General features: G+C 39.7%; 4 protein-coding genes across 4 annotated transcripts in view; 3 read left to right on the forward strand and 1 right to left on the reverse strand.

Moving 5' to 3' along the window:
- The first annotated feature begins 462 nt into the window (after positions 1–462).
- LOC129112268 (voltage-dependent calcium channel subunit alpha-2/delta-1-like) lies at positions 463–82,498 on the forward strand. The gene is made up of 38 exons (XM_054624294.1): positions 463–645; positions 16,758–16,839; positions 18,873–18,989; positions 37,362–37,421; positions 41,312–41,347; positions 42,074–42,209; positions 51,166–51,297; positions 51,510–51,579; positions 52,355–52,405; positions 54,383–54,482; positions 57,950–58,108; positions 58,666–58,770; positions 58,858–58,936; positions 59,422–59,471; positions 59,663–59,752; positions 60,358–60,420; positions 61,227–61,310; positions 61,434–61,508; positions 62,223–62,294; positions 62,444–62,515; positions 62,612–62,673; positions 63,110–63,186; positions 67,205–67,265; positions 67,433–67,539; positions 69,424–69,508; positions 69,750–69,812; positions 70,623–70,738; positions 70,828–70,899; positions 71,326–71,393; positions 71,493–71,531; positions 71,627–71,698; positions 73,605–73,757; positions 74,941–74,993; positions 75,305–75,360; positions 76,134–76,260; positions 76,976–77,088; positions 77,749–77,831; positions 80,856–82,498. Exons 1-38 carry the CDS (start codon positions 566–568, stop codon positions 80,976–80,978), a joined length of 3,243 nt encoding a protein of 1,080 aa, XP_054480269.1. The 5' UTR covers positions 463–565; the 3' UTR covers positions 80,979–82,498.
- A 19,014-nt stretch (positions 82,499–101,512) lies between these two features.
- hgfa (hepatocyte growth factor a) lies at positions 101,513–121,544 on the forward strand. Its single transcript, XM_054625063.1, has 18 exons — positions 101,513–101,576; positions 106,372–106,531; positions 106,677–106,789; positions 107,471–107,585; positions 110,757–110,899; positions 111,004–111,124; positions 111,304–111,422; positions 113,869–114,040; positions 114,246–114,379; positions 115,310–115,403; positions 116,565–116,704; positions 118,269–118,301; positions 118,541–118,649; positions 118,740–118,814; positions 120,342–120,479; positions 120,695–120,801; positions 120,916–121,049; positions 121,368–121,544. Exons 1-18 carry the CDS (start codon positions 101,513–101,515, stop codon positions 121,542–121,544), a joined length of 2,148 nt encoding a protein of 715 aa, XP_054481038.1.
- A 4,126-nt stretch (positions 121,545–125,670) lies between these two features.
- pax4 (paired box 4) lies at positions 125,671–127,703 on the reverse strand. Its single transcript, XM_054624978.1, is given in 8 exon segments — positions 125,671–126,137; positions 126,140–126,170; positions 126,256–126,338; positions 126,422–126,562; positions 126,791–126,881; positions 126,981–127,199; positions 127,343–127,473; positions 127,673–127,703. Coding segments are annotated over 8 exon segments (1,194 nt in total).
- An 8,963-nt stretch (positions 127,704–136,666) lies between these two features.
- snd1 (staphylococcal nuclease and tudor domain containing 1) overlaps positions 136,667–144,179 on the forward strand; it is a 168,208-nt gene continuing 160,695 nt past the window's right edge. The window contains exons 1-5 of the mRNA XM_054624250.1: positions 136,667–136,746; positions 136,848–137,013; positions 139,362–139,511; positions 140,248–140,368; positions 140,982–141,063. Coding sequence (XP_054480225.1) covers positions 136,939–137,013; positions 139,362–139,511; positions 140,248–140,368; positions 140,982–141,063 — 428 coding nt within the window. The 5' untranslated portion in view covers positions 136,667–136,746; positions 136,848–136,938. The remainder of the gene's footprint in view (positions 136,747–136,847; positions 137,014–139,361; positions 139,512–140,247; positions 140,369–140,981; positions 141,064–144,179) is intronic.

Consider the following 144,179-nt stretch of genomic DNA (forward strand, 5'->3'; position numbering starts at 1 on the left):
TTTTTACAAATATATATATATATATATATATATATATATATTATATAAAATTAAGCAGAATATAGATTGACACATCTCTCCAAAGCCTCCAGAACATGACACATGGAAATGACTGACATGCATGGAAGATGTGTAATATCTCACTAACTTCAACACACTCCCCCCCCCCATGTGTTTAACGGTAGGAACCTCCCTGCTGAATAACGGGATGATATTTCTTGCAGTGTGAGGAGAGGCACAGCTCTGCCGGCCAAGCTGGAGATCCCAATGCGCCCTCCCCCTTTTCTCCTTCTTATTTTGTGACACACGCCGGAGATCTGCTCTAATAGCCTATTGCAGTTTGAGACACTCACCAGTCACATACATACACAAGGCTCAACCAAAAAAAGCTCCCTCCTCAACTCCACCGGTGGGAGGGACATAGATACCAGATGAGATTTGTTTCCAAACGCGCACCGATGGCGGTGTGAGGCGTTTTGGCTGAGAAATACGCACAGGGGTTGTGGATCTGATGTACATTTTTCTTCCTGTCCCTATTCTGGTTGCTTGGAACTAACCAAAAACTATGGATTACTCAATCTGCTTACTTTTGCTGCTGTCAACCATTTCATCTGTGTCGACCGGACAATTCCCAACAGCGCAGATGTGAGTACAGCTTCATAACAGCCTGTTGGCTTTTGGAGAAGTCTTGGATAATATGTTGTGCGGCAGAAAAGACAGCCTTAGTTTCATTTTTCTTTATATAACAGTCGAGATTTATTCTTCTTTTCAGTGAATTACAAGTTATATTGATAATTAGGTCTTCAATTTAGACTCTGTAAATTGCACTTGGTGGAACATTATCCTCGAAGCGTCTCAGCAGAAGCAGAAAGTGCTTCCTTGGTGCCAAAGTGATGATGATTGCACATTACTTCGGATACAACTTCACCCTGTGAAACATGATATTTACAGCCACTGTCCATTTGTTGCCTGCTTGCAGCAGGAGGACATGTGGCTTGCTGTCAAATGAATCTTCCCAGGAAGGTAGACTGAGGTGTGAAGTCTCAAACTTTTCCTTTACCATCTCCACACACACACACACACACACACACACACACACATATTAGAGCACAGTTTGTCTGTTTTATGTCTGTTTTCATACATTTGATCCAGTCTGATAGTTTTATGTCGTTGTTTTCAAGCAACAATGCCAAAACACTCACTGGTTCCAGCTTCTGTACTGTGACTGTTTGGTAGTTTGCTCTGTCTGCTTTGATGGTAAATTGAATATCTTTGGATTTTGGATGGTTGGTCGGACAAAATTAAGTAATATGGAGAAGTCATCTTTTAAAACTTGAAAGACGTTTTTTTAATGATTTGACATTTCATAGACTAATCAATTAATGGCTCGATCAAGAAGATAATTGGAGCAATAATCAGTTCCGGAAATTTCTCTAAAATTCAAATTTTTCTGCAGACCATGTGGCCAGAATACTCTTTAAAAACTAATGTTTTATAAGACTCACTCTCTGGCCTTACCTACTGTTTCCTTTAGTAGGTGCGGTTCTCCCCCAATTTACTGTAATGTGTTCACTTTGTGACCTGGACACAAATACTTCTCAATCCACCTATAAATGGATGTTTAACTACTTATAGAGTCCAACATACGGGGTAATAGTTTATTGTATTTTGGCCTCCAACTATGGGCTGAAAACTTTCTTCTTGCACTGCTTCTTGGAAAGGTTATGAACTTTAAATAAAGTAGAAGTATCACTCTCTCCGTCTAAATCTGACTCACAACCTCTATATTCATAGCATAACATTAATAGATGTTACAGATAATATATATCCACAGTTTCTAAATCAAACAAACATGTAGGCGTGTGAGCCTGTTTCAACGACCCTGCTGCTTCTCCCACTTCATCAACAGGTTTAGGGTATTCCAGATGGTTCGGACAGAGTCTGGACTCCAGCGTTTGGTTTTGAATGCAGCCCAAGTAGTCCCCCAGAGAGGTGGTGAGCCGTGATGGCACTCAGCCTAATGGCCGAGTACAGTGATGTCAGACTAGCAGAGTGGCCTGCCCGCTCCCTATATTTCATGGGCACTAAGTGGATTGATCTGTGGGTTGTGTACATGATATTCACACAGGCTTGGCGAGCTGCAGACCAACTTTCACTGGCATGGTTGCCTTACTGATTGAATTGGCAATCCGTGCAGGAAAAAGACAAAAAAAAACCAAGATTGGCAGGAGTTCTTTGTTTGAATTATGAAAAGTTCATTTAATAGAGAGGATGATGCCAGTATGCAACTAGAAAACGCCCAGTCACATCACAGAGTCTGAATTTTGACATTGCTTCTCTGCCATCAGTAGTAATGTCAACGTCTTGCTGTGGAGGAAAGCTTCAATGCAAGATTCTGCAAACAAACAAAAACAAATCTCCCATTCTAACGTTGCCCCTGTGTTTTACTCTCGGTGCACTCTTGTGGTGATGGTGATTTTGAGTGACAAGCTTCATGTTGACTCCTCAAGATGAAAGTCCCAGGGAGAAGCAGAGAAACTAGAAGGGCATGGACGGAGAGACCGGCCCAGTGTACTCCCCTCCAGGATATTCAGAAATGTGGACAAGCAGAGGTTTTAAGTAGCTCAATGTTTTGTGTGACTTTAAGCAGACATTTACACACAATATGTGCACACTGGCATTGCCATGTCCTTTCTCCCCCCCCCCACCTTGTCTCATGGCTTGAAGTGTGACTGCATCTCTGGGCTCCATCTCTAACCTCACATGCCAGCATCTGTCCGCTTCAGATCATCATGTCCCCTTTCTTTCTCTCAGCCCTCCCTCTGTCCCTTCTCACAATCTTCCCCATTGCTCTCCCTTTCCGTCTTGTTCATCCCCCTGTCCATCTTACTTTCCGTCCTGCTCCCCAATGTATCTCTTTAACTCTTTTCTTTGACGCCTGAAGGCAGATGATTAACATCTGAAATGCAAAGTCTGATGTCATAGACTTGAGCCCCAGAGATCTCGGCGCCAGCTACAGCACATTGAGAGATGACAAGAAAAGATAGAGACGGAGCAAAGGAAATCCGGATTACTTGGTCTTTTTGATCCCATATGTCTATTGTCAAATGGACATTTTGCTTCAGGAGTTCTGCATGTGTACTCACCACCCTCGCACCCAAAAAAGCCCTTTCCAAATATTTGTGTCATCGTGTGCCAACGCATTGTGCTGATTTCAGCCATCCAGTCCAAGACGTGATCATATGCTACTTTCTGGCTTTGTCCTTAGTCACTGACTGACTTTGTCTCCATCTTCCCCTTTTTTCCACAGTTTCTGTCACCCTCTGCTCCATTTCTCCCACTCTCACTTGCTTGTTTTTAAAAAAAAAAAAAAAAAAAAAAAAAAAAAAGCTAACCAAATTTCATGCTCAACCAGCTAAAGAGCCATGCTTCTCGTGTTCTCCCCGTCTCTGGCAATCAGTGGGCATAATGCGAGGAGGCACTCTATCTGAACAGAGAGCAGCATGGGCAGCTGTGAGCAGAGAAAGTGTACATATACAAATATAGAGTAGGTTCCTGAGGTGTGAATTCTAAGCAAACAAGGTCAGGAGTGGTGTTGATCATCTTATCTAACTCTCAGCAAGAAAGTGAATAAAACATATTGCTTCACATGTCTAACTGTTCCTCTATTTTTGTTCTTGAAACAAGTGAGAATCAAAATTTGAGCTACCTCTTTTCTAATCGGTTCCTTTGAGAGTTTAATGAATCGGGTGTAATTTCCGTGATGGTAGTTTTCTGCCTCATATTATCTTGCATGATGACTCAGTCTGATACTTGTTACATCCCAGCAGCCCTGACACTGACAGTGGCCAGTAATGAATATGGCTCAGTTCCCTCATAAAGCTACCCATATGCATCTTATTTCATGGCCAAACTTCCTCTAGACCCCAGATGCTTGGAAGCACCGCTACTGAACAGCTTAGTCATTAAATGTGATATATATTGCAACAATAAAAACTATTCAGAAATATGGAGGAAATGATTTGATAATCATGACTTTAATCTGCAATGCTGTGATCAGACAGATACTGAAGTTCTGTTATAAAAGTTGGCTTGCAGCTAAGAAATCTTGTTAATGGTTCATTGTAATGCTCAAAGATTTGAACCAGAAAATGTGCCTATATCTCTGGAAAACCACAGTGGCTACAGTCACAATGTTCAACATGTTGGTATTTTATTATATTAAAAAAATTCAGTTTTATTTTTTTTAATGGAAAAAGCTCCAGGCCTTGTGTCTTGATTGAATCAGAGAGCCGTGATAGTATTTCTTGCTTTGGGAGAGACGGAGAGATTTAAAATGTCTCATCTCATATCATCAAGGAATGAACAAGGAAAAGGTTGATGAATTAAATTGTCCTTCGACTTTGATTCCAGTGTCAGATCTAACTTGGATTATGACACTGATAATACAGCAAGGTTTAAAGAGGGGGGAATCAAATGTAATGAGCAGATGGAAATGATCAGCTCAGGCTGGTATAAGATTTCCTTGGCTGTGATTTGCGCCGCTCAGCCACGAGAGAGTTGGTGCTTGCAGGTATATTTCAGGAGGCATGCCTGGAGTCAAGCAGCAGCTGGCGGGTTATATCTGTTACACACACAAACATGTGCAAGGGTGCAAATTCTGTGCCCGTGAATAACGTTTGCTCTCCACTCATACTTTATTTTTTACACCCTGCTCTCACAGCTTTTATCTCTGCCATTTTCGAGCACTTTTCCCTCTTTTTCTCTGTAATTTCCCTCTTCTGCTCCCTCATTCCCACCCTACCCACTCCCCTTTGCCCCCTTCTCAACCCTGACTATATTTAGGCAAGCCTCTATCTTTGGGGAAGGGATGTTGAGTGTCCCGAATCAGATGTTGTACAGGGCAGAGGGTTATAGAGGAGCAGGGGGCTTACCATAAATCTTTCCCCCACTCCCCCACTGATATTTTGTGGACCTTTTTGTTTATGTGTGGCCTCTGGGTGTTGCTGTAGTGTCTGGTTAAAGTTTCTAATGAATGGATTATTTTTGAGAAACAGTCCTGTCCCCCTGCAGTGTATGTGAAAATAAATTTGGGACTAACGAAGCAACCCCAGTGCTGTATTACTCTCCCACAATCCTTTGCAACATGGAAATTCCCAAGAATTTTCCATTGCAGCGTTGCCCAGGCAACCTGGAGAATAGCTAACAGCTGTTTGGTCGGGAGCCCACTCATGTACAGGAAGCACATCTGTATAATGTAATATAAAGCATGAGGAGTGTAGTTTTAAGGCTGTGTTTTAAATCAGGCACGTGTCCATCCTTCCTCATTGCAATATACATTGTTTATTTATTCATAAGCATTTTGTATGTCTTAAAGGACGTTCAGAAAGAACCTCCCAAACTAATCGATAGTCAATAAAGAACAACATTGTAAAACACAGGGAGGCAAAACAGAGCACAAGAAAAGAGAGAGCGTAAAGTAGAGATAAAGAAGAATGGAAAGTTGGAAGAGAGAGGTTGTGGGACTGAAAGTTGAAACCTTGTGACTAATCTTAAGTTTTTGTGGCTGTGTACTGTTGTCTTTTAAGTTGACAATCACATATATGTCGGTTGGGTTGAGAAAATAATGACGCTGTTTTATGTTGTGTTTTATAACCTGTTGAATACAGCAGAAATGCATTGTGAGCATTGAAAAGATAAGTCTTGATGAAAATCTGCTATTTTACCTAACCACTCAAGCTGTTTATGTGTTAAAACTATAGCCATCTGAAGAAATAAGAATAGTTTGACATTTTGGGAAATATGCTTATTCACTTCTTGCAGTGAGTTTGATGAGAGGATTGATACCGTTGATAGGTCCACAGGTTTGCTTTTTCCTTGTCTTTCCAGTCTTTATGCTAAGCTAAGCTAACTATGTCCTGGCTCCAACTTCACATTTGGTGGTTTCTAATTCTAAGTGTCTTAACCCTACGGTGTTTCCTTTGAGCTACAGGCTAACTGTAAGCTACGCTGTATCGTCTTTAAAGTTCTTTTTTCTTTAGAAGCACAAGTAAGAAAAAAATATATATATACTGTCGACAAATCTTTGGATTTTAAAGGTCAAAATCGAAAGCTTTAGCGATTTCTGGTTATTTCATGATGGAGATGGCGTTAAAAATGAAAGACTATTACTTGCAAAGGTTACTGAACGAAGCATGTGCATTGGCTCTTCCTCGTCTGGTGGGAGGGGCTAAAGACAGAGATGGGAGAACTGCAGGAGAATGGATGTATTTTTTTAAATTTCGGCATTTTTGGGGCCTTTTCCAAAAAAACAACCTACCGCAGCTATAAGTGCTTAATATATCTCACACAAGCCCATGATGTGTAATATTTTTGAGAGACGCAGAGAAAAGTGGACCTGTGATGGCATCCCTTGAGCCCCTTAATGGAGTTATATTGGTGCATAAGAGCTGTTAATGCCAGAGTACTCTACACTACTACACTACGCCCGACTGTGTGCGTAGCCATCAGGGAGACCAGTACTCAGTTCGGCACTAACAGTAGTCTGCTTGTGTAGGCGTCTAGATTGACATTAATTGGACATTTTGGCCAGAGGCGGCTTTCTAATCCCTCTCTTTATCCACATCGTCCGAGAGTTGTGTCTGTGTAGTCAGGCAGACAAAAGGGTAGGGTTGATGTAGGGATGGACGTGTAGAGAGTTTGTTCATAAAGTGTGAAGGTGACAGGGATGTGGAGGTCAAAATGACATGTAGCAGAAAGAAAGACAGCTGGAGGGGCGATGATGACAAAGAGTGGGGAAAAAATAGTCAAATTGTGAGAAAGAATAACATTTTATTCTTTTTCGTTATAATTTGGGGATTGAAAAGACAATATATACGATTAAACTGATATCATAGTGTGAAGAAAAATCCTAATTCTATGTGGGGTTCCATGTCCCCATTGCATTTTTACAAGCTCTATTTTAGGGATTGTAGTTTTAATCCATTACTTGTCAGTAAATCACTCATTACTTCTTTGTCCTTGACATTTCTGCAAGGAAATATTCACCAACCTGACCCATATTCATGTGCGCACACATGAGGTATAATAATACATTTAGTCCCTGTTATCGTTCTCTAGTCTGGCATCATGCTAGAATCTCACCAGCAGGTGTGATTGTTCTGCAGCGAGTACAAACACTTCCAGGTGTCACAACAATTCTGTTTCCTCCAATATAATGTGTCCAGACACCTGCTGGGAGAGGTGATACAATGGGAGCTGTTAGTTCTGTCAGGATGTATATGCCTTTTGACATGGAGGGTGTGGACGAGGCAGACTCTGTGCTAGGGGGACGGCGAGTCAGTCCCAGCTAACCGTGGCCCAGAGTGTGAGGTCAAACGTGGGCAAGGGTAGGAAGGGAGTCTGACCCTCGGCCCTATGTGGCAGTCTCATGTTGCCACTGGACAGACTGTAGATGACCAAATGGCCTGGTCTGACTTTGTCAAAAGACATTTATTTTAAATGAAATCATTGTGAATTAATAAATCAATGAATGGATATATGTTTTTTTTTTTTTTTTCCAAAAGGCAAACAAAAAACATATGACATCAAATTAAACGATGTAATCTTAAAAAACAAAATTACATAATTCCAAACTACTGAAAACCTTCCACATCAAAACATGTAAATACAAACAAAAACAAATAGATGACTCAAATAGAATTTCATTATTAACCACCACACTGTTGTAACCTTACTCTGTAAAAAAGCCGTAATCAGACCTTAATCTGACCTTTAATGGAAGGCTGCTCCATAGTTTGCTACCAGTATGAACAAGGCTACATTACTGAATTCATTGTATGCCCTTATTTAAGTGAATAAGGTCATTTTCTAGTCTTTTTTTTTTCCTCCTCTACATGAGGTCAGAAGTTTTTCCCAGGCTCTAGGCTGCTCTCTCTCTCTCTCTCTCTCTTCATTGTGACACTGCTGCTGTGATGAAAATTTTAATTTATAAAAAATAATTATATTAGGATGATGCCTCATTTGTTGGATAAACTAAGATATGTGAACCTTTACTGGTAATACAAATAAAAACATTCATGCTGATCCTTGGGCTTGTTGAATCTATAACTGGAGTTACTGTTGATTTCTTAGCTGCGACACACAGACACACACTTAACATCTGCAGAGTTGACTGTATGGTGTGTTTAACTGCACACGAGATTCACAGGAATGAACACAAAGCAAAATAATTGCTTAACAGCTCCACATTTCATCCTGCAATTCAAAGCTAACCAACTATAATACTTGGATTAGTATGGTGGTTTATTGAGAAGGGAATGCAATGCCTTTCTAGTCTGGTTTAATGTCTTTTATATGGTAAATGCAATTGGTGTAGCTTCAAACTGAGCATAACAGGTCAATAAGAAGCTGTTTTTCTTTGGCCATAAGTTCACCTAATAGATCAATCCCATTAAAATCACCATCCTATAGTCCACACCTGCTCTGTCAGTGCATGATTGCCCACCAGCATCACCCCATCATTTGGTAATGATCTTGTCAGCTCTTCAACACCTGTAATACACATAAGTGCCTGATAGAGCGCAGAAAATACTGTTCTCAAAGCTTCACTTAAACACCGCACTTTAGATGAGCAAGGGGTCGTGGTGAAAGGCTCTGATTGACTTGGTAAGAGGAAAATGGTGGAAGAGAGGCAACAACATTCAATAACATCTTGCCTTAGAGGATAATGAGACCACATGACATTTACAAAGCGTGCAATTATGGTGTTATTGACCTCAATAAAGAAGAAGATATCATCACTTGTCTCTTTTTGTGCTCCGTGATGATACATGCGAGGGGGGGGGGTGGGGCACAGAAGAAAGACATTTCAGGCATTAGGAGTTCATTTAGAGAGAAAATGGGAAGTGTTAGGCAGCAAATGACAATATTATAGAAAACTGATAGTCGAGTAAGAGAGGTGGAAAGAAAGAGAATGAAGAGAAAAGGATTGGCAGAGATTGAAAGAAGTACTCATGCATTCAAAGGAAGATAAATTAACTAGGCAATAGGTGGGGAATTTACACAAAAAGGAGTTTGAGGACGAAATGGCAGAAAGTGACTGTCTTCCACAAAGCTCTGTCATGCTCGCTGCTTATTTGATGCCTAGCTTCATTGTCAGAGCTCTTATTAGCCATCCCCCCAGTGGCATTACATCCGAGCTGCCATCCTCCAACATCCCCATCTTTTCTTTTGCATCTCTGCTTCCTGTAAGAGTGTCAGCCCTGTCTCTCTCTAAGAACAGATTAGAAGCCCAAATTACTACTATCAGAGGAGGATTTGAGGTTTTGAGCTGTCACCCGGTGCTGGAAATCGTGACTCCACCACAAGACGCGGCAAGGGGGGGGGGAAAAAGAGAGCAAAGAGTGTTTGCTGTCGGAAGCTTCCTCCGTGACGGGTTCGATGGTATTAAGAGATCAAATTTGGATCTGCAGACTGGTTTCTGAGTATAAAAACATGAGGATGTTTACAAGACGGGAGGCTGCTGGACTGGAAACTCTGAGATTGGATATTGAGCCCTGGATTCTCTCGTCTGCTGGCTAAACCGATGTGCCGGGCCTCTGAGCCGACGTGAGGCCGACCTTTCAGTGTTTTCAGTCCGAGTGATGTAGCGTTCAATGTTGCTGGATCAATTTTCTGGACTTTCACTTGGCGTTGGGTAATAACACGGTGTCGGGCTTATCCCTCGGTAAAAACATAAGGAAACATGAAATCGTCTGCTGTTGAATGACAGTGTGAGGTTGTGATGAAAAAAATGATGTGCTTCTCCCTAGATGTACTCCTTTCTCTTCCCCTGATAGGATATGGCATGCACGACTATTAATACCACGTTTTTCAGTGGAGACGAGAGGCCTACCTTTAGCTGCTAGTGTTTTATGTCAAACTGTTCTCATACTTTAAAAACCCAAAGTAACAGAATTCAGTCTTCAGGGTATTTATATAAAGTTCCCTCGCTGCTTTCTTTATAGAAAAAAGAAACATAGAAATAAGTTTGATATGAAAGTAAAGACAGGACTTGAAAGTAAAATCTTCCCAATCCTCACACAATGAACTCCATCTGGGAATCCTCTTTTAAAGTTGGGTAACATACTCTTGCAAACTCTAACTAATGAATGGAGGTAGAAGTAGAAACAAAGTATAAGTCAAGGACAGTTCGAGGTCAGTCTATTATATATATATATATATATATATATATATATATATATATAAAAATGCATTATGTTTATTACAACTTTGGTCTTGTTTTTTTTAAAGTTCTCGCCGGGATTTCAATCAGTGATAACATTGTACTCATCCAAGTAATTCATTCTAAACATAATGACCATGTGATTGATGTTAATGACAGAGAGTTTAGGTAATCAGCAAAAACAGCTTTCAATCATATACCATGGTCTTCCTCAGCCGATGGGGTATGCTCAGTTGTCATGTAATCGTATAGATCATTATTTTTAAGAGAGCTGTTTTTGACATTCTTAACATTATTATGGCAAAACACAACTATTTGCTATGTAAAGATAAAGTGGAGTAATTTCTACCTGAGAAGTTATCACCGTTAGCTATGAGCCGCCGACCGCAATTGAAATGTTGAAGGCCGTTGGGAAGCAATTGAAATGCTCCCAATCCCAAGTGTTTCTCCTCCAAAAGAGTTTTATTTTTTTATTTTTTTAGTGTCCCTTGCCCCATCTTTTGTATCGATGGAATAGTCACCATGGCCAAAACAATAAAAGCAAGGCCAAAATTGTTAAAAAACAGAATTATCTTTAAATAATTAAACCCAGAATGTGAGCTTTAGCTGCTCTTACATTTACAATCTTAAATTATCCTTAAATCTAAATGGTTTCCTGATAAATGGCACCCTAAGACCCTTTCATATTTATGTTTTTGAGTGTTGAAGCACATTCACATCCTGAATTTTTTTCCCCCACAAGTGTGTTAAAGTGTCAAAAACAGCTGCACAACAGCCAAAGACCAGATGCTGTGGCTTTGAAGTGTATAAACAGAGAAAGAGGCGAACACAGCCCACACCGCTCGGCTGGAGGGGTAAATGTGGTCAGAGGTAAGCCAGCAGTGCTTTAATGCTGAGTCATGCTCTCTATTCTGGGACTGTGTCCACTTCCCTGTGTTCCCCCCTCAGATTGGACAGTCTGCTCCTACATAATTGGCAGAGTGAGGCTATTTGTTTTTCCTCTAATGGTGAGTCAGGGAGTTCCTCTCAATTTCTTTTTAAGGATTTTTCACCTCTCTAAAGGGGGCAAATAATGCTCATTAGATCTCTTACAAAGTAAGCACTGTACGCCCTGATGTCTTTCATACACATCTTGTTTTATTCTTCTGTCATTCACCTCTTTCATTTTGTATTAAAATAATTGCAGATGATTCACAAACCAGTTTAACACGACCTACTCCTTATGACGTCCTGAACATTACCACCTCGCAGAAAAGACTCTCGGCTGTATCAGTTTACTTGCCTGCTTTTGGGCAGCTCATCAAGCTGTAAACATATCTATGACATATTCTCACGTTAAAATTGGTATGGGACTTTCCAATTTCCACATCCAGCAAAGTCAGCATCAACCTGTCCTGCAATGTATTTGGCCACTTGATGAATGCAAGTCCAATACTCGCTCTCCTTTTATTCCTGATTGAATCTGTTTCTTGAGGAAATATCTTGCTCTTTAGTCGACAAATGCTCCTCTATGTTCCCCAACTAGGCGCTGCTGGACAATATAACAAATGTTGATTAGTGTAGTTTTATAGGCATAGTTTGGGTATTTGAAGTGGGGTTGAATGAGGTACTTATCCATTGTCAGTGTAGTACCTACAGTAGTTAGGAGTTGGCATGCCTCCCGGTTTGTAAAAACTGACAGGAGTACCGAAAACGATGTACTCGTGTGGACGGAGACAGCAGCAAAACATTTAAGCCACCTAAAAGAAACGCCCACTTAAAAAATCTATATCCCTATGTACGCTATATTTAGAATTTTTTTCAACCCTTTTATGTCAAAGGGAACTGAACTGAAAGTAAAATCTATGATCTCTTCAAAGCTGATAAAAACAGTATAGATAAGTTTCACTTTCAGTTCAGTTACCTATTGGAACATATTCTAAATACAGCTAACATATTCACTGATATTTTGCTGCTGCCTCCCGTTCACAGCAGTACAGTCATATTCTCTGCTGTTTGTTCATACTCATAATTGGTATCCAGTTCTTTGTCTGAATGGTGGGTTGTATAACACAAATGCACAAATGGGTCACATCCACCTCATTACATTAAGAGCTGCACCTTTCCTGGTGACCTTTGACCCTGGGCAACCCCCCACTGCCCTTTGAAAGACCCACTGCTCAGGTTACATACACACGTTGACACACATGTACACGTAAGCGTGCACACACACACACACACACACACACACACACACACACACACACACACACACACACACACACACACACACACACACACACAGAGGACAGCTGGCCTAAAGGAGGCAGCTTTTCTTCCAGTCATTAGAATGATGGAGGCAAAAGGAGAGGGGGAGGGGCTTCTTTGGCTATCCATCAGCCACACATGGGTCAAGCACAAATTAAGACTCATGCTCATTAGTTGAGTAAGAAAGTATTATTTACCTTCTGACATGTAGCCTGTATTTTGTCTTGTGGGTCTGTTTTTTCTGAGTTGGTCTGCAGAGATGTGGTGTTGCACTATCTGCGGTAGTATTGACACCGCTCACAGCAACTCATCTAATTTGTCACCCCGTTTAACTGACTGGCACATTTGTGCTTGTGGCTGAGGACATGGAAAGAGGTTGATGAAATTTTAATGTCATCTTTTCAGAGTTCGGAGCCTTCATATCAGACGATCTGTTCGTCTAAACTCCAACCAAGTGTGTCTCAAACTCTCTAAAGTCAGTGAACCTGCGATGATCTTTACTGCATATCTCTCGAATTACAGGTCACTATCGCAAACATGCTGAAGTGGACAGGTATCAGAGCTTTTCATGTCAACTCTCACAAGCATGAAACAAATCCAGGCTCAATGTGGGTGTGCATGTTTCAGACCGGGGCTCATCGACAGCTTAGTACAGAAAAATTGAATGTGTTATTGTTATTGACTTTATAACAACAGTTATGGTCCCAACTTCAAGGTTAGAATAAATAAGCAAGGGAGTGGGAGTCCCTGCAATATAGATTTTTTGTAATCTTGTGCCAACAAAGTACAGAACATGAGTTATTACTAATAAATACTGATAAAACAAAAAACTATATATTCTTGGGGACTTTAGCGATTTTATTCTTTCATTGCAGTTGCTGTAGAAAAAAGTTAGCAACACTCTGTCTGCACACCTCTTTAAAGGGAGACTGGCAATTTAGTTTTGTGTTTAGTATTTTTTTTATATTGAACCTGAGACATCCTGACTTTTATCTCAAGTACAGGGTAAGCCCATAAAAAACATTGGATCCTACATTTTCTATAATGCAACTCAGTAAAGACTATTTAGACCTTCCTTACGTGGTAAATGCTGTTCAACTTGGTAAACTGGTAGCTTTGTCCAGAGCAACAGAATACATTATACATCTGATTTCAAAGGCTAAGTAGTTTCGACTTCTGCTTCTTCGATGATAGAATTCAAGGGGCATCAATTTTACAAACTAAATTACAAAAAACAACATAGTGATTGTGGGGTCTTGCCTCATGCAATACTTGAATTGGCCTATAATGTATATTCATAGTTCAGATGCAGAAAGTTCATTGGATGTTTGTGCATTTTCATAGTTTTACAGATCATATATATGTGACCAAAAACAATCAGATGTTGTAGTAGGCAGGTCTACACATGTTGTTAAAGTCTGTCAAGTAAGCAAATATATGAGTGAGTGACCACGACTGGCACACCAAAGAAGAACAACTGCCTGTCAGAAAGAAAAAAACAAAAAACCAGTCTGCTTTATAAGTGGGTATTAGTAATGACTCAATGAGACAAATGTGAGAAGAAAGAGGCTTTTTATGTCAGCAGGTCTCACACTTGGCTGAGTTTCACTTTTCTCATTTCTAGCCCTGCAGTCTATAACCGTTTCATAGCTGAGTGACTGAACATGGCTCACCAGCCATTTTGGAGGCTTCCTTCCTTCCTTTCCATATTGCCACCCCTCTCCAATTTCCCCAAGGAGAGGGAGCGACAGCGTGGGAGGGGTGCGGCATAGGAGCTGAGCATGGGAGGCGAAAATGTTCTTATCAGATTTTTCCATGTCCTGCTCCAAGATTCTATGCTCTAAAGATATGTTTTTGTGCTTTTTTCTTTTTTCACTTTTCTTCAATAAAAGACGATTTCCTTAGCCTTCTATTTATAAAGAAACATACCAAGAAAGCTCTCTTATTAGAAAGCCACACATTCTGATGTTATGCAGGGAATGTTTGTTATTTTACTGGAGGATGAGGAAGATGATTATTTGTGGAAGTGGCAAATCAGAAGGTTGCTTGTCCTTCCTGATTTTACCCAAGAGATTTTATTTAACTACGATCAGAGAGGTTTCAAAACTCTAGCACAAAGTTAGTCAAATTAGCTTTTAGCAGTGAGTTGTATTACAAGCTGACCTCATGTAGAAACCTCCAAGCAGCTGCAGACAATTGAGGGAACTAATAACTTATCACCTCAGCTTGTTAGGCACATTCCCTGGATCATGTTTTATTTAAAGTCTACTCTTATCCTCATTAGGTTTTTACAAAGAAGCTCTGCAAACCTGATTCATGTCAGATAGTTAACGACCAGAGCTGCCTATAACTGACTATAACTTACTAAACTTGGATCAGCAACTGAGAATGTGTGTTCTGCAACAGCAAAGCCCAAACTTACACTAGATGTGATGAGAATATACTGCAGTACGCTAAAAAAAAAAATCATAAAAAATGACATTTAATTAATAAATTATTGATGGAATGTGGCATTGAACATCTCTTCTTTGATGGAGCACAACCACCCACACACACTCACCATTTTTGCATTAGACACATGTTGTTATTGCCCTCCATTCTTGCTTAAGGCCAGCTGGGCTTCTTTGTCAAAGTCACATGCATAACAAGCCTAATACACACCTGCTAGCTATGGCCAGTGGACCTTATCTCTTGACCCTGGTGTTGGCTCCATGTAAAGTAATCAGCAGACATAACAACTATGAATGGAAATCCACTTTAATGCATTGATAGGAGATTATACCCTCTTACTTTTCCATTAACCTGCAGTATGTGTGTGTGAATACACGTGCACATGATAGTGAGGGCGGGTTTGAAAGAGTTATGTGCTGACAGTACAGCACGCCCATCCTTAATCTGCACTCAGCCACTAGCAGCTGTCTCTCAGAAGGCTAAATGTAGCAGATACACATCTCCAGTTTGGGCTTACTGTGCTCACATTACAATGTATTTTTTGAATAAGATAACATAGACATGGTCCAGATATCAAAGGCCTCTCAGAAGTTTGGAAGGTGGAGAGGTTACTTCACACTGTGGCGGAAAAAGAGTAATTTTCTTTTTGGATAATGTATTTTGTATTTGCGTAAAGCAGCTGGGGGGAGGGTTTGTAGTACTGTGTGTATGTGTACTTACAGTAAAGAGCTTTCATAATATGTTATGTGCAGTTAAGCGATGTGAGGTTGACAAAAGGATTGTGGTTTCAATAGAAATTCATTACCTGTGGAATTTCTTTCAAGACATTCTTTTACATTAGAAACATTTTTTTAAATTAATTGATTTGAATCAATTTAAAGGAATAGTTGGGGAAGTATGCTTATTCACTCTCCCGCCGAGAGTGAGATGAGATTGGATTGGCAACATTTAGCCTTAACGTAAATGTAAAAACGATATGTTTGGTTTCATTTTTACACTTAGTTTTTTGTACGGCTTGTACATTTAGTAGGAAATAAACATAAATAACTTTGTACAGTGGGGTCACCTTTCCCCTGCCAAGTAAAGGGGTTCATTGGTGACTTGACAGTGAAGGTATGGTGTACTATTCCACACGTACACCATGCACACTCACACTGAACTGAAAGTCTGGGATTCCATATAAGCACTCATGTCCTCAAAATCCTCATGGCTAAATAACAGGGCATAAAGTTGATTCATAACAGTTTATACATGCTGGTATTTACAGTTTAGATTTGTTCAAGGACACAGCTATTCACACAGGGGTCATAGGATACTACTTGTTGAACTGATGCTGAGCTTTCTTATAGTTATACTTGAGTAAAGATATCGCAGATATGTTCAGATCTTACATAAGTATGATAAAGTGATATAAAGCAAAGTCTTAATTCTAATAAATGGACATTTGTGTCTCTCGTGCTCTTTTCTGTTTCTTCCTCTTTCCCTTTCTGTCCTCCTCATCAGACGTATACATTTACCAGCATCTCAGCCCCGAGGATGTGACACTCTCATGCTGACGACTATAAATTGCTCTCGCCTTAATGCACAGCTCATGTGGAGCAGAGCAATGAATCCACTTGGTTAAACATTATTATTTCATGATTCCCCCTTCCTGAATCTCTTCAGCTTTTGTTGCATGTTTTTTAAAGTAAGCAATAAAGCTCAGCTTAGGTAATCAAAATGAATGAGACTGGAGCAGCTCTACAAATTAGATTTTACTTTTTGCAGGCCAATCTGAAGCTTGCCATTAAATGAGTATTGGTTGGCTAATTTGTTGTTGTTTTTTTGTTCTCAGGATAAAGGAGTGGGTGGACCAGATGCAAAAAGATCTGATCACATTAACAGACACATCCAGTGGCATGGACAACCTAATACAGGTAGGTGTGACTTTCTGTTTTTGTTTAACTTTTTTTTAAAACCAAATTCTAAAAAAAAAAGCAAGGTTCATTATCAAAGCATTACATTCTTTTGTTTAAGGCTAAACTATAATGATACTTCAGCTATGTACGTGTTTTCCAGTGGAACATAAAAAAGTTTTTTGATGGCATCTCAGCTTCAGGCCAACGTTAGTGTTCGCTGTTTCACTTTTACGGGTCAAGTTTTGGGAGTCAAATAAAAAAAACTGTGTACACTCGCATAAATTAAATGTTCTGTAACCTGAGCATCACCTCTAGAACATTACATTGTGATTTGAATAACAACACAACTACTTATAAACGTAGTTACAGAGTCATGAACGGAAAGAAGTCCTCATAAATGGTTCTTATGGGACTAAACGACGGCTAATGTTGGCCCCTAAGCAGGTTTACTGCCCAGTTGCCTATTGGAATATAAATTATATACCAATCTATTTGAATAGCCCACAAGTGTTTTCCTTTCCAATACCAGTACCAACATTGTCAGACTAACAAACATCTAAAGTCTAAAGTCTAAAAACAAATACCAAAGATATACAGTATACTAATATTTTAGCTTAATTTAGTGTCATAAAACCCATTGCGAGGGTTCAGTATTGACAAGAATTATAGTGTGTACTTTAAGTCATTACTTTTCTCCGTCTCACCAACGCTACTTGCACGACCTCAGCTGTCACAACACATCACCAGGCTATATATAGTAGCTTCTCATTAGACGCTGCATCATTTCATTCTGCCAGCCCGATGTATACGCTCAGATAAGATCAGCGTCAGGACTATACAGTGATAGTCCTTGCACACACACTCCCACACAAACCCACATCTGACAAAAAGGAGAAGAAGCTTTTTAGATCAACATTGATTGACAAAATGCATCTGGCACTTTTGCTCTCCGCTCCATTTGAGAATATAATCAGTCGGCTTTAATGCATCACAGAAATCATTACAAAACACGTTTTTATTTTATTTGTGGCATGACTTGTCAGTAAAAATGAGAATGAAACATTTCTGGCAATGTTTTGGGTAACTGAAACCTCTCAAATTGTTGCTCTAACAGAAGCTAACGCTTTATACAAACAGTTTTTGTGTTTTGATTTCACTGGGAATTGTATTAGTTTTTCAAATAAGACTCCCCAGATCCATACCAATGGGTTCTTTCAGGTCCAACATCCAGATTAAATATAGAAATTCCATTAAGATCCTCCTGGATACTCTGTAATAACTTAATCCACATCTAAAAGTCAGGCTTACTACTCTTAAATATTGCTCTTGCACTAAAGCAAAATCCATCAGACGCCTGGAGGATGAAGACAAATACATGCACGCGCCTCAGTTCTGTGGTTTGAATGTCGGACAATGAAATCCCTCTAGGCTGCTAAATAATTGGCTGTTTGGCATTTGTGTTTCTTATTTATTTTGCTGGAGCATATTCCATAGCAGAGTAAATGGTCTTGTTACATAACCTGACATTGCAATTTAATCAGTGGACATGTAGCTTCCTTTTTTTAAATCACTGTCTTTGGTCAGTGCAGTCCAAAGAAGAAAGAAAGGAAGATGACCACCGATGCAGAGTTATATTTTTAACCTCAGATAGTCTGTGGATAGAATATATTTTAAGAATGAGAACATTTGAGAGAGATTATAGTCTATGAAAACACATACACGTCACTTTTCAGAACTTTATGTAAAAATGTTGGCTATTTAAAGCAAAGTAGATGTTCAAATCATAATTTTGGGGATGGAAATTTGCAAGCATTAGCCCTTTTCACCATTTCAATTTCCCCTGTCCACTGTCATCATCATGAAGCTCTAGACTGCTGCAATGGCCTCAACAAAAAAATGCAGGGTCACGACAAAAAAAGTTAAAATTAGCTCAATGTAGTAGTTTTTAGCCTGAACGCCTGCTAAATGATTAAGACATTACATCAAGGATTGATGTGTCTTTCAGTTAAAGTTCTGCTCTGACCTCTGCTCTCCTCCTCTGATTGTTCCAGATATATCATAAACACAGACCTCACTTCAGTGTTGAGACCAACAATGCGAGGCAACTGGTGGCGACAGCTGCTGGGAATATAGAGAAACTTCTGGCTAACCGCTCCCAAGCCCTAAAGGTGAGTGTCATCGCCAAACCAATCTTGTGGCAACACTGCTTCTTTGTGGACTGGAGAAGTTTGGTTATTGCTTCTTCTTTCTTATCAACTTGAAATTATTCTTTTTTTTGTTTGTTTGAGATAGGAACATAAAATGCTAATTCTATGCTGTTTGTGAGACCAGATCCAATCTGTACATCTCTCCCAGCACAGAGCCAAGAGCCCAAGGAAACACAGAAACAATCTGCTCCTCCTCATTTCATGTCAGAACAGACACTGTAACATAGACACTGCTTCAGGCCATGCACTGATCCAATATGAGCAGACATCCTCCAGCTAGATGACTTAATTCAAAGATACCAGTCTGGGTGGCAACATGCCAAGAAAAATACAATTTCATTGTGTACATGTGTTGTATCACTTTTTGCTGTTTTTGAGATTTTTTTATACAGATGACCCTGTTTAGTTTCAACTTTCAAGAACCCTTGAGGACTTGTCTGCCTTCATACCTAATCCATACCTGCTGCTTTCATGGTTATTTATCTGAACCAATTAGTAGGAAGATGCTATAAGGGGTACGTTAGGCAAATGCTTTCATTTTGTAGTTAAGTGTTTCTGACAGCGTCTTCCTTGTTGAGTGGCTGACCAGACGATCCAAAGGCCTTTGAGCTGTGAGGCTGTTTCAGATTCGGTTTCTTAGTTTGTATAAAACACACAGCACATCTTTTAGTTATATCACTTTGTACTGTACAACCTTTTGACAAACCGTAGAGCATGTTATCTACCATGTAACATGTTATCCATGCTATCCAAATAGCTTTAGGGATAACAATTTTGTACCGGCATTATAGGTTCCAATAAATGACTTTGGTGATACCCTGACTTTACCTCTAGCACCAACAGCAGGTTGACATTTTAGCTTTTCAGTGAAATGTATTCACAACTATTTAGTGGATTGCAAAAAACATGGTGTCAAGGAGATGAATCATCTTGACTTTCGTGAACCCCTGACTTTTCATCTACAGTAGTGCCATCTTATTAAATGAAATATCTCAACATGTACTACATGAAGTAGCACACGGTTTTAACACCTGTTGAATGGTTTAGTGGAAAACATTACTTGCTAAATGTCAGCATGTCTTAGTCTGGCTTGCATGCAGTTACAAAGGACAACATGCTAAATTGATTTGTACAACCTTTCACTGCTCCTTAGTTTAAACACAACAGTATTTGGCGAGCTAAATAAGGATCTCTGGGCGTCCCAGTCACCATCAATCCGGCTCCTCCACATATATCCAATTATAGTTTGACAGCCTGTTGCCATAGTTACGTTCTCATTGATTACCCCATCAATCCAGCCAACCGTTTGTGTTTTTCTTACATCTCAATAACTGCCAGGGGATGAAGGACAATTAGAGTTGGATGCTGTTGTGTCGCACCTTGGGAAGAGAATCACAACTGCTCAGTGAATTGATGGCAGCGCAATACAGATGTTAAACTACAGGCTCTGGTCTTACATTTCATCAACACCATCTGCTGTGGATTCTACCTGTGCAATTTAACGCCTGGTTTTTTTAGGTCTTTGTTGGAAATTTGAAAAAAGCGAGGGAGGCAGGGATGATTTTTTATTTTTATTTTTTAAGCTAACACCATATGCTTTTGTTCTCTCAAAAATATAATGTTTACTTGCTACTGCATTAGCATTGAAGAGAAGGCCCATTGTGGCGTAGTTACTAATGGTGTTCTCTATAATGAAGTGGAGGTGATACAGCCTTATGGCCATCATTTTTTGAAAGGGACAATAAATAGTTAGTGTGTCCACTTAGCTGAATGAAAAGGAGGGAATGTTCTAGACCTGACCTCCGCTAATCTAATATATCTCTGCACAGGTTTCAGTCTATGCTTTAAATAATCCCTCCTTTTGATTTACCACCTTCAGTAAGTATCCTTGATCTTTTGTTTCCTATCATCATCTCTTCCTTCCCTTTCTTTCATCCCTCCCTCTGCTCTCTGTCCAACCCATTTTTTTTCCATTTGGAATGGCTGATTACACACAGCATGAAGTGATCATGTAAGCTAGAGATCGTGTTGATTGTGTTGAGAGGTTATATCTTTTTGTATTAGAGAAATTGAATGGCCTGATGAGTATGAGAGAGAAATGATGATGATGATGAGTAGAGGAAGAGTGGTAGGAAGTCCATGAGTGCACTAAGACACGCCTCCCATGAGGCAGCGTACAAAAGACTAGAAGCCTATTGCAGACCTCCCATCCATTAAGATCTCGGCCTTTTAGTACACAATTCAACAGGCAGCACTCTCTTCTTGTTTGCACAACACCGCTCTGTGATGTGGGCTACATCAAAAAATGTCCACCCCCAGATACTGTCGGACACTGAGTTCTAGCTTTTTAGTGATTAACAACATTAAAAGCATTTTGGTAGACTCAGTTTCCCTGAACCTGCCCCCGTACGATAGTAAAACACTGATAATGGGATCTGTATTTTGAAAGGACTAAACAATTAAGTAACAGACCCATTTTTCATGGAAGCAAACCCTCAGTAATGTTGTTAATTCCAATGGTGCATTTCCTGCTTCAATATCTGTGTATCTTAATAAATGTTGGTAAGTTTTATAAACTTTAAGCTTGGCCAGTGGTTCCCAACCTTGGGTTTGAGACTCTGAAATGTGTCACAAAAAAGGGGGTCACCAGATGAGTGAAGTGATAAGAAATCCAAAATGAGACTTCATTTGGAGTTTTTGAGCATCATGGTTCCCCAGTTTATTGTAGCAACTCTGGACAAGTAGTTTAAACCAAGCTATGTATTTTTCTGGAAGTCAAGTCAAGTTTATTTACAAGGCCCAATATTACAAATCACACATTTGCCTAAGGGGGCTTCATCATAATGAACTAATGTATCTGTAGTAACCTTATAGTTTTATTGTAACCCATGTTCACTCCCAGCATGAGTCATGGACCTGGTGTCAGATTACCATGTAATTTACACCTACAAGCACATTCTATAATATATAATAACATAATATAATGACTTGCCCCTTGGCTAAAACACAACTAATGTGCATAAACAATATTGGCTGCTCTTCATCTCTTCCTCTTTTCCTATGAAGTTACTTTATCTCTCTATCTACAGGAATAGGAAAAATCACACCACCACATGTGTTTAAGTGTTGACTTTGGATGATTACTGTAAGTCATAATGTCTTTGTGCTTTTCAACCCCTCTAAAATTGTCTGTATTGCAATTTGCACCCCCTGCAGCTGTACAGTTCAGGCTGTGTTGTACTTGGAAATAGCAGGACAGAGGCTGCCTCACTGACTGGTGGCATTTCCTTTTACACTAAGCCAGCTTGTCTCCTCTGGATATATACTTTGCACACATTTGTTTGTTTGTTTGTGCGTGTATGTCTAGGTGTTTGTGTGATTGCCAGCACTTGCAAGGAACACAATCCCATTAGAATGATGGCTGCTGTCATTAACTTAATCAGGGGCCCGCTTGGAGCATCAGCCCATCCTGTCACCTCAATTCAGTCGCTGTGTTTGATGTCGGCGCTCCCTTGACATGCAATCTCTCAAATGCTGCCGACTGTGGTTACTTAGAGGGGAAACAGATCTTTCATCAGTGCAAAAAAATGTATGTCACAAATCATGTTTATTATTATACTCATAGTGGGTCTAACTCTTGGGACAAGACAGGAGTCATCCATATTCAAGACTGTGTTTCAGCTGTTTAATGCAGGGTGTAAGCAATGGCTAATGAAGCTGAAGTTATATCAGGGAGTCGTTCTTTAAGCCTCATTCACTCACAATTCTTACAACTGTATCTGTAGAGAAAGTACACACAAGCGTCACTACAGCAGCCTTGCCACACACATGCGCTTGTTTAAAGTAACAAAAGGTCACATGTACAGAAATAGCGAGGGGAAATTGCTCACTTCCTGGGGAAAAATCAGGAGCCAAAACAGGAAGTGACTTAATATGAAGGTGAAAATACCCCCTATCTACTTTAATGAAATGAAAAATATCTATCTATATATTTAAAGTAGCAATGCAAGTGTTAACCTGTGTCCTTCAAAATAAAATAATTTACAATTTTGGTAATCTACAGTAGCACAGTGGTTCCCAACCCTTTTAGTTCCACATGTTTCTTGCACACAGCCCAGCATTTAACCAATTTGTTATTATATTTATTTATTATATTTCTTCCCCCCCCCCAAACATAAATATGTGTAGATATTTTTTATTAGCGATCATCATTTCTGCTTTTTTCCAATTGTCTGAGCTACCTTCTACAATCTTTTCGAGTACCCACAGGCAACTGCAGAAATGCCTGCTAGAGTAAAGAATAATCTCAAAGGGAGTCACTCATTTATGGCCACAACTTTACTTAACTACATTCTTAAAGTCATAAAGAATATTTTTGTTGTTGCCAATTATGTCAGTTTTTACTGTGCTCTTGCTGGTGTCTGTCCACAACCAACATAGCTGGAGATATTTTGCTCATTTTCTTCCCCCCAGTAAAGTCATTCAGAAAGTCTCACAGACTTTGATCAGTCCATCACAGAGACTTGATTTAGCTTTGTTATCAATACTTTTTTGTCCACTTTTTAACAAAGCCCAAGTGGAGTGTTTTCATATCAATGTTCACATTGAACTCAGCTAACTGCCAGCTCTGTCCCAAATCTATCAACGATGTGGCATAAACATTGATGTTTATCTGTACTGTTGAGGTTGAGGCTGCACTAGTAGACAATATCTTGAAGGAATTTTTTGCTGCTTAATTCTATAGGATGAGTTTATGTTGCGGTACAGTTTCATCGGTAGTTCTTATAAGATCTGCTGTCTTCCTTCCTTATTCAGTTTTCATCTAAAGCCATGAAAAGGCTCCAAAGGTATAGCTCTCCCTCTCTTTTATCCACTAAAGTTCCCAAAGCGTTGTTGATCTGACTGGGGAAATAATTTTGTTTCCAAGCCACTCATGGGCGATCAAAGAATCTGCCTCTTTCATGTTGCACCACAATATTCTGCATTCAGTGTGCGTTGTCCTTAGGAAGATGTCGAGTGAAACTAGGGTTCCCAACAGGAAAGAAATCACCGCAGTGCAGGGAAAACTGAAAACCTTTTTTACCTCAGACAAAACCCCTGAAAGTCTTGTCATCTGTGATGTAGCTGACTATTTTAGCTTTTTAGATGGAGATATAAATGTGTGTAGATGTGTGTGTGTGTGTGTGTGTCTGTGTGTGTGCACGTTTGTGCCAGACTGAGAGTCGTCTCCTAGATCTCTTTGAAACTTCAGAAAAGTAGTATTAAACATCAGTAGCTAAACCTTGAGAGACAACCAGGCTTCACTTGTAGCCAAACTGTAGATCTATATGCCCACTCACGCAAGTGCTATCACCTTTACTACCTTTTTTACACTTCTGAACCCCAAAATCACCTCTCTCCTTCTGCATTCTTGTCACAATTGGTATTTTATTAGTCCTCCTCTGTGTCTTTTCCATTCCACCCTCCAACCTTGTCCTTCCCTCCTCTTTGCTCATGACTCCTTCTTAACTTCCTTTCCCATAACTTCTCTGTCACTCTTCATTCCCATTTCCCCATTTTTGCCTTGCCCTGTGTCCCTCTTTTCTCCCTTTGTGTCCTTTCACATTTATTCTCTTTCGGATGTATGCGCCCATGTCCCTGTGTCTCTGTGTCTCTGTGTGTGTGTGTGTGTGTGTGTGTGTGTGTGTGTGTGTGTGTGTGTGTGTGTGTGTGTGTGTGTGTGTGTGTGTGTGTGTGTGTGTGTGTGTGTGTGTGTGTGTGTGTGTGTGTGTGTGTGTGTGTGTGTGTGTGTGTGTGTGTGTGTGTGTGTGTGGCAAAGTTTAAAAATGGATGATAAATTCTTCTGAAAATAAGGAAATGTTTCCCTTTAAAATTTGATCCCCTCTCTGTCTTGCCTGTCGTCTCTTTCTCTCCAACTTGTCTTTCCTCTTTGGGCCTTTCTATCCAATACAGCTGTAATGCTTGTGTTTAAAATAAAAGGGAAATGCATGTTTCCAGTGTATAGGTACAAAACAGAATCCCAAATTACAATAAGCATATTTTCCTTTGGTAAATCAGGTCTGAGGTGTAAAAGTGTGACACACTAGTACTAATCACTGAGAATAAATCCATCCATCCATCCATCCATCTTTCCACCTATCCATCATTCCATCCATCCATCTATTCTCTTGCTGGGGCTGAATCAATTGCGGAAAAACACTCGTCAAATTTAGAAAACATTTGAGACATTTTAATAGTCCTTGGATAACAGCACTGGACGGGCCAACAATAATCCTCAATCAGCTGACTATCAGTCAGTGCTGAAGCAGACTGATGCTATAATCAGCACTGGACAGCGCCAAGACAGTTATTCCCTCCTCTCTGACAGGAGACAGCGAGACAGATTCTCTATCCTGGTATTATTTTAGCATGTTAATATGACACAACCTGCTTGCTGCTTACGCTCTGAAGTGGTGACTATGTAGTCTCTTCATACACATTTTCCTCTACCAAATATACTAAAGGCTGCTGTAACGTGCCTTCAGAGTAGAACTGGCAATAGGCATTAACATCCAGACTTTATCTCCTTGACTAAAAACTTCTACTTCTTCTACTTCTTGCAATTTTTTTGCATAAATCTCTCTTTTTTTACTCAGCAGAGATATTTTGCTTGTCCAATTCAGAAGCGCAGCAAAGTTTATAACAGAAATTGCAGACATAATCTAGACAAAATTCGTGGTTAACTGTCACCCAGACATTTTTTTTAAGGGATATCATAAACTGACCGAAGGATGAACATGTTTAACACACTGCTGCCCTTCGTTGTTTCCCTCCTCTTACTCAGTTTCTGTTTGTTTGTGTGTCAATGACTCAGATCCTCCTCCACTGTACTGCACTCTAATTGCCTCCATCATTACCTTCATAATGAGCTCACATGTAGCTGTGACCTATTGGTGAATAGTGAATGATCTCAAACATATTGGACACCCACCTTTAGTCCGTATGTGCATTACATTGACCTGAGCTTCTTTTTTTAACTTGCCTTGACAGTCCATCCCTCTGATATCCAGGCCAACTCTGACTCCTCTGACTCTGTTCTCATCAATTATTGAACCCTTCCTCTTAACCAATCCTCTGATGGGTCCTGTGGTTAACTTCCCCCAGTGGAATAGGTCATTTGTCCACCCACAGTGACACAGGCATTGATTTCCAGAAATGTTCATTTATCATAAAAAAGGAAGAGCGTATTAGAGAGCTCTGCCGATAGGTCGAGGTATTTGCACGTGTTTCTAGCTACATTAAAATGATTATTCACCAGTGACAGTATCAGGCTGATAGCTAAGTTTGTATCTGAAAAATGGTATCTAAATATAACCTTAAGCCACAGCACTAAATGTAGTGTCTCAGTTAAAAAAAAAAATCTAACTAATTAGAAAATGTTGAGCACTGATCTCAAGGTTTCAAATGATTAATTTCTTTAAGCCTGAATTAGATCCTAAAGTCATAATCATTAAACATTGTCATGAAATGAAATCCTATTTTTGATACCATTCATGGTCATCATTCTTCTGCAATAGCTATTTAAGGTATATACATCAGTTATCACCAATATTTCACTGTGCGTGTTAACCCTACCCTGTACGGTTTTGTGTGATAAATAAATACATCGATTGATGGAAGAAGTCTGTGCTCGAGTTTTATTTATATATGAGCACCCGGACTAACCGGCAACCTGGAGCCACAAGACCACAGGATTAACCTAAACCGGCTACCAACACATAGTAGCATAACCCCATTGTTTCTTACTAGCCTTAGCTAGCTCGGTAGCTTCGAGCTAGGTTTGCGTGTTTCGGCAACCAGGCTTCATTAGGTCCACCTCAGCTCCATCCAAGTTCCACCTCCTTGACCATTTTTTGATTAGGCTGGTAAAACGTCTCCAACTCATCAGCAACATAACCAACTTTACTGCTTCATGCTGACATTTGTCACTCCAGTGTGCATTGATGTATTTGTTGCAGCCTGCAACAGTATCAACATTGACCGCCACATGTTCAAAGCGTGTTCTTTCAGAAGGCGTGCCAGTTTGCCGCGGGCTAATGGCTTGGCTTCTGAAAGTGCTGCTTGCAGTGTTGACTCATCACCTGTTTGTGAAACTAGGGTGTGTGTCGGTTGTAACATTAGTAACATAACCCTAAACCCTAACCCCCAACCCCAACCCTAACCCTAACCCTAACCCTAACGGCTGTGGTGTAGTGGAGAGCAAGGTAGTTCTACAATCAGAAGGTCGGTGGTTCAATACCCGGCTTTGGCAGTCGATGTGTCCTTGGGCAAGACACTTAACCCCAAGTTGCTCCCGAAGGCTTGCCATCGGTGTGGACTGGATGTTGCATGAATGTTAGTTAGAGTCTGATGGTGGCACCTTGCATGGTAGCCTGTCATCAGTGTGTGAATGGGTGAATGATATGTAATATACTACTGATTGTAAGTCGCTTTGGATAAAAGCGTCTGCTAAATGACTGTAATGTAATGTAATTAGTATATCCAGCATCCAGGGGCAAAAGTAAATTGCAGTCCCGGAGCTGCGGCCTGTAAAGGAGATGCCGTGGATGCTTAACTCAGCCCCGCCCCCAATGCTGCACACAGCGGCGGTTGCTTGTTTATTAAAAGTTTATAATTTATATTGAACATGAATTGAGGCATGTCCAAATTGCACCAAATTCAACACTGCAGCGGTCTGCAGCAATACACTAGCCCATTTTGTCATCAGAAAGAGTGTCTAATCATGGGTTGCAATATCATTTTTTTTCTATACAAACACACACTAACACACATCATTTGCATGTCCTTGCAAAAGTAAAATCCTAACAGTCACTGCTTTTTTACATTAAAAAGCAAAGGATGAATAACACTTGCCAATGGCTGGTATCAAGATAGCCTAAAACTGGAGAGAGAGAACTGAGGTGTTGAAGCAAGGGGAAGGTTATTTTGTGTAGGTGCCTTCAAGGAACTCCCACTGATGCTTTGTACCCTCCCTGAGGGATGCTGGCTGTGGCGCCCTTCCAAGACGTACCCCAGACAGATTGCCTGCAAAGAAGAGAGTGGACTGACCTGCAGATTGGATGTTGTGATTAAAAAAAAAAAAACAGAGAGAAAGAGAATAAAAAGGAATAAGAGATGCCAAGATTCTATGCTTGACACATTTTTATTGATTGAAGTAAAACAAACAGACAAAAAAAGTGACCACCCAAGAGAGAAAGGGAGAGCATAAGGCTAAGGACTACAGATAAGACAGCTGAGGACTGGGCTATTTGAATATTGATTGCTGAGGTTATTTCAGGCCTTGGGATGCATTAGCGTTTTGGCAGCAGATCCAAAAAGGCTTTGGCTGCCCATCAGAGTCTCGAGCCACAAATGGTGGCCTTATTGGAAACAGAAACAACTGTTGTTTTCCAAACTTGGCTTCCTGTGTTGATTTGAATCACCCTCAGCGTGGCTCTACATTGTTAACGTAAACCAACTTATCTTAATTGCGAGTGGGACTTTGGCGTTGGTGTAGAGAGCCAGCTCTGAGTCAAGTCTTAATTGCTGAAGAGAAATATGGCCTACGCTACAATGGGAAGATGATAAACAAAATGTTTTGGGTCTCCTGTGTAGCTATTGCATGGGAGCTTACGCTATCCCCAGTGCATGGACCACAGATGCGGCAGGTTACCATGACACCCTGGTCGCTAAGCAACGTGGGCATCATAAACAGGATGAGAAGTGTTTCATTTCGGTAGTGAGGAATCTATCTTTCTCTCTCTCTCTCTTTGTCACCCTCTTTTACACTCAACCCTGGGCATCAAAATGAGAAGTATCCTCATTCAGCAATAAACACAAAATTCCCTCTCTAGTAGCAATTCGTGTTCATTAGATTATCTAAGAAGGATGAAAGCGAGGGCTCGAGCTTTTGAATAGAGCTCTTTTAAGTGTTGTGTTATGTAGTAGTGCGTAATTACAGAGGAGTCACTGATCTCCAGTGTCTGGAAGTGCGTTATTAAACCGGCACTGGATGACATGCTATGAGTCATTAGACACTGCTGTTGAAGCCCTAATCACAGAGTAGGCACACAGTGACACATACACGCACGAGCTCATGAGGCTCCTCACTCACGCGTTATTTCATTAAGGCGTACATTAAAGTGAAAATTGTTACACTTGTGCAATTCCCCCATGAGTGCAGAACCACTTGTGCTCAAAGATCATATGTTCTAATGACTTATGTGCTTTTTCCGTTGGCGTTCTGAAGAGAGCACATTATGCAATCTGTCACTTCACATAATGATGTCGTTTCTAAGGATATGCTGATTAAATTCATAATCTCCAAATCGCTGAATAAACAACATAAATTCTCTACTCATGTCCAGGCCAAGGGCTTATTATTGGCAGGTAATTATGCTGATTGTATCCCAGTCTACAGCGGGCCTCTCAGAGTAACTACCTTCTGTATGATTATTATTTGGAGTACAGACATTGACCTGTTACCTCCTTCAGTCAAACTGCATAGTGTAGTGGGAGACTGAAAAGAACTGCTATTGGAGCTCATAATCAATTATGGGATTCGGAAATATTTATGGAACACACACAGAAGGTAAACATGTCCCTTACATTTATTTTAATTTGGATTATTTTACTTAAATCACTGTATAATAATACTATATGTATTTATTATACGTGGTTATTATATTATATTTTATTTCATGATATTCTTTTTCTTTTCTATTATATATATATATTTTATAGCATTGTGTTCCAGTTGTATAATATTGCATATATTGCACATATACTATATAAAACTATATACTTTTAAATAGTACAATGTAAATATACACCAATTAAAGGTATTCATAGTTCCCATATCATGACAATATTTCTTTCTTACACTAATATTGTGTACTCTATGTATATATTTTCTATAGACCTATACATGTAGTTTCTCTAATTTGTTTTATCAATTTTCCATTGATTTCATTTAAATCTTTTTCAGTTTTCTCTGTGCTGTTGTAACTTGTTACTTGTGATTTATCTTATCTTGTATAATCATACTGAGTACTTTAATGCTGAGTGGTGCTGTCACACTTGAATTACTCTATGGTCTGCAATGGCTGACAAAAGGGCTGACTCCTCTATGTGTCAATCATAGATCCTTGATTTTACCTCCTATATCTGCTGTAAATCTCAGGTTGTCGTGCTTTGAGCCAAAGTTGCTGCTTTTTTGCTCTACAGTTGTGTGACAGTGGAGTTTATAACATATTTAAATATGATAAACTTAACCAGCAATGCTAAAGCTTATTGCAAAGTTTACCAACTCTTGAAAACATAAGAGCTTTTACAGGAAACCTTTGTTTGGGGTGATGTAATGTTGTGCAAACATAGTTCTGTACCTGTCTCCAAACACTATTAATATTTGATATACATAATGTTGCAGGAAATGTTGAATCAATCAGATAGAGATGTGTGTCTGATATTGGCCACCAGTGACTCATTATTCACCACTTCCTGAAGTGTGTGCTTTGTGTGTGGCTGCCTTTGTCAGCCCAGCTGTCGCACACTCTCTGTGTGTCCGCGGCTCCAGCTTGGTGTTTGTCATCTCTGTTTTCCTACATGAAACTTATCAGACATGCAGTATTTGCATACAGAGAAGGAGTCTACATTTAATGTGTCTAGCTCAAATTTCTCTCTCCCTCTTGTCATATTCAGTCCCATTCAGACACAGACAGCAGCAGCTGCATAATTAAAGTGTTGTTGTAGGAAGAGCAAAATGATAGTTGACATTCTTTTCTCGACTTTCTTTTTTTCTTAAGAATCTAGATTTCTTTCTTGTCTTTCTTGGCGTCTTGATACGTGAACAATAGCTCAGCGAGATGAGCACTGAAACTGAAACAAATCGGAGTGTGAAATGATTGCAGACATTTAAATCCACTCAAAACACTGTTGGCAAAACACTGTCTCACAGTGAAAGTGTGAGCTAAAGGAGGCAGCATCACACACTCTTCTGATTATTAGAGAAGGGGAATCCTTTAAGACATGGTGACAGTAAATCTGTGTGTTGGGTATAGGTGTGTGTATGAATGTGCAGAACCGCCATGTCAACTTTGCAGCTGGGAACAGCTGTAATTGGGAGTTGTTTGCAGCCAGCTGGCACACAGATAACATGCTCAGCTGGGAGTGTTTGCTGGAGGAGAGATGAGCTGTCAAACCAGCACACAGCAGTGGATAGTGGGACAAGCACCAGCCCCTGACAAGTGACTTCCTGCGAGGTTGGCGAGCACTGTTTCTTGTCCTTAAGACCAGGGTTGTGGTAAAGAAAGTAGGGTTCACTCGTCAACTTGCATGTACTAACTGTACTGTACAGTTGTTTTCTTTCTTGGGCAAACCTGCCTGAGTGTGTGTGTTTGTGTGAGTGCAAATGTATCTCTCTCTCTCTCTCTCTTTCTCTCTCTGCTTTTCTTTCTCACCACTCTCCTCCTGACTCCCTACAGGCTGAGCAGGATAGATCTGACTAAAGTGCTGCCAGTCACAACAGCAGATGCTCATGTTTCCTCAGCTCTCCCGTGCCTCCCTGCACATCAGTGAGATGGCAGGTGTGTGTGTGTGTGTGTGTGTGTGTGTGTGTGTGTGTGTGTGTGTGTGTGTGTGTGTGTGTGTGTGTGTGTGTGTGTGTGTGTGTGTGTGTGTGTGTGTGTGTGTGTGTGTGTGTGTGTGTGTGTGTGTGTGTGTGTGTTCCGTCCTGGCAGGACTTGATGCTCTAATCAGACTGCCAGGAACGGAACGTGTGTCAGAAAGGCAAGCGTGCATGTTTACACAGTACATCTCTGTGTGTTGCTTACAAGATGCAAAATTAGACGCGTTGCAGAGCTCGGTGTTTTTCTTACACCAGCGTTCTTAGATTGCAGACACAAAGGATGCTTCTGAACAGCTGAGTGTGATCTGTGTATTTTACAAGTATGTGTGTGAGGAAGCCGGTTGATCTAATGTATCAGTCCTTTCCACCCTCCCTCTCACCATCCCTTCAAACGCTACTCCGGCATTTAGGTATGAAGACTCATCTAAATAAGACAACGCTGTCCCCCATTATAACTCAAGTGAGAGCTGTGACTGATCACTGGAAACCCAGCACTCCCGCAAACACAAAGGTAGAAAGAATAAAACAGTGAGGAATTTGACATAATAAATCCAAAAAAGCTGCGTTCAAGAACAGCTGCTGGGTATGTTTTTGTCTCCACTGGGTTCATGTGTTTGTTTTATAGACTAATACACACATGGATCATACATGTTTGTGACATTCTTTCCTCTTTAATACGTACAGTGACGTTAAACTTCATACATACATGTTGATACAATTATCTTTGTGTTTTTACTACTAGTGTTTTTGGCTCATTTTGATAGGTACAGTAATGTGGTTTATATTTGTTTACACATTACATGTAGAAATCTCCTAGAAAACACATTTTTTGTAATAAAAAATCCTTCCATTTGGATCTCAATGTAGGAGATTTAAGGCATTTCAGTGGACGTGATTCATTTTCTCCAAACAGAAGACAATTGCACATATGCACACACTTATTCTATGCATGAGCATACAGTGGATTTATGGAGCTTAGGATATGAAGCAGTCACTTGCAGCTTTCTAAACAGTTTTTTTTTCCGCATTTGTTAATTGTTTTTTAATACGGCACAGTTTTCTTTCAGTCTGTCTCATTTCTAATACTTGATCATTTTAGTGCATGGACATTAATCCTCATATTCAGTTACAGGTACCCCAATGACTGCACATGTTAAGTGCATTTACCAACTGAGGAAACAGAAGGTTTCGCCCCCACCAGCAACTTAAAACAATTAGATGTGCCTGTGTTCTCCACACAAGAACTAAAACCACAAGCTGACTCTTTTATTCTTAGGCATGGAGTTACACAGCGTGAACCAGGCATACATCATCTCCATTATCTGTTCTGTAACTCCGCAATATGCGCTCATTAGTCTTTCTATAGCAGCTTCCTCATATCATAAAATTTATGCCAGCTCATTAGCAAGTCCATATTTTTGAAATGCTTATTAATTCTCATTTCTTACGGCACTTTCTATTGATAGGCTGTAGTTTTTTTGTGGATTTGTGTTGCATCCCAGTATCTCTGATGTATTATCTGTGTATGTGTACACATGGCACTTCCAGGTTTAAGATTGATTTGTCCGAGAGGGATATTTAGCTACCCACAAATATACACATTAAATATAAACAGCATACAAAATCTTCATGTATGCACCCATCCTAGATCACAACAGTGTCAGCATGGCAGATTGTTCAGGGCTGTTATTGCAGAAAGAACAAAGCTCCCGCTGAAGCAAGCTCTTCTTCATGTATGTGTTCTGTACCTCCGACCAGATGGTAGTAATGTGAAGTGTTTGTTTAATGGGTGATCGGTGTCATTTGTTAGTCTTCTGATGGCTTTGAGGTTCTATCTGATAGACTAGGTGTGGGAAGGCAGAGGCAGTGCATTTGATGCCGCTAAGTATGTTTTTCTTGGAGAGGCTCGTCATGGTGAATAAGCAGTGGGGACAGTACAGCGTGATGGGTTGGATTAATGTGTTTATCAAAACTGAGTTTGTTGATGTCAATGGTGAGTCTGAGATATGTGAAGATGCTCATCTGCTCAACTGTCTTGCCGCAGATGAAGGTGGGCTTCAGTCCAGTGTTAGGTGTGTTTGATGTGCTTATACTCATTTATTTTGTCTTGTTCACGTTCAGATGCAGGTAGTAGAAAGTGCACCCTTGGGTGAAGTGAGAAATGTAGTTTTGTATAGGAAGGGACTGAGGATAGAAAACCAGAGAGGCTTTGGTGTTGTTGATGATGGTTTGATCTCACTGCCTATTCTAACAGGGTACTTGTTAACCCAGTGGATGAGGAGTGGAGGGTGGTTGAGATGTTGAAGTTTCTTGATCAACTGAAGGCATTGGATTGTGTGGAAAGAACAGCCGAACAACAAAGAGGATGGAAGCGAAGATCCCTGTTGATCTGTGATGTTTTAGGAGGGAGGAGAGGACACATGCCACAGCATCCTCCGACCCCCGTTTGGCCCTATAGGCAAACTGATGGGAGTCCGACTGACAGGATGGTGTTCATGATCAGTTTATCCAGGCATTTCAGAGCTATTAGAGTGAGTGTGACCTGTCAGTAGTGGTTAGGTTCTTAGGTTTTGGTTGGGTTTTTTTTTTGGGGGGGGGGTATTGTCATGATGGTGTGTGTTTTCCGGAAGGTGTTTATTGATGCTGTCCTGTAGGATTCCCAGAAAATGAAGTGGTGGATGGGAGAGAGCTCCAAAGCAAAGAGTTTGAGCACCCGAGCAGGGATGCTATCTGGGCTTGCACCTGCCCAGCTGCAGTCATTCAGTGTGAATGGGGGGATGTGAAGGCTCATGAAAGGGGTACAATCAATGAAACACTGTAAATCCAACACCACCTTACGTGTTGGTAAGACCATACTGTGAGGCTGTGGCTTTAACATGAAAAAGCAGAGAAGTGGAAGAACTGCAGCAGCTCCTGACTTCTGGCTCTATGACCTCTTGGTCTGCTGTGAAGATTCTCTTTAATGATTTCCTCGGTGGTATAATGGATTTTCTCTAGATTCATACAGGACGTAATGTCTTTAATCCAGTGCGAGTGGGAAGGAGTTACAGAATCCTTCCATCTAAGAGAAATAGCCCCTCAGGCCAGTGAAGAAGTAACAGCCAACAAGTTTAGTTTTTCTTTGGCAAGTCCAGTCTGGAGCCAAAAATGGCACTCAAAGGATTTGGCTCGATTTGGTTTGGAGTACGTCTGAAAAAGTTTGAAAGACTTGTGTCCAAAACTCAAAAAAAGTTACTTTAAGTGAAAGTTAATCAACAACTCAAACAATGTATGCTGGGAACTCTAATCAACTACAGCAGCAGTCCCCAACCTTTTTTGCGACATGGACCGGTTTAATGTACGACAATATTTTCACGGACCGGCCTTCAAGGTCTGGCGGATAAACATGACGAAATACAATAATATGACCGGCATGAAAGAAATATAAAATGCAGAAAAAATACAAATCACCATAACGCTGAATCAGTGGGAGCAACGATACCGTCCCATCTGGGGGTAATGGGAGACAATGAAATGAAAATCCCTCACTGCGCTAGCTTGTGGGCTTACTTTTTGAGGTAACGTATCACGTGACCGAGACAAGCATCTCGACATGTGTCAAGAGGCACAGGCGGATGTAATTGGGAGAGAATCCGGTCATTTTTCAAAATAAAACATCTTTCAGACTCTGATAATAAATAAAAAGGAAATAATATAAGTATTTATTTTTTCTGTGCGGCCCGGTACCAAATGACCCGGGAGGTTGGGGACCACTGAACTACAGTAAATAAAGCTAATATACTGATCAAGTTTCTTTGGAAACTTGTATATTCATTCAACTCATCATTTCAAGTAGAAAGACTTCTAAGCCAGAGGAACTTACATTTAGATAATGACAAAGAATCCACATAGTGGAGCAAGCGCTCACAGCTCCATATAAAATGTGTATGAGTCTGAGGAAAATAGACTTGAAAAACATGTTGTAAAATACACTAAATAAATCAATGTCAGTGGGCCTGTGACCATAGCATCAGCTTTAATAGATTTAATAAACACACAACCCAATCTGTCTTTGCGCCAATAATGGCCTGACTGGAAACAAACAGTGTATTCCCATTAAGTCAAGGCAGCTGTGGAGCCATTGGCGTCTGCTAACTAAATCTGCAAAGGCTTTGTGTGTTTGTACATTGTGTTTGTGTTCTGAAGTAAAAAGACCACCATAACTGGCTGTCTAGAGCCAGATTCCTTACAAAAGAAAATATTTTGTGTTGATGCATGGAGATTCACGAACATAAAAAGCTAACATAGTGATAGAAGGGTGGATGACCAACTCACTACAAATATAGTTTAAATGCCCAATCATTTTTTTCCCTTAGGTGACTTATGCATTCAATAACAGAAAGATGTTTAGCATTTAAAACGCAGTGGAGCTTTTTTTTTCTTGCCTTAAACCACACACGCACCTATCTCTATTTCACCTTTGTCCTTTGCTGGTCACGAGGTCTCACCGTCTCTGACAGCTGCTGCAAAATCTCCCCCCTAATGAGACACAACTGAGAGGCTGTCGTGGTAACCGTGTTTCAGACCACAACAGTGTCAGCCCCCGGCATGCATTATGGGATGGCGTGGCGTAGAGGCACAACAAGTGATCTGAAGGTAGATAGAAAATGTTGCCGCTCGCCAATTGATTATGCAGTAAGGGGGGGGGCTGCTTTCTTTGAGAAAGAAGGAGCCGTGCACAAACAAGCGGCTAAAAAATGTTGTCACTCTCTCTGTGGAAATGTCTATTTTATGGACGACTAGATGTTTGAAGTCAATCAAGGTGATTGATGGTATTTTCCATTTTTTGTTCTCCCATGTCCCATGAATTGTTTATACTTTGTCTTAGTGTGAGGCTACAATGATATCAGGTGGTATAAGATCGGTAGTGCTTTTAAATGAGTGATTTTGAAATGGCCAACAAAGACGAATGTACAGCTGATGTCATATGTAATGTCTGACTTGACGCCCAAACACTGCCACTTATGTCCCAGTATGAGATTCACAGTCAGACTTTGCTCTGCCTCACTGATTCTTCCGATTGTCTTGTTTAATTTCATCCCAGAATTAATTCAATAATTCAATTTCTCAACCCCCTCCTCCTATCATTTCATAAATTAATTAGCTGCTTTAGCGCCATCAAGTCTCGGCTCCTTCTTAGTGACTTGAAACCCGTACTGCTGTTCGCATAAGCTGGAAGAGACGGATTTGATATTTCCCAGGGGAAATTAATAGTACAACGCATTTCTGGACAAGGTACAGATTAAAAGCTGGGCCCATTATAAACCCATTAACCCAGTCATTAGGACCAGATCTGGGAAAAGATGGAATAGGTGGGTGTCTAATTTTAGCGCAACACTGTGTTACAGCTAGTCGTAATTCATACCTACAGGTGCAGAGAGGAAAATAGGTATTTGCAGGTATATCCCTTGAACTCACTGATTCTCTCTAGCTGCCATGCTCATGGCTTTTAAAATCTCTAAATCAGCTAATGCAAACACTGCCATCCTTGGACAAAGTGTAAGTCTGAGCCAAAGCCATTATCATGATGTTGACAGTAATGTTGCCTCAGAGCCAAAAACTCTTTGCTTTTATGAGAATAATTACCATGGGCTAACATACTGTATTTCTCTCGCCTCCTACTCTCTCCTCCTCCCCCTCTCTTCTCTCAGAGGCTGGCAACAGAGGCGGAAAAGTTTCAAATGGAGCACTCGTGGAGGGACGACAGTGAGGTGAGTGAGCGGCTGGAGCCCTATCTACTACGTCCGTTAACACCGGCTGCATTACAACACAGATCAAGCACTGCCGCGAACTCCATAAGAGGAGCTGGGGGGAGGGAAGTGTTATTCATGACCCAATATGATTGTAATAATTGGATGGCAAATCTCATTACAATGACAGTTGTGCTGTAATGACTTAATAAAAGATTGAATTTCATTATTAAACATAATAGGCAGGAACAACTGTTGCATATGATGAGCAAACAGGCACACGGAACGTTGCACACTCTCTGATATTGACCATTAATCATACTATTAAGAATACATTGGAAGTGAATGTACAGAAAATAATATGAACACACTATTAATTTACTCATTTAATAACTTTGACCAATTGCAGATCCAGTGAATGCAGTGCCCCGTGCCACAATGGCAGCCTAGCATTACAGAGCAGCTCTCTCAGCTATTCACTGCCAGCGATGTTTGAGCTACGGCCGTTTCGTAATAGATGCAAATTGCAAATTTCCTCGCCTTGATTTGCAATGAGTAAAGCCTCACGCTGTTGGCAGCAATTTAACAAATGACAAATGATATTGAGTGAACATACTGTGCTGGGAGAACTTCAAAGAAATTCCACTTCGCCATTTAGCCTATTAACTTACAAAAAAAGATAAAAATCCTCAGTGTTGTTGCCAATACTTAATGATTCTTTTCCATTAAAAGTTCACATTATTCCACTTTTTTTGCACGCTGTGTCGCATAAAACGGGAGGAAATATCCTCTCTGGGGTCTGATTCATTTATCCGATATACTACGATTTGCACAAATGTAGTGAATTGATACTGACGTGTCCTCTGTTTGAACCTGTTACTGTTGTGACTGAATAATATGTTCTGAGGCTTTTTGTGGCTTTAGAGATTTGTATAATATTGATAGCGATAAGAGCTTTTGCAGAGTCTGACGCCTCTATGGATGACAAATTTCATCATTGCACAGCTCTAGTATTGTTGTTTTTCTATCAGCAAGAGAATGTGATGGCCTAGTATGTGTTCACTTCACATAACTTCACACATTGGGGTGTCAGCCTCAGACTAGTCTCTTACGCTCAGCTTTGCCCCACATGAACCTCTGGGAGCAAGTGTGTCTTTTTGTCTACTGTATATCAGACTTTTGTACGCTGTGCTTCTTTGTTTGTTTTTTACAAATCACAAAGACTCATTTTATGCTGGCTAATATATTCCAATAAATTATTTTAACACAGGATGTGGGCATCCTCTGAGGGATTTTATATTACATTTATATTATAATATATTTATATATATATAATAATGTGAAGCCACATATTCAGTGTGTAATGCGAGCTTCCAGAACGCCATTGTGAACTATTCTGAAGCTACCTTGGCTTTGACTCATTTTGAACAAAGATTTGAAAGAAAAGGTAAATCACAATAATACGTGCTTCACTTAGAATACTACATAGCTAATAAAACAACCACAGTTTAAAGCACAAAGTTAGCCCACAGAATGTATGGATTTGTGTCATAGTAAATAAGTGAAGTGCCAAGTGGAGCGGATGTGTGTGAGTTCATGCGCATGCGTTTGTTTTCTGTCACCTTTGATAACTGGGCCAATACTACTGGGCACCTCTCCCTGCTGACGTTAAACACTTAAAAGCTGTGGCTGGTGTGTGTCTGTTCAGTAATGTATTGACTTTGGCCCTATTTACAGTGTTCTTTAAAATACAAGCTGTATCCAGCTTCTCTAAACCGGTCAATTTGATTACATTGTGTTTAATTCTGTCTTTGTAATAGTTCTTGTTGTCTGTATTTTGATTTGATCTCCTTGTATGTTAAAGTGGGTTTGGAGGTGGCACTGTGGAAAATAAACATTGCAGATCAGTAAATGTGATACCTTAAAATCCATCTTAACTTTAGTTTGAGGGAAAAAAGGTTGACTTTTACAACTCCACTGTGCAGCTGCCATGGCATATTGAATAAATCATTAGGTTTTCACAAATCTATACATGAACTGCAGTTACACCTGGCAGAGACTGGATCCCAATACGTTAACAGGCGTCTTCTTATTCAGAATAAATACAGATCACACACACTCTGATTTGGAAGTACACCTCACACATACCACAACATGCTACATAAGTAATAGCATACATCATCTAATTACATCTCAACTCTTCCCTTCCACCTTTCACCCTCTTTCACACATGAAGTGTTCTTGCGTGCAGTAGCCTCCCCTGAGGGGTGCGGTTGGTGGTGTGACCTTAGTGTCAGTGTCACCTCTTGAGGTGGACATTGTCTGCAGTAACATGAGCTGACAGAGAACATCATGGGACGGTCTGCTGTTATCAGTGTGTATATTGTTGCTTGCATGTACATATTAGTGCTAGTTTTACTCCTGATATCACTAACTAAGGGTCAAAACAGCAAATCATAGAGCAGCTTACACAGTGTAATCGCTTATTGTGCACTAAATGCACACTATTTAAACTAAAGTAGTAGAGGTGGGAGGAGCTCCAGGAGTGGAAAGCGGGTGGTGGGAGTCAGTCAATAGTATAAAGCAGTGGTTCTCAAATGGGGGTACGTGTACCCTTGGGGGTACGTGAGATTTTAAAAAATATATTTAAAATTAGCATCCTTTCAAAAATCCTTTTAAAAATAGTTATTTAATAAATATTCAAGTGTAAGTTCATCAACTGAATTCAATGCAACAATGCAATTTTCAGTGTTTAACAAAATCAGACACTGATGGCAGAGCACTGTGTATTACATCTTTTTTTCAACCTAAAATGCTTTGCGCTAGTTAGGGGGTACTTGGCTGAAAAGATATTTCACAGGGGGTACATCACTGAAAAAAGGTTGAGAACCACTGGTATAAAGAGTACTGTCTAGACCTGTTCAATATGGCAAGTGCCCTGAGATAACTTCTGGTATGATTTGGCACTATATAATTATAAATGTAAAATGAACTGGCTCTGTGGCTTCAGGGCATTCTAATGTCAGCAGTAGCTATAGGTTAGCACGTTGGCGCCCTGCTATCCTGTGTACTGACAGGAAGCCCGGCAGTGTGAGAGCCAAACAACACCACTTACTTCACTGATCTTCAGTGTCAAACACACACTGCTGTCTTGCAAGGAAATATAGCAGGATTCAAATTCTATTAACAGTTGCAGTTGTGACAACAACAAAAAAAGAACAAATCTGATAGGTTTACTTACTTCATGGCATCTTTTAAGATTACATTTTTAAAGGAGCATCTTTAGAAGCTGTAACAGTCAGAAAGTCTGGCCATTAGTTTTGTTCCATTTGATCATTTTCATCCGAGATAAAGTACAATGTCTTGACCGACTTTTCCAAAGATGTAATCTTTTGAGCAAACTTGAATATGGATTCTTGTGGGAATTTAAGTCTCCTTTATTCCCAACAATGACGTAATAAGGGAAATGAAGCATAGGAGATACAGAATAGCTTGGTGGGATTTGATTCTCGATCAGGGTGGACAAATCTTGGCACCAATGTGGAGACTGTTACACTTAGTTGTGGATTTTAAGAGCGAATTACTAGCGTCTAGACATCTTGTCTTGGCTTCTCACCTTTCAGCAGTGATGTAGAAGTATTCTTGGGCGTACAAGGGTACACTGTGACATCACAGTTGGGTGACTCATATTTGAGGAACTGCAGTTTTTGGCACATTGGTTTTATATCTCAATATCGAAGGTTGCGAGTTGTCACTGATGTTGGTTGAGGTTTACAGAGTTAAACATTCTAACTTTCAATGGGAGGGGACAGTAAAATGCTGCTTTTCAGCATGGATTTAAGTCTTTTATCAAAGTGTATATTTTGACTCATTGCTAATCTGTTCCTGTTTGTGTTTCAATCTCTTTGCAGGTTGACAAAATCGTTTACTACAATGCCAAAGATGACGTAAGTTCAACTTCATCCCACTTTTTTAATATTCTGTCTGTGTAATTAAAGATGCAAATTGTCAAATAAAACACCACAAGCAACCCATATCCAGCCATCCAGAGAGCATTACCATGGCAACAAAACTGATTGGAAATTTTATTGATAGCCTGTAAGAATCTGTGAAAAGAAGTCACTGTATGTGTGTATGTAGGAATTACTGGTGTTATATCCATACTCAACTAAGATATGCATGCATGTTTAATCAGATTTCTTGGACTAGTACATGTTTTGGGCCCCTCACTCAGAAACACATGAGTATGCGTGAGACATTGAATGCCTCCCACGGCCTCAGACGTCATCTGTCTGCTCTCATACACAGGGATCAGCATCTAATTCCCCTCCACTATCCCAGTGGTAAAGAAACACACCCATAGCACACTAATGTCACTCTGCATTTGACTGACAACCCCTCTGCCCTTGCTCTCTTTCTCTCTGGATGCCTCGGTTTATGTTTCACTGCCTAAAACTTTTCAGTTTCTCAATATTTATCCGTCAGTAGTGACATTTCAGTGAATACTAACATTGACACCTTGTCATTCACCGTAACAAGACACTGCATATACAGTATGTTTTTACAAATGGAATGTCCACACACATGCACAGACCCCTCTTAAGACAGAAAATATTTTACAGGATGCTACTGAAACTAAAGGTTCTGTTGTTGTTTTTTTCCTCTTTGTGCAGCTTAATCAGACGGAAGAAGTAAAGGGAAGGAAGAACCGATATCTTCCAGATGATTTCGAGATAGACCCCGACTTCAAACGACTCGTCTCGTACAACACCACCGCCGTCCACATCCCTACGGATATATATGAAGGCTGTAAGTTGAAACCCAAAGTCACATGCATTGCAGGAAAAATGCACTGTCTTTCTCATATCGTCCACACATCCTTCTTTAATAAATATTAATACATAGCAACCACCACCTCCCACCTCTCTCTCTTCATCCCTGTCATCACTATGTCCAGTATCTACAGTGCATTCCCATGATGCAGAGCTCAGCCCTCCGGCACTGTCTGTAGTGTGGACAGTTCCCCACCAAGGCTAGGCCATTCTAGTCTATATATAACCCAGATGCCAGTAACCCAACAACCCAATGGCCAGCACATTCTAGCCCCCTCTTTACCCTGGTCACCAGCTGCTCCCTTCACTCCCGTTCACGGCTAACCGGCTGACCTTTCTTGGACAGTTGAACAAGAGCATTTTACCTCGGCCAATGATGGCTCTTTTTGTGGGTGATTTGCACTTGGATTAAGTTTTTCTCAGTTATTTTGGCATGTTTATCACACACTGACATTGAAGCTTTTCTTTTGGCACTACTCCTCTCACTTTTCTAACTTGCCTAAGTGTCTTGGATATTATTTTCATCATATAAACATAGTGTTGTGCATAGTTGGCTACAAGGATGGCATTGTCGGTCCACTGCTTTGGTCCAGACTCATGGATTGCAGTAAAAATCTCTACAGACATTCATGGTCCCCAGGAGATTTATCTTAATGACTTTGATCATTCCGTCAATTTTCCTCTTAACACAACTGTTGATGATTCTATTTTTTAAGTGAAATGTCTTCTGTTGGGTATTGTGCCAAGGCATTTTGGTACAGATATCCATGGTGCCCAGAGGATGAACCATAATGACTTTAGTGATTCCCTGTATTTCATTTACAGCCACCAATAAGTCAAAATCTTCCCTTAACAAGTGAAATATATAAAAAAAAATGGATTGCCAATACCTGGAAAACTAATGATATTCTCAATTAAATCAGCTGTACTTTTAAAAAACCTGTTGAGGGAGATCAGACTAGTCTCATTTAAATAAATGTATCATGTTTATCCGATTACTTATTTTTGCTACTCCCCTTGCCTCCCTTACTGCTGGCACTATTTGGTATGATCACCCTTCTCTCACATCAAGCTGATCAAAAGTGAATACCGTACAGAGCTATAACTTCATGGAGATAGTCCATCACTCCCTTCTGGAGCCTCTCCCAGCAGTCAACTAGGCAGGAAAACACACCGACAGACCACCAGTCAAACTAGATTTGGTTTACAGTAATTCAATCTGCTATAATAAAGAATGTTAACCCAATGTGGCCCGCCTTAAACCCTTTTGGACATAATAGAGTCATCAGGATCCGAATAATTGGAGTTTAATCCGTTATGCTTGCAGAGTGTCAAATGTGAAACAGACATTACTGTAAAACTGATGTTAGCATTAGGTAATTGATGCAATGCCATGACACACACACGGACATAAGGATGCAGACATATCTTGATACACACAGAAGCATACAGGTCATGTTCTCATACCAGACATCCACTATATAACAGCAACAAGAGGACATAGACGGGACTTGTGATGAGACAAAAGAGTGAATTTTAAATTAGAATTGACATGTGATCTGATAAAATAATCCTAGGGCAATCTAGATCAATCCAAAGAAACACAATGTCTCTTTAGATAAATCTAGTATAGAAACACTACATCATTGGTCCCTCAAGCTGCCTTTTATGACACTTTATAACTAAACTTGTATAGTTTCATAGTTACTCAATACCTTTAACAATACACAAATGCAGCAGGCATCAAACAGTTAAACAATTCCCTTAAACCCAGGCATGAGCTAATAGCCTCCTTGGCATTGATTGAGCATTCAATATCAATTTCAGTAATGATCGTCACACTGGGTTTGTTAAATGCAGTGGACTCGGTCACATGATTTTAATGTCCTCGCACAGCGAGTCACTCCACATAAGTTAAACTATAAATGTGCAGAGTGACAGGCCTCTGAGGCCTCTGACTGTGCAGACATTTTTGTAATTGCCAAATGGCCAAATGCACTCAATTATTTTTGTAAGCAACAGTTATAACGATGAAAGGTTGGGTTTGGTTGTTGGAGGAGGGGTTTGTTTTTATTGTGATTTATCAGCCCGTTTTAAGGTTTTCTGCCTTAGTTCCTTTCTTCCTCTTGTGTCTTTTGTGCCATGGTTTGCATGCTTTGTTTAAGGCTTTCCTGGATGTGTGTCAAAATGTACACCATTTTTTTGTTACTTGGTCCCCCAACCTCTGTCATACACTGCAACTGGTTCAATAGTTAATGTGAACTTTATAAGCCAGGACTGGATTGGTACATTGAATTGTTTTGTTACTTTTATTTGCAACAAATCATCTTATAGCATTTCTATTTTATTTACCTCTAGTGGTTTCTAGCCATGCAGATGTTTTGGGGTTTAGATTGTATACCATATACTAATAATAATGTCTATTTCTTTTAAATGTAATTTTTCAATGTGTTGAGTACCATAAATAAAATTTCAGTTCAATTGGGGAGTTGGAAGAAATCCAATGTTTCCAATTTTTCTAATTATGATTGACCATTCAAAAATAATCCATATTTGAACTGTCCTCTACTGCAGCACTTTGGCTTAAAGGGTGTGTGGTATCAGTTTGATCTCTTCCAGTTTCTCAGGCAGGTGGTGGAGGGTGGGGTCTGGGTGTAGCTGTTGTTACATAGCAAAGGGGCAAGCTAGGTTCGTTTTGGTGCTCTCTGTCTCCCTCTCTCTCTCTCTCTCTCTCTCTCTCTCTCTCTCTCTCTCTCTCCATCTATCTCCATCTCCAAGGACAGACTGCCACATTTATGCTACTCATGATGGCCAGCACTGTCAGCGTTGCCATGGCAATGTGTATCCGACTGTGTGTGTGTGTGTGTGTGTGTGTGTGTGTGTGTGTGTGTGTGTGTGTGTGTGTGTGTGTGTGTGTGTGTGTGTGTGTGTGTGTGTGTGTGTGTGTGTGTGTGTGTGTGTGTGTGTGTGTGTGTGTGTGTGTGTGTGTGCTCATAGAAGGATACACACACATACTTGGACACACCCTGGTTTTTCTATCTTGTTGTGTGGAGGAACGACTCGTAACTTGATTAGGGTCTTTGTCTAGACAGGGCTGGCGTCCTTGTGGCTTTTACTGATGCTGAAGGAGAGATGTGTCATCCTCAAACTCTTCTGTAATTGAGGTAGACTTTCTCCGCAACCTTCACTCTTTTTTTTTTTATTCTTCCCTCCTCCTCTTTTTCCCATTCCCTTGGTTTGTTCTTTAGTCCCTTTTCCCGACCTTCTTCTTTACTTATATCGTCATGTTTGCTCTTTTATTCATTCCTCCTCGCCTACTTTTTTCTCTTCTTCCTTGCCATCCTTATCCTCAACAGCTCTACCCCTTCACACCACCCTTCCCTCATCCCTTGCTCCACTTTATTAAGCATATTAATAGTGGGTTGTGTGTGGAGACAAACGTGCTACCATTTTTCTCCCCCGCATCAGTCCTGCTGATTGGAATCTATTCTCCCTGCTGATCCAGTGTGGGTGGTCAGACTGGGATTCATTATTGTGTTTGTGTGGATTCATGTGTGTGTGTGTGTGTGTGTGTGTGTGTGTGTGTGTGTGTGTGTGTGTGTGTGTGTGTGTGTGTGTGTGTGTGTGTGTGTGTGTGTGTGTGTGTGTGTGTGCGAGCATGCACATTGGCGATGAATCAGAGTTTGTCTGTGTGTGTGAATGTGTTGAGAGAGGGGAGGGGGTGGTGGTGGAAAAAACACTCGGGGTGCGAGAGTTGGCATGTGTGTGTGTGTCACATCGCATGCACCTATGGATCTCATGGCTGTGGATGCGTGCCTTCTTGCTCATTAGGCGGATTGGCGTGCATTCGTTGAGAGGAGAGCACCGCGGCCTTGGCAGGAGATCCGAGGCTCGTCTGATGCCCGTTTGAATCAACGCTGTGTGGCACCTGTCGGCCCGAGACACATACACACTGTGACGTGCTGAGATTCTGTGACACTGTGCATCTGAGCGTGTTTGTATCGAAGTTGCGACCCCTGTGGCGAAGCTCACAGCGTAGAAATTGAATTTTCTTTTTTCTTTCTGCACACTTGTGCCACTTGATTCACGTACTGTTCCGTTGACGGGGCTGGCTGCCAAACTCTGAGTTATGTTCATCTCAATCTCTCTGTCTCCTCATCCTTCCTTCCTCTTTCCCCCTCTCTCTGTCGTTATGGCTACCTGTGTCCTTGTGACAGATTGGATGCCTTCCCAGGATGTTCTCGTAGGCTGATTGGGATTCCTCTCCATGCCAAAATGTTCCCTGAAAGACTTTTTTTTTCTTGTAATCCTATCATACCTATCCATTTAACTTCTATTACAGTAATGAATCAGATTTCTCTCATATCACATTCTGTATTGTTGAATTAAATTTGATAATGGTAAGCAATATCAACAAGTGGAAACTTTGCAACCTCCAAGTGAGATTTAAAAAGGCTTGACTGGGAACAATTGCCCTTGATCTCAAACCAGTTGAGATTACTTAAAGGGGTCACCTTCCTGGCCCGACACGTTTGTCATGTTACAGAAATAAATGTGGGGTTAACACATATGTGTATGCTGGTGCCATATCTGCCTTCCCCTTGGCCATAGCCACTATGAATGTGTCTCTACATCCTTATATGGCCTTGGGTGGTTTTCACACATACTCATAATAACTACACTCGAGCCTTTACTCCATGTGGCATTACCAAATGATCACCTATGTGTCTGACTCTACGGACAATCATGTGTTTGTAAAGGCATGGACCGATTTAAACCAACGATTTAAGCATGGTGGCTAAATAGATAAAGTCGGATTCACTCTATACCGGTCAGGATCAACTGGGTGTTTACAAATCATAGTGTGTGGTGTTCAGTGATTCTAATAATGTTCATTATTGTCAAGTCTCTGCTTAGAAGTTTACAACTAGTCTAGTTTTCTAGAGCTGAAATTCAGACTGTCAACATTCTGTAATGAGAGAAACATAGTTTTTCAAAAATGTCTGAAAACAGCCAGCACAGTAAAACAGTGTGGTGTGTGGTGTGGTGTCCAGTATAACCACAGCTCAACTAAAGTCACCTCAGTCTTCCTCTCATCCCCAGAGCTTCTGTTCCTGCTGCCCACATCTCCATCCATCATGTCATCCACCGTTACCACTTTTCAGTGCATATTATTATCAGCATTAAGTAGAGAGGCACATTTTATTTGATTAATGCATGTTGAGAATTTGTATTACAGAGGAATTCCAAGGTGCTTAGCAATGAAACTCTTAAGTCTTATAAGTAGTCTTATTATATGAATAATTTATGTCATATACATTGAATGTGTTGTATCTAAGAACTGTTATGCTGCTCATTCTGTACACATAACATCTATTGCATTCTGTCCATCCTGGGAGAAGGATCCCTCCTCTGTCGCTCTCCCATAGGTTTCTTCCTTTTTTCTCCCTGTTAAAGGGGTTTTTAGGGGAGTTTTTCCTGTGCCGATGTGAGGGAAGGACAGAGGATGTCGCATGTGCACAGATTGTAAAGCCCTCTGAGGCAAATTTGTAATTTGTGATTCTGGGCTATACAAAATAAACTGAATTGAATTGAATTAAGTGCACACATATTGCAACAAAATGTGATTAAAGTTCTTTACTTTTCTGGGGAGTTGACTTGTGCCGACTTTGGGATGTAAGAGAGAGAGAGAGGGAGACGTTTCTTGTGCCACTGGTATGTGTTGCCACAAACACTGGTTGTTTAGTGTGTCTGTGTGTGTGTCCTCCATATTGACTCAATCGTTAAATCCTCTACGCCTTTCTGTCTGTCGAGACGAAATAAATCTGTGTTTTGGTGGTAACAAATACAGTCTTTGTAGCACCTTGTACATCAGTGAAAGACTGCAAAAACAATGCGTTTGAAGCTCAAGTCAAAATTAGAAGCAAGTGTCCGAGTGTCATTGAGTACAGGGCCCCCTCATGATACGATGATTACAGGTTCTCATCACTTCAGCCCCCACCAAGGGCTTGGTTGGCACAGGCAAATGCACAGGCAGTCTCAGCCACCAGCTAGCTGATGACAGGGAACACTCCAGGGCATCGCTTGTTATGGCACCATGCAGCTCTCCCTCCTCACCTCCTCCCACCGTCCTCACCCTCACCAGTTACTGCCAGAATCCTGTTTGAGTTGTTTCTGAAAGCATCTAAATGCCTCACAAGGCTTATTTGGTATCTATTTTTTCATATTGAGTTCCCCTGTCTTTTCACCCCGTGAATCATTAAAGTTCACGTTTCAGTCATTTCTTTATTTTATTTTTTTATTTCTCTCAAGTTCTCCAATGACTGCTCCATGCCAGATGACTAAAAGTACCTGGTCAGAGAAAACCACTGCTAGTGTCTTCATTCCCTCTATTCTTAATTTCGTCTCCCTTTTTCTTTGTTCTCTCATTATGGTGTCATCTCTCAAATTTCACCAGAGTGTAAACTGAATTTGATGCAGAATACACATTTGTTGAACATTGAAACGAAATAATTGCATATTTTAACATTTAGTTTTTTTCCTACCCTGTAGAAAATCACTTTTACTGACATTCAATCTAGGTATTGGTGATATGAATGTTTGTTGCTGTGTCTATATCTCCTAATTGTACCTCAGGCCATTATGGCCCTGACAAATAGAGCTGACCGCACTTCTCATTTCTTTTTATCATGGTGACCTCGAGCAAGCGACACATTGCCACAGAGATGGATCTGTTTGCACTGAAACTCTGATTTGTTCCAGTATTTGTCTGAGATTAGAGGACACTGCCTTGACACGCCTTTGATATTGTTGTTGAGTGCTCATCAGTGGTGCCTGACCTGCCAATCCTTGGGGGGGTAGGGGATGTTCGTGTTTGTGATGTGTGTCTGAATACAAATTCCTGTGGGAGTCTATAATGGATATGTCACAGGGGAAACGCATAAAACAGAAACAGTGAATAACGGCCCACTCTGAATCTCAACCATCTATGTTGTCTTTCTTCCTCATTATTTATCTACACAGACACAAATCGCCTAATGGGTTGGACACTACATTTGACTTCCTGCAGTGGCAGCTGCTGGGCAAATGAAATACTGAATGTGATATTTCCTTGTTGGTTCACAATTCAGTATGTGCAGCATCGGGGGAAATACCTATGTTTCCTCTATGAGGTCTTGTTACCCTGAGACATTTTGTTACTGATGTCACGGAAACCAGCAGGACTAATCCATTAAAGGCCATCCTCTGGGAGCTGAGGCCTGAACGAATAGTCACCACTTATCAATGGGACACGCTTTGCTTTACAAAACCGCAGGGAGCAATTTAAGGCTTGGACTAAACTCTGTCTTTATCTGACATAGCATGGAAATAGAGCCTTTTTAAAGGAGGTGGGAGTGAGGAGGGGAAGGCGTGAGGAGCCAGAGGGAGCGTGAGAGCCACAGGACGAGGGAGAAGTGGGAGGGTGACAGAAAAAAACCAATATTTTTCTAGGCTTGAAAGAGTGCACCGAGTTTTTCTTGGTGGCTCAAAGCCAAACAATTTAGTACCCACTGTGCACTGTGCCTCTTCCTGCTGAATTGAAAATACAATTACCTAACTGAGTTAAAGTACAGGTGCTTCACACTAACTCGCCATAGCTCACTTTTAACCACATAGCTTCTAGTTGTCTCCCCCGTGTGAGTCTGCCTCAGCAAAACCTCTTATTTACCAGCTGTCCCCTGTCTCGTCCTCATGTCCCTTTTTTTGTTTTTGTTCTTTCTTTAATCCAGTTGCTCTCACAGAGACACACACACACGTAGAGATGGGGCATCTTAACACACACACACACACACACACACACACACACACACACACACACACACACACACACACACACACACACACACACACACACACACACACACAGTCATGCATGAGTCATGCACAGCATCAATTTGACATGCAGCCCACTCTCCCAGGCAAGAGCGCTGCCTTTCTTGATCAAACTAGATTGTTTGAGTATTAAGCCAGTAAGAGCTCCTGCATACAAACAGGTAAATAAATCGTTTACTGTATGTCTGTCCCCCGAGTGACCCGGAAGATGATTTTTGTTTTATTCCAGAAATATCAAATCGAGTCATTTTGTTTTTGCCGCCCTCTATCCTTTCTATTGCTCACTTTACACTGCTGTAGATTTTGGTGTGTGTTTTGTGTGAGTGTTTTGAGAGCAAAACAGTAAAAGAAATGGAAAAATCTCATCAAAGCAGATTGATGTCAGTTTCGATATCTGTGAGGAGGCTTCCACTCAGCCGTCAATGTCAGTAGCCTCATACTGTGTGTGTGTGTGTGTGTGTGTGTGTGTGTGTGTGCTGTGTGCGTGCTGTGTGCGTAGTGGAGAGCAAGGTAGTTCTCCAATCAGAGGGTCGGTGGTTCGATACCCGGCTTCGGCAGTCGATGCGTCCTTGGGCAAGATACTTAACCCCAAGTTGCTCCTGAAGGCTTGCCATCGGTGTGGACTGGATGTTGCATGAATGTTAGTTAGAGTCTGATGGTGGCACCTTGCATGGTAGCCTGTCATCAGTGTGTGAATGGGTGAATGATATGTAATATACTACTGATTGTAAGTCGCTTTGGATAAAAGCGTCTGCTAAATGACTGTAATGTGTGTGTGTGTGTGTGTGTGTGTGTGTGTGTGTGTGGGCTTTGTTTCTCCTACAGAATTGCTTTTTCAGAATAAATGTTTTTTGAAAAGCCTTGACATTTTGTGCTTGAGTGAGTTCTATGATTTTGTACTTCTTTACAAATATGACTCATTTAAATCTTTATGTGAGTGAGTGTTTTCTATTCCATTTAATTTTTTTCAAAATTACCAGTAACAGAAGTCCACACTTTGTTAGAGGAGCATGACAGTCTACTGTTGGTAATGTAGGAATGTATGTGTGTGTGTGTTCCAGCAACCATAATTTTGAATGAGCTAAATTGGACAGAGGCCTTGGAGGATGTTTTCCGGAAAAACAAAGAGGAAGATCCCTCACTTCTCTGGCAGGTGTTTGGCTCGGCCACCGGATTGGCTCGGTACTACCCAGGTGAGCTGCTCAGAAGCCAATGGGGTATCTCCAACCGCCGCTGACCTTTCTGTGGTCAGGGACAAAAATCAATATAATGTATTATTATATTTAAGATGATAGATGTAATGTATTCAGTCACTTACTCACATATTCAAGTACCTTAAACACAATCTTAATGTGCAGTAAACAAACTTTTCTTTTCCAACTTTCTTCCTTCTGCCAATTCCCAGCATCCCCTTGGATCGACTCGAGCAATTCAGCCAATAAGATCGACCTCTACGATGTTCGCAGGCGGCCGTGGTGAGTGTAGACACTCATTATGGAAAGTGCAGTTGTTTTGGTTCTGTGTCTCTAATCATCTCATCGTCAGTCATTTCAGTAGTGTTTGTCAAGGGCAGACACATGGCTCATTCAATCTACCTGTGTAATTGTCAGATTAAACATTAATTTGCAAAAAATGTTTTTCCGCGTTTCATAAACTGATTACAGATGAGGACATCGGTACACACACAGTTTAAAACAATCAAATCAAGGTTACTAACCAAAGACAAGCCCACTCAAACAAACACATCAGAGCACTATGATGATTAAGCCACTGTAGATCAAAGGGTACCAATACAAAAGCTTCATTAGTCTCCTAAAAAAATTTTTAAAAATCTGACTGGAAGCCATCAATACTCTTTTTACCATGTTATTAAATTTCAGTAGCCTAAAAAGTTTTATCAGCTACTGAGCAGTTGAGCTCCGCACAAAGACACACAACTGTTTGTTTATTAAAGAAATGGGAGAAGAGAATTAAAGATTAAAGAATGAAAAGGTGTTATTGATTTCAAATGCAAATGTAGAGAGTGATATTTAATTACTTTCTCAAATAGAGACAAGAGTGATGAAACTGCAAAATGTAAGGTCTCTCGTGTGCTGAAGTTTGTGTTTTGTATATTCCTTAGAAATTGGTTTTAAAAATAATTTCTGCTTTATAATTATTCCCTACCTGTGCTTTCCTCTGTTTATATGCACATTTCCTATGAACTCAATATCCACAACCTTCATTTGTGTGTCTGTTATTACTCACCAGGTACATTCAGGGGGCAGCTTCACCCAAGGACATGCTGATCCTGGTGGATGCGTGAGTGACAACCTCATGATTCATCCATTACAGTCAGATTTTATTTTATTTTGTGTGCCAGAAGGCCCTGATGCTAACTCTCTGACTGCCCTCAGCTCACGGCTGCCTCCGCATGTGACACTGACAAACAAAAAGCAGTCAGTGTATCTTGGGACTTCATCATTTGCAGTCCAGTTGTTTCTTCCTGTGATGAGTGATTTATGCCTTAAAAGTTAAGGTCCTTGAAAAGCCAAGATGTCCAGAGAGGATTCAGGAGCACTATCTGTCACAACAGCAGTTCAGTCTTTGAATCAAGTTAAAGAACTACAGATCATTTTGAAGAAACATACAATTTTGACTTTTTCAGATTTTACAATTTCAAAACTGAGTTAAAGAGGTTTATTTTCCATATTTACCAAGTTCAACAAGTTTAAAACCAATTCAGAATATAAAGCAAAACTACCAATGATTAACATAATATTGTTCAACAAGTTGCTAGTTTTTTATCTTTAAAGGTATCATCAAATTGTTTGGGGGGGTAGAAAGAGGGCTGTTACTGTATGGGAAACGAGCTTAAAGGATAAGGACAATATTCTATATATTTTTTTATTGTCGATGCAATCCTCTGAAAAGAGCAAATCCAACAATTAATTGATATTAATTACAAGTGTTGCCTGCATATCCAAAGCCTGATAGTTTGTTCCTCTGTCCCATTGACCTCACTTTTTGTTCAAAAACAATTAAAAACAGATCTGATCAGATATGTCCCTTCATTCCCATGAACAAGGATTGTGTAGTTCATTTTAAATCAATCCCACAAATAAATGATGCTCACTAGAGCACCACATGTATATTAATCCGCTGCTGTAAATAGTCCCAAACAAAATTATAATTTAGTCTTGTTTCATTAATGTCTGCTAAAATCTACTGTGCCCAGCTTTCTTATCTGTTTAAAAATTTAAATATTTATTGGTGACATATTATTAAAGATTTGCATAATCAATAAACACAAATGGGATTGGGACTGAGTGCAACAATCAAGGTAGAGAGGCTGGAAAGTATTGATAGACTAACTCAGTGTTGGTTTTATCTCTTATATGGAATTTGTTGACCATAAGAAACCTTTCCTTTTAATGGCTTTTTAATTGCATTTTATAGATGTAATTTTTGTGATGATTCACCATTTTTTTTTATCTTTTAAATTCATTATTTATCACAACCAGTGTAACAAGAAAATCATGCTGCATGCAAGAACATGTGATTGTGAATGGTGTCATCCTGCCGAAGTGATTTGTTTGAATTTTTGTGCTTAGGTGGAGTTTCATTATAAATGGCACTCATGGCACAGCACCAGGGCTAAATGACAACGCAATATAATGAATGAAAAACTAAATTTTCCATCTTGCAGCTCTTAACACAGTTCTGGTAATAACACACAGATAATTGATGAGGCTTATTAGACATTAAAAGCTGCCTGTGTTATGCTTGGATGAACGATCATTAGAGGAACTCCACTCCTCACTCCTCATTTTACCAGCAGGAACCAATTAAGCAGCGTTTTTATAAATCTGTGCAGGGTCCCCAACTTTTTCTTCTATGTGAACACAGATATTCTTTTATTATTGTTCGATGCTAACATTCACAGTTTATGTTTGAATTATTAGCCCAAAAATGGTGATGGCACTAAACTCATGTCATAATAGAAGATTACTAATAATAGCATTTTGTGAATTTGATAGATAAACTATGTCTAGCCTGCGGAAGAAACTAGTGTGTAGGCAGAAGGCTTTACAGATGGCCATGTTGAGTCTGTTCAATTTATTGGGTCATAGTATGATATCTCACCAAAAAGCCACATTGCTGCAGAATTTGTTATGCATAATCATTCTTGATAGACCAAATGACTCTTCCTTCAGCGCCCTGTTTAGGCAACAGGTCCAGTTGTCTTGTACACAGAATATCAAAAGGCAAATTGATATTCTTTGTTCCAAACTGCAGGAGTGGCAGCGTTTCGGGTCTCACCCTCAAACTCATTCGAACGTCGGTCAGCAAGATGCTGGAGACCCTCTCTGATGATGACTACGTGAACGTGGTCTATGTGAGTATTCACGCCGCTAATACTTTGATTTCATCAACAGTGGAAATAAATGTGGCTTTTACTAATATTTACTTTAGAAATACTCAACTTTCTATCTCTTCACGTTACAAAATCCTGTCCAATAAGTTCTAATGATTCCGCCTGTGTATTGAATTTCCAGGTGCACACATTGCTGAATGTTAATGTGGACATATTTGTGGCTTGGCTGTTTGGTTTGAGTCATAGGTTTAAACATGGCAGTGACCTTTTGAGTGACTGAATGTGCCGCACGTGGGTGGTTCTTTATTACGGCTGCAGATGTGCATGGATGCATGTGTGCTTATGTGCTCATTTGTCTGACTCAAAGAATCTCTGCGCGTGCGTATATATATATATATATATATATATATATATATATATATATATATATATATATATATATATACTGTATTTGTGTGTATGTGTGTGTATGAATGACATGTCTCTAGAACATCAGAGCTGAATCCAAGTTTGTGTGTCTAATAGAGCGAACACATGACACAGCTTGAGCAAACCCTGAAATGCCACAAGATAAGTTAGACAAATGAATGTGTGCTGTGTTTATGAGCCATACTTTGAATCAGTGGCGCGTAAATAAGAAGACTCCAGCCTAGAAATCTCAGTCTTTACTGACAAGGGGATTGAAGAAATATTTCTCCATCATCATTTGAAGTGCAACTTGATTTTTAACCCTTTAGAAGCACTGCTAGAATCTCCCTCTTTTATATTGTTGCCAGGCAACCATGAAACTGGTGGCCTTCACTTAATGAGTGTTGATTGTGTAAGTTAGCTAATGTTGTTAGCTATTCACACACGTAACACTTTAACAGGTATTTTCTGATGAAAAAAGAGTAAATTAAGAATTAACCACTACCATTTTTTTCATTGAATAAAACTAAAGAAGGTCCTCTTATGCAACATTTTCTTCTCTATCAAACACAATTAAAGAATAAGAAAGACTTAAAGCAGTAGTTTAAAATTCTAGGACACATGCTTACTGACTTTCTTGCGAAGAGCCAGACGAGATCATTGATACCACTCTACCGCTAGCTGCTAGTTAGCTAGCTTAGCGTTGACAAATTACCCAGTGTAAAACACTACTTTTCAGTCATTTTCATACTACTTTAAGCCACTGTCTTGTTTCTTCCCTGTTTTTTTTGGTCTGATTAACTCTCATATAATAGATCCCACACATGTAACATAACAAGCCAACATTTACATATGTTTTAATGAACAAAGTGGGGCCTCCATCTATAAATGCCAATGATGCTCTTTTTTCAAAAGTTGCACATTTATAAAATATCTCGCTCCAGTTACTTGCATACATTGTGTACTTTGATGTGCCTGACCTCTATCTAAAATCTCCTTCTTAATCCTTATTTGCCTCCTCTTTGTCCTTCTTATGGGTTGGAAAATTATTGATTTTCATAGTTGGCTTTCCAAATGAACCATTAATTCAATTTTCTTTCACTTCCCTTTAATAAAGCAATGGTTTATGTTTTTGTTTGGAAATCTCAAATCAGCTAAGTGAAAGGGCTTTTCATGTTAATTAAATAAGGCAGGGGTTTCATAAGTATATTGAAGGCATCCAGCTCAGTTTGTAGACCTTCATAAGCATTTTGAAGCTTTTTTGAAGGTAGATTGCAATCCGTTACAACCTTTCATAATAGAGTAGTATAGTAAATGTATTCATGTATTTCTGGATCAATCCCTCACTAAAGCAAAACATTATTGTGTGTCATTAGAGTGAATATATACAATATATAACACTATAATTAAAAGATAGATGGATCAAACTTAATTAATTGAACTTAAATACAGTATAAAACTTGTGATTCTTCTTTTATGTGTCGCATTATTTCTTGGTAGGAAATGGAGTCCATATTTTAAGTAGTTGTTTGAGTTTAGTTAGTTGAGTTCATAAGCCGTTGTTTATTTTTGGACTTCTTAATACTGTAAATGGAAAGACTGAGACTGTGTTTTTTGTGCACTAAAAGTAGGCTTTAAAATAAGACAAAAGCGTTAATGACTTTGAGTTATTTAAGGTATTTATTTATATTCAAAAACATATATAAAGAACATGCCCTCCTACAGTATGCTGTTCTACTGAGCTTTTATTACGTGTCTGAGATATATTAAGATGTTTTCTATAAGTCAGAAGTTCTAACACAAACTGGTTTATATTGTTGTGTGTGTAGGTGTGAAATTTTTTCAAGGACGAATGTCTTGGCAGTATACTAATGCCAACATGAATAGCAAAAATTGAATAGTTGAAAACAGTCATTGTGAGCTGCAGCATCCTTTGGCGTTCTGAAAACGCAACACCATGTAAATAAAGGAAAAACAGCAAAAAAGATGATACATAAACTGCGTAAAAGTTTGTCCTTTGCTTGTGGTTCCTGGCATTTATGGTCCTTCAGCTTTGCAGATGTTTCAATGAGCTATGAAACATTTCTTCATGCTTCTGAGAATACATTTGCTGTTCTATTGTGATCGATGCACTTTGAATATTTGGGCTACTTTGCCTCTGTTATACTAACTGTTGCTTTGGCAACTCACTTAAAAGCTGAGAAAACTTGCACTCATCTCAGAAAGACTTGACTTTTTAGCTGCCCTTGTCATTTGCACAATGATCACAAATTTCTCTTTAAAGTGCCATGTGCCATTTTATGTAACTTTTTTATGTAATGGAATTCCACCTAGACTTTTAGATAATATATATATATTTGCTAACCTTGTATGTGTACGTGTGCACTTGTTTGAGAGTGTGTGTTAGTGCATGTGTTTTGCACATGATCAAGATTGGCTAAAACAGATGTTGGGTATTAATGAGCCATGTCCCAGTCCTCCGGAGGTGCTGTGTTTGTGTATAGGTTTATATTTGTGTGTGTGTGTGTGTGTATGCGCATGAATTGATAGGGTTCCATCTGTGCCTCCACATTAACCATTCACCAATATTAATCTGCTTTACATGTAGAGCTGTGTAATTGTAATTTAACCAGTCAGAGTAATGTCTGTCTCTACGGCGTAATCCCTCCATAATCAAGCTCTTTGTTTTTTTGTTTTTTTACCTCCTTATGCCACATTTTTCACATCCCTACCTGTTCTCCTGCCAATCCTTCCTTCTGCTCCTATAGCTCCCTTCGGTCTGTGCAGATTTTGATTAAGACTGATTTCATTTCACACATGACAAACTTTTGCAACAGCAAAGCCAAGAAGCCATTAAAGTTATAACATTTTGCCATTAATCATCTTATTTTATTTGATGTCAAAATGGAATTTATTTAATCTCTGTCTTTAAATACCTTATTTTAAGCCAAGTCAATATCTTTAAGGGACACCGCACGACTACGTGACAAAGAGAAAACAGGCCGCATATTTAATAAAGGAAATATGTGCAAGTGCCTTCCCTCCACTTCCCATCATCCCTCCTTCCCTCTTCCCTCCAGTTCAATGACAAGGCCACGTACGCGTCGTGCTTTGAGAACCTGGTGCAGGCCAACGTCCGCAACAAGAGGATGCTGAAAGATGCTGTGCAGCGCATCACAGCCAAAGGCATCACCAACTACAGAGGCGGCTTCGAGCTGGCCTTTGAGCAGCTCGCGCAGGTAAAGTGTCAGCGTGGGCGTGCGTGGTGGAATACTTGTGTGGAATCTGAATAACATAAGGGTGTAGGAGTACATGTGTACTCGTGGATACTGGTAGGGATGGTAACGTTGCGGACGTCGCTGTCAATCTGTTGTGGTTTGATTATTTTATCCCACAATGGCACTTAGAATGTGAAGACTGACCAAGAGGCTTAATGAAACCCTGAGAAAGTTACTTAACAGTCTGATATAATTTACGTCCATTTAATTAATAATTTGAATTCAATTATGGAATTAATGGTGGACAACAATGACTACTCAATCCCAGTGGTTTCCTAATTTAAGAGTGAGTATATGGCGTACTCTTGTGGTTCTTTGGGACATTGCAGATTTTTGTATCCAATCAAGAGCTCATGTTTCCATTGCCATCTTTTGTAACTGCATAAATAGGCATTTTAAGAGCCTTGCATTATTTTGCAATTGCTACTTCAATCTGTTTCTAACATCAATAACAAGATTTTTTTTAATTATTTTCCTCAGTTCAATAATGGTTGAAATACAAAATTTGTTTTCCCTAGATGAATGTGTCAAGGGCCAACTGTAACAAGATTATCATGCTCTTCACTGACGGAGGTGAAGAGAGGGCCGAGGAGATCTTTGAAAAATACAACCCAAAGCAAGCGGTAGGACTGTAAATACAAAGATGTTCAGAGAGTAAACTACAGCAGTCTTTGCTTTGCACCATATTACATTTTTTTTACTCTTCACAGGTTCGCATCTTTACATTTTCAGTAGGTCAGCACAACTACGACAAAGGACCAATACAGTGGATGGCCTGCGCTAATAAAGGTATGAAGTTGCATTAGATAAATGTCACATATCTGATGTCTGTTCTTCGGTAGGACAAAGATGAAGAAAATAAAAGAATGGGTCCAATTGAGAGCTAATTGTAAACAAAATCATTTTGAATACACTTACACAGACAACAACTCAATTTTAAGTAAAAGCTTTCTAAATGAATAATAATCCTGCAAATGTCCGCGCTGTGGGACTAATAAAGGATTATCTTATTTTATCCTGTCTTGTCTTATCTTATCTTATCTGATCTTATCTTATCTTATCTGATCTTAATACAGTACAGACTGACACTTTAAGATAATTTCACAATTTTGTTGCGTCAACCTAAAGTAACAGACATTAGAATAGTAGATTAATATGCTGTGTTGCTAAAATGTGCTCGGCCTTTGAGCTGTTTGATTTACAGTAAATGGGGTTGTGCCATCTAAATGAAGTTTCACAATTATTACTATAATAAGCTTATGTCTTTGTCTCAGGGTACTATTACGAGATCCCATCTATAGGTGCCATCAGGATCAACACTCAGGTAAACTCAAATTACAACTCTTCCATAAATACTCTTATTTATCCTTGAACGGTTGTAACTTTTCTTGTCTGTCACTCCAGCCCTCTCCCTAGTTTACTTATCCAGTTGTGTATTGTGCCCTCTTGTGGTGGAATGACCGATGTGCATGTGATTAATTAAAACTGAAGCTCGTCTCTCATTCTTCTTTGCAGGAGTACCTTGATGTTTTGGGCAGGCCTATGGTTAAGGCTGACAGAAGGGCAAAGCAGGTTCAGTGGACCAACGTCTACCTGGACGCACTGGTATGGCACGTGTAATTACAGACACACATTTCATGTAAATACAGAACACACTTCAAGACAAGTTTGGGAACAGAAAGTGGCTGTTTGTAGTCAAATGTAGAGCTCTGCAAGAATTAGAAAGAAAAAAAAAATCTGTTTTCTATCAAATGAAGAATTCCAGATAAGTCTTAAACATTTGCTGTTTGTCATCCTGGTAAACTCAACTTCAACTCTGTTCAAGCAGTGTTTGTGAAAGGACATTATTTAAAAAAATGCTGCATCCACAAGTTTTTTGTTTTTTTTGTTTCTTAAGGCGACAGTGTAGATAAGAAAACCAGTCTGGTAAACTTGAGCCAAATGGTTTGGGTGTTGTCATTCGTTTTCCTGATAAGAAGCTGTCAACGTTTTAGACTGTATTGACCTGGTCGGCGTCAAAAATGTCTCTGCCTTTTGTAACGGTAAACAGCTTATTTTCAAGCTGTAGCTGGTTAATGTTGTTCTTTATTAATCAGAGGAATCATTCAAAAATCAATAACGAACCATAAAGTATTTGAGAATTCATAACATAAGTGTGATTGATTAACCTACATGGTTAATAACTATTTAATATGTTGTTTGTCTTCCAGGAGCTTGGCCTGGTGATAACTGGCACTCTGCCCGTCTTCAACAAGACCAACACAGGCTCAAAGGTAAACAAAAGTCTTTTGGATTTCCCATGATGCTCAATGTATGAAGATTTAAATGAACTAATTAATTTTATAGACACATTTATTGTAAGTTCTACCTTTATTATAATAAACATGCTTATTTCCAGATTGTTCACTTACTCAATTCACTTACTCAATTTAACTTTCTACATTTACTGTAAATCTGACACATTGACCCCCTTGGGAGAATTTAAGTGTGTGGTTTTGCGACTCCCTATAATGTTTACCAGGCTTAAAAAAAAAAACACAAAAAAACACAACATGAACACTACTCAATCATCATCTCATCCTTGACTTTCATCCTCCTCTTTCTTGTGGCTCTTCCTTATATCCTTTGTTGACGCTGAGGTCCCTCGGAGTTCTCCCACGTGCCTCCACAGGAAGACGTTCTAGCATGCCGTGAAGCAAAAAAAAAATATATCAAAAAGAGATCAAAACCTGGAGATCAGAGCGAGACAAATGATCCGGTAGCTAAGTGCTTCAAGATGAGGTTACATGTCTACCTCGAAGGACTCGGGGGTCACCTCCGCTATGGCTGAAACGAAGGCTGGAAATGCCTTGTCAGTGACTCATGGCGGCATGTAAAGCTTTTGGGACTGAGGCTGTCCAGATTTCTATTTCACCCCGTTTCCGTGAAATCATTCAGAGCGCACAGAGGGGACTTGACTCATCCAGAAAGAAAAATAGGACTCTTTAGACGTTCTTACAGTGACTATATCTTACCCATGATTATTTTATTTCTTACCCATGACTTCCTTTTCTTTGTTTTCTCTATGGTCCTATCTCAGAAATCTCAAAACCAGCTCATCTTGGGGGTTATGGCTATTGATGTTTCCCTGGAAGACATCAAGAGACTGACTCCTCGGTTTACTGTAAGAACACACGCTACATAAATAAACACATTCAGACTCGACCTATTTACACAGTAGATTATATATTTGGTACCTGGGTTCCTCCATCATTCCTTTATCTTTTATCTTTCCCTTGTCCTGTAGTTTGGACCAAATGGCTACTACTTTGCCATTGACCCCAATGGATACGTGCTGCTCCATCCTAATCTCCAGCCACTGGTAAGACAAATCACTCAACAGTGATTCAGAGCAACCAGACGTTTTCTTTTTCTAGAGAACAGTCCTGTCTGGTGACTTTACTACAAACCCATTAGTTGCACATTAATATTGGTCTAACTGGCACGTCAAACAGTACATTCATGATAGTCAACAAGCGTTTCAGACTGAGAATACATAATGATTCGTGTCTTTTTCATCCCATTAGAATTCGGATTATGACTTAAGTTTTAACAACCAACACTTTATAACACGATTCAGTATCTCCATTGTCCTGCATAGCAATTCTGATTTTAGCATTAATATGACACAGCACAGCATCTCTGCTACAGATGCAATGGTGGCCAGATTTACCACACTGACCTTTTGTTTGTGTCAGTTGGCTGACTTTTCAGTTCTTATTCTAAACTGACCCAATCATATGGGTCCAGAATTATATTTGTTGAGACATAGCAGGATGTTTCTCATTGACTTCTGAGACTTGCCCTCTTCTTGTAAATTACACATGCACACACTGGTCACAGATGTTTACAACTTTCCAACGTCAGTGTCAATATTTAAACATCTCCATGATTGGTTCTCTGTTATAAAATGTAAGTATCCAAATCTGTTTTGGAAACAGAAAATGAATAACTGATGTTCACAGCTTAATTTTTCTCCTTTATAGTTAAAGTCCTCTGATTATAAATTACAGTAATTGCTTGCATTTCCATGTAGACTGCCAAGTTTCATGAACCTGTAACGCTGGACTTCCTGGATGCAGAGCTGGAGAATGAGTTCAAAGTGGAGGTTTGTACATTACTCAAAGCCTTATGATTCCATGAGCTCATATCAGAAAGAATGAAACAATCATTTCTAAATATTGGATTATTGTTCTTTTTTTTGTTTTTGTTTTTCAAATTGGTTAATTGATTTATGTTTGGTTATTTGGTCAACAGATGAGAAAAAAAATGATCGACGGTCTAACAGAGGATCACACAATATCTACATTGGTGAAATCCCAAGATGAGGTAATTTTATTTTGAAAGGACGTTGGAGTCCATGACAGTTCTAAACACTTTGCTGATGAACTCTAATGTGTACTGACCAAACTGTTGCCCTCAAAGCGCTACATTGACTTAGGTCAGAGGACGTACACCTTTGCACCAGTGAAGGGGACAGATTACAGGTAAATATCATATGTTAAATATGAAGTAATAAATCCATTGCATGTGTTTGGTACTTTTTAACCAGACTTCACACTACAAATAGAGGAACTCCATTCACTTTGCACTGATAGATTTTGATAAACAATGCTAAGCAGAACTCACTGAAAGATATGCTATGATGAATTTCCTCCCAAAACAAAGAGGGGATTTTTTTTTTTACATGTTAATTGGTTGATTGAGCAAGATTCTGTTCATGAAGTTATTGCCTCAGACAATGAAATGCTTACTTGAGTCAGAAATGCATTGAAACAGAAATCTACATTTATAAAAAATCATTGCAAAAACTTTAGTGAAATCACAAATATTTGCAAATCATTAGATGATACTATATATGACTTGAAGTAATAATAAAAATACATATTGTTATGATATTTGTGTGTGTTTGTGTTCTCTCAGCCTGGCTCTAGTCCTTCCTGACTACAGTTTGAATTACATCCGGGCCAATATCGCTGACACGATCACCCAGGCAAAATGTAAGTGACATCTAAATCAGTTTATTCGCTTGTTCCGAATAAACTGATTTAGTTTTTCCACTCTGTAACATTTACCTTCCATTAATAGACAGACAGTAAACAAATGTTACTGGTCCGAAAATTATTGCTAAGGTTCTCCAGTGACATTATTGCTCTCCATATAAGGCTGAGAAACAGTTGTGTCTCAGCTTATGGTTCCTATCCATCACATATAGTGCCCCATGCATTTACAGTATACATACACAAGCACATACGTCTACACTACCCACTGCATGCCCTCGCCTTTTCTGTTGCTATGGCAACGCACACCCTCAGTTGTGGTGCTGTTCAAAGTTTTTGTTGCCAGACAGCGGGACGAGTGGCTCCAGTGTCCCCTTTCACACATCATCAATTCATTTACAGCCAAGAAACTCACTATATGTGTGTATGTGTGTCTACAAGTGGCTGTATGTACAGTATGTGTTCATGATACATACATACAGTAGATCAGAGGCTCCATATGTGTGGCGTTGTTGCTCATGTCTCGTGAGTCCTGTCTGTTCCCACTAGTAAAAGATGTCATCGACTCATAGTGTTACACAAAGGACAGTTTTATAGTGTGTGTGTGTGTGTGTGTGTGTGTGTGTGTGTGTGTGTGTGTGTGTGTGTGTGTGTGTGTGTGTGTGTGTGTGTGTGTGTGTGTGTGTGTGTGTGTGTGTGTGTGTGTGTGTGTGTGTGTGTGTGTGTGTGTGTGTGTGTGTGTTAACTGTAGATGGAGCCGTCCCTGTTTTAGAGTCTGTCCCTATGTCCTTATGTTTTTTGGTCTACTCGACTGCAATCAGTAGCCAAAAGTTGGCTTTAACAAAGGTTTTTGGTGATGTTGCAATGCACAGCTTGCAATTAACAACTACTTTCCAAATTAATCAAACATTAGAAGTCTAATTTCCCACCTTCAGCAATTGGCGACTCTTGGCTGGGAAATTCAACTGGCAGAGACTTGAAGCTTGCATGACCTTGGTAATCCATCACAGTGAACATATCATCGCCTTACATTTTTGCCAGCAGAGTTTAATTAGGTGCAGTTGAGAGCAGGGACCAGTTTCTTCTTCTTGGTGCTTTAAGCATGTTCAAATGTCTGAGATGTTGTTGCTGGCATGGCGGCTGAACGAGACTAAATGAAAAATGAGCTCAAAGGACGCAAACATTGAATAAGAAAAACAAAAAGATGATTTTAGCTCAGGGCTGTTTGTCGGTTTGCAGCTGACTCTGGCATCTTGATTTGTCCCTAAGCTCACTTAAAAGAGAGAGAAAAGAACTTTGAAAATATTTACGGAAGAAAATGCAAATATTTGCAAGTTGATTTTTCCACAAATAGCAGAAAATGGCTGCTTAAATGGTTGGGAAAAAAATATGTAATATATACAGTGTACAATAGTTGTAATTAATGCTAAAACATGGAAGCCCAGTGATGACGTCCATTTATATTATGAAGGCAGTGTGCACACAGGCGTCATTGTCATTTCAATGTCATTCAATCGCAGGAGCCTTACCTTATCTGTAACCATGACGACTACGATGCCAAAACTCTCAAACCTAAACCTACATCTAGTTTAGATGTGACTAATGTGACTAGATAAACAGATATGTTCCCCCACTACTTCAGAATTTATACACACACACACACACACACACACACACACACACACATACACAGTAAATCTTAAACTTCTTAAACTCTAAGTGTTTTGTACTTTTGTATACAATATTCTTATTCAAAAGCCATTTGAATAAAATATTGTGAGTGACCCTGTTGGTTTATTTCCTTTACTGCTCTCTTTTCCAATCCCTTCTTTCCTCTCCTCCTCTATTTATCCTCCTCCCTCTTCCCTCCTCCTGTTCTCCTGCCCTCCTCAACTCTTGACCATTCCTGGTGTGTTGGACCTTCCCTGCAGCGTTTTTGGGCAAGTATTCCCCTCCTTTGCTTTACCTCTTAACCCCTGTCTTCTTTCTCTCACACCACCATCAGACTTTGGATGTTACTTCACTTCCAGTTGGTTCATCATATGTCATGTTGCAGACTCACGAACACACAAGCACTTTGTTTTCTGTTTTTCCTCATTTAGTGGCTTCTGATTTATAATGACAATCCTGTTTCACTGAATCAAGCTGGCGTCTGCTCTTTAGAAGCAGCGCTTCGCATGCAATGCTCGCCCACACAGTGTGTCGCAGATGGTGTGTGTGTGTGTGTCTGTCTGCGCAATGTATGTATTTGACCCCCACCTGTTCCGAAGGCCCTCAGATGTGGTTTTGGCACTAAACTGTAGCCGGAAGAACAGAGGACAGGGTGTTTGCATTATTTAAAGGTGAAGCCATAAAGGAGAAAGCTGTGAGTCGCCAAAACATGAGTTTTCTTTAGTTTTCTCTCCTTGACTCACTTTGAGATTTACAACCTTGTTCCTAATGAAAGACAGGATCCCTCCTAACACACTAAGCTTCATCTCTTCTGTTTATCCTTCTGTGTGCTGTCTCATCAGTCTTGTCTTGTTTGTAGTCATTGAATCAAAACTCTTCACAGAACACGTTTAAACTTTGTTGTTTTACTGAAACCGAAGCCCAATATCTGTCTGCTTTATACTTTTTCCAAAGGGCGAACAAATTTTTTTTAAATTGAATCACTCGAGTGAACTGAAATACGTGGCATGTCCTTATCCCTACGTCAATTTGTGAAGATGATGTATGTCATTGACTTCAATGTTTCTGTAAGTGAGATTGATTCATGTTGAAATCCATTCACATTTTGGATGGATTGTAGCTGCATATCTTAGATATTGCACTGACTCAGTTATTCACAAAAGGTCCACAATAGTGTCAGGGATGTCATCATCAGTGTGAAAAGGCTTGAGAGAGTGCAGAAAATGTAAGCAGTCGTCACTCTCCAAATCTCCCTGCTATCCATCATTACTAAATACTTTGTAATATTAATAAGTGGTGACTGAATATCAAAGAAGAAACACATGGGTGCAATTATTTCCCAATCATGACCACCGAAGAGGACAAGGAGTAGCTAATGTCGTCATGAGAAATTTTGCTGTACAGTATAATCAACTGTCGACACGACATGCTTTGGAGAATGTCAAAGGAACGTTAAGGTTAAGAGCTGCGGTTAATATTTCTCCTATGTGCAGTATTGTAATGCAAATACATCACTCAAGTGCAGTAACTCCACAGATTAACTGTATCGCTGCACCAAAAGCATGCTAATACCAATGCTAAAAACACATCTAAAGCCTAACTTTAAAAATGTCTGACCACATTTAAGCCCACTCTTTGTGTTGTCCATCAGCACTGTCTCCATTTACATCCAAAGGCCTAAAACCGTTTTTTTGGAGTGCAATATTTCTATTCAGGACTCGCTCTCTGAATAAAATATTGTGTCACCTTTGACCCCTGTGGTTTTACCCTGTCTTTTTTTCCCCTTTTCTTTTCCCTCTCGTCTTTACCTCCCTGGGGGATGATTCTCTCGTTCGCTCCCTTTCTCTCTGCTGGGATTTTTTTCCACTCCAGGGAAAGATGGCAAGTATTTTTTCTTTTTACTTTCACGTCTTTCCTCTTGTTTGTGAGCCTTGTTGGCCCAGCATGTCTGGCCAAAACTATTCTGGTCCTTCTTATTTATACCTGATTTTCAACTGTTTGTGCAAGACCTTTTATGTGCAGTGTAAAACTGTCCTCAACTTTTGCTTTGGTTAGTCTTTTTTATGATTTATGTGGTAAATATACCTTTTGGTTTTTGTCTTTATGAGTACCAACCCCTCATTTTAGAATTCTACCGTGCATTTTGACTAAAATTGAATCTCATTTCAGTTTGTGGTGCCCGTAGGAGGTTTCTCTTTATTATTACGCTGTTACATATTCAAGGGTGTTACATTATACCCAGTGGGGCCCTATCTTATCTGCATACAATTATTATTCTTGTTTTAATGTAAGCCTAATATGAACCTGCATGGGAGGAAGATTAATAAAACTTTATACCTCTCACCAGTTTCTGAAAGCTTGATGGCGGACAAGTTTGATGAATATGGCTATACATTTATCGCACCGAGGTAAGCCGGCACGCAGTTTATTCGGATTACATTTTCCTAACTGGCAAAAAAAAATATGTTTTCCTTTCACCTTTATGACGACCATGGAGGCAAATTTCCACCTTGTGATTCATTACTTTTTTCTGCTTACATGAATTCACTAAAATAATGCTTTTTGTTTCTCACAGGATGTACTGCAAGGACTTAAAGCCACCTGACAAGAACAAAAACAACACTGAGTTTCTCATGGAGTTCAACGATTACATTGACACAAAGACACCAAACAACCCCATGTGTGAGTATCAGAAAATGAAGAAATGTTCTCTGAAGTACTTCTTTCTACCTTACTTGCTCCTGGTGCCTTTAACTAAGGGCGTTTATCTTGAGAGTAAAAGCTTTTACACTGGATCTTAATATACTCAGCAGCACACTTGGACCTCCTCCTTGTTACAGACTCCTATTTACATCTCAAAGAGCTGCTAAGCCATACAATATTTGCTGTAGTATGTATATGTGAATGAATCTCAGCCATCTGGCTTGACATTAAGGTGTGCATTGAACATTTAATGGAAGAGCGCCAACCAAAACCTATTCCCAAAGGTCTCTCTTTCCAGTGAAATACAAGTCTGGCTCGATGGTTTGGTGTGCATGAGCGGGCAAAGCTTTGTGATGAGGAACCCCTGTGTTCGTGTTACCCATTTGATGCTAACTCTAAAAGTCTGACCATCACACGCCTGAGTGCACATGTGTGAGGCACGTCGGCTTAGATGTGACACACACAGGCTCCCACACACACAATATTCACCAGTAATATGCCTTCCACACCCCACCTATAGCCGCTCGACCTCATCCAATTACCGTGTGTTTGTGAGAAAGAGCAGGACACGTCAAGCCAGGAGCACAAGCGGAGCAATAAAACACAAATCAGGGGCTAGTGGACCTTCTCCTAAACATCTGACCAATGCATTAACATCCTTTCCATTTCTTGCATACACTCATTGATATGCATCAGTCACTTTGTGTTGCCCATTGAGTTAAACAAAAGGTCCCCAGATATTTATAAAAGATCTCCTTTTAAATTTGGTTTGACAATTTCAGTCTGAGAACTTAGTTCAAACGTCTCAACAAGATCAATCCAATAAAACTTTTCACCCAATTGAAATACTACTTTCACCATTATTAGCTGCTAGTTTAATGGAGTCCATAGGGAGTTCAGAGGGAGAGAGAGTAGGGCCCATGTGGACTATTGCCGGCCTGAGTATCGTTACACGCTTTACTTGGTTAAGCCACTGCAGTGGCGAAGAAGTCGAAGTACATTAGGAATTCCTGGGCTGCCTTCAATAAAGGATTCCTAATGAAAACCACTGCACGAGCAGGGAAGGTGGAGTAGGGGGGGAATAAAGTGTTACACCAGCTGTTTTCTCTGATGTGTGTGGTGTGTCATAAAGGTTTGAGGAGGGTGGGGGTCTAGTGACGAGCCTCGATGTTAATGGACTGAAGCGGGTCGTCGCAGAGTTCAAAGTGGCTGGCACTGCCAAAAAATGGACGAGAGGCTTTTATCCCCTGTTATTTTTGTCATGTGGTCTTGTCGGACGTCTCTAAAAATAATTTGTAACAGCTATACCATCCCACCACCTACACCTTGGCAGCATTTGGCACATTCAGTATTACATACAGTATTTTTTTTGTGACTTTAAATACATATTTCATTGACCAATTGTGTCTGAGAAACAACCATTTATTCCTCGGACCTACCTTCTTTCTAAAAAAATAAAAAAAAAAATAAAAAAATAAAACATCTCTTGGTCAAATTGGTTCTCTTTTGTTCCTTCAACATTGATTGCATTTGGACTTTTAAGGTGCTTGTCAGTCTAGAAATATATCAATTCCCATGTATCAATCAATTTGCGTATTGTTCTTTGTCTTTCTGGTATAATATATACTTAATGAACTCTATCTTTTCTTTTTCGGTTACCTAATCTTACATATTCCAAATGGATACCTCTTTCTCAGACTTTCCAGACTTTTAATTTTTAAAAAACAAAATAGTAACATCATCTTATTAAGATAAGACACTTTAAAAACAGGACAGTTATTCATTTACTATCTAAACAGTCAGCAGACAAACAAATGGTTTTCAAAAATACAGTAGCATAACGTTTAGACTCTTGCTGTTTAGGTAATGTAGAGCTGGTGAACCGATTGCTCCTGGATGCTGGCATCACCTCGTCTCTGATCAAGCATTGGAAAGCAACCGAATCGCAGTAAGTAAAGAACTGATATTTTGCTGCTTTACCATCAATGCTTTTTTCGTGATCCAGCAAAACATACAGAAATGTGGCATCAATTATTTGTTACTTGGCATTTGGTAATGAATGTCCAAGTGAAAATTGAATACAGATGGTTCAAATATTTCAGCATAACCAGTAAATGTCATGCAAGCATAAAGCACATTCCAGTTTTTGTAATTGTATGTTTTATTGCTTTATCTTCTCTGCTTGTCAGGCATGGTGTCTTGGCCAGATATGTTGCCACCGATGGAGGGATCACACGGGTCTACCCCAAAAGGTACTTGTCAAGCTCATGGGGAGGAGGGAAGCAAGGGAAGCTTAATATGTTCAGGATTATCTTGTAAGAATTTTTGATGCTAGATGATAGATATCATTTTGAACATTAATCCCTCCATCCATTGTCATTTGTTGAGTCTGAGTCATGATGGTTTTCAGTATTTTACAGTGTCAAACAGTGACATCTTACATGCCATGAATGTGTTTTAAAAGTTGAGTTGAATATATTGCAGACATCAAGGGAGAAAGCAACGTTTTTTGACAACGTATAGGTACATATACATTGTAAGCAACAATTTTTTGTTGTTTGTGTTCAGGAGCAGGAAGCTAGGCATGAATTACCAGCATATTGCATGTGTTCAAGATCAATGAATAAGGCAGGGTCATCTTGAGAGACAGACATTTAAATTAGGGTTTCATCTGTATAGAAAATATATTTCTGTATCATATTCTCAAAGGATATTGCCAAGTGAAAGCTTTTAAAGGGAAACTGCAGTAGGCCCAGTACAGGTCCTTGAGGTATCCCGAGAGGAGAGATAATGACTATTATTGAACATTGCTCACTGTATTCTATGATGTAAAGATGACTTGAACCACAGCAATACTTATACTGATGATGCTAATTTAGTTTCAAGTCAGTCCGAAAGAATGTCATTGTCCGTGGTGTTGAAGGCAATGCACAGGTCAAGCTGGACTTGCTAACATACAACATAAACAAATACAAGATGCTAACTACACTTCCAATCGTGATATGTCTTCTTGTGTGTTGCTAATCTTCTTGTGTGTTGCTTTGTACAAATGTGTTTGACAGTGCTGGGCTGTACTGGGAAGAAGAAGCTGAGACTTATGAGTCAAGTTTTTATAAGAGAAGTTTGGACAATGATCTGTACATCTTCACTCCGACACCCTACCAATCTAGAGAGAACAGTGAGTAAAAGCCAGCATTAATGTGTGTCAGGTGTGTTTTGCTGTGACTCAATGTATACAGATATACATTGTTATTTTTCCTCTCGCAGCAAGTGAGGAATCCATTTTGGTGAGCAGAGCAGTAAACGTTGACATTGATGGTATCATACTCAAACCGGCTGGTAAGGACACACCGACAGAAGTGTTTTTACACATTTAAACTTCTAATTTCTCAAGTTGTCTCTCTCGTTCTGCCACATTCACTAAACACATTCACACCTACAGCTGTATGCTATATTTACACACCTATATTTGCAACCCTATAGTCTTAACCCTAATAATGCCTTTTACTGTATATCTTCTGACACACACACACACACACACTCCCTCTCTCTCACATACACACATACACACACACACACACACACACACACACACACACACACACACACACACACACACACACACACACACACACACAAACCACACATAAATTGTCTGATCTCCTGTGATCCCTGGCCAAGTTTGCATTTTGGAAGTTCAGAGAGTAAAGTTGACACAGAGGTCCAACATGATCTAGGATGTCTGTTTTTTGTGTTTGATCCCAGTGGTCGGTGTGAAGCTGGACATCCAGGCCTGGATGGCGAGCTTCATCAACACCACACAGAAGATCAATGTGAGTGGGTTCTATCTCCATGACACATACGCACAATCACACACATTTGATCCAGATTATTACTTTTTATTACCTTTTCTGCTCTTCTGCTTTTTTCAGTGCAATGATGAGATCTGTGGCTGTCAGCGTAACGATGTGGTAGGGGTTTAATTTCATATTGCAAGTTACAGGCTATTATTTATAATTAAGAGTCATGAGCACGCAACATTGGTTTAATGTCTATGTGATTCCAGTACGTAGACTGTGTCATTCTGGATGATGGGGGCTTCCTGGTGATGTCCAATCGAGACGAACATATTGATCAGGTGGGCATCTGCATTTTACTCTCACTCACAAAACTAAAGACCAAACTCTTTCAAATTAGGCACGCTTTATGAAGGGCTGATCATTGATACAAACCTTCAAAATTGTTGTTTTTGTTGTTTTTTGCAATTACTAAAGATGAACTTTCAGGCTCATTATCTACATCTTTACAGACACAAACACATGTACAGTAAGCTTACAATTTTTCTTCGCTCACCTAACCCTATGCTAATGGATAATAGCGGGTCCCTGCTGTTGTCTCAGTAAATGTTTTTTCATGGGGCCTCGGCTCCTTCTTAATCAGGCCTGGGTGTGCGCTGGATAAATCAGGGGCCCTCTGAAGTTTGGCAGCAGCACTTAAACCCAGGCAGGGACCTGAAGCCTTGTTTGGAGAAGGCTGTGTGCCCTCAATCATATTTCCTACAGGAGCAGGAGTTTCTCTCTCTGTAAGCTTCCCGCTTTCTCTCCCACTTTATGTCTTTCGTTCCTTTTCTTTCGCCGAAACCTTCGGGGAGTCTGCAGCCAACAGGGCGGTGACTGTTAATTCATTATTTGTTTTACTGCACAGGGAAAGGAGAGAGGGCTCCCTTTACCTTATAGATTGGAAGATTTATATATCGTTTGGCTGTTAGACGAAAGAGGAATGGATATGTGGAGGACGGCTTGTTAACGGTGACCTTACAAAGTGGAAGGAAAAAGGATAGTTTGCATTTCCTCGTGCACACACATGCATGCCTTTAACACACACACACACGCACACACACATACACACACACACATACATAGATGAGTACTACTTACTGTATAAACTCCCTACTGGACACAAGTACTTAAACACTCCCTTGCACACGGTCATGTCACACCTGCCAAGACAAACTACTTCCTCTTCATGGAAATTTATGGCTGCCTGGTGGACTTAGTTAATCAGATTACACTGAAGTCCATCACCCTGGGTTGCATGTGATTTACTGAGTTTGTGTTTTGTCTGTGTCTGTTAATTCACTGGGAACATTGTCTGCACATGTATAAACATTCTTAATTGTTTTTGTGCCTGTGTTCAACATAGATTTAACAATCGTGGGTTCATCGTATAAATGTGTTTAAGTGCTCTGTAAATGTAAAAGTATTGAGGAAAACCTCAACCAGTAACATCAGCATTTAAAAAAAGGAAAATCACATACATAGGGTTCAAAGGTTGCTTTGAGCTTTATTACTGAAACAAGTTTCGCTATGAAATTGTAAAGTAATTTACAAACTAGTAGTAATTTATATTAAACGCTTAATAGCTGGTGTACATAAATATGTGTTCATGAAGTTTAGTATCTTTATCTGTGTCTACTTGACTGTATTAAGGAATAAGAGATACAGTAGATTATTACCTTGTACTTTTTTATTTTTTATTTTATTGTAGGTCAGAACTTTAAGCCACTTGTGAGCATTGTTTCAGATGGAAACTAAAAATCACTACCTCAAATATCCTCTTGAAGGATACCCTTATTCGTTTTTGTGCTACAAAGTTAGATGATGGATACCTCAAAATATGACTCTTTCCCCAAAAGACCAACATAATAATTACATAATTCCTCAGGTCTTGTGTCAAAATGTTATTCTAAGATCTTCATTATTATATGTAATTACATGGATCATACTCCAAAACAGATGTGTGTACAACCACCTTACAACACAGCAGATTTTGGAAGTATAGTAACAGTGCACAGAATCCATGTATATTGGGAGAAAAGGGGCTCAAAGTTGCCCTGTAGTCCTAAGGGCACCAAGAACAAAAGTACAGGCATGTGTATATGCAGTTGTGTTATTTAAATATTTTCATCTATTTCTTCAATCTATGATCCATGCTACAAAATTGCTTTAAAGTAAACATGTTGATTATCCTTCCTCTGTCCTTAGATTGGGCGTTTCTTTGGTTTGATCGACCCGATCCTCATGGTGAACCTGGTCAACTCGTCCCTGTTCACCTTTAAGAAGACTTTCGACTACCAGTCGCTCTGTGACCCTGAGAAAGAGAGCAAGGCGGCTGCAGGCCTGCGATCCGTCTACGTGGTGGGTTACATAAGCCAGAGACCATTCACACACAAACTACCACACGCACACACACACACACACACAAACACACAAAGCCACCCACGTGTGCACACCCGCACTTGCATGATCACACATTTCGATAGCCACACATTTACATTTACTCATTTTCCCTACAAGTACACATACAGTCATTTGTATCCATACCTGCCTGCTGACACACTTCCAAATGATCACACACACACACACACACAAACACACACAAATGTTCACTCACCAGGGAGCCATAAATCTGGATAGAGCCGATGAGAAGGGAAGCAGAGGGTATGGTGAAAGCGTTAGAGTGGGAGTTTGCAGGAACAGTAACAGGATTAGGTGGTCTAGCATGCTTGGCTAACACACCAAGTGATGTAGAAAGAGGCACTGTTTTCCATCACTTACAAAACGTCCAACTTGCGATGAAACGATGCAAACCGTCTGTGGTGCTGATGAATTTCTCTTAGATGCTGAAAGGTCAATAGAGATTGTGGTAATAAGCTGATACCTAAGAGGGAGATTAAAGGTATTCATAGGTATTTACAGATGCAAAAATCCCCTGTACTAACAATTGAAACCACATGATTTCCCGACTTGCAACGCAAATGTGTACGCCACGCTGATGTGGCCAAAGTGAGATGAAAGTTGCCATTATTTTCTGATCAAAGACACCGTCAACAGCCGGTGATGCCTCTAACACGGTTAGTTAAGACTCCTTGATGACTCAACACGCCTTCACTTCTCAAGAGAAAGGATGCAACACTCATTCACCAAAACAAGGCCCTCGCATGCTAACCATAATCAAAGCAGCATGTTGGGCCTGTTATTCAGAGTTTGCTACTTTGTTTTCTCACTAGCCCTTTGTTTACATATTTATGTGCGCATCTGCTGAGGATGATTGTGTTCTAATTTCCTCTGAGAGGGAAGAAAATACAATGACTGGCTGCCCTTTGCAGCTTTGTGCCTGGCAAAACTGGACAGTCTGCTGCCACTGTAAACATAAGCAGGATGTTCAGATTGGTTCAACAGGTTTAAAATGATTCTTCTGAAGATTATAGACTTGATTTGGTCTTTCTCGGATACATTACATTACAGTCATTTAGCTTTTATCCAAAGCGACTTACAATAAGTGTCTGATATTAATACTCGTTTTATTTGTCCCCCTCAGCCCACAATTGCAGATATTTTGAATTTAGGATGGTTTGCGACTGCTGCAGCCTGGTGAGTCTGAACTTTTTCTATATGGTTGGCATTAGTGTCAGCCCATTCTTCCCCCAAAATGATTGATAACAAAAATATACACTATAAAAGCCAGTATTTAAACTCAGATCCTAATGGAAAGCAGGCAAGGATTTGTTTCTCCAAAATGGACATATAGCATCTGTTTAATAGCTGAATTGTTCCCAGGACAGTCAGCATACCACAAAATCTTCCCTTGATTTATTGATGCGTTAGCATTTACACAAATGATTTATTGTGGATTATGTTCCAATGAATCCAGACATCCTTCATCCCTGGCTTTTTGCTCTTAGGTCAATACTGCAACAGTTACTGGTCAGCATCACATTCCCAAATTTCCTGGACGCAGGTGAGTTCCCGTCAATTTGACAAAGAGAAAATAATTGAGTGTTAAGTGTTTTGTTTTGTTTGCAATATTGAGCAAGCTCTAGGCCTGTCTAAATGGTCTCATTATGGAATTAAATGGGCGTTCATTTTTTACTTTGACAAGGCCTTAAAAGATATTGAACACATTATTTTCAAACTGTTTCTTCATCATGAATTGTGTTGAAATACTTTACCCACTCCAAAAATAGTTAGCATAGTTAGTTTAAACATTGTTCATAGGAACAGTTGAAAATTCATTTTTCTTCAGAGGAGCTCAAGTGTGCACAAGATGTTCATTGGTTTGTTCATAAGTTTGTTGATGTTATTTTCCATTGCCATTTTTTGATTTACAGCATGTGATTTTTAAGCACCACATGTCATCAAATCTAGTGTGCCCTTGTGTAGGAGTCAGACACCCAACTCTAACTTAAAGCATTCTATATGTATATACAATATTTGCATGGATTTGTCATTGTATTGGCAAAGTCAAAAAATACGTAATTTTTACAGATCTATGGTTCTAACAAATGGAGATTATTAAGGCTGCACTAATACATGTTTTATATAAACTATGGATCAAAAGACTGTGTTTTAGTTCCCCTCAGCATTACGGGGCATATTAGTGTCGTTCAGCTTATTGTTTTGGTTTTACGGCCAATTATCTTTCGACATTATTGCACCTTAATGTTCAATGTGTCAGAGCGAAGACCCCGCTCACATGAATGAACATGAATGTGTTTGTGTTTACTTCAACAGCCGAGATGGATGATGAAGTGTCAGATGCCATGCTCAAAGAGGTCTGCATCACAGAGCAAACTCAATACTACTTTGAGACCAACAACCTGTCTTTCAGAGGCACAATCGACTGTGAAAACTGCACCAGGTATAAAAAAAAAATCCACTCCTTCTCAGCTACACACTCACGGTGTAGCTAAGGTCCACTCACTTCCTGATTTGCACTGATACGTTTGCATACATGAGACACAAATGAAGTCCCCAGAGGTGGCACTAAGAGAAGGCTGTAAAAATTCACATGCCATGAAGGTGAAGTCAAGTCACCAGCGTGGACCACCTTCTTGGCATGTTCCTGTGTGTGATTTGTGCACACGTGTGTGTAAGTACACCATTTTTAAGGCCCCCTCGTGCCGACTAATGGAGTGCCTGCCCGCATGCCGCGCAGCGTTACTGCACATTAGCCGCACATACGTTTCTTTTTAATGACCGCCATAAAAAAAGCAGAGAAAATCATTTGTGCACCAGCGACATGTGGGTTTTGGTAGAGGTCCTTGAGGACAGCAGGGTGGCACAGCAGGTCTGTGTCCCCTTAGGAATGAAAGCAATTTGGAGACTTGATTGAGCGAACCACAGCACGCTTCTCATTGTTGTCAAGATTACTAGGTTTCTGGAGTGTTGCTTAGTCATGTATGAGGAATGATTATTTATGTCGATTTTAAAGCAGCAGGCCGAAATGAGTGTCTTCATTTCATTTCTTTCTGGTTAGATATTGCACGGCAAAATGTTATCTCCATCTTTCCTGGACTCCAGCCCATGTGTCTACAACCTCTCTCGTGTCTCCTTGTGTGTCTGCTCCTCTCTAGACTCTACCACGCTGAAAAGCTGCCCAAGACGAACCTGGTCTTTATCATCGCTGATGCAAAAGTCACCTGCTCCTCCTGTGACACCAAGCCGTTAAAACAGGATGAACAGCAGTGTATCCTTTTACCCAACGCGGCCATCATCTGGCACAGACCATGTACATGTGATTCATTGAACAGATGTTTGAAGAAGTTTGTGTTTTTGACAAGATAATCACGGGTCGACGCTGATCATCCGTTATCCTCGCTACTCACTATACCCATCACTTACATCCACTAAATCCTATCACAGCCGTACGATGATGAGTGAACATTTCCACAGTAACTGACATTTAAAATTTGGACCCGGAACAACAGATGTGTCTGCACTGGGGTTTCTCTCTGCTGTGTCTGTAAAGCAGATGGCGGTGTGTTGGACGCTTCTGCTGGATAACTTACAAACAAATCTAGTATGCTCTATCAAACACACAGGGCTGTGGTCAATTATAGACTTATCCCTTGGAAAACACAATGTTCGAAAAAATGACATCATTGATGTATTGAGCAATGTGCTTGAGTTCCAAAAGGAGACAATTCACTTTAATTTATCTGTTTGATCTGGACGGTAATATGATAAATCTTTGTAATTTCCCATATTAATCAAATTGTTTTGTATGATCATTTTCCATTGGGTAATTAGAGTGTCTACTGAAAGAAAAAAGGACTGTGTTGGTGCTTTTACTTACGCACAATCACTTGGACAACATATTGTTATGTTCCTGACGTTACTCATCCAGCTGAAGGTCCTAATCCCTGTGAACTGGCTCAGAATCCTCGTTACAGGAAAGGGCCCGCGGTGTGTTTTGATAACAACGAACACGTAAGTTGCTTCCATCAGACCCTGGACTGCTTCTGTTTGCGATCAGTTTGAACTCTACGCATTTCATTCCAAAGGGTGCTCTGTGTAGGGTTTCAAGCCGCGAAACAGTGAGACCATTGCTGCTTTATTAGTCTCACAAGAATTAAAGAAGATCTGCGGAAAATCCAGCCTGAAATGGGAAAAGCCTTTCAAATGAAGGCGTGTCCCGAGGCTACTGTTTTTGGGTTGCGCTGCTAAAATCATTTGAGTTCATCGCCAAGAAAAATATAGGTCTGGTTACAGTTTACAGGTCGGAGCTTGAGTCAGTACTTCTACGACTGACAGGGCTATGAAAGACCTTAGAGCTCGGTGGAACTGCAGTCAGGTGATAATTCTCTGTGGTTCCTCACTTCAATCAACCAATTTCACATTTAACATAGTGATTTGATCCATTATTGATATGGAAATATTGATTAGAACAGCTTTAAACAGAGAATATATATAACAATGAAAGACGGCAAACCAGAAATTTAACACACAAATCAAACTTTATCTGGACAAAGTTATAATTCAGGACAAATAATTAGAAATTAACCAACGAAAATAAATATTGTGCAAAGAATGCATTCAATCAAGGTAATATGTATAAGTGTTAGTTTATAACATCCAACCCTACCCCCAAAGTTACTGGGTGGGGGTGGGTTTCCAAATTTATAGCCCAGATGAAACAATTTGATCTGTTTTGACATTTTACCTTGAGAATAAGGAGTAGCAACAGCAACATATTAGGGACCAATAAAAAAGGACGAATGGATTTCAGCCAGTCTTTTAAAAAAAAAAAAAAAAAAAAAAGGAGTTAAGCTCTGAATCTCACTGGCCGGAGCCAAACATCCTTTAGCTACACTCCTGATATGGACACAATATTTCAGTGAAGAGATTCTACCCATGGCACCTTTCCATCACTAATATCTTTACATGGTGCATGTTATTTCTCATTTTGTTTTGTTGCAACTCCTCTTAAGCTGTATGTTTGCAGATTTCCCACGCGAAGACCAACAGTTGGTTGTTGCTCGACTTTGAATAACTAAGCTAAACAAACACTTTCATGAGCAGCACAGAATCTCTGCGTGTGAAACCTCTGCGCTTGAATGCTCTGTTTGTTTTCACTCTATAGTCTTTTTCCAGTGTCTGTCAGCATTATGAATGAACTCTTATGCCTGCACTGTCCTGCTCACTCACATACACACTAAAACATCCCCCCACAAGCTCTTCTCTCACACTTTTGCCTCGCAAGTGAATGCATATGTCTTGTACTACTACTGTCTAAACTAAGTTTCTTGCTTTCTAACTTCTTGCTAACTATGTGGACCTTTTGCTGCATGATTCTCTCTCTCTCTTTCTCTGTCTGTTTTCTCTGTTTCCTGCTCTGTGATTGGCTGTTGATGGTTAGGATGAGGCCATGTGCCGAAGGAGCGCAGGCTCCCCATTGGCTTCCTCTCTGCTCATGTTACTGCTGCCACTGTTCATGTGCTGTCTCGGGTCAGTCCCATACCGCTAACTTCTTTCTCTTTCATTGTTATTTCAATCATTATCTGACACTCAATCTTACTGCCTTTGGCTCTTAACTTTCACACTCTTTCTCCTGGTGTTTCTATTCTCTGTTTGTTCTCCTCTTTTTATATCTCTGACTGTTTCTGCTTTGTTCCACGTCTTCGTGTCTTTTTCCATTGTTTTCCCACCCTTATCTTTCTCACCTGTCACTCTCTCTTATGTTCTACCACCATCTGTCTTCGTCTCCCCCCCACCGACTTACCTCCCAGTCTCTCTCTGTCCCTCGCCAACATTTTCTCCATCTCACCTGACTTTGAACTTTAAGCCATGCTCTCTGTATCTTTCCCCATCTATCATTGTCAGTCTCAGGCAATAGACTCCTGTGTCTGTATCTGTTGACATCTGATTACTGATGTAGCCAGACGCTAGCTTAAACAGACCACTCACTTCTCATTTGCATCCAGACGTTTGTGCGTCTCCTTTAATGATTCTCAGCGCCTTCCCTCTCCAAAAACGTATCAAGGGAAGACATTCTTTCCCTTGTACCTCACCAGATGATGAATATACAGAGTGGGAGTATCCGATCAGTTTTGGTCAGACATGATGGCTCAAAGTTTTCCAGTGAAGTTTAAAAAAGACATTTCAAGGCTTTTTTAAAAACTTTCTGACCTCTCGTTTGATCCCTGCATAGTTCTGGTTGACCGTTTGCAAAGCTTCACCCCCTCTTAGTTAATGTTTCTAACACGTACACCTGTCAAGCTTTCCACTGTCACACAGAACATATGCAGTTTACAATGATAAATGTTATCTTCTCAAAATTATCATCCATGTCATTTTTGAAACAATGGGACCTTGATTTCAGCCAGAAGTAGATACAAACAATCTTTAGCCGGCAATATCAGAAATTGCAAGATGAAATGGTAACTGACACTAGCAGACTTTATAAAAATTCACTCCAAGAATTGGTCAAAAATTGTTTCCGGCTGACCTTTAAAATCCTGCAAAAGGGTCTTAAGTATATATACACTTGAAGACTACATTAATAAAATATTGATATGAGCCTGAGATGCATGTCCCTGGGAAAAAAATCAGTGTCCTGAACAGTCAATAATCCATGTAAAGGTCCTGAAAATAAAGAGATACAACATTACTCTTGTATTGCAATTAGTTCAATTGATTTGGTTTTAAGTCATAAATGAGTCTTATTTTGATTTGACCCGTAATCCCTCAATCTAATGTAACAAATGTTTTTGGATTTTGAAAGAAAAAGGAAAAAATACACTACTGTCCAAACGTATCAGATGCATAGTATCGCTCTTATTACAGCTCCATGCACACCACTGTGTGCGAAGAAACGTGCTTTGTGTTTGATAACATAAGACAATCTGAAATCCAGGGAAGGGGTTTAGTTAACGGTCAGTTGTAAACTCTTCAGTGTGTTGGCTTTAAAAAAAATCAGTAACTTCACTTCTTTTCGTCCCTTCTCGGCTCCAGGAGCAGGACCCTGACTGTGGCGGTGCCTCCGGCCTGAGCCCCTCACTTTGGCTGATGGTGGCCCTTCAGCTGGTTCTGCTCTGGGTTTTGACTGGCTCCAGACCCCATACCATCCCGTCATGACCTCTGAAAAATCCTCCTCTCTCCCTCTGATATCTCCAAAAAGGCAACCAGCATGCAACGCTGCCACCAAAATGACGAACACCTGACGAGAAGGACTTGTAACAAACAAACAAAAACCTCTGAGCCCCACATCTTGTCAGCTTCTCCTTTTGATACCTTCATTTTTAGGGGTTTTCTCAAAGTGATTTCACCAGGTGCAGTGTTGAAAGAAATGTTAATTGGAAGAAATAAGTTTGAAAGACAAGAAAGATCCTCAACCTCCGCCTACCTTTCATGTCTTCAATAGTCCCCGCCAGCTGAGATTAGAGGAAATCCAGAGATTCATTATGATTGGCCACTTCTGAACTTTCTCTGGATTGATGTCATTCATGATAGAAATCGGACTGCCTTATATTATCAGAGGGTTTTAAATCACAATTTCTGGCTGTTTATTAAAGATGTTGACCAGTTCAGGATCAGCGCTGCCTTTTGCAAGCGTGTAATTTATTTTGAATCAATTTGCAGTGACTAGTTATTAGGTATTTATTGTTTTTTTGTGATTGACAATTCGGCCAAATTGCATTAAGAGATGCCAAATTTTTACATCACAACCTCGTGCCCTTTATTTGCATCCGTTGGGTTGCTGGAAATAATGTTGTCTTAGTCAGATTTTTTTTTTTTAGCACAACGCAGAACATTTTCACAGTGTCTCAGAGGTTTATGAAAGATGCATCGTCTTTACTTTCCCCTCAGTGTTCTTTCATGTAGATACTGTATTTGCAGTGTGGATATCATTGTTCATTGTTATGTTCATGCACAGAAACCAACCCCTTCAACTGCCACAGGGCCTGCCTCTAAGTGTACCGGTTTTAACATTGTAGCTGAACATCTAGTCATCAGCCCTGATCAAGAGTAGTGAATTATCTGGGTCTGCTGCCTTGGGGTGTTTGATTTCTCCAATGAAAACTTTGTTGCCATAGTGCGCCAATCATTAACCAATCAGGGTGAGCCTGGCTGGTGTCCTATGCATGCATAGTGGACAAAATCTCTAGTGCCATGTGGACTGTTTGACTCAGATGATCCCTTCAGCTAAGTCAACTGTGGCTACGGAGTGGAAAAACAATTTATTATTTATTTGTTTTATTATTTATTTGAATGAAGCGTCAGGACAGCATGCTACTTTTTCTTTTATTGCCACCACTCAAGAAGATGAATTTAGGGGATGTGAGAATTTGTATTTGACATTTTGGTCAACAAAAAAAAAGGAAAAAGGTCTGTTTGTATTCACTGCTGTCACTTTTTTTTAAATCAAATGACTACTATCTGCACTGCAATTCAAAGTGCAGCTGTTATTTTGTCTTTACAATTTGATCCCTTCTGGAAAACAACCTTTATCTTTATGTAGTAGTGAGGTTTCCTCTTGCAACTTACTACACTGTGGTATTCTAATACCCAAGAGAAATCACTGCAGTTAGGTCATGCTTGTGATCCTCTTTACTGCTGTATTTTGTTTTGTTTTCTCCAATATAAGTTCATCTTGTCTCATTTTCTGTGCCTTGTTTTCCATTGGTTACATACATAAAACATACAGTGAGAAGTTACAGATGATTTACTGAAGATCCTTTTATTGAAATAGTGTCATCTTGTTTGCAGTTAGATATATTTATCAGCCAAACCAAAGCTGCAGAGCAGAAGAAATCTGAAGAAAGAATAAAAAGCTAATAATTTCACAGGACCAAATCAGGACTCTTAAAGCAGCTAAACGCCAATGCAGTACGTAATACGTCAAAGAGCATAGGAGAAAAATAACTTAATTATTTCCGGATGAAAATATAAATCCATCCTGATGTTTTAATATTAGAAAATGACATGCATTTTGGTAGTTAAATCTATGTATATACAAAATATTGATAACTAAAAGACGTGAATTAAAATAGACAGGACATTATATATCAGGCAGATGTGATTGTTGTTGACAACATGCTTTAAATCCTGACTATAAAAATGTCATTTTTACTTAAACCAGCTGCACTTGATGGTTGGTTTGGCGCTGCTGTCAATGAGTAGTCCCATAATTTGATCGTTATTTAGATGTCTGTTGATTCAAAGTAAAAATGCACCACTAAAACGAATCCGAGGAGTGAATCTTTGTGCACGTATTGTGTAAACGCTGGTGCATGTTTGTAGGAGACAACTTAATTCTTTGGGGAAGTGAAAACCACAAATTAAGCTGTGAGCAACACATTACCACTCACATGTGTCACTCACCCTCTACAGATCCCTGTTGCATCATACTGAATAATATCAGTTTTGATATTAGAAGCATTTCTCCAAGTCCGATCAAGGAGTGCTGGTTTGTTCTTTTTTTTATGGCAAAGCTCCAACACCTCCACCATCGTCGTCGAAAACGTTTAAGTAGTCTGTGGTGCACTTTGTACTTTTCTCCTCCCTCTTAAACTGTAACCTTCCAACACAATCAATGTGGTTGAACTAACAATGGTATTAATGCTCTTCATTTTCTAACTTACTCAAGAATATCAAGTGCCATATGGGACTACCATATTCTCTTGTGGAGAAACCTATTATCGTAATATAACATTTATGCAATTTACCTAGGCAACATGTAAGTCTCATAAATCGTTTCCCTGTAATGCATGGTAGTGGCTTACAATTGAATTTAAACAACATATCCAGTGTGCACCTGCTTTAGTGTGTAATGTTGGGAAGCATAATATTCTGCGTGTCAGGCATTTGTTAATGATGTGATTAAGTATGATCAGCTATTACTGCCTTTCTCTTGGGGGGACAGCATTTGGCTCCGCCCTGCTCTGAGTCAGCTGTGGAAAGAAAAATCTGATTGGCCATTGTGATGTTTGAATGCAATACTCAATCAGTCTGATTGGTTCAAGCCATTTTAGGAATCACTGTTGAATCACATTTCACGACCATACCGGGGATTTAGCAAGTTTCAGACCAATCGCTGCAAATCATGAATACTGTCGGCTACATTTTTAGTTAAGCTAGCGGTGTGGCTCTAGTCGGTCTACAACTTTGGTCCAGATTGTCATGAAATTTCTGAAGACATTCATGTTTCCTGATGAATCGTGATAACATTGTATTTTTACGCGCCACCATGACGTCGTCTTAGGTTGTGGCATTAAGTCAAATTGAGTGAGTCTCAACAGCTATTTGGTTCATTGCCATGAAATTCGTATGAACTGTAATCACTACTGGGTCCCTGGACTTGTCATATGGCGCCATTATCAAGAAAAAAAAGTAAGATTTGTTCAATAGTTTAGGTTTAATACCTTAAAAACTAAAAACATTTCCATCAGCCGTGGCCTCAGCAGTTTAGTGCGATAAAAGTCAAAAGCCCGCTTTAATTATGATTTTCCTAGACTTAACCAAGCAGTTTTATTGTACCAACCTATACATGTTTTGTTTGCTAAGTCACACCTTCGAACGCATACTTGCCAATCGTAGCTTAGCATCAACCAGCTCTAACGAGGTTCCAACAACTATCTGGCTCTGCTCTATAGACTTTAATGCATCGATTCAGATTTTCTTCATTTTCAGGCTGGTTTTGTGGAATTGGAGCTAGTCATGGTTTCATGTTGGGTTATAGTGATGTTTTTTAACATGGAGTGCAGTTAGTGACTGTGTGGGCTCCATAAAGAGTGAATTCACAACATTAACTTCCAATGTGGCAGGTGTGCTGTGCAGTTTAACCATCTGAAGCATTAGAATGGTTGTGATAACTATTGTTAACGCCGGTTCAAAAGGCTTATTACAAACAAAATGGGTGGTCTATGCTTGTTTATGTGCTTTTCCTACTGCATTTTGTGCACTTCCATAAACGCTAGAAGCTTCCCATGCAAGTTTGAAGAGTCTTAAAAAAGGTGTTCAAAGAGCTGTACAGAAATTATTGGAAAACAATGGCTGCGTGAAAAGTAAGAAAATACCTTTAAATAACTATAATGGGCATGAATTGTAGTTAAGTCTATTGTAACCTATTGTGGTTAAACTTGCAAAAATACTGGTATGGTCTTTTAAGTCACAAAATACACACAACCTCAAATGCCCCAACTGGCTGCTTTTAGAGATGCGCAGAAAACATTGGAGAATGAACATGAGCTCCATATAGTTGTCCAGATTCATTCTACTCTTAAGTGCTAAAATCAGATGCTGTCACTTCAGGAATAATATACTCTCGATGTGATATGAAGTGTTTTTGACTCTGCTGGTGCTCTCTGTATGGATCGTGTGGGTTGGCCTTTTTATTTCTGGAATCTTGAGGATTGCTTAAAGTGTGTTTTTTGTAGCTGTTACCTTGCTGCCACTCATTGGCAGACGATTGGCGGGCCTGTCAGTCAATCTTTTTCTGCCTTGGGTTTTAAGGCAGGCTCTTGATGAGGGTGTCCACCAAGTCGCCCCTCGCCAGACTCTTTGGGAGGGTCTTGGTGGGTCTCTCTGTCAGTCTCCCTCGATTGTGCTTTAACATGTTACACTTTAGTGGAACTTGATTCTCCAGAATCAGCCATGTAAAAACTTGTACAAAACTGATGTTGTTCTCAACAAAAAGAAAAAAGAACAATGTTTATAATCATGGGGAGGAAAAATGTGTTTATTCATGTGCAAACAAGGTACATTCAGAATAAAAGTTTATGATTACTATCTGTTGCATTGCTTTTAGAGTTCTGGCTCATGTCCTTTTCTTGCAAAATATCTCAGTTTTTTCCAGTGGATCAGATTTCTGTTACTAACTCCTGTCACATTGCCAACACACATTTCCCATCCAAATGTGTGTGAAAATGAGAAGGAAGCACCCTGAGTCCGCTCTCCCAGTGTCTAGCCAACATCAGAAATGACATCCAGCCAAAATCAACAATGTCCAAGAAAAGAAAGGATGGAGGCGTAGGTCCAGCCACATCTCTCTACAACATTGAATTTGGCTCAAGGACACGTCCATTAACAACGACCCATAAAGTTCTCTGGTCATAAATTTATAGTAATTCCCGTTTTCCCTGTTGCACGTTGATCAAATGGTAAGTGACTTTCTCGTTAGCGCAGTCCGCTTTACACTTGAACCTGAAACCAGCTGTGCTCAAGCCCAGATTCTTAGAGCCACTATTCCTCCCTGCCCCCCAAAGACAACATACTTTACTCTTTATTATGGACGTTAAAAACTAACCCTAGTTCTGTATGCCACACTGCTAGCCACGAAGAAAAAACATAATCCTTTAGGTGCTTGGGGACATTTTAAATGTGACCAATTACAATGCCTTTATTATTTATTTATAATAAAAAATGGCCTTTATTGGCCATTTACCATAGTACAGCTGGTATATGACTATACAGAGACCAGTAATATGAAATTAAATATTTTACCAATGTAGTGATAGAAATTGTTGACAACAGCATCAATTAAAACTATGTGAAACTGCCATTATAAAAAAGTATATAATTTGATGGACTCTGCAATCAGTGAAGAAACCGAATACTGATTCAAAATATATTTTATCAACATTGTAATGCATTGCAATGACAGAACATTTCTTCAACACTCGTGGATTTTGACGTATAAATCTGTTGTATTATGTTAGCATAGCATATTAATCTCACTCTTTTTCTCGTTTTGAATGCATTCTCTTTGCTAGCGTGAAAATCGTTTGACAGATTTAAAGTCATGCTAAAAAAAAACTGATTTCCAGTGCCAGCACCCTGTCTTTCTTTAACTCTGCATTTTTTTTTTTCCTGAAACTCTTCCTATCCACAAGTGTTATTCCTTGTCTGTCATGGATGAGTTGCGATGTCAACAGCACATGCTGGATTTCCTGCCAGGGGTTCTGGATTTCACGTCTGGCAACAAGATGACCCAGTAAGTTTACACTTAGAGGTCACTCTTGTTGTGTTTTTGATTGTTATCCTAAGTCTCTGGGCTTGTGTCCCTCTGTCACTGATTAATATCTAGCCTGAAGTCCCATAAGTAAACGCCATCTAGAGTAGATATGAAAAGTTTATTATGTAAGTAATTACATTTGGTGGTATTAACAGTTCCCTCATTACAGCCCCAGATTTGTTTTTATGAAATGGGCTTTCCAGGGAGTATAGAGATGGTGTCACATGTTGTTTGTGCACCAGCGGTAACCTTTAAATACTTTATAAATGGGATCCCATGTGCTTGACCAGGAACGGTCACACACTTAAGCTCACTACTTCATTTATATGCGTGTTCTGCTCTCAAACCCTCGCTCCCCCTCTTCTCAGATAATGCTTACACTTGCATTCCTGACCGTGCGAGATGAAGAAGATATGGTTTCTGCATTCTCCCTTCCTATTCTGTTGGAAGCAGTATGGACAGTTTTGGGTAACTGAGGAGATTATTGTCCCCATACGAAACCTGTTTACGCCCACAGACAAAACCAGCTGAGACAACTGGGAACATTTTGTTTTGCACAGATGCAAGCCACAAAGGATTCAGTAGGCACATGTTTATTGGGAAGAACAACTTTGGGGGTTGTGGTTGGGAAAAACAATGTTCAGAGCCTCAACCAACAACAAAGAGCAAGAATTAGACCACCAAGGCATTGATGAGGTTTTGGTTTGTCTCCACATCTCCTTTCTCTGTTATTTTAAATGTCTTTACTTTGACATTGTGCTCAGGGGGGACATCTGTAACCACCCCGATCTCAAAGGAAGTTCGTACCCCTTCATTTAAATTTCAAACACCTCATGAAGGCATTTTTGGCATAGGCTCAAAATCCAATCACAACTGCTGTAAATGATATGTTGTGATACTTACAAGGCACAAGGGGATCTCATTTCAGGGAAGCTGAGATTGATGTGTTTAGCATATTGTACTTCTGCTGCCAGCCCCCGGAGGCCTTTCTGCTCGACGTTTGCTTGTACCTCCCGTCTGCTTAGGTTTTCTCCTGGTGCTCTGATTTCCTAAGCCACACGGTTAATTGGCAATTGGCTGTCTGTCTCTATGTGTACAGACTAGTGATCTGTCCTGGGGGAACCCAATGACAGCAGGGATTGGCTCCAGCCCCCCAGCCGGTATAGCTTATGGATGGATGAATGGATTGTGCCCCTCTTATTCACAGAGTATGTACCCTGAGGCTTACCAGTCAACTACATGCAACTCTTTACATTGTAACGTTTTTTTAGATATTAGATTACGATGAAGGAGATTACAGTAAAAGTATGGCATCCTTTGTAATGCATACAGGCGGTAAGCGGCTCCAAGTAGCCTGTAGTTTCAGGAAAACTTATCAGTACATGACAATATCTTTGCTCTCAGTGCAGTTTATGTCAAACATACTGTATGTAACATCAATCCCTGTTTATCAGTTGTGCTTTCATCATCACAATGATAATCACATGGAACTGCGTGACGATTTCTTGATCATTATTTAAAGGTGCTCAATATGGAATTCAGAGAATATCTGATATGATTGAGGTATTGCCTCCAAACCACTTTCAACACAGAAACAGCTGAGACAGCGGGCTAACTGCTAACCAACAGTGCTAAGAACTGCAACAGTGCTGACAACCCTAATGTTGTGTTTCACACAATGAGCGACACAGAAACATGCTTTGTGAGGCCCAACAGAGATACTCACAAGAACAAGGTCCAGTTGAATCCAGATGTTGAATTTGTTTTTGTCTTAGAACTTTTTGCACAGTTTGTTTTCAGTTCATGAAAGTTAATTGTAGCATTTTAGTTGTCTTGAAATGTTTCCTTCACTGTTCTGTCATAAGCTACTTAGCGCCATTATTTCCTGTCACATCTGGTTGCAAAAAACAAGATGGTGACAGCCAAAAACAAGTTGGTGATTGCCAAAATGCGGAACCCAAGGCTTCATCTGTCAGTCCACAAACCCATGGTTGACGTCACGGTGACGATGTCCACTTCTTATATACAGCCGTGGCCTAAAGTTTCGAGAATGACACAAGTATTGGTTTTCACAAAGTTTGCTGCTTCAGTGTTTTTAAATCTTTTTGTCAGATGTTACTTTGGTATACTGAAGTATAATTACAAGCATTTCATGAGTGTCAAAGGCTTTTTTTTGACAATTACATTAAGTTTATGCAAAGAGTCTTTGCAGTGTTGACCCTTCTTTTTCAAGACCTCTGCAATTCGCCCTGGCATGCTGTCAATTAACTTCTGGGCCACAGCCTGACTGATGGCAGCCCATTCTTGCATAATCAATGCTTGGAGTTTGTCAGAATTTGTGGGTTTTCGTTTGTCCACCTGCCTCTTGAGGATTGACCACAAGTTCTTAATGGGATTAAGGTCTGGGGAGTTTCCTGGCCATGGACCCAAAATGTCAATGTTTTGTTCCCCGAGCCACTTAGTTATCACTTTTGCCTTATGGCAAGGTGCTCCATCATGCTGGAAAAGGCATTGTTCGTCACCAAACTGTTCTTGGATGGTTGGGAGAAGTTGCTCTCGGAGGATGTTTTGGTGCCATTCTTTATACATGGCTGTATGTACACTCCCTTGGCTGAGAAGCAACCCAACAAGAAAAGCCTGCTGTCAAAGCCTCCTCCTGGCTGCATCACATTGCAGCCATGAACTCTCAGGCTTTTACGTATCTTTTTTCTATTGACGTAGTTATTCACACATATGGGAACAATGGTGCAAACTTAATTCTTTGGTCTTTTTTTCTGATCCCCATGAGCTTCCACTACAGCAGTTGTTAATCGCCTTTGGAACAATGGTGCGCACCTTTTGACAGTCTCAGATTTTTTGGCACAAAAATTGACAGAAATAGCGATGTGAAGAAAGAAAAAAGAAAGTTTGAAAGATCCTTTCAAATCCTACTTTTTCTCAGCCCTCGGTTGTCGGATCGGCACATGCAACACCCTGCTGGTACGAAAATCCAACAAGCACTTGTTTTTATAAGTTTGAAACATATTGAAGCCTTACTCTTGATTATTGAACCCTCGTCAAACCTTAACAATATTTTCTTCCTCCAAAATGTTATTCCCAGAATTTGGTACATTTTGTACAATGTGATGTCTGCTTTGGATTTCCGGTTTAACCCAGCAAAGCCATCGTGGGACCATCTCAAAACTGTCGCCCGGGGTCCACTTCGAGTGAGCTCATGCATGATTGACTGGAGACCTCACATGCTCTCTCTGGAACGTGAGTAACGTCATTGGATGATTAAGTCACATTACCTTTGAACCTGAAACTATACATTACTTAACTATTACAGCTATAGGAGACATTATGGTATTCACATGAGTGTCAATGTCAACAAATGTGGTAGGCATGATGAAAACGATAGATTATTGATGATGTGTATCATTACATAATCAACATCAAAATATTTCTTGCCTGTACAAACAACTTTGCATAACGCAATTCCTGAATTCTCCAAAAGAAACTTTTTTCACAGCCATTAGCGACTTCAACCACCCAGGAGCTCAGAAAAAAGCTGGATGAAAAGCACGAGTTATACAATTGGACTGGTCAAGTCAAAGCTCTTTCCAAAACAGTTTGAGTTCTACATTTCCTTCACCTGCTCCCTTGTCCCTGCACCACTTTATGACTCATCTGCAGGTCATTTGTGTACTCACTTTGTTGTAATTGCTGCAGTCTGGTTACATTGGCTTTTCATGTTCCTTTCATGTTTTTTGGCCACAGAGAAAGTGAAGCTAAAGTGGACGCTCCAGCTGTATCGGGTATACAGAAAAACATCCAGAGCAGACATTGGACACCCTCCCACACTGGGCCGCTCAGTGACCAGTACCGGAGGTTTGATGTGGTTTTTGAATCACCAGCATCACCCACGGTTTTGTATCAGCTGGGCTTGACTGGAAATATGAGTGGTCCTTATCTCAAGGGAGAGGAGAGAAGAGGAAAAGAGAAAACAGAGGAGCACTTACAGAGATTTGCAGACAGACCCAAGGTGAAAAAGAGACAAGCTGTCAAAACGTCTTAAAGGATGGTGTGCGGAAAGGGAAAAAATGAAAAAATTGATGGCCAAGATTCATCTACATAATTCTTAGGATTGACTTTTATTGATTCTGCAAGTTATTTGGAAACCTGTCTTCACAACAGTTTAAAGGAGTAGCATTTTTTTAAATGAGTTTCTAAAATGTCTTGCTCCCCCACCAATGCTCTGACAGCTCATTAATTAACATTTTATATCTCATTTGTTGAATCTAAACAAAAACTGCAAAGTGAAAGACATCAGGAAATCCCACATCCCCCTGTACAGAACACCATTACCACTACAAAATCACTTTTACATATTGGGTTTTAATGAAAAATGACATATCAAGCAAAAGCAACACTTCTTTCCAAAGGCAGTGTCCATATTACCTTAAACAATCTACATTGTGAACAGTTTTCATATAGGGACTATTTCTTGGGTAGTAGATCCAATCAAAAGTGGTCAAACCAAGATCTGTGATTTATCTAGTGCAACAGGGACACTTTTTCTGGAATATTTTTAGCTTTTTTATTGAATTCAGTATAAAAATACAAGTATACAAAATATGACATTAAGTGATCAAACTTGAAACTTCAGGTCCAAACCATTAAAATATTTCCGTACATAACTAAAAAGATTCATCTACATGGACATAAAATGGACTCCAAAATTGGAGGCAAGTACGGCATGCAACATAACTAAGGTTTTCTTGCCTTGCCTGTACAAGTTGCAAATTAAGATCAAGATTATGAGAACCACAAACAAAAGGCCATCACCTCAATTGTATTTTGACAGGAGCAGATATCTCAATGACAAATATCTGAAGCCAGGACAAATACCATCAGAACTATACGCATGGATAGATACCAGTAAAGGTAAATTACGATTCTTTTTTTTGTTATTTGGATGAGCTGACTCTTTAAAGGAAATGAACATTATTCTGTTTCGTAAGAGTAATCTTTGTAAGAAGCAGTAAAACAGAATGAATCTCTCGTGCACACTGAAAAAATGTTAACAGCAAATCAGATTGTCAAAGATTTGTCAGCATCTGGCCTCGACTGTTGTTCCTTCTGGCAGACAGATTTTTAACTGACTGATTGGCTGATTGCCTGACCGATCGTTAGATCAAACACATGCATTCATACTCAGAGTCACAAACAATGACTAACAGTGCCAGACAGACTGCTGCGATGAGTCTAACAGAATCCCTTGTTACAGAGACCGATCCGATAGATCAGAGCCAAGCCAATTACATAACAGGCACAAAGTCATGCAGCTTTTTATTCTGGAAGAGTGAGTTATTTCCTCTGCTGCAAGCCCCCGGGTCTCTGATCAGGACACCAAGTCAGCATTTTAACTTTGTGCAGTAATAATGTGAGTGATAAAGCACTGGCACACACGGAAAACCTACTCTCTTAATGATCCTCTGACACGACAAGCCCCATTTACTGTGGCTAAATTAACCTACAGCTGCGTCTCACAACTAGAGCTATATGCAGATGTCCACATGCTTTCAAGCCCACGCGCGCACACACACACGTATATGGACACAAAAATATGGCCGCACAACAGATAAACAAACTTGTAAACCATTACACCCCCACAGATACATACGGTAAACACTTGTGCTACATAAATCAATTTTCTGAGCAAAGGTTAGTCGTCTACAAAAACTTAATTTTGGGCCGATTACACAAACATTCAGCACCCACACACAGACACACACATGCAGAGAAGGAGGAATTACAAGCATGCAAACAGGCAAGTGCAGCAGCTCTCCCACCGCAAGTATCAAAGGCAACTGGTGTGTGGCAAACCTGTGCATGTGTGTGGCAATCGTGGATAATTAGAAAATGATTTAGTGCAAATGTGTGGTGAGAGTTAAACGAACACTTTGGGATACACGCCCTTTTTTCCATCTCTCTGAAAGTTAAGATTGTTTAAATCGATCTTAATCGCATGTAGTCAGGGCATGTTACCCAATATAACAGTTTGACATTTTGGGAATGAATCACCTTCAATTTTTTGCCAAGGGTTTCAGAAAAAGGTTGACACCCCGTTCTTATGTCTGTAGAAAATATGAAGCTGCAGCTGATCAGCTTAGATTAGCATAAAGAACAGAAAGCGTAGCATAGGTCTGTCCGAAAGTTAGAAAAATCAACCAACACCTCTAAACTCACTGATTATTAATACATTACAGCTTGTTTGTTAAATAAGCACAGAAACTGAAGTACAACAAAATGATCTGGCAACTCTTTCTTTGTGACTAAATCAAAAGAAATACAACCTTATTGGGAGTATTTTTGAACTTTGGACGGACTGTTTCTCACTGCTTCCTGTCTTTATTCTTAAATCGTTGTATTCCCAGCTCCAGACATGAGATGGAAATATAATACTCAGATCTAACTTTCTGAACAAAAAAACAAACAAGCGTGTTTACACAAATTTAGAACTATTTCTTTTATGACAAAAACAGTTTGTGAAGGCATTTCACCACTGAGGATGTATGTTAGTACTATGTAGGAGTAACTGTGTGTGTGCATACGTCTGTCCCGCTTGGTAAATGTGTGTCAGAATGTGTGTCGCTGGCGTGTGTCTGGGGTGTGTGTTGAAGGGAGGTCAATCCTCGGTCTGGGTAATTTGCCACAGATGAAACCTGACTCCATTCCAGGATACCAGCGCAGGCGAATGTTTCAAAGCTGCAGGAAATCTATTAGCACCTGGTGGGACTCCCTCGTTCACCCCCCCCCCCCCCCCCCCCGTTCTGTGCTCTCTCTCTCTCCAACTCCCTCCCTCCTTCCATCCCTGGCTCCACCATCTCACCTCTCCCTGCCCCACCCTAGTTAATAAAGCCACACAAGACCACCACACACCCGCTGTGCCACTAAAGCCAGGGTATTAGTGAGTGTGTGTGTGCGCACGTGGGTCTGTCTGTGGCGTGTGGCGAGGTGTGTATTTACGCCTGTATGTGTGGAACTCGTGTGTGTGTGTGTGTGTGTGTGTGTGTGTGTGTGTGTGTGTGTGTGTGTGTGTGTGTGTGTGTGTGTGTGTGTGTGTGTGTGTGTGTGTGTGTGTGTGTGTGTGTGTGTGTGTGTGTGTGTGTGTGTGTGTGTGTGTGCAGAAGGAACATGAAATGTATGTGGACCTGTCCTTACACACACGTGGAGCCGGTTAGCAGTGAATGAGGTGCCAGACAAGCCTGCAGCAGCTGCCACACCAGAAACAATAGCTCATGATCCAGACACAGTAGGCTGCAGTCGCTGCTGAGCGCTGACTCTACGTCAGATCATATGTACTCTTGTAATTGCTAAGATGATGTGAGTGTTAGGGGTTTTGTTAACCATGGTAAGCTTGTTGGTTTTTTTTTGTTTTCAAAAAAAATCCAGTTGGCTATGTTCAAGCCGAAATGGGAACAAAATGCGTCAACGCTCTTTAAGGGCCTGGCCTAAATTTAATTTGCATAATAACTATATTTCGCACAAAGCATCATGAGAACAATGAAGACTGAAGACGTTAGGCAATGCGCCAAGCTCGCCACGCCAAACAGGTTCTTCCCTCTCCCTCTCTCTTCCCTTTTCCAGTCTGCTACAACACTCTGCACTCGTCCAACGAAGGCAAAAGTGTCCAAAAATAAGATCAAATAAAAACAAAAGGTTTTGCACACTCAACTTCCAAAGCTTGTAAATAAAGCATTTTATATAAAGTAGAGCGCCAGGCTTTGAAGCAAATTTTACATTTTGGCCCAAAGGTTGGAATTACATGGGTCCTTGTATAAAAGCTCTTGGGAAGTAGACACTCCAGCAACTCCAGCCAAACTTGCGCTTCAGCATTAGCTTAGGCTACAGCTGAAATCTGTAAGCCACAATTGTAAGTTCAGCCAACACATTCTATGTTTATGGGCTTGAAATTATTTATGATATATAAGTAGAATAACAATGTTTTAGTGTGTTGTGATGAAATGGAAAGCTTGACAGGTGTAGCAACAGTAACTAAGGGGTGGGGCTTAGCAAACAGCCAGTTCAATCAGGCTATAGTACAGGTCCATGCTGATGGCTGAGGGTCTACCTGCCCTGTCCCATGAAAATAAGCTATTCATGCTAGACAGATCACAATGAATGAATCCAAATTTGCGAGCCAGCTTTGTAATTTGAGACTCTGTGATTATATCATTGTGTCAAATACAGATGACCATTTACCTCACCGCATAAAATGAAATTCATATTGGATCAACAGCTATAAACCAGAGGGCATCTGGCCACCAGTATCTTGTCCAAAACAAGGCTTTGTACTATCATGAACAAATAACTTACTTTGGGAAAGTGATGGTTTTTGTTGAATGACACCCAGAGGAATCATGATTTTGTTGAAAGTTTTCTGCTTCGAGGTATATTTCCTTGGCACAGAGTTCATGCATAGTTTTTTTCCCCAAGAGTGATGATCTGGAGAGAGGGAGCATTTCCAATTGGTGATACAACTTTGGCTTGGAACGCGATCTCTGACACTGTCTCAAGAATCCACTCTTTCCGATATTTTTTTTGGACCACCTATAAAGAGAAAAAGAAAGCTGATCACCCGCCGCAAAATCAATACCAGACAGACCCAAATAGCCAAAACCCTGAATTAGAACATTGGTTTACTTAAACCTAAAAAGTCTCAAATACTAAGTCTACATCTTGTGAAAAATCTGATTATCTAAGTCAACTGTGTCTGTGGAGTGTTTGGGCGGTCGCGAGCGCACTCGACTGCTGGCTAGCTAGCTCGTGTGCAAGGTCCGACCTAATTGGATTTATGTGCGGGAATGTTTTCCAAAGCCGCACTTGTGAAATACCTCCACATCTGCTGACCATTAGCAGTGGACATAACACACAACAGAGAGGAGAGGAAAGCCCCCAACGCCTTGATTCATTGGACTGCAGCTCTGCTTTTATTGCAGCGGCTCGCTGTAGCGTTTCAGCACAGCAAGCGATGCCTTATCTCTCTGTCTTTTTCCTCCCCCTTGTTCTCAATTTCATTCGTTTTTACTCCGGTCATTCAATCCTTCAATCCACTCACAATCTCTTTGCTGACCTCTGATTCGCTTTACTTAATGTCAAAAGTCGATCCCCAGCAGTTGTTCGTATTATCTCTTTTCCTTGACTGCCTTTTTTTTTTTCTTTTACTAAAACTCCATCCAACAGGTCTACCTTCCCATCTGCTTCCCACACCAACTACCCCACTCTGAGTGCTCCTGTGCCAAGTTGTCCGACAGTCATTTATCTATGTCATTGCAACTTCCATCGCTAAACTTTTTTCCTTGTCACTCCCCAAAGGCAAGGACGTCCTCCTGTTTCATCCCTCGGTGGGCACGAGGAGAAACTAGCAAGGGGGTCTGACAACCCTCTGACCCCTCATCTGTCATCTTGCAAAGGAAAAAGCACCCTCCTAATTGGGAGTCGAGGTTTTGGAGGACTGGTATGGAGGTTGTTATTCTAGTGTCGGGGGGGGGTCAGAGGTGAAAAGGGGGAGATCACACCGGTGATTAGCCTCCTTCATGTGCAGGACTGGAGTGAAGCGGGCACAGGGGGAGTGTTTGTTGGGCAGCTGGGGTGTAAAGTAATTAGAGAGAGAGGGGTTAAATCTTGCACGTATGATGGCCAGCATTGTTTATGATATTGCCCCAGGGCAAGGCATGGACACCTGGACCCTGATAAGGTAAGTCCGGGTAACACCCATGAAATCTCGCAAAATCAAGAATTGCCCAAAAAAGAAGAAAACTCAAAATGTAAATGCGATGAGTTCATCATACATGTTGGCACTGTGCTGTTTTGGCTTTGGGAGCTGACAAACTTCAAAACCTCCCAGCTCTCCACTATGATGAACACTACCCATCTCTCTGGGTCTCCCTCCTCCACCCCCTCACTTCTCCTGTCCACACCTCTTTATGTAGCTCAGCAGGCCATGAAATATGTGCGTGTTTATGTGGGCTCCTAACTATAAAGTAAGGAATCTGTGTCTGTGAGTCCTGGGCATATCTCGAGAACTGTTCGTCCGATCTACTTTACTCTTGGAGAATGTTTTGCTGGGGACCGTATGACGTGCACTGTCCAAGTTGGTGCAATTTGGACATGCAGCATGGTCAATATCAACGGGTCTTCAGGGCTCCGTGGACTGAGTGCAGGTCTTTACAGCATTTCCGGGACCAATCAATCGTTCCGCTCCAAATGGACTCACATTTACAAACAAAGACTGTATATAAGAAGTGGACGTAGTCAATGTGACGTCACTCATTTTTGGGGGGGACTAAGCCTTGACCTGCCTCCATCTTGTTTTTTTGAAAATGTTACAATTAAAATGCATGAACTATAAACAAAATGTGAAAGGGTAAAGCTTCTAACACAAAAACTTGTACAACTACCAAACCAAACAATGCCATGGAAGCAACCTGTCATCACAAGGTAACCACGCTCAAGCTTACCTAGCATTATCCCATGTTTTACTCTCAATGGGACCATAATTTACTAAATGAACATCGTGCTGGATGGAAGACAACCTGAAGCCATACGCATTTGTTTGAAATGTTTAAATAAATCAAGTGAGAAGTAGGGTCAAAAGATTTTATACAATCTGTCGTCTTTTTGCAACCAGAAGAGTCGCACCCTGCTGGTCATTAGAAAGAATAAGTTTAAGCAATGGCACGTTCTGAACGACCACACACTCAGAAGGGTCACACCCAGAACGTGCATTATAATAGTAGGGGGAATGTAAGAGCAAAAAAGAGACTAATTAAATAAATGCTTTAAAGCCTTACACGCCATTTTTTTATGGCATAGTAACATCCTTTATTATTCTGATGTCGTTTTTTCATTTTTGAAAAAAAAAATTGCCTGAATTTTTTTCTTAATAGTTTGGAAAGCATGCAGTTAGCACACTTTCCACTAGACCCCTACCATAAAATACCTCTTTATTAAAAAGTCAACCTATTTTAAACTGTCAGTGAAAGGAGCATTCATGTGTTTGCTTACGGCATCTACAGCAAACAAAAAGACGGCAAAGGAGGGAAAAGCAGGGAAACGGTCCAAAGAAGACAAACCCATCACAACACTTTAACTTCTTTTACAACACTTTATTGCTGTTGGCCCGATTCTACCTTAGTCTAGAAATGCAGAAATACTGAGATTTATCATCAATAACAAAACAAGAATACGATTGTGGAGGGCCATGACAAATTGGTTGGAAATCCTCTGGAAATGACTTCAAAAGTAGCTTTTGATTATGCTCTCCAAGAACTTGACATCATCGTTACTGGCAGTTGAATAATGTCAGTTACACTGATTACATCTGAAGCGAGGATTGAAATTAAGTTGCTTTTCAGTCTTTTATATCATAGCGCCACTATACTTCCAATGTGCTCATTAATAATTGCGCAGAATGACTAATATCTTTGGAATCCTCAGCAATAAGCCCGGGTATTTAAATGAAAAAATAAATCATGGAAGTTAATATTCCCATTGCTTTGTTACTTTATGAAAGAGCACTCCCACTTCCAACATCTTCTCCCTCGATGCATAATCAGCTGTCAAACCATAACTTATTTACCTGATGCTTGTGAGGCACAAGGGGGCTAGCTGTAGTTCAAAGGGTACAGAAATTTGCTCCAAGACAGATTTTCTGGGCGTCTGGATTCCTTCTTTGCACTGACACTGATTGACGTTGCGGGTGTGATGTGTGTAGGGTGCTCTGTGCACCTCCATGCCTGCTGCCAAGGCCTAGAACCGCTGAGTACACACACACACACACACACACACACACACACACACACACACACACACACACCTCTACACCTGCTGGTACTTTCCTGCACACACACAGACACAGACCAAAGGGAGAAAAAAGGGACCAAAGAAAAATTAAATGACCTGCACGCGTCTTAATGAGGGAGGGCCGGGCGTCTGGCATTTACCTCAAACCATTTCTTCCCCCTGCTGTTCTCTCTGGAGGGCTTTAAGTCCGCCGCCCGTTAACGGCTGAAGTGTGGATTTCCTGTCAAATAAGGGTTAGGGCCCAACAAAAGTCCTGTACGCTGGTACCTAAATAGGATTACTTCCAGCTGCCTCACCTAAACATACACACACACACACACACATCATGTCTTATAATGTCCCTATAGGGATTTTAAACTGTGTCTGTGGTGCTCAATTGTGTCTTTATAGTGACCTTATTGTACCTTGTAATAATACCTGTGGTATTTTTAAACCCCAATAATCAATGTAATATTCCTGTATTAAAGATATAGGACATAATAAAGTAGTGTGCTCCGTCCAATAGTATCCTTACATAATATAAACACTTTAGCTTTTTTATGGGGGGCAGTGCGTGGTCAGTCTCAAATGTGGCACTGGATTAAGCCATGAATAGACTCTTGGTCCTGTGTTTTCCTCCATACTTATTTATCTTGAGGGATAATATTCTCTGTTCCTGATACATATCTTACTTTGTCATGAGGTGACACCCATGATAACCCTGTGATACTGTTCCATGATGTGGCATAGCATTGCATAACTAAATCATGTGTGTGCGCAATTCGGTCTCGAGATTGTCCCTTCATTGAGCAAAATATTCACAGTCAGTGGTCGCTTTAGTTGTGACGCATAATGAGAATACTAACGGCCTAAAGTCAACAGGTTTGAACCCTGGTCATGCCGGCGGGTCCAGTTGTTCAATGGTAACAGGATTTAGTACAGTGTCAGTGTCTTGCTTAAGGACATTTCAATAAACCCATTTTTTGTCATTTTTTCTTTGTTTTGATAGAGAGAGAGAGAGACATGAAGGACATGAGGATGACATCCGGCAAAGGGCCCTCGGGTAACAGTACACTATACCAAGAGTGTGTGCACTTTGTCTTGGACAGTATTAGACATTTTGCAACTGGTAAATCCTTGAGGATGCAATCATCACTTTGTGCCAAGTGTTCTTTGGTGCGCCATGTAAAGGATCCCATCTGCCTCTCCAGTCGAGCCAAAGTGACGCAAGTGAGGAGAAACAGGTCCGGTCAATAAGATCCTGTTTTATGACCTCCAGCCCAAAGCAAGGGTCTTAAAATGTTTTCTTAGGTCAACACTTCTTCCCATCAGTTAATTCTTTTTGTCGTTTAGCATCACCACCTGCTGCTCCAGGGTGAACGTGTGAGGTACCACATTCTTAAAACACACCCTTAATAAAGAGACTATTACTTGAAATAATGACTTAATTACTGGCTATAAATCATTATATACATACATCACACTAATACTTTATAGATCAGAAAACATTAATTAAAACGAATTAAAACTACCATCAAACGTGGTTATAAATGTTAGGTTATTCACTGAATGAAAGAGGGCACAGGTTTCTCAATTGCAAAGTTATCTGTAACAATAAATGTCAATAAGATAATAATAATAAAATAGGTTTTACAACAATCTGTCAAGTATTAAAACATAAATGTAAATAAAATAAATGGATTTTTCAGCCCTCACCCTTTACCAAAAGGTCACGATGATCCGAAAGCTGCAAAGATAACTCAAGTAGATAAACAACAGCCAGAGAGAGTTTGTAAAACCTGGCAACCTCTTATTACGTCTTATAAGCCATTAATTATAACTCATAAAAGTTTTATAAAGCATGCCTTACCAGGAAATTGCTACCATGTGTGCCTGTCAATACACCATGGTGATGTTGAAACGCTTGACATATATAGTGTAAACTATAATAAAGTCCTCTTTAGTTCAGTCCGTTTAGACAAAATACAGTATGACTTGCAAATGAGAAATATTACTTGCAAAAATGCTAGCAAATCACTTAATTATTAAAAAATACATTTTAAAGCTGCACACATTCAGGGGAGGTTGTGCAGAACAACCAAACCATTATTCTATCACGGCTGACTCCTTTGATTAATGAAATCTCGCTTAATCCTGCATGCATATGGAATATGAAAAAAATGCTTTTGATAAGTGGGAGAATTTGAAGTAAAACCAATTGGTGTTTTCATTTACGACACATTATCTCTCATTTTGTTAAAAAAAATAATGCTGGCGTTCCTAATAAGATTTAAAAATGGGTAAAAATTAGATTGACTCTAGTTTTTGGTAAAAAAGCAATATTTTCAGATGTGGATTAATACACCATTAGTATTTATTTCAACTAAATGATGCGTATGGGATGGATTTTAAAGTAACTATAGGCTCACAGACTATTTTTATCGGTAGGATCAATTCTTTATCGGTGTCGTGTTGTTTTCTTTTAGGTCTTTTGACCATAAATGAAAAATATGAAAAAAAATCCCCAGACTATGACTTTCATGAACATCTGGCTTGTGAGTCACATCCAATTTTACTTTGAAAATAACAACCGGACGTTGTAGCATTTATTCCACAGCACTTGACACTGGTGAGGAGAGCCGCTGATAGAGGAGCACTGACTCCAGTTAAAGGGGGTTGAACCGAGGACGTGTGGTTTCTTGGAAAAGTGGCATCTGCGTGAGGAAGGCAAGTCCCGTGCTGCTCATCAGCCTCTCTGGACTGTATTCACCCACAGACTCTGTGGCTCATCCAATCCGGATTCTAACCTGCTTCCAAGTCCCCAACCATGAGGACAAACGTATGGATTTACCAAGCTGTGGTGTGTGCTGTGGTCACTATAATAAATACAGGTAAGGCATGAACAGCTGTTCTTCTGGGGGATGTTGCATTTTTATGCATGGGGCAATGTTGAATTTTTTTTTAATCTCATATCAACATTTAATTTGAGTCTTTATTTTCTGCACTTTTTTTTTTGTTGTGCATTAAAGTGAGAAATACAAATAAGAAAATGTCAAGTATATAAAAAGAAAAAAAGAAAAAAAGTTAGTTAAGTGTGCAAAAATAGAATTAGGTTACCAATTTCTCATATTTCAAAATAAATTGGATTTTGCCAGTCAGTACTTGTCTTTTTAAAATATGCATGCTGTTCTGTAGGTCTGTTGATAATTACATATATATATATATATATGATATATATATATATATATATATATATATATATATATATATATATATAATATAATAATGTAACTATAGATCATGAAGTTCAGTGACATACCTGCAATGTTGATTCGACACGCTCTTTGATGAATTACTGTTGCTTGTAATTGACTGAGCATTGTAGAAATAACTACTTGGCTGATTCTGAAGATGGGGTGGAGTATATCTCTAAACATTTAACAAGTGAAAAACTTTGAATGAAATAGTTTAGCAGTTTATCAAACTGCTCCTCATCTTAGAAATCCATTCATATCCCTGAGCTCCCATTATTTCAGTTATCCAATATGGGTCTAATTTGAAAATAGATCTAAATGTCAGTTTAATTCATTTGCAATGCAATTAAATTGATTTGTGCAACACTATTTGGTAATCAGACGTTTCCCTTCTCCAGAATAAGGACGTGCCAAAGAGTTTGGTTGAAGTGCATCTGCTGCTGTCATTAAACTTTCTTTAATATCGGCTCTGCCCATTTCAGTCATAAACGCGGCTGCATAAATGTTTTCATGTTTTCATGTAATGTTGCAGCACAGCCCGGAGCGCTCTACATGAAACGCGTCCAAACGTGCCACTCCGTCATGAAGCACTGATTATCTGGTGGTGACTGAAACTGTCCCGGTTTACATCCGGGCCCGTTCACATGTCACTGAGTAAAGCACTGCATCCATAGTTGCCACCTCCAGGGGTTCCCGACCCTGACCTCTGACCAGTGCAGTTTGAGGGGGGAAAGTCAAAACATGCGCGTCCCCGGACTGTCCCGGTAGAGATAGAAAAGGTGTGTGTATGTGCATGGGTGTGTGTAAGGGAGAGGGGGGTTAACATCTGGCTGCTGAGCCCAGTTCCACATTGTGCGCGTTCTGCAGCAGATGTAATGTCTGCTTAATTCCCAGACAGAGGCACACCTTTAACCTGCTACTTTCCTGTTGTTCGTGTAATAGTTTTTCCTCAACACTGCCTTGAAATTTATTCATTTTGTGATTATTAATCGTTGATTCTTTGCAGCTCATATCCTAGAAAAGCCAGACTAAAATACTTATCCAGCTGACACGTTTTTCTTTGCTCAAGGGCACCTAAGTGGAAGTTTTCTGAGAAAGGTCGTTCACCTCTCCTATCTACATTTTTCCGAGCTAAACTAGGGACTCAAACTCGTCCCTGTAAGCTACGGCTGCCTCTTCTCATTAAATCTCACCTCTCTCACACCCGCCCATTGAGCACGTTTTATTATAATCTCCGACTTCAGCAAATGTTTGGGATTTGGAGATAGCAGGAGTCCGACTGCTAGCAGAGGAAGAGACTAAGTGAAATCTAATTGAGCAGCCTGGCCAGACATCAGGGCTGTAACAACACTGTGATGAGTGCCAGATGTGGTCCAGTGAAGCCCAAACATTAATAACAAGTCCTCCCCGAAAACCATTTTCAACCACGAGGAGCCTCTAAACGCTACACAGTTTACAATATCCTAAGTACACACACAACGCCTTGTGACGGAACTTGGCACGGGAGCATGAAGCAGTAACTCGGTAGCATGACATTTTCATCTGTGATTTATATCGCACTTGCCCCAAATTATAAACGGAAAACCATTGTAACTAAACACATAATGCATTTAATGATGTTGCTGTCGCCCGCAGAAAAAAGCATTTACAGTGGAGCCCAATTCTCCTGAAGGATGGGCTCTTAACTTTTTTTCCCAGTAGGTAGAAGTGAATGATTTGTGTCGCAGAGGATTTGAGCTTAAAATATGGGTTTGTCCTGCTTATGAACCCACGTGGATCTCATATATATTACGCTATGTCTTTGCAATGATAGAATTCTCTTTTGATGTACTTCTTCCCAAAGAATCGGCTCTCAACAAAGGCCTGTAACAAAAACGAATAAATAATTACTTTGGTGTCCTTTTTCCCCACTGTGGCAGTTTTCCAATTCTCCACATCCTGTAAGTTTTTCTAGTATGCGTTGGATGCCAATATCTGAGATAAAACGTATACATAAAACTTCATTAGTTTACAGAAATGGTGCGTGACATAAGAGCTTTCATGCGAAAAGGGAATATTCTGATTGCGTCTTGTTTTGGTCACTCTTTACACTAAAAATGAAAAGGAACGAACTACGTCACATGGAGTTAAACAGCCGGAGTTCTAATGAGACTTTCATGGCAATTAAGGAGTCATGCGTGCAAGTTACTGTAGAAATCAGAGATATACAGTAAATTGAATAGAATTAAATAAAATATCACGTTATTTCTGGCCACATACCTAGACATCGATATTGCAACGGGTTGACCATTGGAGCTTTCACAAAATATTTACACGATGGACATTTGTGTAAATAATAATCAGTAATGTTGAAATAATGACAAAATGGATGAAAGCAAATCATAAAACACCTAGAACAATCTGGTAAGTCCAATCACTTTTCTGTAATGTAGCCTTTAAACCCAGGAAAATACAACATTTATGCCAAATTAGGATATTAAGATCTACAATATTTCATCTCATATGACAATTATTATATTATATCAATATATTGCCCAGCCCTGATTTACAATAACAGGAAACTGTAGCATAACAAGTGCTCAAATATTTTTGAGACAGTTTCTTAAAGTAGTTAAACATGATATATGCTTTCATGAGCATTAAATCTCCATCTGAGACTCTGGAGCATGTCAGCTTGTTGGATGAACATCATTCTGCATTTCTCAGGCAGCTGCCCCGGTTTGAAGCAGGAGTGCCTGGGAGCTTTTTGAGCTGAGTTTTGATCCTGGACGCACTTCTTATTTAATTTCCTGACAAATAAACTAATCCGCTACTTTGGTTTGACCTGGCCAGCTGAAGCAAGATCTAGATGAAGTTCTCAAGTTTCCAGGGATTCAGGAGTTGCACAATGATGTTTCAGTATGATGCAGCAGTGCGGATGCAGCAGTGCGGATGCAAACCAAGCGAACTGTAGTTGAAGGACGCTTTAATGGATTCCCGGTCACCCAGTTAAATATATGACAGCGGAAGAGTTTCATCTTTTTCTCCACTTCCTCCGTGTCAAGACTCTGAAACCAATGTTCATGTCGCCTGTTGATCTAATAGTCGAAATCATCATCATGACGCAACTACAGGAAATATTCTCATTTTAACAAGTTCTTCTTCTCCACCTCATCGCCTTGACAGAAGTGAAATATTTGGCCATGTCGGTGTTTGAGTAATGTTTGACACTTTATCAACAAGGAAAAAAAATGTAATAATGGTTTCTTCCCATTTTGCCTTTACTTGAAATCTGGCAATGTAGATTCACACAGTAAACAAGGGAGGAGAAGGTGTGAACTGCAAGGTTAGTTCCTAGGCAACCCTGGGTGGATCATTGAGAAAATATAAAGCACAATAGAGACAGTGGTAACATAAACTGTCTTCTGGGTGGATTGACAACTTGAATGCTTGAGCGTAATGCTACCTGAAGACTTGTCTGTACTTGTTTTATAGAGACGGGCACATACACAGGTGTTTATGCTCAACGCGTTGTTCTTTGCAGTATTCTCCAAAACGCCAGGAGGGGTACAAAATAAAAGTCCTTTGAAGAAGCAACAAGTGTTTCCAAAAAATGCAGTTGAGCAAACATGCAACTTCTCAGTACCAGGGTGGAATTGTAATTAAATATAAACTTATATCTCATATAAAATATTCATGGGCATAGGCCTACTTTATTGCCTTAATACAACCCCTGTTAAGTAAGAAGTCAAATATTTAGAGGAAGAAATGTATTCTAATGAAACAAAGGTAAAAAGTTGAATTATCCTGTAAACAATTTGATTTAGCAATCAAAAAAAATCTCATTTTTTAAAAGCATCTTGAGAATATTAAAAAGGTATTCATTATCATATATCTTAATTTAAGTTGTGTCTTCATCTGTATTTGCGGCAGTCATGTCTGAAAAGTTTAGTCGCCTGGTTACAAAAGATTCGGAGTTGCACAAGCAGGATCCGCGGCAACCTTCGGGGCCTTTGTGCTTCACGCTAAATATGTGATTATGTTCTTTTTTTGGCTCATACACCCTCACGCCAGAGACACTATGGAAAAACTTAACCCTACCTTTAGTGGTCCTCGGCTCACGGAGCTGGCCACTGGCTATCTCAGACCTTGTAGCAGCACTTGTGCAGCGTTCACAACATACGGGATGAATGGTGGAGATGGGGAAGAAGCCAAAGACTCGTCAGCATCCAACTCATTTGACAACTTTAGATAGTTGTGTGATTGTAAAGCTGGTCATTCAAATGATTAAATCACTTCATTGTCAATAAAGCGCTACATGAATACAAATTGGGTCATCCATTCTTGTTTGCATGTTCTGTTCCAAGCAAATCCCCTTTACCGAGTTTAACAGCCAATCTAATAACTGTACCAAAGCACACATTTAACATGTTGTGTCCTTGTGTTCTTGCAGGCTTTTGTAGGACTCATCAGTCGTTACAGAAGTATGAAAAGAGTGAAAGTCACATGCTGGTTTGCACAGACTGTCCTCAGCCCCCTTTGGTACGGAACGGCCGATCTCAGGAGCAATGCGCCAGGAAGTGCAAGAAGGTCAAGAAAAACTTCAACTGCAGGTTATTTACTTTCTGTGTTTCGCTGAAACGTTTCCCTGTTCCCCTCACTCCTCCTCTCCTCTCCTCCTGTGTTGACACAGTATTTACATATTTATCTTGTTTATCATTTGTTCATCTCTCAACTACTTCCCGTGTGTCTCTGCAGGGCTTTCAACTTTCAAAGGCACGACAGGAAATGCCACTTGCTTCCCTTTGACCGCTTCACCCACGGTGTGCAGAAGCAGGCCAACGTCAACTTCACTTTGTATGAAAAAAAAGGTAAAATATAGTGATATTTAGAGGTAAAGCCACTTCAGGTTGAGTGGAGGCACCATGATGTTTTTTCTCATGAGAACATTCAGGTGCGGATGGATTTACACAGGCAGATTGTTTGTCGGTGATTGCGGGTTGGGTTTCATGCGTCGGCTCCCGGCGTTTTAAGGTCTTTGGTTTTTCGTGTTGACACAATAAAAGCAACCAACCCCCCACCCCCACCCCCTCGCCCCCTCACCCTACTGTTTAATCGCTCCAGTTGGGGAGAGTCGCACGCATAAACATGAAGCAGACTTAAGAGTAAACAAAAAAATTCATTGTTTACAGTTGGTACGCAAAGGATTTCTCCCGGTGCAGGCTGTGGAATCTAGCACTTTAGAATTTACTGCTAAATTTACGGAAACTCCCCCCGGTGACATTTAACGAACTTTAGGGAGTTGTCTGTTTTGGGAATAACACACGAGCTGGGACATACTAAAAATGCTCGCTGTAAAAAAGTCCAACTGACCATACATGGGTAAATATATTCCAGGTGGTCAAGGCAGGGGACGCAAATCAACTTTTAATTGTCTAATCGGTGTTTAAACTGACACATAAAGAGTACACAGAGACAACCTGTAAGAGTGAGAACATGAATGGATGTTTTCAAATGCTTTTTTTTTTTTTTTTTTATGCCTTTGCCCTTAGATTATATAAGGGAGTGTATCACCGGCACCAAGGACAACTACAGAGGGAGGAGGTCTTGGACGAAGTCAAACATCACTTGCCAAGCTTGGTCAGATAATAACATCAATGAACACACGTAAGTCCTCTCCTTTTTTTTACCAAGAAGGAGTACAAAAAGTCGATTTTTGTTGGGAATTGTGGCTGTTACAAACATGTTACCTTAAGGCTGCAGTGCCTTGCTTGATGACAAGGAGTGGACCCACCAGATTTCTGTAGATTTGAACCAGCAGCCTTCAAAGTCTGCTTTTCTAATCTTGAGGGTTTCCGGAACCTTCGTGGATGCTCCTTCTCTATTTCTCTGTGTCTGATATTGAACAGGCCTCGGCATCTGATTTATAGATGCTCGGATCATCCCCTTGCACCTCGGGGGTTAAGGGAAGGTGGAGGCTCGGAGACGGGTGAACGTTTAGCCAGAAATAAGTCAAACTTCTTTCAACACATGCAGGGATGTCTTCTCCATTGTGGTTGTTTTTCCACTTCACTGCAGGCCATCAGGTGTGTCCCAAAGATGTTTCCCCTCGGCTACAAGCCAGGCAGGATCCCGTGAATTTGTGACGATGGTTCTGTGCCAGCATCTTGTTAGTGGGGCTCATTAGTTACAAGATATTTTAACTGCGGCAGGCAGGGGGGGGGTTTGAGACACAGAGTAATAGGAGTTTGAAAAAGGGCAGAGAGAAAAGTAGACAGAAAAGGAGGTAGAATGAAAGAAAGCGCAGAAATTTATAGACTGAAGTCATGTTTTTGTCTGTTGTCCAGCTGAGCTCACAAAGCCACAGACGTACTGAGAGAAATACAAGTTCAGTGACCCCCCCCCCCCCATTATCAAAACACACTCCAGTGTTGATCCCCATGCTCTCCTCTATTCCTCATCTCCCTCTCCAGAAGCAGCTCTTCCCATTAGGAATCCTTTGTCATTGTTTATTTGACACACGGTTCCAGTCTTTGTCCCAGATGGCAAATGTAACATCGCACCGGCTTGTCAGCGACTTTCAACTTTCCGAGGGTCAAAGGGAGCTTTGCTTAAGGGAGATTTAGTGCCACTGTGGGTTACCCAACATGGGACTGTCCCGCTGTTTGAGGATTACCTCCATAATGAACCACGCACCAGTTGAGCTCCAGGTAACTATTATTTTCATGCTTGACCGGGCACCGTGGGCCAAGGGGTGATTTCTCAGGAGGTTCCCTTCCAGGAATGGGACTTCCACCTGTTGTCTATATTTAGTTTGTGAACCAAGGCTCTGGAAAAAAAAAAAGTGTGTATTGACGCCCAGCCATGCATGGAGAGAGGAATGGAATGGAAAATTTCTGTTCATATTAATAACAATAGATAACATTGCAATCATTTATTTATTCCCATAGGGCCTTTCTTCTATTTTTCTACACATTTTCTCTGGGAGGTCAGTGAGAAGGCTCAGCTACAGAAACACACAGCTTCTTGCAGAGAGTTAGACCAGAAGATTGATACCATTCTCATGTCTGTAGCCTGCAGTAAATATGAAGCTACCACCAATGGCCAGTTAAACTCAGCTTAGCAGAGAGACTTAAAACAAGCTAGCGTGGCTCATCCAATGGTAACTTGTTAATTAACTGCTGTCGTACCCTTCTTCCAAAATCTAAATTTATGTCTTGAAATGCTTGCTTGCTCTAATCACTAAACACTTTTATCTCTTGTAAAGCTGTTGCATTGAAGCACGGCTGCCTTTGTTCCAGGTGCATCGGACATTTCACAGCAGTTACTTCAGGTCTTGATTTCATCTTTAGTGATATTCAAAATCTAGCCAAGTTTAGCCGGCCCGCAGAGCAAAGCATGTGTGTCTGGTCTCCAATGGGAACACACTTTGGCAAGGAGATGAATAACTGGCTAACATCTGTTAGTGCAACATCATTATGGATAACTTGCTCCCATGCAGTGGGCTTTACAGACTCTCACCAGATGCAAACCTTTTTTCTTTTATTTTTTTATAAAGTGAGGGACCTTGTAATCCCATTTATAAATTATGAATACTGTATTATGATAGGAATATATTGTGAGTTACACACGCCAGATGTGAGATTTGGCACTTGGCAGACTGTTGCAACAAAAGGGAACAAGTGTTTTGTTGTAGTTACAAGCATTAGGGAAATGCGCTGTTATACTTAACCATGTCAGATTTTTCTATAGTTGGAACTATCCTCTGAAGCTTAGGACCTTCCTCTTCTTTCTCCCTTTTTACTGTTACATGCCTGAAATTTCTTCTCTTTCTGGGTTGAATGATGTCGTGCATTAGTGTAGAAGCCTTGCGTAAGCCCCGGGGCACGGAGGGGAGAGCAGAGCAGACTCCCCCAAGAAAAGAGTCATTGTCTGGGGTAGTATGTTCAGACAAACTGCTGGAAGAAGTGTCGACTGGTTCTTTTATTTTTTTATTTCTTTACCTGCACATGTTGTTTCTTTTTACATCATCAGTTAACCACTGAGCTCTCGCCTTTTTGGCTCACTCCATTATGCTCACTTTTTTCCTTTATAGGCACTTGTTTCTTATTACCCTTCTTCTACGACCACAACTTTTGCTCCTGTCTTCCCTCTCTGTCTGTCTTGGTGGGAGGGGGAATGTGGTCTACATGGATCAGGGGGTGCTGACATGCCAGCTTTTCATCATCCTGCCCTGACAGGAGATGAATTTCACACACTGTTCATTTAGTATGGGGGTCCCATGACGCCCCTCGTTGTTAGATCCCATATGTTTGGACTAGCCAGGTTCTTTTTCTTCCAGTCTTACAGTTGCTTGTTCACACTGACGAGAGGTTGCAAATGACAGAGAAGGATTAGGTTTACACGTGTTCAAAAGGCTGCCAGCAAAAGACCTGCTTGGTCTGCTTCAAGTGGTTCGTAGCATTATTCTGAGCTGTTGGAGGTTACTGTGCTGTGACAGAGTCTGGCTGCGTCACACATGAGGGAGCTGGGATATGCTAGGAATCGGTAAGGCGATCATGCAAAAGGTGCAAAGCTGAAGAGATATTGATGACCTACTTTGAATATGATTTAGGTGACTGGTTATTTAAGGATTTTATAATGTAACTGGGTTTCTAAGAACCTTATACCTTCATGTAAAAGCCTTTTATTTGGTTTGTTACTGAGAACGCTTAGCAGGCAGGTACGGTACTGTATACATCGCCGGAGCAGCCAAGTGTGCAAGTACTCCTTAAAATGTATTTATACAATTTACAGTATCAGTTAACACTTTTAATAATGTCTGTCTACCCCCTGTAGGTTTTATCCTGATAGGTACCCAACGCAAGACCTGAGGGAGAACTTCTGTCGGAATCCCAACAACGATCCTGGTGGTCCCTGGTGCTACACCACAGACCCCAACGTACGAGCCGAGGAGTGTGGCATACCTCAGTGTTCAAAGGGTAAGACATTACAACATCACTTTAATCCCTTGAAGTCATAAGTTTTGTTTGCATCGATTACTAGAAGAAAGAATTCTTGATAAGTGCTGTTTTCCTTTCGACAGAAGTCTGTATGACGTGTAATGGGGAAGATTACCGGGGCAAACTTGACCATACAGAGAGTGGCAAAGAGTGCCAGAGGTGGGACTCAACAAGGCATAACAAACACCACTTCCAGCCCAAAAAGTAAGCTGCAAAGCTCATAATCACACAGTAACCCTTATTCCGCGTCCAGTGCTGCACACACCCAAGACAGATGCTTAAATAACTGACGCTAATACTCAGGAGAGGTAGACCTCACCAGTTGTTATGACTAACATCCTTCCCTTTCAAATTTTTCCTTTCCTCGCTTTCTCCTCTCTCAGGTATCGGCACAAAGATTTAAGGGACAACTACTGTCGTAACCCAGATAATCGTCTTCGTCCCTGGTGCTACACCATGGACCCCAAAACTCTGTGGGAGTATTGCAACATCACTGTGTGTGGTAAGGGCCTACGTACTGTACAGACTCCTACTCTTGAGCTTCGGTTTTGTGGATAAAGTCTTCAACAGATTAACTTAAAACCAAATTATTGTTTTTACTGATTTTCATGCCCCAGCAACAGCCATGGCCAGAGCGATGCCTGCAGGGAGTTTCTTTAAATTTGTTACAAAAATCCACCTGGACTTAAAAATGAACTGATTACGTTTTGGTGGTCAAGGGTCACTGTGACCTCACTTTGGTCCCATTCCCATTTCTTAATAAAGGTTTAAGCAAATGTCTTCAAATTTGGCACAAATGTAGAATTTGGTGGTCAAAGGTCAAGGTCACTGGGACCTCATTTATCCAATTCTTGTGGACGTGATATCTCAGAAACGCCTCAAATTTTATAAAAACTTCCACCTGGACTGAAGGATGAAGTGATTCTAACTTTGGTCGTCAAAGAACAAAGTGTCTGACAGACATGGATGTAAACTTTAACATGACTGCTTGGTGGAGCATTACAACTACAAGGCTGTTATTCTAGTAGTTTGCTAGTTTTTCACAACGTCCAAAAGTTGACATAGCGTTGAAGATCCCTTGCTTCGTTTTTTGACACAGACTTCAAATCGTTACTGCCCAGCCAATGGTTTGAGGGCACAAAGGGGTTGTTAAATACAGGACTTTGTTGGTTGCGGTGAGGAGAGTAAGAAAGTTCCTCTTCTCCCCTCCCAGAGTCTCATAAGGCTTTTGTTTACCCGGCGGGGTGATTCATGTGGTGCTTGGCTTCAATTCCTTTTACCTCAACATGCAAGAGTAAATAGGTTGTTTGTACAGGGGAGGGCCTGACTTCAGAGAGCCAGAAGTGCTTAACTGAGACCACTCACAGATGACAAGGGGCTGTGAAATGGAGTGGTACAATAGAGGCTATTATACAGAGATGCATCACACGGCCATCTGAAGACCTAATAGTTGTTTTAGTGGTATGAAAATTATGATGTATAAAAACAAGTGACACAATAAAGGGAAAAGTGGAGTGGAGGAACGATGCCGATGCTGTCATACCAGACCAAGGGGTTCACTGAATGGTTTGATTAGAACCCTTTGAAAATAATGTGAATCATATATTAAGGCCAGATCTCAATCCAACTAAAAACTTATGGAAGGATTGTCGTGTTGGAAAAGCACATAACCTCAAGTTACTTATTGGGGGAAAATGTCTTTGTCTCCAGCCTCTCTTTTATACCAATATCAACAAAAAAGCAATGCGAGGACTATTCACAATCACAATGTTTTAGACTAAACAAATACTTGGTTAATCGTAAAAAATAATCTGCAGATTAATCAGTGTTCAAAAGAATCACTAACTGCAGCCCTGTATTTGATATTGTACTGTATGTAAAAAAAAAAAAATGTAGACAAACATGTAGAGGGGATAAACAGTATAACCTCACTTATCGCATTTGGCAGAGTCTTGCAGAGTTGTAGTTTGGATAACTTTTGCCTTCATCTGTCGTACAAAACACGGAGAGAAAAGAAAAAGAATGGACTCCAAAAAGAGGCTACGTAGAATTTATCGTCATTTTTTTTTCTTTAAAAGCACAATGAAATATCCCCACATGTACAAACACACGGAGCATCTCTTTGTCTCTGTCAAACACATACACACACGTACTTTACAGTACATGTAATGATTTACAGCGAGGGCGGGGATCTGCATTTGTCCAGATGTGCGCATCCCTCAATGCCTGCCCTCAGAAAGATAAAAACCACTGACCTGTACAACACAGTGCACACAGACACTGGCATGCATTACATCAAGCCAAAGAATCCCTCTTTTCCATCCGCCTGCTCGTTTCGGCCCTCAAAACATTCCCTTTCCTCCTCCATCTTCTCCCATCTCATTTGTCAAAGGCTAAAGAAACAGAGACAGAAATCCAGAGGGGAGAAGTCGCTCCCCAATGCACTGCTAGTCCTGCACTGCTGAAAAGCAGAATTCCATCTGAAGATGTTTGGAATAGTTTTCCGGTGGATAAAGTTGCCCCAGCACAGACCGGGTTGGATGTGATATCTTTGGTTGGGCTGCAATAAACAGGAACGGAATCTTATTGTTTAATGTTTAGGCAAAGATGTATTACTCAATATCATAAGGGTCCAAGTTTTTCTTAAAACAACCTGCGACATTGTGTTCCGTCAGCAAGTTAATTTTTTTTTATTTTATTGTGGGTGTCCGTACGCGCAAGAATGTGGTGCACCGGTGTTATGAACACACAGAAAGCTTCCTTTCACAGTTGAGACGAGGGGGGTGCTACTGTTTTTTAATCATCTGTCTCTTGGTTAAACATTAAACATTCTTTTGGGGATTAATATCTCCCTCGTTTTCTCCCTCCTACATATTATTCTCTTTAGCGAACTTCTTTCTCATGCAAACACTCACAATTACAATTTAATCTTTTTCTTTTTTTGCTAGATTCTGACTCAAGCGAGGACACCGAGGTCAATGTAACAACATCCTGTGTCCAGGGAAAGGGCACAGATTACCGAGGCACAATGAATGTCACTCCAGAGGGTGTGACGTGCCAGCGATGGGACTCCCAGTCGCCCCATAACCACTCCTTTCTTCCTCAGAACTTCAAATGCAAGTGAGTACAGTTTGCTTAATGGGCCCTGGCGGCTTGCATTCAATTATTTCTGCTGTGCCAAGGAGGTGATTTGTTCATTTTGTGCATTTGACTGTTGAAATGCCAAAAAAGTAATGTGATGTGTATGGAACATAAAATGATAGCTTTGCTGTAAAAAATGACATCAGCACCATCATTTAAATTGTAGTTTGTGTATGTGTTATAGAGACCTCAGAGAGAACTACTGCCGTAACCCTGATGGTGCGGATTACCCATGGTGCTTCACTACAGACCCTAATCAAAGGATAGCCAACTGCACTCACATCCCCAGGTGTGATGCTGAGGCCACAGAAAAAATGGGTAAATTACTGTACAATTTGAATTTTAAAGGAACAGTTCAACATCTGGGGAAATCTACTTTTTTTTACTTTTGTCCAGAGGGTTAGATGAGAAAATGTCTACCACTCTCAGGGTAAATATGTAGCTAGAACCTGCAGCTAGTTAGTTTAGTTAGTTTAACTGTTTCCCTCTGTTCCCAGTCGTTATGCTAAGCTAAGCTAACTGGTGGCCCTAGCAACATATTTACAATGCAAATATGAGAAGGGTAATGATTTTTTCGTCTAAATTTCCCAAAATGTCAAATTATCAATTTAAGACTACCAGTGTTTTCTAAGCAGCAGCCTTCAAAATATTAGCAAATATCTAATATAATTTATCAATATATGCTTTTTTTTATTATATGATTGAAATATAGAACAAAAAGCTTCTAAAGCCATATCATGTTTTTGAAAAGTGGAGTTACACAGACACTTTCTTGTTCCCATAGGACTGGGCCACTTGGCAGCGTGCTGCCCAATTAATTCCATTTCATGGAAGAACAAAAACGTCCAACTTTGGCAATAGTGCTCTCTGTCATATCCCATGTTTCTCTGCTTTACATTTACAGGGAGGTGGAGAGACTATGGCTAGCCTTTTAGTTACTAAAGCCCCTCTTCTGATTCTGCTTAAGGACAGACATAACATAGTGGTTTATAGATTTCTACCACAGGAGCCCTTGACATTAAATCCATCCAAACCACAAAGAGAAGTCAAATATCTGAACTTAATTATGTTATGTTTGCCTCAATGAGAAAGACAGCCACCACCCAAATCATGTGTGTAGTTCATTGGGTATTGCTCACTCAATGATTGCATTTAAGTGTTTGAGAAATTGCTGGGCTGAGTAATTCAATGCTCTTCTGGGAATATTTAACAAGATGGTCTGAATAATAATATCTGTTTCTTCCTCAGAGTGTTATGAAGACAACATAGAGACATATCGGGGCACTTTATCCACAACTCGATCCGGTATTCCCTGCGCAGACTGGTCACATCACATAAACAGGTCAATCTTTTTTTTTTTTATCTTGGTAAATAGTTGTTTTGCTCCTTCTTTTGACTCTCAGGCAAGCTTAAGCTGTAGCGGGAAACACTGGAGATGTTTCCTAGAGAGGCTGGCAGTCTTTTCAGCTCACTGAAGTGTTTGTTGATGACGAAAATACCTCTCATATGAATGAAGCCAAGTAGTGAAAACAAATAACAAGAGGATATAAGGGGTTCCTCAGGGGTCAACACCAAGCCCAATTATTATTCATCTAACTGACGAGAGGAAACCCTGGGGTGCTCTCCAAGTGACCCATCATGACGGAAAGGTGGCCCACTCCAGAGTTGTTGCTTCATGCTTAAGTCAGGCTGTTGGAATTACTTAATTTACAGGAATTTTAAAAGCCAAAATGGCACAGACAGATGGACATGTTCCAGAGCCGACCCCTGACCCCAGGAAGTGCTTTCTGAGGAAAGTAGATCAAAGCCAATCAGCTCCCTCGCATAGACTGCAGCCAGGGAGTCTACCCCGCTTAAGGTCATGGGTCATCCCAGGAAAAACTGCTGAGAGCCACAGCTTGTTTAGCAATCTCCTGGGAAGTAGAATTATCTTCACCTCTTGACAAATTGTCGCCCATCGCTTAGGATTATTGTTGTCTGCGTGTGTCCAAATTCTTACACAGTAATTACTTTTTAGTGATAATTTGGTTATCTGAGAAGATTACGCATAATTTTCTCTTAGAGCCTGCGTTGCAAAAAAGACTTGCAATTAAATGGGAATTCCTACAAATTGGTAGCACAACCGTATTGTTCCATAGAGGATGTGGCTCCTGCTGGTCTGAGCCGTGCCAAATGCTTAGAGTGCATACTTTCATACTCCCATGAGTACTCTTCACAAAACTCGTTTCCTTCTACGGGCTCTGTGCAGCAAATGCAGAGGATTCAATGCACTATATGAAAGCCATAGTCAAACTTTCCAGGCATAACATAGTTCCTTACAGTGCGTATGTACTGTATGTGCATGATGGTGTGTGTGGTCCACTCCATGCGTGCATGTGTTCATGTTTTTTTAGAACGGAGAGTGTGTATGAATCTTCATGAGACGTGGCCCAGTGTTATTTCTGATACACTGTGTGCGAAATAACAAATGGAATATGAGAATCTGTATTTGTGTGTTTTACAGTGGGGATTCTCACTCTACAGAATCCCATGTGGGGCTGGAGAAGAACTATTGCCGGAACCCGGACCGGGACAAACATGGCCCCTGGTGTTACACCAATCCAAATAACCGTTTGGCCTGGGACTACTGCAAACTGAAGCACTGTGAGTGACATAATTAACCTTGTGACTTCTAACGTCTGTCTCTGTACCAGTAGATATATCTGTGTTATGTCAGAAACTTAATAGAGTTTAATATAATTCACTTTCTTACCAAGAGTTGCACAAGAAAACCAATACCAATCTCATGTCTGTATGGTAAATATGTTGCTAGAGCCAGCACCTGATTAGCGTAGCTTAGCATAAGGACTTGAAACACCATCCCAACTACAATTTCTTGTTTTTACACTTATTTTTGTGTGTGGATGAAACCAACAAGTTATAACATGTTAATCAGTGAGCTTTAGAGTTGCTGGTAGGTGGATTTTGTTACATTTGAACAGAGACAGTCACTGTTTCCAGTCTTTGTGCTAAACTAAGCTAAGCTCAGCTAATTCGGTGCTGGCTGTAGCTTCATATTATCCCACGGTACACGATAGTGGTATCCGTCTTCTCATCAGATTCTCAGCATGAAAGCATTTTTTTCCCCATAAAAATGCTGAACTATTCCATTAAGGTGGATTGTCGTTCCGAAAAGTTGGTAGCATTGTTGACTTGTGCAAAAAAACTCTGCCTTTGAATTGGAAGCTAGAAGCTGGATGTCAAAGTGAAAAGGGGGGTTAATGATAAGTGAACTTGAAAATTCAAAAAACTGGCACTGTCATTCATTTGAAAGCATTTAATCACTTTGCTCGTGATATACTTGTTTTTAAATATGTATGCACATGGTGGCTACCGGGTGTACTGCGTGCCATCTGAGCGTTTCTTGTGTGTCTTTAGAAATTAAGACCACTTGTTTGCAACATGCCATGAAGCTCATGAACAATGGGGGAAGCATATTAAGATGTGAGCTACGATTAGCAGCAGACTCTGAACATATGATAACCACATTGGAAGAAAGTTGTAGAGCCTAAAGACTCTTCTCATAAAAAGAAACAAGTATCTCATGAGCCTTTCAGACTGTATTTCTGACAGAGTGTTAATTGGCACTTAATATATAGAAGAAGACAGTGTTGTTATGTGGTTGTAGAGCAATGAAACTGTTTTCCACAAAAGTGGTTTAGCTATGCAGCCTTAGTTGACTTCAAATGAAATGTCAAGACTGTGTTTTTATTCAGCTTGGCTGGTGGCTTACCCAATCTGTTAGCCGTGGTTTTATTCAATTTGCAGGGAATCCACAATGCACAAACATCAAACAGATGCAGATCTCTGCTGCCATCCTTTTATTGAAAAATCACCCACTCCAGCGGCCGGACAGAACATTTTATCCGGCTGGTTTCAATATGGCCTCATTGAAGAGCCTCTTTCAAATGGCTGCAGAATCATTTCCATAATGTAAAACATATCTTCCATGAAGTTGTTGAGGTCTTGAGCAAATTTATTTGCTGTGGTTGCCGACTGTTATAGCCTCCAACAATGATTCACAGATAAGTCTTCATAAAGTAAAGAAGGGTGTCTTTTTCATTGAGGTTTCATGCTTTTTGTGTCAGTGTATGGTCAGTGGTCTAAATTATTCCCTGCTGCTGTGGGGTCTCTCCTTACTGTTGTGGTTTTTCTTTACTTCTATCAGGTGAATCAGCTACAGTGGCTCCTCAACCGAACAGTGAGTATCACTTTGGCTTATCTGTCTTTTATCAGTCTAGTCCTCTTCCTCTTCCTCTTATCTCTAATCTCCTCCCTTTTCCTTTTTACTCTTTATATCGAATCCGTCTGTGTCATGTGCCTGACTACACAAATCATATTTTATGGTTTCCTTTTGAAGTTTTAATAATCATCTTCCCATTGAAATGCAAATTGATACATACATCTAACATGCAGCATAAAACATGTCTTCTCTTTTAGCTTTAACTGGGCCCAAGATATCATGCTTTGTGCATATAAGTACCAGAATCGTAGGAGGACACCAAGTGCGAGGTACAGATGGCAGCTGGGTTGTCAGCATCCAAAAAGAGTAAGTCATTTTACATATGTGGGTTTTTACAAAACGTATTAATCTATTTATCAATGAAATGATGAAAATATTCTTCTTAAATCTTCTCAGGAAGGTTCATTTGTGCGGGGGCTCGTTGATCCGAGAAGACTGGATTTTGACAGACCAACAGTGCTTCACCTCCTGGTAATGCTCCACCTTTTTCATCTGTGTCTGACAAACTTTAACCAAATCCATCCCTCGTTTACCTCTTCCATTTATTTTATCTCTCTAAGCCGTCTTTTGTTCCTACCCTCTTTTTAATAAAGTTTAAAGTGTAGATGCAGGATGACAGGTACTTCCAGACAGGCCTGACCTGAGATATGGAACAGAATGGTTCGGTCTGCAGATCTATTTAACTTCTGCAGTTGCGTATGTCAGCGTCATATACATTAAGTATCTCTACATCTGAAGTAGTGGCTTTAAAGAGAATGTCTCTATCTCTGTAGCTTTGTACAGTTGTGTATGTAAAGCATATGGTGTACATCAGTAGCTTTCAGCTGATATTTCAAGGTCCAGTGTGTGTTGTGGAAAAACATGGTCTGCTTTGAGACTTTGCTTTTTTGTCTTGGTTATATTTGTCTTTCACGTTTTGCAGGTGTTTTTATTAGGGTTGCCGAATACATTTTCAGAATTTCTTCCTTAGTGTTTTATTTAACTTTTATATCTGCAGTACATCTTTAAGCCACACGAGGGAGCCTGAATGTTCATATTGTTCTCATAAATGTAGCCTACTTATAACAATGATCTAATCATTAGATCATTGTTATAAGTAGGCTACATTTAACAAACAGAATGTACGTCAGCCTTTCACATTAGATTCTAATGTGAAAGGCTGACGTACATTCTGTTTGTTTTATTGATGAAAAGAAAAAAAAGGAGAGCATGTTAACTCTGCCTTAATGCATTTATTTGGTCTTATTTATAGATCATAAACATATGTAGATGTTTTCAATAATGTCTTCAAAATGGATGGTTTACCTATTCAAGATAATATAGGGTGATGTGGAAATTGCAGTATTAATGATCAGGAATGTTCATTTGTGCACAAATTCGTTATTTTCATAATTTATCGATAAGGCCTATTGTGAATTGGATCGTGGTGGTCTTCCATTTTTTTTAAAGTGGGTCCACAGAAAAACTGTTGCAAAGAACTTTTGCAACAATAAATCTCAAAATGCACCTGTGATTTTGTGTCTAATATATTGAAATTAAAATGTAATTTTACTTTTTGTGGATAGTTCAACTGCCCTCATGCAATACTTCAATATAAACTGTATTTTACATATTAAAACATTGATTACTGCCCTTTAAAAAGTGAGACCCATGTAGGTCTATGGAAGGCTCACACAAGATGCACTCCACCCTAGTATTGCACTTCCATAGGGTTGGGTTACTCTAAAAAAAATCAAAGCAGCAAAGGCCTAATCCTCCTGACTTTAAGTCTTGGGCACATGTAAAGCTCTAATAACACAAAATCCTACTTTTCCCATAATGCAACACCTTCATTTGGTAACCCCTGCCGCCTAAATGCTCACTTTGGTCCAACCCCACACCTTCAGTTTGTAATGCAGGCTTACTTTTAAAAGTTTTAAGTCTCAAGTCCAATTTCCTACTCCTTGCGTAACAATGCCATTGGTTTTCAACTTACATCCTGGTCCTTGTGCTCATCAGCGTTCCAGATCTCAAGGATTACAGTGTGCAGGTTGGTCTACGGCACCTCAATGAATCCTCAAATCACCCGAGACTACGCATCTCTCGCCTGATCTGTGGCCCAGAAGGATCCAACCTTGTTATGCTGAAACTAGAAGAGTAAGTTCTCAACTACTCACTGTTTTCACTAAACTTCAGATCCTAATATTTAAGCACAACTAGTGATATTTTTTATCATATACATTTCACATAATAGATTGTTATTGATCTAATGAACATGTCTTATCTGACCTGCCTGACGTACCTCTTATTTGTGTGCATATGTTATGTTTTGTTTTGACCGTAATTTATGACTCTTGCTGTGTTTGTTCTAGTCCTGCCCCTGTGTCTGAAGGTGCCTCCACTATTCATCTTCCAGTAAAAGAGTGTCACATCACCGAGGGCACCAACTGCACCATGTATGGATGGGGGGAAACCAAAAGTACGGCCTTCTTTCACCCATATTCCATGGCACTCTGCATTTTAATCATCATTCAAACACAAAGGGAAAATCTGTGACATTTAACAATCACACTGCATATCTTTCCCTGTTCAGACACAGGATACGATGAGGCACTCAACGCTTTGACCATGCCCATGGTCAACAATGACATGTGCTCACAAATCAAAGGGGACGCCGGGGAAAGCAGAATATGTGCCGGCGGCAAGAGAGGAGAAGGCGTGTGTGATGTAAGAACAGAAACGACCAGAATGCAATGAAAGTACATTATTTAAAAATATCATCTCACTTTAATAACATAGCAACATCTAGATAGCTAGTTAATCATTGCAATTAATGAATATATTGTCCCAGGGGTAATAGTTGACTAAATAAATCAAAGAAAATCAGAAAAAATCAGAAACCAGTGAGGGTTAAATGGCTTTTGAGACTTTGTATCAGCATTTTAGACAGTTTAACATAACTGAATTGAACATATACAATGCTGTAAAGTGTCCTAGTTAGCGTTCTGTCTCTCTGAAGTTTCATCCTCTACCTGTTTCTTGCAGAAAGACAATGGTGGTCCTTTGGTTTGCCAGGAACATGAGCGCAAAGTCATCGTCGGCGTGAGCATCCAAAGGACAAAATGTGCGTCATCACAGCCTGCACTTTTTGTTAACGTTGCCTTCTACTCTGAGTGGATATACAAAGTGTTCAAACTCTACCCCAGTTTGGAGAGGTACTGATGGAGTGGTGTGAAAAATCAACCCCATGCAAGACTTCACCACAGCCTGTGAGAGGAGGAGGGACGGCTTCGGGCCAAGAAATTCCAAGACTTCTCCAGCATGGACCACGGGGGAGAAACGAGGAAGAACACCTTATGGAAAGTGGGTCATTTTGGGATTTAATGGCTGAATTTGTCATTTTTACGAAGATGCCAGATTAGTGAGTGAAGACTGGATAAAGGAAATGGAATCTCATCCGTTCTTCCACTTCGAAGACGTGCCGGTTGTCAGCAATAATATCATTTTTACAACCAAAGCCTCGAGCACATGGACGACATACTTATTGTACTTTAATATTATCAGAATTTCCAAAGTGACCAAAACAAAGACAATGAGAATGACACGCGTGACTCAGTATTATCTACCTGGAATATACTTGAATATGGACAGAGCAAAGTTATCTGGAGGTTACCACATGACCCTCCTTTGACTGTGGCTTATTTTATTTTTTTTATGTGTGGAGCTGGACTGCAAACCATATCTAATTACTTCTAACACAAATGATTGGTACATAATTGTTGTTTTTAATCTTAATTTCAACACATATACTAATCTGGTCATACATTTTTAGCATACTATACAAATTTTACAGCAAAAATATTATCTGCTTTCTGAAATAACCCGACAAAAAATACCAAATAATACCAAAAGGGAGAAATAAAATATAAGCATGAAAAGCATATTATAAATGAGGTGGTACAGACAGAAAAAAAGTTCCAAAGAAAAAAGCCAGCAAAGGTTAAAGTTATGCTTCAGGTATACCAGTATATAGGTATATAAATGACTCTATTGCTGCTTGAATAGCTTACTGCAGAGGCCTTGGAAAACCATGAAGTGCTAATTGTGTGCAGTAGCTGGACTACCTTTTCCCCAGTTAGCTGTAACTGTTAGATTCCCCGTGAGAGGGTCTATGAAGGACTGAGCAAACCGCTCCAAGATCTTGTGCTAATATTTGTAGCATGAGAGAGAGAAGAGCCATGCCAAATATAACATGGCTCTCTGGTCTCCAGTTTGGAGGGAACTTTGGCCCCTGGCGGGCTGTGTGTGGTCAGTAGGATATTTTATTTTTGTTGTACATAGGCTCAGATTTATTGTTTCTGCTGTGCTGTAAGATATTATAGGTCTTATAGATCTGGAATATATTTGGTTGACCAGGTAAGATCAGATTGGCTTCTTCTTACCTTTTGATTATGTTTGATATTTAAAGAGACTGGTAGCTTGTAAGTAGTATTTAGGTATATTTATTTTTTTTGAAGCAGAAGTCATTTTTTGAAAAGAATCCAGATTTTTTTGTGTGATATTGAGATTTTTTTTTTCTTTCTTCTAAGAGTAATTATGACCCCCATAATAACGGGGGTGCATGTTTGACTGACGGGTAAAAGCCACACAAACATTTAATAACATGTTAGGTAACAGGGTGCCTTATTAGGTTAAACCTTTTAATTCATTAGTGCTTGTTGGCTAAATATGTATTGTTCGGCCCAGAGTTAAACATGCATGTACTGTGCTTATATACACAAACACAAACATTATAATCATTATGCGAAAATGTGCAATGCATATCTCATAATGATGTTCTTTCACGTTAAAAGCACAAATAATTTAGGGCAGATATAGGCATTAGATATAGAAAATAAATTGAAATGCAAGTTTTATTTACAAAATAAAACGCAAACCTCTTACATGAAGTTTCTTGCAATTAAATTTCTGATTGGCCTGAAGCCATTTATACCCTTAATTAAAAAGAATAAGGCCCTATGATTCCAAAATCATTTAGTATTAAATGCCGTTTATATTTTCTCATGTTTGTGTGGCTCCTACGCGAAACAACAATGTGTACTATCGTCAGATCTAAGATGACTGTCCTGAATATCACATGTAAAACGTTACATAGCAATAAAGGAACAAATATTAATACAGCCTTCGAGTCATTTGCCGTTGGTTTGTTTTAAAGACCATAACCGTATCGAACCAAATGATAACTCCGGCCTTAATCCTCTTGCACAGGTTGAACCCAAGGGGAAAGCCTATGAAGTACCAATTTAAAACCAAGACTGTTTCATTAAAGGCAACTGACGAAGATAAGTGAAACCAAAAACATAACACGTGGCGGATCTTATAATTGTTTTGTAAATTGATTGTCAGGCGTTCTAACTGTTATTTAATTTACTTTAATGTAAATAGCCCAGTGCATTCTGTAAATGACACTTTGTAATTTTTGTAAATATCATACTTAAGTATTTTTTACTTCATGATCATTGTGTTTATATGTTTGTATACTGTAAACTTTAAATATAACAGCTGCTATTTTGTGTTAGTGAGTTGTTTTATATCTATGACCTTTTCTGAATTTTGTAGCCTTTGTATTATTCCTATTTTAATAAACAACTTGACATTACATTTGGCATTAATGTGTATGATTTTCTTTCTCCCTTTATCTTTCTCGGCTTTTTCCCATGTGTAATATGTTTGACGGAATATGCCAGAAGCACACACTTACTGTTTTGGCAGTTTACTCTTTCTATTACTCAGAGCAGAAAATTCTTGTGAATGATAAATATTCTTAAGTGGCTGAAAGCAAAAAGCGTCATCTCTACAGCCACCGGAGAAGATAAATAATAACTTCTGAAGAATTCTAAATGTGGACACCCCATACTTCAGCGAGATACAAATGAACTGTTGGATAAGCTTTTCAGCAGCTCGTAAACTTGTAGTTGCTCAATGTGAGATTAGATAAAGCTAATGCTCAAAATGTAAGATTCATATTTGTGTCAAAATATTATATTGAGGTTAACCATTGGTTCAAGTAGAAATCCAGAGTGGCTGTACTCAAGTACTGTTGACTATTGCTCAATAGTACTTGTTTCTGTCTCTACCATGTACAGTGCCTTTGAGTACTTTTTAAAGCACTATACAAATAAAATGTATTTTTATTAATATTATTATTATAAGTACCTGAAAATTGTTGGCAATCCCACTGATCATTATCAGCAACACTTCAAACTGGCCTCAACTTAAGAGGGTTTGAAATAGAAAATCATGTTCCCATTTCAATAACTGAACTAAATCTATTTAAAAGACTTTATGATTTACATTTGCAGTGTGTATCCCAACACAAAAGCACACTGTCACATGGAGATGTCATTTACCTATGTATCTGGCTTCATAGTGTTGAATTCCAACAGGTCAGTATTTTACTTCCATTCTGCTGACCAAGCTGTTTGCCTTCTGATCTCAACCTTTCCCCGGGTGACCAATTATGGAGGAACTCTGAGTCTTACCGTCTCTTTGCTGCAGTAAAGGGATATAAAGGAACTCAATGCCTCTGCCCTGTTGCAGTCATAAAAGCTGATACGGAGCAGAGCAGATATCAGGTTGTGTTTAGACTTTTTGAAGCTATACTTTTATAGCCTTCCCTGGAAGGAAATCTTGGATGAGGGTCTTATCCTCCTTCTGGACTGAAACAAACAGCAAGCCAAAGACTGTATAAAATAGAAAACATCCACAACGTCCAGTTGTAAGCCTTAAATGATCATGGAGTTATGATTTATGTCACAATGCTGTAGGGCATCCAGTTAAAGTTATACTCAAATATCCAAATATTATTTCTGTTTTAAAATACTCTATGAGCATTAAATGTAAACTCTCAAACCATCACCTTTTCAAGCAGAACCTGTGTCCATTGGCTAATCCACTCATGATAATAGCATACCCTATTTCCTGAGAACTCGCATAAATAAAACCAATCATCACTTCTAAAAAAGAAACATAACCATCTTTTCTATCCAGCTTTATTCAACGCTTCATATCATAACTGTGCCTTCTTTACAAGTCATGCTTGTGGAATAAGATACCATCTGGATTGTCTGACGTAACCAATTAATTTGGAAATAATTTAGAATAACACTTAAGATATTGATTCTTATGATAGATCTTATTAAGTGAAGTAAAAATTAAAAAAAAGTATAAGGGCCAAGATTGTAACTCCAGTCCTCTGTCGCCCCCTGCTGGTTAGAGTATGTCCCTCCAGTCCTGAAATTGAGCTGCACTCAAATTATCCAGACATTGCCCTAAGGTGGCCTAACATTTAGTCCAGGTAGCGATGTGGACTCGCATCCCAGGGCTGCTGCGCAAAAACAAACCTGTCATCGGTTTGAGTCTGGCTCCAGGTAAAAGAAATCCCCTGCTGGTTCCAGCACTGAGTCACAGGACGCTCGGTTCCTGTTGTCTCAGTTACCAAAGGGAAGGAAGTCCTCGTGTCTGTGTGATGGTGAACCAAAGGGAAAGTGAATCTATCTCTGTGGTGATCCAGTGGAGTCTTGTCTGTCATGGTCTGGGCCAGAATGTTATGAGGCTGATGGAGGAACGAGGGTTGGACTGAGATGGATGCCAGATGTTCAGAATGGTTCATACCTGGATATCACATCGAAGGGATTCAATAATTAGTTTTCTTTGTCAAACTTCAAAGAGTTCTTCAAAATTAGTTTTTTTTAATTATATTTTTGTGAAATCCCACACGCTTACTCTGTGTGCCACTCTTGTGTTTGGCTTCCTCCTCAATTTAGCCCGTCTGTTTGAAAACCAGACCTGTGAGAGACAACAACAACAAAAGATGAGATTTTTGATTCCGTATCAGCATATTAATGATTTTTAAAAGAAATGACAACTCTACCTTGATGGTGTCCTCGGGAAGTTTGATCTCAGCTGACAGTTTCTCTCTCGTGTACATATCTGCATACTTGCTGTGAGAGAATTCTGATCCAGGAGACAGAAAACATGTACGTTAGTGGGGAAAAAAGCTGAACACTGAGTTAGCTTGAGACATGAGTTTAAGTCACCTTGCTCCAGTGCTGTGCTCTGCTCCTGGGTGAAGGTGGTGCGGTTTCGGTGATGGGCGCCTTTAGGCCTCTGGTCATTACTACACACTGTCTCAGACATCTTTCTCTCAATCACTTCTTCTGGAATCAGTGATTCAAAATCTGCAGGATATAAACATATGACATCATCTTGCTATAATCCTAGGATGCTATGCTGGTTAGACCTAGAACCCATATCTCCCTTTTAGGTCCTCCACATTTTGATGTACAGCATTTTTGTGAAGAAATCAACATACTTTTGCTTTTGGATACAAGTGACTGTTAACCCTCATGTTGATCATTAATATGACTGTTTTCTTGTTGGTCCAGTGACCTTTACAGGTGACTTACCCTGCTCCATCCTGCTGTGCGCATTGATCTCCATGCACATCGGCCCGTGGTCCAAGTGAATCTTCCTGAGAATCCGATTTATGGACGACACCTTGCAGAACACAGTGTGTAAAAAAAAAGGTACAATGTCATGTGATGGATCATTAGGAGTTTCATGAACACAAAAACCGTGAATGTCCAGCTCACTCACGCTGGGGATTTTGGAGACTTTGCATATCCGTGCTGCTGCTGCTAGACGTTTTCGAATTTCCCAAGCAAAAATGGTTGGATTTTCCTTCTTGCACTGGATGATTGTGGAGATGACACCCGGGGTGAGAAGACGAGGTCGGCTGCCTCCGATGGTTTTGGGCTCCAGGAGTCCAGTGCGGTGGAAGCGACTCAGGATCTTACTGACGCATCCGCTGGACACCTGGGACACGCAGAAGGGTTCAACTCTCTATAACAATCTGAACAGAAGTGATGCTTTTTAAGTCATAACCGTGACCTGTGCCATTTAAATGCTTGTTTTCAGCTAAATGTCAGCCACTAAAGGAGGTCTTGGTGTGTGCGTACCCGAAGGATCCTGGAGATCTGGCTCGGCCGGACTCCCTCCGAGGCCAGTTCAATCATCTTCCTCCTCTTGGACTCTGGGAGAGGTCTGCCGTTGAGAAACATCCCTCCTAGCTGGTTGACACTTCCTCCACCTTATTGTAAAACAGCCTGTACTATTTCAATCTGTCTTCAGAATAGCATTAGTGGTTTAAATTGCGTATTCAATCTGACAAAGTAGCATTCTGAAATCACATTTACTATAGGAGTAGTAGCACTGCAAGATCTCTGCAAGATGTCTTAGAATGTAATTAAAGCCTATTTTTTTTCAGTATAACAACATTTTAAATGTACCTTCATTTGGCAGATTGTTTGTTCCACACATCTCCTCTTCTCCTCCAAAGCTTAATGATGAAACTTGGTCACAAAAACAAAATGCGTAATGTTCCCAGAAAAAGAAAAAAAGTCCCCGTATGGACTGGAAAGCACAATGACGCCTGGAGAGAAATCTAATTGTCCAGGAAACTCCTCGTATCTCTGCTGAAGGACACTGAGGGGATGACGCCCATCAGCAGTCATTTATAGGCCTGCTGACCTCAACATGACGTGCTGCTTGTTACCTGAAATGTCAATATTGTCTGGAAGTGAATGTGGGCATTATGGGCTTAAATTGGTCTTTAGATTGGTAGGTCTTTTTTTTAATATTACATATAACAACATTCTGGTTTTCATTTCACTTATATTTTTAACAAAAAAAGCTCGAGTGGTATGATTTAATTATCTATGAAGAGGAAGGTAAAACCATCGAGTCATGGAAATGAAGGATTCAGGAAGATTCCTCCAAAGAGCTACTAAGCTTTTTATTTAAATGGAGTAAATCTAGATTTGAGCTAAATGTCCTGATCGTGCTCACAGTCTTACAGTGTCCTTATACATGATTATGCACATCAAACATTTAATAACAGAGACAAATGTAAATAATAAAACACGAGTTGCATGAGCTTGATAAACTTAGTCAAATAAGATCTAAAATATTAAAATCACCTTCTTGTTTTGGTGCCATATTATTTAAAAGTACACTTGCTGTACAAGAGCAGTGACTTATGGAAACAGCTTACTACATTTTCTTGACTTTACCACATTCCTTTGGCACTATAAACACATATTTCCACTTTTGAACCCTTATAAGTTGTGTTTTTAATTCCAAATGTGACAAAGTAATAACTTCTTCACGTTTGGGAATCCTGCCTGCTTTCCCTTTGCGCAGTGGCTGCCTGCAGACTCATCAAACAAACCAACATTTCACTGCAACACAATTCAGTCTTTTTAACTTTCTGCTTCAGTGCGAGTTTCATCCTCCACAGATGAACGAACAAACTCCATATTTCAAAGGAGCTAAATGACCAACACTGTGTTTTCTCCATCCTTTAGGTGGGTGATATACAGTCACGTGACATGATGAGCATCCTTTCACTGGTTAAGTGGCCTAGATTAAAAGGATCTCTGGTCTCCTTTCATAAAACAAACATTTGGAAATCTGCGCAAATGACGACCCACCATATGGTAAAGTGCTTTTGATAAATCATAAATCCATCCACCAGTTCTTTCAAAACGTGAACAAATATACTCCTATATGGACGCAGGGAAAGGGCCAATTGGGGGACCTCGTTTCTCCAGAAGAGGAGGGCTAGAATCACCCTCACAGATGTTGCTTGGGCAGCCAGCAGATAAAAATGCGTTGTAAACGTTTCAAAGGGAAATATTTGACGAGCAAATATTAGCCTATGTGAAAAACCCACACAAGGCTCGTCTTTTGGCCTGTTTAATGACTAATTGAATATCATTAGTTGGGTCCACACAGATCGAAGTGCCACCGAAATAAAGGCTCAGATTTTAAAATGCCATATGGCCCAAATTATACATTAACCATGAGTTAGAGGACAATAATACTCAGCACAGTCAGCCAGGTGAGATAGAGGACAGCCATTTTTGGACACCATCATCTCCTTGCCAACCGAGACAAAGGACAAATAAGGCAAGCCTTTTTATTTATTACCGGGGAGCTGATGTGGTCATTGATTTATAGTACTTTATTGCACGTACAGTGTGTGCCAAACGGGGTTGATTAAAGTACTGAGGTCGTGTTGTTAAAACAGAGACACATAATCTCCTGGTGCGTAAATTCTAATCTGGGCTCGCCAAAAGGATGGAGCCGGGTTTTAAGTGTCTGAATCATGCCCAAAACATAAGTATTCATTTTACCAACGCATCCCAGGTGTTTGTCCAGTGCATTGCACATCTATATCGGTGCTTTTTTTCGCCCTGAAGCCTGGAGAAATGTGAGATATTCATCCGCGTAAAAGGGTGACCGAGACCTCTCCAAAGCGCACTGAGGGGCCGTGTGCTCGCTTGTCTAAAAACTGTCTCCCCTCCCTGTTATCACATTTATGCATATATATGTTTTTCTTATTTTCACTTTGGTTAATGTTTTTGTTCATCCTGTGAAGGAGGATGAGTTGAGATGAGAGATTCAGTCCTTTCTTTATGAATAGAGCATCACCTCCAGCTCCATGTCGGTGGCCAGATGTGTCGTTTTCAGCAGTAGGCTTCAACACAAACATAGTCTATATTAATATGCTTATCAATTTGAATTGAGTCTTAAATGCTATATTTTCTAAACAAAGCAGAGTGATGTGACCCTTAGGTTATTGGTAGATTTAAATTTGTTTTATTTCTAAAGATTTAAAGACTCATTTTTGGATAAATGACGTGTTTATTACACATTCCACCGTCGTCTTGAACTATTTACATCACTTTTTTTTGAAGAACTTTTTTTTTTATACGTTCTTTTATTGGAACTTTGTCTTAAAATATTGTAATACATCATCAACTCATCTTATATAACGGGGGAAATAGTATGCCCATGGTGGAGAACATTGCTTCTGATTCTAATCCAAATCCATTTTGGATTATTTATTGTTTAACTAAAATGAACCTCATTATTTTTGAGGATAGTATTTGTCGTGTAGTGCAACTTGGTCTCGCAGAAATACGACAAAATCTGGTTTAATTACCTCAAATGGCAAACAGACCAGTGATATTCCTGTTCTGATCCAAAGTATCGTGAGATTTGGTAGTGACTGAGATTTTTGGTCAATTTAGATTTTTATTTTCACTTTGCGCAACATGTTATAACATAATCTGTGTGGACTTTGAATAAACTACATGACCTATACAATCCAAGAGTTGCCTATAACTTCTTCTGAATAATAACATCCCATTGGAAAACAGAACAACCAGTATGCTTTCTCTAAACCTACATTATTAAAGATGGTCCTATAATATAGGACCATCTTCAATAATGTAGTGTAACCATTTGGCTGATGCGCATATTAGTCAAATGGTTACACTTGAGATGTGCAGCAATTCCAAGTCACTCTTTCCCTGCTTTTCAATAACACAGAGAAGCTTTTAGTCGCAGAAATAATTACAGATTTATCTGAACAGGAACACAGTGGGCAATTTCAATCCAATGTACTGAAGGTTAATATGTTGCATGCATTTTGATGTCATGTTAATGGAATTGCTATCCTTCATGTTAATGTTGCATTAGAATGCAAACCTTTTCCTACGCTTATCTATACAAATGTAGCTATGAGAACCATTGCCCAATCACTTCCAACGTGAGTATGCTTTTAATCATACTATGTCATAAACGTGTTGTCGTTATCTTCTGTATTTGTATATTCATTATTTTTCATGTGAATCCCCTTTTTTTCTTTTCTTTCTTTTTTTCCCTCATGTTTTATCATGACGCAATCTTCTGAAATAAGTAACCAGCTAATAAAACACTAGTGTAAATTACTAGTGTTTTATATCTATAGTACCACAAATGACTTATATGAATGAGTCAGCTGGAAACCTGAGTAATACAAATGAAAGATTATCTGGCTTGAATTGCCCAAGTGTAATATGGTAAATACATAGGTTATGGTATAATCCATATATATTAAAGTGAACAATTTTACGCTACCACTGACTTCCTGGACTGAACATCCGGACATACTAAAGCATAATCAATGCTTATAGCCAAAATGGCCACCTTACAAGTCAAACAACTCTGCCAGGGTTGACATGTGATGCTGCACTCATATTTACAGATCGATTACGACTCATTGCAAATGTACATATAAGCCACTATAATTTGCAGTATGCACACATTTGCATGGGCAGAGGTAATCTGCCTATGCATGTGTGTGGGGAAACGGGGGTTATTTGTAGCAACAAAACTTGATTAGATATTTACTTAAATACATAAATAAATCTATTGGATATGAAACTTGAGGTTAAACATATGCGTGTGGCCTTCACTTTCAAAATCTCAACCCATTTAAACACCAAGGGAGATATTTTGGACCTCTAGAGAGTTGGAATCTATGCCAAGAAGCCTTCTGTCTGCCGGTCTCGCTCTGTCAAACACAGCTCATAGTCACAGGTTACTCCTTTTGGGAATTAATGTCAGAGCATTAAAAGCAGCATAAAAAACATCTCAAGGTATTTAGCCTGTGAATATTTAGAAAAGGTCCCATGAGTATTAATGTTATTTTCCTGCAATGCTCTGCTTCCCACTCACAGTTATTCACAATCACATCTAATAAAGGAATATAATAATAATCTATTAGCTGCCGAGCACAACTGAGCCGCAGCGAAACAGAACAGGTAACAAAAAAACCATTAACAATGGCTCCATTACATTAAGTGTCCCAGTAAACCATAACAATGAGTTATAATGCACAACATCAGAGGCCTGGAACTGTTAATGTTATAAGTTCCACCTGTGCTTTTCCTGCTGTGGAAGTCCAAAATATCTGATGTGAGAAGGCTTCATAGGTTAATCAACTGTACTGTTCTATTGAATTGAATATTTCATTATATTTGGCCTGTTAACCTCATGCATACCAGCTTGGTGTTTGTGCGTTTGACATCCTGTTGATTTAGTCAGAAATTATATTAAAAAGTAAAAAAAAGAAAAATAATAATATATTTTTTAGTTTATGCCTTTTCAGTCTTTGAATCTTGTGGAATGAGCTGCTGGGCAAGAATGACTAGAAGATATGCAGGAGTTTAAGGTACATTTATTTATCTAAAACAAAAATCAATTAAACTAAAAATAAATAATCAAAGAGTGAAAAAGAGTCAGTGCAGCGGCCTACTTATAATCAGTTTTAATATATACAGTACCAGTCAAAAGTTTGGACACACCTTCTCATTCAATGGTTTTTCTTTATTTTTATTTTTATTTTTTTCTACATTGTAGATTAATATTGAAGACATCCAAACTATGAAGGAGCACATATGGAATTATGTGGTAAACAAACAAATGCTCAACAAACCAGAATATGTTTTATATTTTAGATTCTTCAAAGTAGTTGAATGAGAAGGTGTGTCCAAACTTTTGACTGGTACTGTATTAAACAGTAAAAATGTCATGCAAAGTAAACAATTTTTAATGCCTAAATTGTTGACACGCTTTCTGTACTTTCAACAATCTTCTGACAACTGTTGGGCTTCATTATTTACTTAATTTGTCATTTTTTAGAGACGTTTGTGAGAAGTTCAGATGGAGACTTTCCGACACCCCTTGAAGGCAGCATTAGAATCAGATAAGTATTTTATTTTAATGTTTTTTTTTGGTTCATGTCATTTCAGTCTTTGAATCTTGTGTAATGAGCTGCTGGGCAAGAATGGCTAGAAGATATGCAGGAGTTTAATGCACATTTATTTATCTAAAACAAAAATCTATTAAACTAAAAAAAAAAGAAAGAGTGAAAAAGAGTCAGTGCAGCGGCCTACTTATTATCAGTTTAAATATATACAGTACCAGTCAAAAGTTTGGACACACCTTCTCATTCAACTACTTTGAAGAATCTAAAATATAAAACATATTTTGGTTTGTTGAGCATTTGTTTGTTTACCACATAATTCCATATGTGTTCCTTCATAGTTTGGATGTCTTCAATATTAATCTACAATGTAGAAAAAAATAAAAATAAAAATAAAGAAAAGCCATTGAATGAGAAGGTGTGTCCAAACTTTTGACTGGTACTGTATGTATATTTATCTAAAACAAAAATCTATTAAACTAAAAAAAAATTAATCAAAGAGTGAAAAAGAGTCAGTGCAGCGGCCTACTTATAACCAGTTTTAATATATATTAAACAGTAAAAATGTCATGCAAAGTAAACAATACTTTTAACAATATTCAGACAACTGTTGGGCTACATTATTTACTCAATTTCTCATTTCGTAGAGACGTTTGTGAGAAATTCAGATTAACACTTGACATTTCCGACACCCCTTGAAGGCAGCATTAGAATCAGATAAGTATTTTATTTTAATGTTTTTTTTTGGTTCATGCCTTTTCAGTCTTTAAATCTTGTGCTGGGCAAGAATGACTAGAAGATATGCAGGAGTTTAAAGTACATTTATTTATCTTAAACAAAAATCTATTCAACAAAAACATAAATAATCAAAGAGTGAAAAAGAGTCAGTGCAGCGGCCTACTTATAATCAGTTTAAATATATACAGTACCAGCCAAAAGTTTGGACACACCTTCTCATTCAACTACTTTGAAGAATCTAAAATATAAAACATATTCTGGTTTGTTGAGCATTTGTTTGTTTACCACATAATTCAATATGTGTTCCTTCATAGTTTGGATGTCTTCAATATTAATCTACAATGTAGAAAAATATAAAAAATAAAGAAAAACCATTGAATGAGAAGGTGTGTCCAAACTTTTGACTGCTACTGTATATATATTTATCTAAAACAAAAATCTATTAAACTTAAACATTTTTTTATCAAAGAGTGAAAAAGAGTCAGTGCAGCGGCCTACTTATAATCAGTTTTAATATATATTAAACAGTAAAAATGTCATGCAAAGTAAATAATACTTTTAACAATCTTCAGACAACTGTTGGGCTACATTATTTACTCAATTTCTCATTTCGTAGAGACGTTTGTGAGAAATTCAGATTAACACTTGACATTTATTAAAACCAGTTTTAATATATATTAAACAGTAAAAAGTTCTTGCAAAAGTGCCTAGATTGTTGACACATCTTCTGTACTTCCAACAATCTTCTGCCAACTGTTAGGCTCCACAATTTCCTGTGAATTTCCTAATAACACTTGACATTTATTAAAACCAGTTTTAATATATATTAAACAGTAAAAAGGTCATGCAAAGTAAATAATACTTTTAACAATCTTCAGACAACTGTTGGGCTACATTATTTACTCAATTTCTCATTTAGTAGAGACGTTTGTGAGAAGTTCAGATTAACACTTGACATTTCCGACACCCCTTGAAGGCAGCATTAGAATCAAGTATTTTATTTTAATGTTTTTTTTTGGTTCATGTCATTTCAGTCTTTAAATCTTGTGCTGGGCAAGAATGACTAGAAGATATGCAGGAGTTTAAAGTACATTTATTTATCTTAAACAAAAATCTATAAAACCAAAAAAATAATAATCAAAGAGTGAAAAAGAGTCAGTGCAGCGGCCTACTTATAATCAGTTTAAATATATACAGTACCAGTCAAAAGTTTGGACACACCTTCTCATTCAACTACTTTGAAGAATGTAAAATATAAAACATATTCTGGTTTGTTGAGCATGTGTTGCTTCATAGTTTGGATGTCTTCAATATTAATCTACAATGTAGAAAAATATAAAAATAAAGAAAAAACATTGAATGAGAAGGTGTGTCCAAACTTTTGACTGGTACTGTATGTATATTTATCTAAAACAAAAATCTATTAAACTAAAACATTTTTTTATCAAAGAGTGAAAAAGAGTCAGTGCAGCGGCCTACTTAAAACCAGTTTTAATATATATTAAACAGTAAAAAAGTTCATGCAAAAGTGCCTAGATTATTGACACATCTTCTGTACTTCCAACAATCTTCTGCCAACTGTTAGGCTCCATAATTTCCTGTGAATTTCCTAATAACACTTGACATTTATTAAAACCAGTTTTAATATATATTAAACAGTAAAAGTGTCATGCAAAGTAAATAATACTTTTAACAATATTCAGACAACTGTTGGGCTACATTATTTACTCAATTTCTCATTTCGTAGAGACGTTTGTGAGAAATTCAGATTATATATTAAAAACTGGTTTTAATAAATGTCAAGTGTTAATCTGAATTTCTCTAAAACGTCTCTACAAATGAGAAACTAAAAATAATTAGCCCAACAGTTGTCTGAAGATTGTTAAAAGTATTGTTTAATGTGAGATTTTAATATATATTAAACAGTAAAAAAAGTTCATGCAAAAGTGCCTAGATTATTGACACATCTTCTGTACTTCCAACAATCTTCTGCCAACTGTTAGGCTCCATAATTTCCTGTGAATTTCCTCATAACACTTGACATTTATTAAAACCAGTTTTAATTTTAAAACCAGTATATAAACAGTAAAAAAAAGTCATGCAAAGTAAATAATACTTTTAACAATCTTCAGACAACTGTTGGGCTACATTATTTACTCAATTTCTCATTTCGTAGAGACGTTTGTGAGATTTTAATATATATTAAACAGTAAAAAGTTCATGCAAAAGTGCCTAGATTGTTGACACATCTTCTGTACTTTCAACAATCTTCTGCCAACTGTTAGGCCAGACCAGTTTTAATATATATTAAACAGTAAAAATGTTGACTGGTACTGTATATATTTATCTAAAACAAAAATCTATTAAACTAAAACATTTTTTTATCAAAGAGTGAAAAAGAGTCTACTTAAAACCAGTTTTAATATATATTAAACAGTAAAAAGTTCATGCAAAAGTGCCTAGATTATTGACACATCTTCTGTACTTCCAACAATCTTCTGCCAACTGTTAGGCTCCATAATTTCCTGTGAATTTCCTAACAACACTTGACATTTATTAACCAGAGACGTTTGTGAGAAATTCAGATTAACACTTGACATTTATTAAAACCAGTTTTAATATATATTAAACAGTAAAAAAAGTTCATGCAAAAGTGCCTAGATTATTGACACATCTTCTGTAGACAATAAATACACATACTATACAACAAAATAACACTTGACATTTATTAAAACCAGTTTTAATATATATTAAACAGTAAAAAAAGTTCATGCAAAAGTGCCTAGATTATTGACACATCTTCTGTACTTCCAACAATCTTCTGCTCCACAATTCCCTGTGCCTTTCCTACCAACACTTGTCATTTCCCACCGCCCCTGAAGGCCGCCTCCGCTCGGCTCCCTCTACGCTGACGTGTCGAACCTGTCGCTCCGGAAGCCTTCGTTTCTATTCGCCTACGCGGTCTCGATGCGGCTCCATCCGCTCCCATTCATTCTGCGCTCCTCAGACCCGGAAGTGATTCCACATGTGTGTGTATGGGCAAAGTGTGTTTCCGGTATAACGTGTGTGTTGATCGTTGTTCAGCCTTTTTTTTTTCTTCTTCTTCCTCTTCTTCTCCCCCCACACAGCTCTCCTCTCTTGGCTTCAGCTCAGAGTCCCGGCTCCCTCACCTGGTCACCCCTCCGCGGCGTTAGCTACACCTCCAAACACCCGCTCGACATGGCATCTGTTTCGGCTCCCGCTCAGGCTGCCCCTTCCTCTGCGTCGTCCCTGCAAAGAGGCATCGTGAAAATGGTACGAATACACACACATTAATTAACATGTCACACTACCTGTCTTGTCATGTACACCTGTGTGTTTGTTTTGTCACCTGTCACAATCCAAGCTCACCTCCTCTAATGCTGCCCAGCTAGCATTAGCATGCTAACATGCTGCACATGTTTTTTTTAGCTATCTTGCTAAAAGTAGCTGTGGTTAAATGAAACTATTAACACCTTCAGCGCACTTGTGTGTTGTTGCAGAAGTGAAAAAACTCTCATTTAATGTCATTTAATGTTATTTAAACACACATAAAAGTTAGTAACAGATGTTCAGGTTCCCAGCTAATTGGCTAGCTAGCGGGTTAGCCTGTTAGCCAATCTGTGTGGAAAAGTGTGGATTTAGGGAGTAAAGTTGGTGGTGTGTGCTCTGTGCTTCTGACACTTGTTTCTGATGTGAAATCTAAGGATCCACTAGGCTGGCTGGTGTGTTGCGACACTTCCAGTCACAGAGCTGGCATCCCCCCAGTGTAATGCTGGTTCCCAACCAACCACTGGAAACTGACACGTAGCTACAACTCTGCTGCCCCTATAATCTCCCCTTTTTGTGTGATCCCTGTTTGTCCTTATGCTACTTCTTTTTTTTGCACTTGGCACTATCTACACACAGCAAGATAACCTTGAAGTTACTCGTCTAGGTCAAGTGAACAGGGGTTTTTCTACATATATAGATTATTATTATTTTTTTTGTGTCATGCACAAACATGTGGTTTACAAGACACCGACGATACAGCCGCAGTGGATCCACATCTCATCAAGTCACATTTGATTACAAACTAACAGGTTGCTTCAAAAACCATTCTGCCTTCTCTCTCCCAGGCCTGGCAAAAAAAACTAAAAAAAACTGCTACAAAGAAGGTTTCCTTTCCCTAAAACACAACTGGAGTTTTTCATAGTCATCCATGCCTTCCACAGTTCTTCCGTATGCCACCGTGAACCATAAGGAAAAGTTGCATGTTGTTTATGCGGCTTTATCACAGAGAGCATATTGCAACACGCGTTTACACTTGTATCCAAGCGTTGGAAGAAGGGCGGCTTTTATAACTGCGGTAACTACAGTAATGGGTTAAGCACTCCCTTGAGAATGACGGGTAGGAGTAGGCTACACTCTTGTGGGTTATTACCAAAGGAATTGAGAGATTTGTGAGCCATCTGCACTGGAGTTTAGTAGTTGGATTAATATAATTTGGCTAGAAATGAACTTGTTACTTTCACCGGCTCTGTCTTGGATTTTATTATGCACACAGTATACATACTTAAGAGTTACAGAAGGACCTAGATTAATGGCCCTTATCTAAGACAGTCAACTCTGTACCTTGAGAAAGTTGAGCAAAGCCGTGTAGGTCGTCCCGAGTGGAACTTGTCCCTTTTGTAAACAGAGAAGGAGTGGGGGGGAGGGTCGGAGTGTAGGGCCTTCTTTTCCATGCCTGGTCAGTGTAAAGAAATAAGATAAAAATCACAACTACTCTTCTGCTTAACCTATTACTTGGAGGGAGTGGGTGAGATAGTGGTGGTTTCATGAAAGACTTTATCTAACCAGCATCTTAGATCAACAGCCCCCAGTGATGCTCCCTGCAGACTCACTGGAGAGTCGGCAGATAAAAGCTGTTTGCTCAGATTCGTGTAAATGCCATGGTTGTCAAACCCAAGAGTGGGTTATCTTTTTTTTTTTTTTTTTTTTTTTCGTATTTAGCTACGGTATCAGATGGCGTGATCTCACCTTGCATTTGAATGACAGACTGTCTCCATGGCAACGTGCAATTGGGAATTTACTTTCCAGCTCCACAATAGCTTTCCAGGCTCCTCTAACATATTTTAAGATATTTTTTCCTAATTTATAGTATATAGTATATATATATATATATATATATATATATATATATACTGTGATTTTGTGAAATGGAAATTGATTAACATTCACTCAGCATGCTGAACACGGGAACCTGGATCTAATTCACAAAATTGATGTTTTTTTTTTAATGTGTCTAGCTGTTGTAACTGTTTGTTACACTGTTTTTAAATGAATCCTTCATGACCCTCCCATAGGGCTTATTAGGGTGACACTGCAGTACAACTGTTTACTGAATATATCACTGTGCATTTATTGTCTGAGACGAAACAGAAACCGAAAGTTACCACTCATTTCTTCTTTCCACACAGGTGTTTGTGGTTTGTGAATTGCACTGGCTTTAGTTGTGATGAATAGATTTTAAGAAAACAAGAAGAGAATGTTAGAATATAGTATCTGCATTTTCGAAAAAATAAATTTTTTTTGGTGTTAGTTTTATCTTTTCTAATTCATAGTCGTTATTGTCTTCTCTCCAGGTCTTGTCAGGCTGTGCCATCATTGTTCGTGGACAGCCTCGAGGTGGCCCACCCCCGGAGCGTCAGATAAATCTCAGTAATATCCGCGCTGGGACCATGGCCCGTCGAGCCGCCCAGGCCCAGCCCGACGCCAAGGACACCCCTGATGAGGTGAGCAGCTCTATCCCATTGTGTTTGTTTCTATTTATCTGTGTATTTGGCAAAGGCAGAACAAGGTCATGCTGAGTGGTCCTGCAGATCTCACCATGATATTCTAAATTGGGCGTCTTTGTTTTTCCCTGTGGGTAGAATATTTTGCTTTGGAATATTTGTCACATGACTTTGCTATCCTCATTTCCACAGAGAAGTTGTAATTTATGTATGAATCGGTACTCCGATCATGCCTGACTGTAAATGATAACGAAACCTATCATATACTCGAACACGAGGCTTTAAGATACCACCGGTGTAATTTCCTTTTCACTCCTTTTGAAAAGTCCATCAAGTTATTTATCACAGACAGACGGTAGATCTGCTGCCTGTTTTGGAAAAAAAAATAACAAATCAAAACATAACCTTTTTAGTTAAAAAAAACGATCTAATTGTCCAAGACAGAAATTTCTGCGTTATATTTTAAAAAACGTTTCAAACTTTGCATTGACAGACGGTCATGTCTTTTGTCTTTTATCAGATGAAAAAAACCAAAAACTTGGTTTGCTATAACAAAGTAAATAATCCAATACACATTTTATTTAAGAAAAAGGATTATGTCTGGCATTGCACAAGTAATTCTCTACTAGTTATTCTACTAATACTCATCACTGAAAATACACCTTGGGTAGCAGTTTTTTGATAAACTTTTAACTCCCTGTTGAAGAGTTCATTAATATTCCTGTCTGTGTTGCAGCCATGGGCCTTTCAAGCCAGAGAGTTCCTGCGGAAGAAGCTAATCGGCAAAGAGGTGTGCTTCACTGTGGAGATCAAGACCGCTTTGGGCAGAGAGTACGGCATGGTCTACCTGGGGAGAGGTGAGTGGACTCGCGCTTCTACAATGACAAACTGGTCTGAACAATGTCCACATTGGTTAAAAAATTACTCATTGCATAAATGTTCCTTATTCCTTTTAATTTTTTAAGCAGTTTACTTTATTAGGAATAAAGAATAAAGCAAAGTCGTATGAATTCAACATACATGTGATGTGGAAATCAAACAGTTACCCAGTTATTTATTGCATCTCCCGTAGGCAAACCCCTCACAGAACATGCCGAGGTGTCCCTGAGCAAAATTCTGGGTTTTGATTGAGCTATCAAAATGTTGTTCATATATTTTGTACAAAAAAAGCATTTGAATATTAAACGCCCTGTTTTTCAAAAAGTTTGATGGTGGTACAGGTTCAGGTTCAAACTTGGTTGTAGCTGCTGTTATCTTATCAGCTGCAAGTACGATTTAATCAGCACACCTCTAAAAAGTGATTTTATTTTTAACACTCATGATTGCTTTCTTGTTCAAACACAAATGCCCAACCTGAACTAACTGCTGTGTAATTGTAATCATGCTGGTCCTAAAAAAAACAACAACCACTAAACAGATCCAAGTTATCAACAAACCAATCACGTTCTTTTCTCTGTCGTCTCATTTTAGACACAACAGGCGAGAACATTGCTGACACTTTGGTGAACGAGGGCCTGGCCACAGTGCGCAGGGAAGGAATCCGGGGGAACAAGTAAGATTTTTGCCTCTACGCCACCTGTGGCTTCCCATTTGTTTGTTGACACGAATGGTTTATATGCAGGCCGAATGGCACCACACTAGCACAGAACGGTTCCAAGTCCAAAATACTACTTAGAAACGGCCACTAATGTCGTAAACAAATTGTTTGCATTCTGTCTGTCTCTGTTTTCTTTTGTAAATTAATCAAAAGAAAATACATTTAGATTTTTTTGTTGTTGTGCAAATTAGCTTTTAATCCAATTTCCCATACAATATGTGATTTTACCACATGCCATAGTTTCTCTTCTGGATATCCAATTCATTACATATCAGATTCTGTGGCGTGTATTATATTTGCTATTATGCCATGAACATGTTGACTTTGCTGACCACAAGGATCTCATTATACAGGAAACTGATACCATAAGTGTTTCCCTCTAAAACTGTTAGCTCTTCAGTGCAGTTGAGGTAATTACCTCAAAGCCCGTTTTCGAATGAGAAGTCAATATTTTTCTTCAAATATTCATGACATGATGGCCTCGTTTAGCAGCACAACACTGGTGAATCTGTGGGGAGTTCTGCATAAGTCCTCAACTAGTCGACTGTAGAGAATTGAGATGGAGCCATGGTGTCCCAGATGGTGGCAGTGTTGCCCTGCTGCTCCACCGATGTCCCTCTGAAACCCTTTTTCTGCCCCATTGCCCTTACACAGTTATCCCCTAGACAAACTTGCACACCCAGCACTTTATGACAAAGTACTGTACATCTCCTCCCTCCCCCTCCCAGTGACAGTATTTGCAAATGACAGACATTACAAGCAATTTGACTCATGCTGCTAACATTTGTAACTTCCAACAATGAACAGAGATGATGTGAATATTCCGCCACTAATGACACATTTCAAGCATTCTGTGCAATGGTCCAGATCAAGCGCTAATGTATACGATGCTTTAAGTGTAAGCGGACATCATTTGGCCTAGGGGGGGGCATTACTCAGTGAGGACTTAAGGCCTTAGTCTCCCCCCAGTGCGCTAGCCTCCAATATCATTACCCCTCGTGACTGGCTACGTTGAGCACAGTAACTGGGATGTGATCATAATTATGGGGGGGTGATTATAACGATGATGGTTTCGGACGCTGTAGATAAACGTGTTCAGTAGATGACTTTGGCTTCGGAAAAACAGTCAGACGATTGAGATTTAAGGGCTGGGGAGAGTGCTAGGCAGCAAAGGCAGCAAACCAGAACACACACACACACACACACACACACACACACACACACACACACAGTCGCAATTGTTTTTTGTCCATTAATGCAGTTAACATTTTCATATCTTTTGAATTAATGAAGTATGTAACTATCATTTATTTTGAACAAAAACATCTATCTTTCTTCCTTGTATAGCCTCCTCAATGTTCACTACATGTCACAGCAGCACTCTTGTTTGGAATAGCATATCCCATCCTTTTATGGTTGCAGTTACATGGTCCCAGATGGGCTTTGGTTTAGTTGAACTCAATAGAACATGTATGGGTTTTCCTCCAGGTCATCAAAGAACCATCAACAAGGTTGTTGAGGGCTTAGTTGTCTGCTTCTGATCGTGGGTGTGGTGAAGAACCGTGTTTTTTGTTCTATATCGTCTACCCTAGGTATTCTCCTACGCGTCTGTCGTCCTACTGTAGTGCAAAAGTTTTGCTCTTTTTAGATTTCTCCTGCAGAACCTTCTCCACACTCAATCAAGTTGTCATACCTTAAAACGCCACATGGTTTTCCCTTCCACTCTTTAGTTACACTGTATGAAGCTTGGTGCCCTACAAGGTCATAATCCTGACCTTTTTTAAAGTACGGAGATATCATTTAATGGTTGCCATGGTAAACCTCGTTGAAATATCCTTATGTCAACTTAAAAGTTTACCAGAAATGAATAATGGTTTTTTTGTTAATTTATTTTTTTCTCTGTCAGCTTTAACTTCATGCTACATATTGCAGTGTGTCGGGCAGATTTGTGTTTATTTAAATCGCATAGATTATTTTATTTTTGGTTTGCTGTTGATGGTTTCATCATTTGAGTTTCACTTGAACCTGATCGGGGCATACACAATGCAGTCCGTCCTTGGTGCTGAGCCATATCAATCTCCTCTGCTCAGTCTTTCATCTCAGTCTGCGTCACTTTATCCATTCACTGAGGTGGCTAGAGCCTGGAAATTGGTCAGAATCCTTGGCAATACACTTTACCTTTTTGAAAAATGAAATCCACAGGCAGGGGGGTTTGACTGATGCGTTTATATAACGCCCACCCAACAGAGAAAAAAAAAAAAAAAAAAAGAGCCACATAAACATGGAGATCAACTACGTTTTATAATCCTCCCTTGCTCCTTTTTTTTTTTATATATATATATATATATATATATAAACTGGAGCCACATAGAAGGGGGTTTGGTTGTCGGGCGTAAACGTCTGAGGGGAACGAACTGTGCTCATTTCGGCCTCGCTGCTCACAAGGACTGGAACTCCCTCCAGTCAAGTACACAGGGGGAACAAGACATCCTACACCCGCTCCACGCTGCAAGACAACAGGGAGCTGTAGAAACCGCCCGCTGAAGCTCAACATTTCGTATCTATTTAAAGTATTTCTGTTTGCAGAAGGGAGCCACATGGAGATGAAAGATATAGCCTTCAGTGTGTTCAAATATAAGGGAATTGAAAATATTTATTTAATTTTTTTTCTTGGCCGTTGTTCCTCCAGTAGCCTTGCTCACTGTTGCACTTTCTTCCCCATCAATATCCGTTTTGATTCCAAGCACTGTGTTGGTTGGAAGGAGTTGCTGACCTAAAAAAGATAGCAGTGTATCTGGAGACGTGGATACGTTTCACTATCATCTGCCTCCACACACAAGTTATTTCTATATCTTAACCGAGCTCCTCTTCTGGGTTGCTTTCCATTTATTCCCGTGGCTTTACAATGTCTGCTTTCCTTGAGTTCATTGTTCGTTTTCTCACTCTATCTTTTTTAGCCCTCTGTTCCTGTTTAGTCGCATAAATTCTAAGTAGCTTAAGCACGATTGGCTTCTCACAGAAAGTTTCACTGTTGTTGCATAGTAAGCAAGAAAGCCGTTTTGATTAAACTT

The sequence above is a fragment of the Anoplopoma fimbria genome, chromosome 23 (assembly GCF_027596085.1).
Source record: "Anoplopoma fimbria isolate UVic2021 breed Golden Eagle Sablefish chromosome 23, Afim_UVic_2022, whole genome shotgun sequence".
In the NCBI taxonomy this organism is placed as follows: domain Eukaryota; kingdom Metazoa; phylum Chordata; class Actinopteri; order Perciformes; family Anoplopomatidae; genus Anoplopoma; species Anoplopoma fimbria.

What these genes read in the sequence shown, in the direction of transcription:
- LOC129112268 (XM_054624294.1), top strand. Translation starts at nt 566, where the DNA reads ATGGATTACTCAATCTGCTTACTTTTGCTGCTGTCAACCATTTCATCT. An exon ending in AGACCAACACAGGCTCAAAG is followed by an intron (nt 60,421 to 61,226) that starts GTAAACAAAAGT and finishes GTCCTATCTCAG; the next exon opens with AAATCTCAAAACCAGCTCAT. An exon ending in CCCAAATTTCCTGGACGCAG is followed by an intron (nt 75,361 to 76,133) that starts GTGAGTTCCCGT and finishes TTACTTCAACAG; the next exon opens with CCGAGATGGATGATGAAGTG.
- hgfa (XM_054625063.1), top strand. Translation starts at nt 101,513, where the DNA reads ATGAGGACAAACGTATGGATTTACCAAGCTGTGGTGTGTGCTGTGGTC. An exon ending in CATACCTCAGTGTTCAAAGG is followed by an intron (nt 110,900 to 111,003) that starts GTAAGACATTAC and finishes TCCTTTCGACAG; the next exon opens with AAGTCTGTATGACGTGTAAT. An exon ending in TGGTCACATCACATAAACAG is followed by an intron (nt 115,404 to 116,564) that starts GTCAATCTTTTT and finishes TGTGTTTTACAG; the next exon opens with TGGGGATTCTCACTCTACAG.